This window comes from Eschrichtius robustus, chromosome 9 (genome assembly GCF_028021215.1).
Source record: "Eschrichtius robustus isolate mEscRob2 chromosome 9, mEscRob2.pri, whole genome shotgun sequence".
Lineage (NCBI taxonomy): Eukaryota > Metazoa > Chordata > Mammalia > Artiodactyla > Eschrichtiidae > Eschrichtius > Eschrichtius robustus.
Window position 1 is genome coordinate 44,756,445 of NC_090832.1, and position 144,179 is coordinate 44,900,623.

General features: G+C 38.3%; 1 protein-coding gene and 1 pseudogene across 4 annotated transcripts; one reads left to right on the forward strand and one right to left on the reverse strand.

The window, feature by feature from the left end:
• Nucleotides 1-12,782: 12,782 nt before the first annotated feature.
• On the reverse strand, nucleotides 12,783-82,759 carry DSE (dermatan sulfate epimerase). Of its 4 annotated transcripts, none has more exons than XM_068551175.1 (6): nucleotides 82,641-82,759; nucleotides 50,215-50,683; nucleotides 23,836-24,089; nucleotides 20,001-20,240; nucleotides 17,373-17,580; nucleotides 12,783-15,278 (listed from the first exon to the last, which is right to left on the reverse strand). In XM_068551175.1, the coding sequence occupies exons 2-6, from the start codon at nucleotides 50,628-50,630 to the stop codon at nucleotides 13,514-13,516; spliced, it is 2,883 nt and encodes a 960-aa protein (XP_068407276.1). In that variant the 5' UTR covers nucleotides 50,631-50,683; nucleotides 82,641-82,759; the 3' UTR covers nucleotides 12,783-13,513. The 4 variants fall into 4 exon arrangements, with proteins under 4 accessions (XP_068407276.1, XP_068407278.1, XP_068407277.1 ...); XM_068551177.1 differs by lacking the exon at nucleotides 82,641-82,759 and adding an exon at nucleotides 81,404-81,591; XM_068551176.1 differs by lacking the exon at nucleotides 82,641-82,759 and adding an exon at nucleotides 26,928-26,998 and having other exon boundaries at nucleotides 50,219-50,637.
• On the forward strand, nucleotides 81,095-81,917 carry LOC137769127 (putative HTLV-1-related endogenous sequence; annotated as a pseudogene).
• Nucleotides 82,760-144,179: the final 61,420 nt, after the last annotated feature.

Sequence of the window (144,179 nt, forward strand, 5' to 3'; positions counted from 1 at the left end):
GCAAAAGCTGAGAGAGTTCAGCACCACCAAACCAGCTTTACAACAAATGCTAAAGGAACTTCTCTAGGCAAGAAACACAAGAGAAGGAAAACACCTACAATAACAAACCCAAAACATTTAAGAAAATGGGAATAGGAACATACATATCGATAATTACCTTGAATGTAAATGGATTAAAAGCTCCCACCAAAAGACACAGGCTGGCTGAATGGATACAAAAACAAGACCCATATATATGCTGTCTACAAGAGACCCACTTCAGACCTAGAGACACATACAGACTGAAAGTGAGGGGATGGAAAAAGATATTCCATGCAAATGGAAATCAAAAGAAAGCTGGAGTAGCAATTCTCATATCAGACAAAATAGACTTTAAAATAAAGACTATTACAAGAGACAAAGAAGGACACTATATAATGATCAAGGGATCGATCCAAGAGGAAGGTATAACAATTGTAAATATTTATGCACCCAACATAGGAGCACCTCAATACATAAGGCAAATACTAACAGCCATAAAAGGGGAAATCGACAGCAACACAATCATAGTAGGGGACTTTAACAGCCCACTTTCACCAAAGGACAGATCATCCAAAATGAAAATAAATAAGGAAACACAAGCTTTAAATGATACATTAAACAATATGGACTTAATTGATATTTATAGGACATTCCACCCAAAAACAACAGAATACACATTTTTCTTAAGTGCTCATGGAACATTCTCCAGGATAGATCATATCTTGGGTCACAAATCAAGCCTTGGTAAATTTAAGAAAATTGAAATCGTATCAAGTATCTTTTCCGACCACAACGCTATGAGACTAGATATCAATTACAGGAAAAGATCTGGAAAAAGTACAAACACATGGAGGCTACACAATACATTACTTAATAACGAAGTGATTACTGAAGAAATCAAAGGGGAAATCAAAAAATACCTAGAAACAAATGACAATGGAGATACGACGACCCAAAACCTATGGGACGCAGCAAAAGCAGTGCTAAGAGGGAAGTTTATAGCAATACAAGCCTACCTCAAGAAACAGGAAACATCTCGAATAAACAACCTAACCTTGCACCTAAAGCAATTAGAGAAAGAAGAACAAAAAAACCCCAAAGCCAGCAGAAGGAAAGAAATTATAAAGGTCAGGTCAGAAATAAATGAAAAAGAAATGAAGGAAACAATAGCAAAAATCAATGAAACTAAAAGCTGGTTCTTTGAGAAGACAAACAAAATTGATAAACCATTAGCCAGACTCATCAAGAGAAAAAGGGAGAAGACTCAGATCAATAGAATTAGAAATGAAAAAGGAGAAGTAACCACTGACACTGCAGAAATACAAAAGATCATGAGAGATTACTACAAGCAACTCTATGCCAATAAAATGGACAACCTGGAAGAAATGGACAGATTCTTAGAAATGCACAAACTGCCGAGACTGAACCAGGAAGAAATAGAAAATATGAACAGACCAATCACAAGCACTGAAATTGAAACTGTGATTAAAAACCTTCCAACAAACAAAAGCCCAGGACCAGATGGCTTCACAGGTGAATTCTATCAAATATTTAGAGACGAGCTAACACCTATCCTTCTCAAACTCTTCCAAAATATTGCAGAGGGAGGAACACTCCCAAACTCATTCTACGAGGCCACCATCACCCTGATACCAAAACCAGACAAAGATGTCACAAAGAAAGAAAACTACAGGCCAATATCACTGATGAACATAGATGCAAATATCCTCAACAAAATACTAGCAAACAGAATCCAACAGCACATTAAAAGGATCATACACCATGATCAAGTGGGGTTTATCCCAGGAATGCAAGGATTCTTCAATATACGCAAATGAATCAATGTGATACACCATATTAACAAATTGAAGGAGAAAAACCATATGATCATCTCAATAGATGCAGAGAAAGCTTTCGACAAAATTCAACACCCATTTATGATAGAAGCCCTGCAGAAAGTAGGCATAGAGGGAACTTTCCTCAACATAATAAAGGCCATATATGACAAACCCACAGCCAACATTGTCCTCAATGGTGAAAAACTGAAACCATTTCCACTAAGATCAGGAACAAGACAAGGTTGCCCACTCTCACCACTATTATTCAACATAGTTTTGGAAGTGTTAGCCACAGCAATCAGAGAAGACAAAGAAATAAAAGGAATCCAAATCGGAAAAGAAGAAGTAAAGCTGTCACTATTTGCAGATGACATGATAGTATACATAGAGAATCCTAAAGATGCTACCAGAAAACTCCTAGAGCTAATCAATAAATTTGGTAAAGTAGCAGGATACAAAATTAATGCACAGAAATCTCTTGCATTTCTATACACTAATGACGAAAAATCTGAAAGTGAAATTAAGAAAACACTCCCGTTTACCATTGCAACAAAAAGAATAAAATATCTAGGAATAAACCTGCCTAAGGAGACAAAAGACCTGTATGCAGAAAATTATAAGACACTGATGAAAGAAATTAAAGAGGATACAAATAGATGGAGAGATATACCATGTTCCTGGATTGGAAGAATCAACATTGTGAAAATGACTCTACTACCCAAAGCAATCTACAGATTCAATGCAATCCCTATCAAACTACCACTGGCATTTTTCACAGAACTACAACAAAAAATTTCACAATTTGTATGGAAACACAAAAGACCCCGAATAGCCAAAGCAATCTTGAGAACGAAAAATGGAGCTGGGGGAATCAGGCTCCCTGACTTCAGACTATATTACAAAGCTTCAGTAATCAAGACAGTTTGGTACTGGCACAAAAACAGAAATATAGATCAATGGAACAGGATAGAAAGCCCAGAGATAAACCCACACACATATGGTCACCTTATCTTTGATAAAGGAGGCAAGCATATACAGTGGAGAAAAGACAGCCTCTTCAATAAGTGGTGCTGGGAAAATTGGACAGGTACATGTAAAAGTATGAAATTAGAACACTCCCTGACACCATGCACAAAAATAAACTCAAAATGGATTAAAGACCTAAGTGTAAGGGCAGACACTATCAAACTCTTAGAGGAAAACATAGGCAGAACACTCTATGACATACATCACAGCAAGATTCTTTTTGACCCAGCTCCCAGAGAAATGGAAATAAGAACACAAATAAACAAATGGGACCTAATGAAACTTAAAAGCTTTTGCACAGCAAAGGAAACCATAAACAAGACCAAAAGACAACCAACAGAATGGGAGAAAATATTTGCAAATGAAGCAACTGACAAAGGATTAATCTCCAAGATTTACAAGCAGCTCATGCAGCTCAATAACAAAAAACCAACAACCCAATCCAAAAATGGGCAGAAGACCTAAATAGACATTTCTCCAAAGAAGATATACAGATGGCCTACAGACACATGAAAGAATGCTCAACATCATTAATCATTAGAGAAATGCAAATCAAAACTACAATGAGATATCATCTCACACCGGTCAGAATGGCCATCATCAAAAAATCTAGAAACAATAAATGCTGGAGAGGGTGTGGAGGAAAGGGAACACTCTTGCACTGTTGGTGGGAATGTAAATTGATACAGCCACTATGGAGAACAGTATGGAGGTTCCTTAAAAAACTACAAATAGAACTACCATACGACCCAGCAATCCCACTACTGGGCATATACCCTGAGAAAACCATAGTTCAAAAAGAGTCATGTACCAAAATGTTCATTGCAGCTCTATTTACAATAGCCAGGACATGGAAGCAACCTAAAGGTCCATCGACAGATGAATGGATAAAGAAGATGTGGCACATATATACAATGGAATATTACTCAGCCATAAAAAGAAATGAAATGGAGGTATTTGTAATGAGGTGGATGGAGTTAGAGTCTGTCATACAGAGTGAAGTAAGTCAGAAAGAGAAAAACAAATACAGTATGCTAACACATATATACGGAATCTAAGGAAAAAAAAAAAAAAAGCCATGAAGAACCTAGGGGCAAGACGGGAATAAAGACACAGACCTACTAGAGAATGGACTTGAGGATATGGGGAGGGGGTGGGGTGAGATGTGACAGGGTAAGAGAGTGTCATGGACATATATACACTACCAAATGTAAAATAGATAGCTAGTGGGAAGCAGCCACATAGCACAGGAAGATCAGCTCGGTGCTTTGTGACCACCTAGAGGGGTGGGATGGGGAGGGTGGGAGGGAGGGAGATGCAAGAGGGAAGAGAAATGGGAACATATTGTATATGTATAACTGATTCACTTTGTTATAAAGCAGAAGCTAACACACCATTGTAAGGCAATTATACTTCAATAAAAAAATAAAATAAAATAAAATAAAGTGAGATAGTGTAAAGAACCCAGCACAGTACTTAGAACATTTTAGTTTCACAATTACACTTTGTAAAAGATTTTTCAACAGTGGTGACTCAGAGATGTGCTAGAGGGTGCTAAGGCACCATATTATAGGCTACTGTGCTCTATGGGGCCTTAACACTTAACTTGCTCTTCTAACCAAGAACCAAAGAAAGAACTGGAAGTTTAGTAAGCAAACTATCAGCCATCTTTATTTAATGAAATAAATTAATATAATTCAAAAATTTAAGTCTATAACTCACTTGAAATTATTCTGGGGAAGAACAGTCCAACAGCCAGACTGATGGCATTGTAAACCTTATTTCCCAACCTAGGGTTGATCCAACTAACAGTAGAAAAGTCAAAACAGGCAGTGATGATTTAGGTGATGCCCTCACCCACACTACAGTGAAGAAATGCCAAGCAAGGTGTTTCCTCAACTGCAAAGTGGGAGGGTTAGACTAGATCATCTTCAGGGTGCTTCTTAACTCTAACATTCTATAATACACAATTCTAGCTTATTAAACAGTCATGGTCTCCAAAAATACAAACACTCAACCAAGAAGTGACAAAATTCAATCAAATGTGAAAAACAAAGAATTTTTAAAATGTGCCGAAACAGAAGACAGAAGTTCCATTTTTTTCTTCCATGTAATGCTGGAGTTTAAAAAGTCAATGAGAGTGACAAACGACTGGATGTCTGAAAGATGTATTGTTTGTGAAAGAAATATTCTGTAGCCTCTTCTGTATCTCCACACCTGTTAATAACTATTTCAGCCAAATCTTTGTCTTCTTTAGAAGAGGGTGATAAGTGGGCTTATTTTGTAGAAAGTATGAGCTGGCCAACAAAAAACACTAGTTTTACAATGACTTCATTAATTTCAACCACCTGAAAAACCACAAACATCTATGACTAAGGGCAAAGTCCAGAAAACAATACTAAATTAAAGATGGATATGAATAAATTAGTAAATAATTTGTTTTTACCTTTATGACGCTCTTCTGTTTTGAAAGCGTCAAAATAACTCACAGTTTGAGTGCAGGATGAGACTAGAAACTAAAAACAGAAGTCTGATTTTGCTCTAATGGTGTATCTTACACTCTCTGTAAGCTGTCCTGAAGGATCCTAAACTCTGACGGAGTTGTAGTAATTTCTAAATTACAGGGATGTCCTTTAGTCTATCTTATTTTAAAAAATCTATTTTGACAAGAAAAATTTGCTTACTCTCTTCAGTTTCACAAGATTAAAGTTAAAAAATTGCTATATCAAAATAGGTTTGATATAACTATGCTGATAACTCAATTAATAGTTTAAATGATTATAATGTGGCATTTTGAACATTCCAAATAATTAAAGGCAAATGTTGGACTTCCCTGGTGGCGCAGTGGTTAAGAATCCGCCTGCCAATGCAGGGGACACGGGTTCGATCCCTGGTCCTGGGAAGATCTCACATGCCGCGGAGCAACTAAGCCCGTGAGTCACAACTACTGAGCCTGCAATCTAGATCCCACGAGTCACAACTACTGAGCCCACGTGCTGCAACTACTGAAGCCCGTGCGCCTAGAGCCCACGCTCCGCAACAAGAGAAGCCACCGCAGTGAGAAGCCCTTGCCAGAGTCTTTTTGAGGAAGTCTGGTGTATTCCAGGGTGCCAAGGTGCGACTCTCCACGTGTGTAGGTGTGGCTGTAAAGCCAGCTGAATAAGCCGCCCTCCCAGCCACACTGCCTGCCCACATTCCCTGCACCCACGCTGCACTGTCCTGTGTTCTTTAGGAAGTCAGCTGTGCTGACGTAGCCTTGCTTGCTGGATTGCACTCAAAAGGCATCCTCATGGGTAACTGCTGAAGCTTAGCAACAGTCTGTTGATTACTGGTGGTTTACAACATCCCACACAAATGGTGTGTTATTTTAAGTTGTGCTTTGGCATCTGGGCTTTCTATCCCACAGGGGACCGCCACATGTGTAACAGCCATATAGCAGCTGTATGTGTATCTTGTTAACATCTGTCTTTTTTATGTACCCTGTCCTGAACGTTGATTTTTTAGGGCTACCACATAGCCCAGAGGTGACAATGTTGAAACAGCTCTAGGATCTAGTGTGTGGGAAATTAGTGATGTCAGCTCGTTGTAAGAGCTGGAGCTTTGTATGTTAAGGTCTTTTGGGGCCACAGTCTTCTGTGCTCCATTCATGTATTCAGTCAGTCAATTCATCAAGTATTTTTTGAATACCATGTATGTGCCAGGTACTGTGTAAGAACCATGTGCATACAATAAGCAAGAGAGTGTAGTCCAAGGAATGTAGCCCCCAAGGAGTGTAATCCAGTGGGGAAGACAGGTGGAGTAGCGACTTTTATAATCTCTTTATATCTCCTAAGTGTGAGCTACCCAAAGGCAATATTCAGTAATAGCAATGTTTTAAATTGTTATTGCGATTTATATTCAACTTTGATAAAAAGTTCTGTGAATTCATCTTTCAAAATAATCACATTTTCCTCTCTTCAATTCTTTTTGTATTAAGAACAGAGCTTTAAATATGGACTATATAAAGGGCTCCAAGAATTCTCCTCAGAGCTCTAATAAATGGCATGGGTCCATCCTTCCGTCAGTAAAACAAATTCCTTAGAGAGTGGGGTGAAGGAGCTAAGAAATCAAGAGTATCTGCCCAGAAACGCAATAAATGGGAATTTCTTTTATTTTACCGGTTGTCTCTTATCCTGGACAAAATTTTAGAAGTGGTAAATAATAAATGCTGAAAAATGGAGAAAAAGGAAAAGTAGGGAAAATTGACAAGATGTTCCCTTCAGACAGAAAGGTATTTCCAGTACCGTTGTTACTATTGCTTTGAAAGAAAAAGAAGGTACCTAAACCACCGAAAACTTTTTTGTTCAGAAAATAATTCCTAAATATACACTAAAATCACTTTTCATTGTTTAATTTGGAAAGTGATGGGCTGACTGAAATGTTTTTAGAAGCTCTTGCTTTAAGAAAATCTACCTTAAACCAAAGCCTCAAAGGCCCCTCCCAAATCATTTGTGTTTCCTTTGAGATTCACCACGAAAATCATATGATTCTTCTACAGCACAGACTTCCCAATAAAACATGGAAAAGAAGCAGCACTTTTACTTTTCCCATGTGGAAGGTATTCCAACTGCCTGGATTACTCAAAATGCTCATACAATTGGTGTTATTTTAAAAAATTAAGTGGAGGGGGAAGAAAGGAGCACCTCCTCTGCACACCCGTTTACCTTCCCAGTTTTGTTTCCCACCACCATTCCATTACACACCCTACACTCCAGCCACACGTCTAGGTGAAGTCCCTGAAACAGGCAGGCTGAAAATAGAAATGGCAGGAAGATTTGGACAATTTTCTGTTTATTAAGGGACAGTCAGGTGATTGGGTCAGAGCCAAGTCAGGCAATCTGCTCTTCTACAGTAAATGAGACTCAGAGACACAGTATCCTGAGGGCCCCTTGATTAATCATCTTTTGACCAACATGCTCCCACAAAATAGACACTCCTTTGGTCACATGTTTTGCCTATGAGCTGGGCCTTAAATATTCCCCCTCTGGACTTAGTCAAGGGAGCTGATTATCTCCTATCTAGACTATTCCCCACAGAACTTACCACTACTTGACCTAGTGTATTTTTGTTGAGTTTGTTGCTCTTTGCCCCTCCCATCCACCCACTCACTCATATCATAAACTGCATGAGGACCAGGTTTTATGTTGTTGTTGTTCTCTACCAAATCTCCAGTTCCTAAAACAGTACCTGGCACATAGTAGGTGCTCAATAAACACACGTTACTGTCATTCTTGTTATTTGTCAGCTCACCTGAACAGTGATGTGGGGCTTCTAGTTAAACATATTGGATTCAATATATGAATTATTTCTGATCCTTCCTGAAACTCTACTAAATCCACTAAAGGGATTTTAAAAATGAAAAAGAGAATGGGAGTGGGGACATCAGTAGAGCCTATTCTGACCACCCTATTTAAAATTACACCCTCCCCTTCTCAATCTCCTTATCCCATCTTTCCCTTCCCTTCATAGCACCTATTAGCTTTTAATAGATTATATAATTTACTTATGAATTATGCTAATTCGTCAGACCCATCCCTAGAATGTAAGCACCAAGAAGGCAGGATCTTAATTTTTTTATTCACTAATGTAGTATTCCAAGCACCAGAACAGTGCCTCGCACTTAGTGGGTACTCAAAAAATATTTTCAGAATGAATGAATGGAGAATAGAACAAGACCATGGAAGCTGAGAGTAGATGGTTGAATGGTAACTAAACAGGAGGCTGAAATACAAGCCAGCAAGAAAATGGGATTGGAGTTGACAGAAACAAGCCAGTTCACTCAGCAGAACCACAAGGATGTTCAGGAATTGGCAGTAGGTGCCTGTGAGAGTGGGAATGCATGCGAGTGGAAAATGGAACCACAGCAAGCAGAATGCACCTGGACTCCAGCAGAAGATGAGGCTTCGACTCCCTGGAGAGACTGAGAAGAGGGATTCTGGGTTAAAGACACAGCACAACGGTGTGGAGGCACTGTAATTAGAGGATAGGTGTCTACTTACGAAACAGTGAGACTTTTAGCCCCTTTCTCCACTTGACTTTGAGAACACAAGCAGTTAGACCTATTAAACAACTCCCTTCTCCAGCATCCCTCCGCTGAACTAAGCAGGGAGATGACAGACTTTCTCCGGTTAAAATTTCTGTCCAAGAGAAAACTCGGTAACAGACTTCTCAATGGCTACACTACAAACTGGAGAGTCGTAGAGCCATGCCTTCACATCTCTGAGGAAAAGTTATTTCCAGACTAAAATTGTTGGCAAAATGATCAATCAAGTGAAGGAGAGAATAAACTTTTTTTTTCAGAAATGGAAGGAGGCAAGATTTTACTCCCCGTGCATCCTTTCTTGGGATTCTTGGGGAGGGTATGCTCCATCAAAAAGAGACACTGATGAAGAAAAAGGAAAGCATGGGGTCCAGGAAACAAAAGATTCACACAGAAAAGTGGTATAGAGAATCCTTAGAATGATGGAGAAAGGAGATTTGAAGACAACCATCATGCAAGGATGGCCCCAAGAACAAAAAGAACTGCCAAATTACATAGATGTGATTGGACAGAGGGAGGAGATTCATACTTACATTGGAAAGTTTGGGGATAAAATGAGGTTGCTTGACAACTAAGGAAATGAAGAAAATAATCATTAACTCTGGGGAAACCAAAGTTGTTTATGAAAGTAAGAAAGTACATTTTATGGCTAGCCTTTGAGTCATACTTACATAGTTTTAACATATAAATACTGAATAGTGACTTAGCCAAAAATTATGATAGCCCTGTTAGAAGGAAGGCAGTGAATGAAACAGGTATGAAGAAAGGGGAGATGGAAAAAAGAGATAAATCCTCATTTCATTGGTAGGAAGTTTTAGACCTTAACATAAACAAGCATGTAATAGACCCAAGGGCTAAGATAGTCAGAAATTGGTTACTTCTGGGAAGCACGAATCAAGAGTGAAAAGGGAAAGGGCAGGAGGTTTTTCAAAATATGAGCCTTCTAGTACTATTTTACTTTTCCAATCATGTATGTTTATAACTTACACAAAACAAAAACAAAAAAGAAACCCCCCAAACCAAGAGAAACTGCACAGCCAAGAAAAAGAACAGGAAAGTCATAATGTAACTTTATCAATTTTTATTCTTCACATGGCAACTACATCTTGCTTAATAGAGTTTGAACCTATCAAAATTGATGACTACAATTGAAATATTTAGACCATGTATTGGAATGCATGATTTCCTTGTCAGTACTTCACTGATGTTACATAGCGTAAAGCATGTATCTAGCTGAAACATTGCTGGCAAAATGGTTCATCTTTGCCAGTAGGCTAAATAAGCTGCAGAAACTGACCTCTTCTCAACGCGAGCCTGAAGAGGAAAAATCAAGCCAATGGGCTTTGCCAACAGAAATGAAGTAAGCACAAGAATAAGCAGATAAAAGCCCCCTTTGCTTGAGTCTGTTTCCTCACCTGCAGATTTTGGAGGCTCCATCAGATCATCTCAAGTTCCTGTTTTTAGCGCTAAACTTCAAGTTAGACCTTCACACACATCCCTAGCCCCTTTTATTTCCTGAATTAATCTAAGACACAGACGACCATGTCCTAGTTTTCCTAGAACAGTCTTGGGATCTGTTACTTGCTTCTCCTTTAACTCTCAAAAGTGCCCAGTTAATCTTGTTTTATATTTCTAAGGAAAAACATGCATTTACTTTCTAACTTAAAAATATAATATTTCATGACTTGCTTTCTCTTAAAAATCTGGAGAAATTTCCAATTCCTTTGTGGTGGTTTGTGAACTACCAAGAATTTTTTAAAAGCAGATTAAGGTGTAATATAAATTTTTCCTCTAAAAAATTATTGTGTGCATAATATCCTTTTAAAACTATTCTCTAGTAACCCTGGAACATTTGGTACTTCCTAAAAACTATGACTAAAATCTTTGTGGAAGAATTAGGTGATATAATAGATTCTATTTATTAAAACAGTCTGAGAATTGAGAATGTCTTCCACTTGACTTTAACAATTATTAACAATGATCTCAATACTGTTCTCTCAGCAAATGATAGGTCTCATCCATCATCATGGCTGTTAAGAGGCTAATCAGTTATCCACCAGGGAATATGACCCTCCCACTGCACCGACAAGCTCTATTTGCTAATGATTCCCAAATTTTCTTTAAGATGAGGACTAACGTCCTGCCAATCCCCCAGACAAAAGCTCCCATGTTATCCAATGAACTTGAAACACTCCCTTCACAGTGAGCAGCACTGAACAGATTCCATAATTAATTACTCAGTTTCAAGAGAGACTTAACATTGCTTGCTTTTCTGGAAGATACAAAGAATTCCTTAGTTTTATTCAAATATGAACTATCCCTGATATAAAACATGTCTCATTATGAAGAGCAGTGATTTGTCTCAGCATTCTTTTTCCTTACTTAACCTCTTAAGTCACTGACTGTGGAAATTTTTAAAATTGAAATAAATACAAGGTCCACTTAGAAGGAAAATAAACCCATCAAATAATTTTGTTTTAAAGATATGCGATTACCATATTTTTAAAAGTTGCTTTGAAAATGAGCTAATGTGTTATACTAGGATCATGCTATGGGGACTAATTTATTGTCTGCCCTCACCTAGTGAAAACAAAAGGAAAGCTGGATTTGGCGCTCGCTTGCACTTTTCATCTTTATGAGAAAGTATGCCTGAGTTTTTGGGTCTGAGATCAGGTTTGCCTGGTAGCCTCAAAGAGCAATTTACCTTTTTTTTCAAAATTTGCTTTTGATCATTTCAGACAATTCATCCTTTCTGAATGAGAAAGACTAGAAGAGAGGAATGTCGAATGAGGTTAAGTAAACGGAGAATCTGTCACATAAAGCAAGTTTAAAGCCCCGTAACAGCATCCATGCAGGACAAACGGAAGCATTATTCTTTTGAAAACATTATTCTTTTAAAACAGTGTGTAATGACATCCTCCCCAGAGACTTCTTCCATAAAAGAAAAAAAAATACTTCCTCAGAAGTCATCTTCTAGATTCCCAGCATAATGAGTGAAGCACAGTGAAAAGTCAGACTTGTGTTTTTTTATGTAAGAAGGTTCAAAATTAGAACTGCAAAAAGGGCCTCATAAGTTTCTGAATGTTTTTGTTTTCTGTTACTTACCGGTATTTCCATGAACCAAAAGGACAAGTGAAAGGAAAAGATTGCCATTATTACCTTAGACCTGTATCAGGGAATGTGTTCTCATTACAAACTGGAGCCAAACATATTTTGTGTTTTCAAGGGAGAAATACATAAAAGTCAAATATGCTAAATGTACGATAATTCACTCTTAAGTTCCTTTTAAGTATATCATTTTCTTATGCTGAAATATCAATCTGTGGAATGTGTTTCCAGTACTCTGTGCTGCTGTTACCTCCTGAGGGCTTAACTGAAAATAAATATGAAAATTTTATGTTTTAAAAGTTTGGTATTACTTAAATATCAGAATTTGGTTTTGTTTTAAATGTTCAAAATATGTTTAAAAAACAAAAAGGTAAATAAGCAGAGAAATTACTTCTTTCAATTCCAACTCTACGTTGTTTAATTAACGCATGTTCAAATAAACAGTTTTTCTTAAAAGATTTCAAAATTGTTGAATACATGTTGAATGTAAAGGAAAAAAGAAGAAAGACACTATAGAAAAATCACAATTATGATGTTTATTTAGCAAAATAAATTGAAGAAAGTTTTCTATTAAAAAAAGTAAGAATCATATCCAAATTTTAGCTTCCCCATCTTCTTTGGTACTGAAATCAATGTTCAGCATATATTTATTTTGAAGTTAGTCATTGGGTCTATAACAGTTTTCCATAGAAGGAAAATAGAAAATTAAGTTACCTGTAATTGTCTCGTTTATTGAATAACCAATGGGTGTGTAAAAGCAGTCAATTATGTGTATGCTGAAACCAACATCATCAAGGAAATTCATTCATAGATATATGTTTTCCACTGGAAACATATCTCAAATTTTTCAATAATCTTCTACCATCACTTTACTATGTTATCTGAATAGTAACCCAATGTACAGATGCTGTTATTCACTTAACTCATGAATTACTCTCTAAGGAAGGTGACACCACCACACCAGGACTTATTAACATTTATTTTCAACATGACTACACCATTAAAAATTTTTTTCTGTATTTCTTAGAATTGTGTGCTTCAGTCTTTTCATAAAATAGTATCTGGAGATCGCTAATAGCATTAAATTAATATTAATAAAATCCAATTCTATCTAAGTCTTTTTCTCTTAAGAAGAAATATTACTTAAAACCAGACATTTTGTTCTTTTGAGAGTAGTATTATATGGACGGCTAATTCAGCCAAGCCACTTCCAGAAACACCATGTGACAACCAAGCTACTCTTATTCCTTTGATAAATTCTTTGCCTTTACCCGTACTGATTTCTCCACGTCCCTGCTTTCTTGTGTGAAAGTACCTTCCCCTTAATTTGTTAAAAGAATCTGAGAAAAAAAATCCAGTAACAAACGAGGGCAATGATTTTTTTTTTTTTTTTGCACAGACTTGTGACCACAAAATGATCAAGCAATTTATAGCTTCAGTGCTAACACTGGGATTGGGAACAAGAAGAGTACAACCATAATAAAATACAGCTATCTATTAGAAGGACTGCATAAAGACATCTTTGGCCATGTAGGCTCTGGGCCCTCTGGAAATAAGTCAGTTGCATTGCCAACATGACAAAGAAAATAGCAATGTTCAGAATCAGGAACAGCCTGGTATACGAAGCAGACAGTGCTGGGGCTCTGCTGCGAGTCGTCGTCACCATCCGAGCCTGTCCAAACCGGCCTTTCATCAAATCACCATTTTTGTGTTTCTCATATGTTACATCTGCAAAATCTAAAAGGTCTTTCATTTCTTCATCTTCGTCTATGGGCAGCTCTTTCTGTGCCAAAATCTGAGCTTTCTGTCGAATCTTCTTCTCATTGACTTCAATCTGTGCAAAGATATCAGGGACGGCATCCACAAATTTATAGCGCTTGCCTCCCCTTCGGTTTTTCTTGGACTTGCTTTGCTGCTGCTGCTGCTGCTGCTGTGATATGGCAAAAATCCTGTCGATGGCCTCCTCGGTCTGTCTCTTATCTGAAAATCTCAGCAGGCGCTCAGCAGTCTTCCTAAAGCTGGCTGTGTTCCGGACTCGGGACAGGATCTGCTTCTCCAGCAGCTGGAACACTGGCTTAAAATGCTGCAGGTTCTGTTCCACAATAGCGGCGTAGTCCTTCACCTCAGGGACCACGGTGCTCTTGATGGCCGAACTCCGGTCAAACAGAATTTTCTGACGGTCGGCAATGACCTGTGCCAAGGCCAACTGTTCTGTAGTCTCACCTGTCCACAGGTAAGTGGCGTAGGCATGCTCGCTGGTGGCTATGAACACATCCAGTTGCTGAGAGTCTCCGTGGATGCTGAAGCTCTGGACATCTACGGAGGGCCCTATGAAGAGGTAAGCTGCCCTGGTGATGGGACTTCGGAGGTGTGTGGTGACATTCACATAGTTGGTCCCGTTGTAGGGATAGCCCCGAGGGTATGTCACTGAAGCAAAGGTTCCTTTCTCGCTGTAGCCGGTATCATCCATCCAGTACATTTTATAGAGACCATCTCGCTGCCTGATGAAAGCCCCATGGACCCCATCTACCACTGTCTCCTCAAAAGAAAAATCCACATTGTGGAAGAAGCTTGCTGCCGTCTCCAAGGGGCTGTCCTCTCCCAGGTGTATCTGATCCACAAGGAGGAGAAGCTGTGGATGCAGGAGCATCAGATTCCTCTGAACGTTCTTCAGACGGAGCTGGGGGTTATAAGCGCCCACACCCTCTCCTCGGATGAAAACCACCCCATTTTTCTCCACTGCAGCAACCACTCTCCCCTGACAGCTAGCTGCCAGGTCATGCTTGTATTTAGACCATTTTGATGAACAGTCTTCTGTGACCTGACCTTCCCAGGGAGAAAAGCAGCTCTTGGACACAGCTGGGGAAAACATCAAAACATTGTTGAAGAAGGTATACTTTGGCCCATAGAGAGCCTCAGTAATGAAAGGCACACCGTTGGGAGCAAAAGTAAAGGAGTTTTGATCAGGATGTTCATGGCCTGCGTTAAAATTTCTCCAGCCTTTGATCCAGTCTTTGTATTTGTTTCTGTGGACAATGTCATATATTGCACGTCCCCCAAGTTTTCCTGACTTGAAGGAAAGGAAAGATCTATTGATTTCTGCAGGCAGCGCACTTCCATAAGTCACAACACCCCAGTCTTCAAAATAATGCAACGCTGGGGTGCCAAAATCTGGAGGGGGGACGGATTTCAAGCTGGCATCATACCTGAAAGAATCAATTTTTTAAAATTAAATGGTTTTCCGATAGAAGTGAAAGGAACACAGCAGAGCTGCGAGGCCACACGGCAACGTGGCTGGAGGAAACAACGTAAAAACGCCACCCAGAGCGCTGGCAGCGTAGACTGTATTAGGGGCATTTCTGAAAATGCCCACGTATAATCAGCATGTGTAGGGGCATGCCCTTGGTGAATGGGAGGGGAGTGGGTCTTTACAACTGTGAAGGGTTTGAGCCGGAAATGACAGCTACTGATAGTCACTACGTGGACCCTCTTCACTTAATGATTTCAGAACTGCCACCCAAACGACGGGGGCTCATAGAATTAAGCAGCTCATCCAAACCTCTAGTTGAGGGGCTCCTATTCTAGGAAACCACACGGTAAGATTTGGACTCTAGCGATCCTTGAGTGCTGAGAAAGCACTGTTCTGCAAACAACTGATATTATTGAAAGTTTGGTAGAGTACTTTTTTCCCCCTCTAAAAAAATAAATTTAAATAGAGTCAAATTTCACATATTAGATAAAATTTATTGCCAATACCATATCTAAGAATATGAATGGATGCAATTCAGGAAATGATCTAACAGTGGAGGATTTATGATCATGCCACCCGCTGCCTAGCCCGATTCCAAGGTTTTGTTTTGTTTTAATCTGCAGATGATGTCATGCTTTTTTTGATATAAGTTTCTTATTTTAATTTATGATGTTTATTATCAAAGTAAGATAATAATTCACATTAAACTTTCACCGTGATTAAGAACACAGGTTTTGATTCAGGAAGGCTCCAAAAATAATAATGAAGATGACTGTTCACTTTTGGTGATCTGAGACAACAGCCTTGACAGGTTCATATGATTTGCTGCTCAAGGGAAGAAAGGCTCTAAGATACTTTTTCTCTAAAGTGAATCAGTCACCTATGGTAGAGTTAATCTTATTGATATTTATTTGATTTGGGCTGTTTTGTCTTTTGTTCTGGAGTCTCAGTTACAGACATCAGCAATTGTCTCTCTGCTTCAGTCTAGTACAGTGTTGGCTTAATTATGATGATTTAACAAATCCAGAAACAAGTGGAACTGGCCATCCTCCTCTCAGGTTTTGGTCAGTTTTCATACTCCCATAAAGGCACTTTCTGAATCAACTTAGACTTAGCATTAGTCTGACTCCTATAATCAGCTTTATAGAACGCTCTTGTTTATTTACGGGTAAGTGAAAAATACTATTAAGTAATTACTTCAAATACCTACAAGGAGCCAAGAATGGTTGCATGTTAATATATGCAGTTCATCTGTGAAGATAGTTTTTAAAAATGCTGGTTAAATTATGACAGTTACCACTTTACTAACGTTTTTTTTCCCTCTTAATTGTTTAATTTTTTTTTTTTTGTAAATGAAAAGAAGCAATCAAACCACAGAAGCTTACTTTGGAGTTGAATGCAAATTTCAATAGCTTGAAAAGACATCAGGGATTAATGATTAACCAGTTCCCTGTAATTTTTATTTTAATTTATTGGATGCCAAAAATGTATTTGGCAGTACTTTAAAAAGGAGACCCTGGCTTCTCCTTCTAGGCTTAAAAGATTAAGGCAAAAAAAATTACATGGTTCTTTTATTATCAAAGTAAAACTGTCAAATACTGTCAACCACTTTTAAGTAGTTTTGAAAATTTAGCAACAGCTTTGCTATTAGAAGATTATAATGCTCCATTTACCAAAACGAAACATTTTACTACTTTTTTTTTTTTGGTGTGATTATCAGAATAACTCAGTCTAAATTTCGTGGTTTTTCTCTTTATATGATTTCAAAAATGATGTAAACCAAAACATGCATATCTAGGAAATAGTGTGAGCCTAGGATTCTAATACACGAAAAGCAAAAACTGCAAACAGTAATTAGATCTTAAATGGAAGGAAGTGTTTCTAACAGAATTTCAAAACTGTGATATGAATTGAATTGAAGCTGCGAGTACATAGGTGGCGTGGAGAAAGTGTTAAAAAGTAGATTAGTTTTTCTTTTTTAATGCAAAAAAATTAGCACACTATACCCCTGGGTACAATTTCTCTTTAGAGCCAGTACAAGGTAGCATACCAGAGAAATTCTGTGTGAAGCGTACACCAGCGCTGCCCTTTGGAAGGCGTCCCTGGGCCTTCCATCACACGGTTCCTTCTGATCTGGTCAGCCAACCAGTTACCACTGCCGTTACGCATGACAAATTTATCCAGGAACACCAATTGGCTTTCTGGACCATAAAACCAGTTGTAATTTGAGTCTGCAATAGCCACAGTTCTTTGAAACCCTGGGGAAAGAAATTTGACAGAATTAAGATAAGTTTAAAACTGCCTACTTCCATAAAGGCCCAAAGAATGATTCTCAATCCTGGTTCCAAATTAGACTCAATTGTGTACCTTGGATAAAAATAAGGAAGAAAAATCCACCATGCCCTCGCTCTACCCCAGGCCAGTTAATCAGAATCCTTCTAAAAGTCTTCCACAAACCTGGGTGCAAGTCTGTCACGTGGCAACTTGTCTTTGGTAATGGAAACAACTATTAGTGCTTACGTCTGTTGCCTACCTTCCTCATTTTCTAATGTCCATGCTACATGCAAATATAATTGCATGGATACATGGGAGATCTATCCTCTTGTGCATGGTGAGTCCCTGAACCTGGAATCAGCACTAGCTTTCCCGCCAACTCATCCCACACCCCAGACCAAGATAATAACATAAGGTGCTTCAATTTGGCATCCAATACAGCAGAAATTATAAGGTTTAGGGGAGAAACTGAGTTCCTATGGGAAGAAAATGAAACAATTCCAGAGAAGGGCCTGCCTGTATGTACTATCAGAAGTTGAAGAAAAGAGAGAAAATGTAAAGATCATACTGGAAGAAGTCCGAAAAACAAAAGTGGGTAAGACCAGATAATGCTCCAGACAGTCTTGAAAACGAAGAATGGGAGAAACTTCTGGGTCAGACGGGAATAATCGCTACTAGCATAGCCATTACAGAGAAAATTAAAAAGAAACGTTGTTGAGAACAGACTGACTTAACACAGAATCCCTTCTAAAAATGCCTGCATGACCATATTGACATGATTTATAGCTAGTGTTTTTGCTTCTAGCAGTTTAGTAAACTCTCGTCCAAGTAAATCTGACTATAACATGTGATTTTCTGAATCTTCTACTAACCTGTATCTTAAAAGCAGATGGGATGTTTTATTACTCTGAATCCCCTGCCTATTATAGTGCCTGGCACATAAATGTTCAATAAAGGTTGTTTTACTAATTGACACAAATACATGATTTCGCCTCTTAGAGGTGCTCATTATTGTCTTTTCCACCTTAGGAAGTAGCCACATACATAGTTCACAGCAAACCCAAGCCCTGATGTGGCTGGCTGTTAGAACTCAGATCAAATTACAAAGCACTGAGACCTCTTAAAGGCCCTTGCTTTAGACGGCCTTTGTTTACCAAGATAAACTAAAGATAAAAGAGGCCTCTCCCGCATGCTTAAGGATAACCAAAACAATAGGGTTCCGCGTGTGAGTCTAAACTAAATCTTAACATGGTTCTTTTGCTCTGCAGTATTTTTTCGATAACTAATCCAATAATGGAGATTCTATCCAATCCATGTGTATATAACCAGAGCAAAAAGATTTAAAAACTGGATTGTTTGCTGTAGGTCTAGGATCATTCAACTAAAAAATTGCATTTCACTGAGGGAAAACCCACCCTGATGAAAACTTACCTCCTAAACCTTTTCTAACACGATAGTCCTGTTTAGAAATAAGGAGAGTTATAGGCTGTCCTAGAAATGAATAAACTCTTTATATATATGTGTGTGTGTGTGTGTCTGTGTGTGTGTGTGTGTGTGTGTGTGTGTGTGTGAGCCAGTTCTCTTAAAAGGCTAAGCTACATAGCAACAAGAAATTAGAAGTTTCATAGAAATTCATTTTTTTCTTTCTTTTTTTTTTAAAAATTTTCAGCCATGTTGCGTGGCATGTGGGTCTTAGTTCCCCAACCAGGGATTGAACCCACACCCCCTGTAGTGGAAGAGCGGAGTCTTAACCACTGAACCGCCGGGGAAGTCCCAGAAATTCATTTTTTGGTTTGCTTTCTATATCTTATACCATTTATTTCCATAAAATATTTTGAGTATTAACACATTATTGACCAGGGGATTTCTGCAGAAACTAACGCCTGTGCCTGTAATACGTCTCTGGTCAAAAATGTGTTAAGAGAATACTAAACCCCCAATTTACATATGTAGATGTAATCTTTCTTTTGAATCATGTTTGTATAGTTTGGAACAAAAAATTTAAAACTAAAAAAGTAAAATAGGATCAATTAGGGATCACACATAAAGGAAAATTAATATGTAATCATAAGTATTTTTGTTTTGTTTAGATTCATGAAAATGAGTTTGTGTATGTGCCCAAGTTTGTACACATACAAAAATAAAAGTACTGTGGAGGCTACAAATTATATTTGATCTGTTAAGCTCTAAGCTTTATAATACCTAAATCACAAATCTTCACATTAACTCTCCAAATATTCCTGGCAATATACAACTCTTGAATTATTCTTTGATTAAAAAAAAAATCCCTTTAACCTCAATATGGCTCAAATCCCACGTTTCTTTTCTTGGTCTAGTCCATCTTCATAATCAGAAAAAAATTACAGTAGTTTAATGTTTTCCCACTTCTAAGTCCTCACTGTACCTGGCAGGATGGTTCTATACATAAATGCAAAGTGTTGTTTAAGCCATGGGTGGCCAAAATGGTTGATGTCAAAGTGCCTCTGGACAAGAAACATATACTGGAAGAGTGATCTAGTGGTGTAGCTGCCATATGCAACTCCTTCATAGAGGGAGCCGTCTGTCACCTCTCGGAGCAAGACAAGAGACTTCTCCATGATGGTCAGAACTTGTTTGGTCCATAAGTAAGCTTCTTGAAGATACCCTGAAAGATGGAAACAATGACTAAGGCTGTAACAAACTAAAAACAAAAATATGGCCAAATAAAACCCTCTGAGTTATCTGACCAGTTTATACTGCAAATTGCATTTTGTAAAACTCTCACTTATCAACATTATAAATAACATCCTGCTAGCCCAGGTTTATGGTGAGTCCATGATCTAAGTTAAGAAGTTCTTGAATACAGGTCATTTATTAATTAAAGACAAACCTTTCAATAAGTATCAGCCATTTCATAATCTTTAATAAACTGAAACCACACCACATCTAAGATTACAAATTGCACATACTTTATGTCTGAAAGAAAGGATCTGTACATTGAGACTTTTACTCAATTTTTCTAGAAAACATTGTTTGAAAATATTTTTGAAGTTTTCTGCTTCACAAAAACTGTCACCATTATTTTACAGAATTTTTAATGAGCTGCAAATACTATAAATGCTAAATGAATAGTCTCCAACGCGTCTTGTTCTTAGAAGACAATACCTCACCCTTTACGTGGTTTTAGATTCCAAAGCATTGGAAAAGGCAGCACAGTGGGGTGGAGAGACCATTGGAGTGGCAATCTAAAGGTGACAAAAATCAACTGGGAGTCCCTAATCTGCCAAAAATGAGCCACATGATTTTGTCCAAGAACTTCTTCAACCTGCCACATTTTTCAATTTCCCCAGCTGAAAATTAAAGGTCTAAAATTTTTCCTAAAATCCTTTTGACTCGGAAATGCTATCTTCCTATAATTCTTGTGAGACCAGCGTTTAGGCAACAATAACAATTCCTCACATTTCGTAACATTTATAATTTACACAGCACCGAACATAATCTTACTTAATCCTTTTAACAACTCAATTATGCATTATTACCCCAAAATTACAGAAAGGTTGACTTGTCCTCTGGCACATGACTAAAGAACTTTGATCTGAACCTAGGTCTTTAGATTTAAGGTTTGTTTTGTTTGCTTGTATTTAAAATACACAACCCCTAAGGATAAAATTAAGCTCACTGCCTCCTAATGAGTGGACTTTTGTTGTATCACTCCCATAGACGTGTGTGTGATCATCCATGCTGAACCCTCTACCACAGTCTACTAGGTGTGCTGGGTATGGGGGCTTCCAGAGGCCCAGGTACCACCAGGTACCTCCCAGCCTAAATCCAAGGTTCCAGGCTAAGTAAGACCAAGCTCTCATCTCATGGGGGTGCAGCACCATTCTCAGGCTCTGCTGTGCAGAGGTTACTGTTAATTGTACACTGGCTCCTTCTCCCATCCAGCTCCACACCTGACCTGCCAGCCTTCTGGATAGTTTTCAATTTCCATTAGTCATTAGAGTTTAAAATCCCAATCATCCTCATCTTTTTTCTCTCTGTATCCTCCATCTCCAATCAGATACCAATGTGACTGATGTTTAAAATTAGAACTGCTACTCACTGCTCCCCAGATATTACCTGATTTTCCTTATAAAAACCCTATTCATGAGACGAGGCAATGTCTACCTTTGTAAACTTCAAATCTGTCAATACGAGGTACCAATATTGTTGTTACTGATGCTCTGCCCTGTATTTTTTTCCATCATCCATACACCTTGCCTGGAATGTTCATTATTTTCAGTTATCCATATCCTACCCATCCTTCAAAGTTCCATGAACCATCTCAAACTCACCTAAAGAACCTTGTTCTCCTGAATTCAAACTTAATACACTCGTTTGATATTTAATCATAATTTCATGATCCCCCTTATTTCATTCCGTGGTAATATTATAAGTATGGTGTAGCCATTTAAACATTTCACACCTGTCTTCTTTCCAACTGATTTGTAAACTGCATACGTGTGATCCTGTGGGCCCTGTATCCTAAGCCTTAAGACAGGGTTAGCAGAACAGATGAAAAATCCTAACTCTCTCACTGCTGAAATTTCATCTGAGTCCAGTAGGAGCTACACCTGACTAAGCTACCTCAGTCAGTATCTACAAGGCTGCTCTGAGAACATGGAATTATTGGCACAGCGTGGCCGAGGTAGCTGCTAAAGTTAGAGCAAGGCTGCCAAGAAAGCCGGGGCTGTAAGTCTAATTATTAACTGAGATGTGCAGGACCAGAGATTTCACTCCTTCTTTTGTCCCATCTTCTTAGAAATGTGTGAGCTGCTTATGGAATGGCTCTGGGAGAGTGCATCCCAGAGCAACCCATAACTTTACTCAGAAAACAAAGGCATGTGAAAACTCCTGCCAGAAGAAAATTCAAATTTTGACCCAATTCGAGCCAGTATTGTAGGTGCCTGCTTAATATCTGGAACAATTTTATCTACTGTGAAGAATGAAGAAATAAGCTCTATTCCTGTTCCTCTATTCCTAAACATTTATCTAAGGAAATAAAACTGTACTAGACTAAAACTCAAGGCCCCAAGCTGCAATCCAGCTCACTCCAAGGTTCTTTCCACCAATTCATGATGCTGTCTTTCCACAGGCCTGTGGATTTATAAATGGTTTGATGGTAGATGTTCACATGGCTTACCTCTTAACTTTTAAAATTTCATTTGTTTTTGTGAGAGTGGGGGGCAAAGGGAGCTAGCATGAAAATTTACCCTCTTAATCAAGCTTTCCTTAAGTTACTAAAATTGAATTTCTATTCTGAGAGAGGTAACAAAATATAGTGGAAAGACAATGAAGTTTGAGTTTGGCTAGAACTGGGTCCAAATCCCAGCTACCTTATATGGTTGATGTGAGAATTAAATAAAATATGGACAAGGATTAGCACATGCCATATGCTCAATTAATTGTAGTTTCTTTTCTTCTAAGATCTAATTTAAAGTGATGGTTCATATGACAAGGGAGAAAGCTAGGCTTGGGTAAAATCTGATGCTGGATAATGTGCAAAATGCTTACTAATTCTTATGGGGAATATAATCAAGAGTTAAACTCTTTTAGATTTGCCAGGTACGAGTATATATTTAATTCTAATAACTCACTGTGATCTTAGGGTTGTTTTTCTTAAACATAATCTTATTTAGTCATTTATAGACTTCCACAGGAGTTGTAATTAAGTCAGAATTACAAGAACAAAGAAAATGCAGTATTAGCAATTACGTAATACAATAAGGTAAAGCAGCTATACGATCCACAAAAGTCAATTCCAAATTTGACCTGAATGATGTAGACTGATTGTTTTAAAGTCTTTAGAGGGACAAAAAAAGTAGTGCTGTAATGATACACACCTGTGTATGAGGACGATTCAGTTCATATAATAAACCATCTGTTCAGCTTTTAAAAACTCTATCCAGGCTGGCTGCCTTCACTGTCAAAAATCTTTGGAAAAAGGAAGATTCACCACTGATCCTGTGCTGTAAGGATATGGCTTGGGACAATCAAACGCCATACTCAAGTAACCTTCAGGCTAATATAACAAGCAGAAATGAGGAAAGAGATGTCTCTCAACTCTTCAAGAGGTGTCCCAGATATTACTTCATCTTATGGGCTTAGTTAGGATCCAAGCATGAACATAGACTTAGACTAGTTATATAAATGCTTTGCTCACAACATGGTAACTACAACTGATGTCAGCTCAGGCATCCCCTCGGTGTGTCCGTACGCACCTTGATTCATCAGGACTAGGCTTCCTGTGAGCAAGGCCATGCAGTTGGTGGGCTGATGATTGTGCAGGTATTGAAATCCCCATCCTCTCCTGTATGAAGTTTCATACATATATCCCGAGGCATTGGCAATCACTTCAAGAAACCTCTCCTGTTGTGTCTTGCTCAGGTAGTTGTACAAGAAGTCATAGGCAGTGGCAAAACCAACCAGGGAGTGAGCAAGCGGGACTTCATCCCAAGGAGCATCTTTCACCAACCTGTAAAGGAAAAGAAGCCCATGCAAATGAGTGCCACCAGGCTCACAGCCCTCATCACACTTTTAAAGTGTCTATTTCTCAGAACTAAAGGACACGAGTGAAGATACAATCCAAAAGGTTTAATGACACAAAAGATAGATTACCCTCCACATAAGACACAAGCATAAAGTTTGTCTAATGTGAAAATTACAGAGTTAACACTTTTCTCTCTCCAGCTTCTGGCAACATCAAGATGTTGCGATTTTTTTACTTTTGACTTTTTTCTTTACTCTTCATGAGAGGTAGAAGAATATATTCAAAGAGATCGAAAGCACATAACATGTCGTGGCAGAGCAAAATTCTCTGGAGTACCCGTTAACTAGTGCTTGCCCTCCCCTTTCTACCTGCAGTAGGGTTCTCAGTTCTGTTCTATGGCTGCTGTGCTGAAACTGTCCAACATGTACGTATATCCTATCTTATTTCCCACGGGCTGGTCAAGGTGAAGGTACCACGGTGTACAGTTTGGGACCTCTCAATCTAGACAGACCCACTTGGTCAATGCCATGATGAGGAGAGTGGCTAAAACGCTGGTGTAAGGGAGTAAAATGAGCTGATTCCAACTCAAGATTTCTGCGTCTCATTTTTTCTCATAGAATGAACTGCACTGTCTTTAAGGTTCTTCAAGTACTTTTCAGGGAAGTCTATAAAAGCTGATCTGTGAAGTATTAAAACTGTCATTTTCTAGGAAACCAAATTTCTGCTTGACTTGCTATATAATTCTGCAAGTACATGAATAGAGTGTGGCCTGCATTACACAGGAAGCTAAAAAGGATCTTTCACAATCACAGTTCTAGGGAATTATCCAGAAAACCCTCCCTATCTGTTCAGGATGTATTTGAGTAATCTCTAAAAGAGGGAAACAAATGAAGGGTGTGCTGTACTTGCAGGAGGTGGAAGAAAGCTCTCAATTAGGGATTAAACTAAAGCTTAACATTTCTATGCCAGAGCCTCTTTTTGGCAAACTAGTGAAGCCTCAGCCTCTTTCTCACTATGTTTTAAAATTCATAACATATAATACATAGGGGTACCAGGAAAGGTATTACGTTGAAATATAACTATCAGTACAGATATTTTTAAAAATTGTGATATATGTGCTTCTTTATTAAGGCATTAAAATACAAGATTTAATGGCAGGGATAGTAACTAAGATAATGTATAAGTAGTGATGAGCATAAATAATATTTTGAGATGTACACAGTAACTGAATGTGACATGAAAATATCTGTGACAAAGTTACAGGTTCTCCTGATATTGCTATAGTCAGTTATCCAGATTTAGGATTTAGAAGAGTTGCTAAAATTTCAGTTAGAGTTAGTGAAAATTAAGATGCAATATTTCTCCCATACAAACCCCACAGACCCTAGGTTAAGAATACTTAAAATGTTCTGAGAGACTACCTCTTCTAGACTGTGCTCCTCTTTCAGGAGTTTATATTAAAGACCTGATCTTCTTAGTAAGGCCTTCTCTGCTCACTCTGTCAGAACTTCAACATTACTCCCCAACTCACAGTATTTCATTTGCCTTCCTCACTTTTTTGTCCTCTTAGCGTTTAAGTATGTATATGTATATGCATATGCATATGTATATGTTTACATATATGTATCCCTAAGTATGTATATGTATATGTTTACATATATGTATCCCCTACTAGAATTGAGGTTCTACAAGGGCAGGGTTATCTTTTCTTCTCTGTTGTATTCACTATTGGATCCCCAATCCTACAACAGTGTCTGGCACACAGGAGACTTTCAATAAATATTTTGGGGAAGAAAGAAAAAAATGAAGGAACAAGCCTATAAAACTAGGCTACACTGTTGACAATGAGTATGTGATGATTAAGAAATCAGGAATTTGGAAGAATCCCTTGGTATTTAACAATAACTTCAGTGTTTGGTTAGCTGTGCTAGTGATACAGCCTGGTGCTAAAATGACTAAAGTTGATGAGCTTCTTAACCAGTTGGCCATGGACAAAGCTGCCTTGCCAGTCAGCTGGCCAGTGTGTGTACTGGTTGCAAACAGACTATGAAGAGTGTGAATTAATTCCCTACTTCTAGGGAAAAAAACAACTCAGACTGCAAGCTCACTGCCAGGGAGTTAGAAACACAATCTTCACTGACTTATAGTGACTGGGGAGGCAGGCAGAGACTCCAAGGCATTTTTTCCCCAGCCCTGTGTCTCTGTACCATGTCATCTATAAATGACAGCACATACACGTAGCCACGATAAAGCTGGCATCAATGAGCTGCTACCATCTACTGAGCCCTGACACGTCTGATACACCAATGAACTTATTTTTTATAGATAAAAGAACATTTAATATAATTGTTCTTCAGGAAATATTACTACACAATTTGTGAGAAAATTTCCAAGTTCCCACGTATAGTTGCTTACTCCAAGCAGTTTCCAATTCAACAAAATCCTAGCACACTGATTAAAAAAAAAAAAAAAGAGTTCCTGGTACCATCAGGTGCATCACTATATCCTTATGAAATCTGATCTGTAATAGCTACATTTCTAAGAGGTTACCTAGATTCTTTACCAATACATTCTTACCCAGCTTCATCTTCAGATACAGAGAGTAATTATGGAGGAGACTATATTTTACTGTCATGGAAACCAAAGGAAATTTGCTTCTAGCTCATGAATAGCAGCAAAGGAACTATCGTAGTCAATGTGATCCTAACTAGCCGTTACTAAAACTACTAAAGAAGCATGTTAAGTGGTGAATCACAAAAAAAGATACAGGTATTAATTTATGAATTTTATTTCAGCTTAAAATATTTACATGTACATATTTACCAATCTTTTGAAGGGGAGCTAAAAGCCTTGTCTTTGAATGTGGGTCTGCGGATCAGTGTCATTGTTTTTCCCTGCAAAGAACACATATAACACATCATCACAATTTCCAGCCTTGGTTTCTTTAATATAGGAAGAAATTAAAGATACTTGTGAAGGAATATAGAATCCTTCCAGACTCTTATGAGTTTTTCCCTAAACTTTTACTAATCTCATCCACATTAAATTATGACAGCAATTTTGTATAGTAAGTCACTCCAAAGCATTTAAGTTGGTTTTGGAAATATTAATTCTTTTTTATAAACTAACACTTATTCTATTTGTATATTATTATTAAAATTGTGTGATTACAGGTATTAGTGAAAGTGTCATAAACTGGTTTGAGAACAAATACAACTGACATTTGCTAAGCACATAATTCTACGGGTGGCAACAGAAATTAATGGACACAGCCTTGACATTCAGCAGTCTCTGAGAGCTGCTGCCAGTTATACAAGGAATGGAGGTTAATTTCATTGGCAAGTCAGTTAAGAGGTGGTTAGTTAAGAAAATTAACTAAGTTAAGAGGAGGTTAGTTAGGAAAATTTTTACTGTATTCCTCTTTTTATAAGCTATACTTTCCACTGTTTAGAGAGCTGTTCTTAAATTAAGGTCCATGGACCCCTGGGGTCTCTGAGACTCTTTCAGGGGATCCATGACTAAAAATTATTCTCATAATAATATAAAGATGTTATATGTTGATATTTGCACTGATGGTGCAAAAGTACTAGTGGGTTAAAAATGTTGGCATCTTAGCACGAATCCAGGCAGGGGCACTGAACTGCTCTAGTAATCCTTGTATGATTCTGCATACTGCCGTGCACTCTAAGTTTAAAAAAAAAAAAAAGCCAGTTTCACTTAAGAATATCCTTGATAAAGTGGTAAAAATGATTAATTTTATAAAATCTCAACCTTTTTAGTTTATATCTTTCTAATACCCCATATGATGAAATGGGAAGTTATGTAAAAAGCACTATCCGTAGCAAAGTAAGTAACTATCATGAGGAGAAGAAATTGTGCATTTAGTTGAGAGCTGAACTAGCTCCTTGCTTTTTCATGAAACATCGTTTTTACGTGAGAGAATGACCAACTGACAAATTACAGTTTTTTAGACTTGTGTATTTTAAGTGGAAGTCTTTTTGAAACAAGGAAGCCTGCCAGTTGAAGAAAAACTGAAAGGTTTTATTGACAATGACAAAATTTGAGCTTTCAAGCAAAAAAAAAAAAAAAAAAGAATTTTGGAAAAATTGTATTGCTACCATGAGCTTAAAAGTTTACCAATACTTTAAGACTTTTCTGATGAAGTCAGTGATAACAAGTGTGATTTATTTTTATATTATATAACTAAATGCATCAACATTTGAAAGATGGGAATAACTCAGCGAATAAACATTCAAATAGAAAAGGCATATTACAAAACCATACAAAGATAAAAGATTCATTATAAGTGCAAAACATACTAATGGAGTTTTTACCAATTAAAATATATGAGGAATTTTATTAACTAACATGGTTTCAGATTCCACATTGAAACTAACTTTTATAATCCAGATTCCACATAGAACTAACTTTTACAAAACTACCACTTGTCAAGTTCTAGTACAGTAGCAAAGAAAACTGTCATAATTATCTGAAAAGACTCTTCAAATACTCCTCCCTTTTCAGTCAGATGTCTGTGTGAAGCTGGATTTTCTTCATATTTTCAACTTAAACACTACATTGCAACAAACTGAATACAGAAGAAGATATGCAAGATTTGCAAAAGTATAAAACAATGATCTCCTTCACACTAAATATTTTGTCTCCAAAAATCTGGTTATTTTTTGCCTAAAAATATGTTATCTGTTAATATGAAATGGATTTTTCAAGAGGATGAATAAATATTTTTAAAGTTTTCAAAAAAAAAAAGTTTTCTTAGTTTTAATTTCTAGTATGGTAAATTTCAATAGGTATAGCCCACATAAACAAAGCTCTTTGATGTCTGATGTCCTCATTAAATTTTAAGAGTGTGAAAGAGTTCTGAGTCCAAAACATTTAAAATCTGCTGCCTAGAGTATTTCCAAAGGTGAATTTAAGTGAATTTATGTGAAACAGAATGATGTGAACATAGAAAGGAACTATTAATTGCCTGGGTTGGGGTGCACGGTATTGGTGGGGAAAGGCATAGGGCTTATCATGACGTGCTATTTCCATAAATCAAGTTGTGACTGTAAAAGGAAGAGACAAAAAAACCTTTCCAAAATTTAGTAGCTTCACTAATCAGAATTTTTATAACAATTTCATGTGGATAGACTGCTTCCATTATCATAAATGCTTTTGAACTACTATGTACAGAGTACAAAAGTAGGCAATCTAAGGAGTCTATTACTTAAAAATTGACAGCTTACTTGATGAAATGACTAATAAAAAAAGTCTAATAACAATGTTGGCATCCATTTTTATTTGCATAGATTTGTTTTAAATGATCAAATAATTATATTCAAATTTTTTCCATATAGTCTTAGTAGATATTTTGTAGAAAATTATTATCTGTGAAAAGATTAATACTTAGGTATCTAAGATTTATCTTAGGTATTAAGAGGTTCACAGAATAGTCTATGTATAATATTGTTTAAATTTTTATACTATTTCATTTATACAAATACTGTTAAAATAAATACTTGGAATAACAGAAGTTCTGTATGTAAAATCTAAGAGGTGTCAAGAGGTCACTGATATTTAAATATTTAAATGAATCAACGATATACAAAAAAAAAAATACTGGAAACAATGGGACAACTCGTAACTCCCTTTATAATGTTATTATGGTTATTAGTCCTGTTTTTGAGCACATTTTACAGCTTGACAATTTTATACCAGGATTTTCATATGTAACTGTATTTTGAAGGTCATGATTTGATCCATGGTATAAGCAAGTCTATGTGTTTTCAAAAGTACGTTTAAATGAGGCTCCACTGTTTGTTAAATGTTTCCAAAAAGTAGAACTCAAAACAATCCTTCTTTTTCTCATTTTGAGCTAACATACAGTTTTATAACCCTATAAAATATTTACATAGTAAATTCATAAAGTAGAAGATTCATATTTCAAAATCTGGTTTATTTTAGACACTAGATGTTTATGTATGAATACAAATTTAAGAGAAAATGAAATAAGCCTTAAAGGAATTAAGAATTTAAACGTACAGTGCAGCGATGAGCTCTTTAGAAATTCCCAGATGTAACTTTACAGGGCAGAGCAGCACCAACTTCACATTTGCCGGCTTCGCTGCAGCTGTGTCTACTGCACGTAAGCTACACCTCTGCCTACAGCACGTACTTGTTCACACCACCAAAATATGCCAATATAAGGTCAGTTCTATTCTTAAAATGTAAATCAATCTATTCATTCTAAAAGAGTCCTGAAGACAGTAACCTGACAGAAAGTCATTCAGTTTTTCAACCAAATACCTTTGTGTGCTTGGAAACAACCTCCAGTAAGTTAGGAGAGTCATGTGTTACCACTGCTTTTAAAAATATGACTCATGGCAATTGTGATTCATCTTTTTTCCCCTCTGTAAGTTAAACATAAAAACTAGCCATAAATGTTAAATGTCAGTAATAGGTTAAATTTTGTAAGTAATTCCTGTAACATTTAGCCAAAGGAAGTGGATTTCTAACCCGTGTGGCCTTGACTGTGAAGCACAGTGGGACCCTGAGAGTGATTTGCCAAGAAGAGCAGAGTAAGCCTGGAATATAGAGAAACTTGATCTAGGGGCCTCTGAGTGGGTAAGCAAGCTATCCAAGAGGCATGTTAAACTCAACTCTGGCCTGGTTTATAGTCCATATTCCAAATGTTTGATCAGGTGGCTAAGGGGTGGCGTTTGCATCATGAAGCAAAATTAACTATTTATAGTTGGGAGGAAAGAGAAAAGTTATATTTCATATTAATTAAGCACATAGTGTGTGCCAAGCCCTTTACATACTTTATTTCATTTAATCTTCAAAATTCACATTAGATGTTACAGCCCCATTTCACAGATTGTAAAAGCGGTATTTGGATAGGAAAATTACTCGTTGAAGATCACGTAGCTAAGTTAAATAGTGGAGCCAAGAATGGAATCCAGGACTACCTGAATCTAGAATTTTTACTTCTTCCTGGTGAGGGAAAACACTGTGCTTTTAAAGAAAGTCACCAACTTTGCAATAAGAACCCAGCCAGAAGAAAGGGCTAGTCAGCAAACCTACCAAGAGCTAGGCAGAAGGGCACTTATGCTGAAATACAACACAGGGTTCCAAAGCCCTGCCATGTTCATGATACCAAGAGAGAAACAAGGCATGAGGTGTGGGAAAAGGGGCAGACATGAGGAGAGATATCATGATACTATGCTCACAAGGTTGCTCAGGGCCCACCCAAGGAACATGTGATTCCAACCATGTAGCATTCCTGAAACAATTCTTCCTTCTCCCCACAGACCTCTGGTGAGTGTGAAGCTCCTAATGTACTGCTCCAGGTCCAGCTGGTCCAGGGGCTGGTGGGCCTGAACCTGCATGCTGAGAACGTTCAGCTCCTAAAGCTAGCCAGGGCTACAGACACAGAAATAGACAATGAGCTTTCCTTTTTGAACATCTACTTTGCTCCCTACTAGAGAACAATCGCTAAAAGGATAACACAACGATAGAATGGGAATTGATTGTATATTAAGACATCTTCAGGGAAAATGACTTATCGACCATGAACTATAAAAGATCATTTTCTTCCACAATCTTCATTTCTATATTCAAGAAATCACTGGATTCAATATAGAGCACTACCACTTAATTTCATTTTAAAGCTATAAATTTAATATTCCAAATATTAAATTCTAAAATACAAATATTTAGGTCAGTTTGGCCCTACTCAAGAATACTGAGGAGTCAATTATGCAAAAGCAGAAACTAAAAAGAATATTCTTTTTTACTTAAAAAAGTATTCTAGATGGCTTATAGAGAAATGAATTAGTCTGAGTGTCAAAATATACACCAAGCTAATGTAGTAGTGTTGTTAAATGGGAAATGGCACTGCCATGTCATTATTCCAGTGTTTAATTCACTGACACAAAGTCCTTTTATACAAATATCCAAGTATGCTATCCAAGTACGCTGTTTCATTCTATTTAAATGGAATCAAACAGCATTCAAAATTGTAATCCTTTTTTGCTGGTCAAGTGTGTTTTGGGCTAGTGTCCAGCCTGAAAAGGTAAGAGGGAGAAGCACAATAATTAAGATGATTCAAATTTGATAAGAAGACCTCGGTTTTGTAAGAAAGGCAGAGCTCAAAGGACTAGAGTTTAAAACAGGCTCACCTATCAAATTCTAATAATAAATTATGAAAGAATCTGTTATAATGGAGAAATTCTGAGACTTGAAAAGGTGGTAGGAGAGAATAACCCAGATTTCCTGCATTGTTCAGAAAAGCTTAATCAAATGATTTTTGGCCTTTTAAAAAAGTAGTTTGGTATTTTATAGGTTTAACATGCTTTATATTTATATATGTAAAATGTTTCTAAAAGTTCAGTTGAGGACTTCCCTGGTGGTCCAGTGGTTAAAACTCCACGCTTCCAATGCAAGGAAGGGGGCACGGGTTCGATCCCTGGTTGGGAAAGTTCCACATGCCATGCGGTACAGCCAAATGAATGAATGAATGAATGAATGAATGAATAAATAAATAAATAAAAGTTCAGTTGAACAATTCATAGATGTCATCACTTCAGTCAATGACTATGCAAGCATCCAGTGATCATGTGAGAAACAACGCCTAGAAGCAGTCGATTTGATTTTAAGAAAAAATTAAACATGCAGGAAGAGCCAGGGAAGTCAATGAAAAGAAAAACAATGATGGAGGGTGGCTAGCTCTGCCAGAGAAGAAAACACACTATAAACCTTCGCTAATCAGAATACAGTGGTACTGACATATGAATAGATAGACATACCAATGGAATGAAACAAAATTCAGGAACAGGTGCAAAACATATGGAAACTCGGTATGTGATAAAGGTGGCATCAAAAATCAATAGGAAAAAGAAGTACCCTCTAACAAGTTATACTGGAACAACTAGATAGTCATTTGAAAAAAGGAGAAAATTGGATCCAAACCTCATAGAATACAAGAAAATAAACTCTAAATTAATTAGGCATCTAAATGTAAAGTATGAGATAAAAAATCTTAAAAGAAAGCATGGATGAATTCCTTTGTGACCTGGAGAAGGGAAAGCCTTTCCAACTATGATTCAAAAACAAGAAGCAATAGAAGAAAAGACTGATCATTTTGGCCATATAAAGCTTAAAAGAAAAAATAAGACAAAACCTTTTGCATAGGGGGAAAAAAAAGACCACAAGTAAACATGAATAAACTGGGGAAAAATATTTGTATCATATACCCTGAATACAGTTAGACTTATCCTAACATACCAAAGGCTCATAAAATTTAAGAAAAAGATCAAAATCTCATTGGAAAAATGAGCAAGTGACAAACAAGACAGTTAACAAAAAAAAAAAGGGCAAACATCCCTCATTCAAAATTCTCATCTCCACTTATTATAAAAGAAATTTAAATCAAATTACAACTGATCTAACATTTGAATCAGTAAAAATCTCACATATGACAAATACTCTAGTCAAAGCTGTGGAGAAATAGGCACACTCTTAAAATGCTTTTAGGGGTGCAGAGTAGTATAAGTCCTAAGGGGTAGAGTTTGGTAACATTTAACAAATTTTATAAACATTTTATATTTTGACCCAGTAATACCACTTATAGTAATCTACCCCAAAGACACATGTCCACAAATAAAAAACCATATGTGCATAAGGTTATTTATCATGCCATTATTTGTAATATGATTCTGACATGGTACATTGTGAACCATGTAAATATTTCAGATATTTAAAAGTAAATATAAGTCAGAAATAAATATTGAGATGAAATTATGTTTCAGATTTGATGCAATATAAAATGAACAAATAGGAGAATATGTTCCAAACCAAAGAAAAAGATAAATCTCTAGAAATCAACCTTAACAAAATGGAGATGAGTGATTTATCTGATAGAGAGTTCAAAATAACAGTCATAAAGATGCTCACCAAGGTCAGGAGAGCATTGCATGAACAGAGGGAGCACTTCAACAAAGAGACAGAAAATATTAAAAAGTACTGAGCATTGCATTGTCATAGCACTGAAAAATTCAATTACTGAACTAAATTCAACAGAAGGATTCAACAGCAGACTAGATCAAGTGGAAAAAAGGATCAGTGAACTTAAAGAGAGAGCAGTGGAATTCATCCAATCAGAAGAGCAGAAAGGAAAAAGAATAAAAAAGAGTGAAGATAGCTTAAGGGACTTATGGGACACCATAAGAAGACCAATATACACATTATAGGGGTACCAGAAGAAGAAGAGAGAGGAAGGGAGAGAAGCTTATGCAAAGATATAACGCCTGAAAACTTTCCTAACCTGAGGAGAAAGAAACAGACCCCCAGATACAGGTAGCCCAGAGTATCAAAAAAGATGCCTCTAAAGAGACCCACAGCAAGACACATTATTAAATTTTCAAAAATTAAAGACAAAGAGAATCTTAAAAATAGAAAGATAGGGACCTCCCTGGTGGCAGAGTGGTTAAGAATCTGCCTGCCAATGCAGGGGACACGGGTTCGAGCCCTGGTCTGGGAAGATCCCACATGCCGCGGAGCAACGAAGGCCGTGCACCACAACTACTGAGCCTGCACTCTAGAGCCCAAGAGCTGTAACTACTGAGCCTGCGTGCCACAACTGCTGAAGCCCGCACGCCTAGAGCCCATGCTCTGCAACTACTGAAGCCTGCACGCCTAGACCCCATGCTCCACAACAAGAGAAGCCACCGCAATGAGAAGCCCGCGCACCCCAACGGAGAGTAGCCCCCGCTCACCACAACTAGAGAAAGTCCACTCGCAGCAATGAAGACCCAACACAGCCATAAATAAATAAATAAATAAATTTATAAATAAATAAAATTAAAAAAAAAAGATAAAAGCAACTTAATATGTACAAGGGAATTCCCATAATACTATCAGCAGATTTTTCAGAAGAAACCTTGGGGACCAGAAGGAAGTGGGACGATATACTCAAATTGTTGAAAGAAGAAAACTGCCAATCAAGAATAATCAACCAAGTAAAACTGTCCCTCAGAATTGAAGGAGAGTTGAAGAGTTTTCCAGATAAACATATGCTGAAGAAGTTTATCACCACTAACTGGCCTTAGAAGAAATGTTAAAGGGAGTTCTTCAAACTGAAATGAAAGGATGCCAATTAGTAACGTGAGAATATATGAAAGTATAAAACTCACCAGTAAAGGTAAATATACACTTAAACGCAGAATACTCTAATATTGTAATGGTGGTGGGTAAATCACTTATAACTCTAGGATAAAGGTTAAAAGAAGACAGTATTAAAAAATAACTATACAACAATTTTTAATAGATACACAATGTAAAAAGACATCCAAGTTTTCAAAATTTCCTGCTCATCAATACTTCCTCTGGAAACCAGTGAAGAATTTCTCCACCCAAATTAAGATATATACCAAAAAGAAGACAACATGAGATTCATGTTGCAGAGGGGACCCACCCCATGAGAAAAAAGAAGAGTAAGTCAACAGCCATACTGTAGATCTAGATTATAACCAGTCAAAGGCTTTGGCAGGTTCCTCTTCAAGAAGATGAATTGTTAAGAATGTCTTATTAAGAACATCTTGTTTGAATGGATTAAGAGACTTACATAACTGAGTGAGAGTCTGGTTGGTAATTAGTGATAAATGTATAGGAAACTAAGCAAATAAAGCAAAAAGGCTGTTATTAATCCTAGAGATAACAGAAAGTTGCACACAAACTGAAAGTAATCATAGTATATGACACGGTTCAGCTGTCAACAGCTTTTGCCTCCTTAAAGTATGCAAACACAACATTCATTCAATTAAAATCACAACATATCTATATTGGAAGGCTGGAGGGACAAGCAGTTTGTATGTGTTGGTGGTGGATGGTACGTGTGAGAGGTAGATGAGTGATGCACCTACAAGTCAAGGAATGCCAAGGGTTGCCTACAACCACCTGAAGCTAGGGGAGTGGCATGAGACAGTTTTTCCTTGGAGCCTCCAGAAGGAACAGAGGCCCTGCTGACACCCTGGTTGCAGATTTCTAGCCTCCAGAACTGTGAGAGAATCAACTTCCGTTTGTTTTAAGCCACCTAGTCTGTGTTACTTTGTTACGGCTGCCCTAGCAATAATACACCGACCTTCAAGAATCTGACTTGCCGTCACTGCCATCTTGTATGCACCACCTTCCTGCTGCTGCCTGAACACGTGGTGACTCCCATTTATTTTAAAGAAATCCTCTAAGATTTTGACACCACCACATGCAAAAGGGCAAAGAATTACCTGTGACGGTAAGTTTAAAAAGTGAGGGATACTTTAACAATGGCAAAAATGGTAATCAAATTGCTAAATCTTGCCACCCTGATGTTAGGAAGATACCAAAACCAAAATAAGGCCGACCTTAAGGTGCTAGGACACATGAAACAGTATTTTACTTTCTATTATGGTTTCCTCAGTAAGGTTAATATTTACCCAAGATTCCCACTTTTTAATGCTTTATCAGAATTTCTCTCTTTTACAATATGCTATTTCAAGGTTTTGCTGAAGTTGCCTTTCTAAAACAGTGAATGAACTGTTCTTGATTTTATTCTGGGTGCCAACTGGAAATAACGTGCTGCAGAATTTATTCCACTCAGCCCTGGAAACCTGAAATGTAATCATTAATCACAGACACATACTGTTTCCTAATGAAAAAACGACGCTTCCTAATATATTTTAGGAACAAGAACACTGAACACTAGAATTATGGAATAAGGAAGCCACCTCAAAGAGTGAAGCAGTCCCCTCACTGGAGATATTCAAGAAGAGGGTTATTAAGAAGGGATTCTCTGAAAAGGAATCATGTGTTTATCACAATGTTAGGCAGAGTTTTCAAATTATAAATAACAAGCTATTAATAGATTGTGGCATGAATTAAGGGGTTGTGACAAGCATATTTTTAGTGGAATTTAATGGCATGGAATAGGAAATAGCAGAGTGCAAAGCATGACTTAAATGCAAGGGCTGATTCACACAACTTCTACTTATATATTTACATATGTAGAGTTAAAGTTATGTGTATATTGGGTTGTGATGTAAACTTTATTTCTTACTGTGGGTCACGGTCAAAAAAGGTTTGAAAGCCACTGTCTTAGAGGGTAAATGTGCCACCAAACAAGCAGCCCATTAGATGCATCCTGTAGGCAGAGAGGACCCAGGCCCAGGGCCTGCTTCAGTGCGTGGAGCTAGGTTGAGACTGGGTTGCCCCAAACACTTTCCAGCAGAGGATCTGGAGCCAACCATGAGGGAAAATCCATCATGAGTTCATTAGGAAGGAACCCAGACCACCAGAGAAGTTCAGAATGTTCAAAGAGGCCAGTAGACAGTGTATGACAGAGGCAGACGTGAAACACCAAATGGGTCCACACAGTCAATTCAAGAACGAAAAGTAATTTGTCACTGTGTAGAAAAAGAACAAGAAAACATTTCTCATCCCCCAAAACATTTGTTTGGCTTTGAAGCCATTTATTTTCAAGAGAGGCAATGAAATAATACCTATGAACAGCACCTTGTACCAATAATGTTTATTTTATTTCATGTCCTGGGGACACAGTTTTAAAGAGTACTTCTTAATTTGGCAACGAAGTGGAAAAAGTCAGTTTAGGATTTTTCTTTGTGAATCATAAAAAATTTGGAGGATGTGCTATTTGCCATAAAATAGAATTAAGGGATAAAGTAAATTTAGATTAAATGAGCCAAACTTGTGAGCTATCTTCAACATGCCGTGGGCATTAAATACTTCCCCGAGTTTTAGATCTAGGGTTATCTGTCATATGGAAAATAAAAGCTGACCCCACCCCAAAGGCTGAATGTAATCACATCTTCTTTAACCAAGTGACAGGCTATGATAGAAAAGCAAAGAGTAAAAGATTCAAACTGGCTTTAGTAATAGTGTAAAATCTTTCCCATGTCAACAGGTTCTCCAAAGAAGGTAAAACAGTAAGCTCCATACGGTTTTTCAAAATTATGGCCCAAAGTTTAGGGCAGAAAGATATTAAAGTTAATATAAAATTTTAGCAATATGTGTGGATTTATTCTTAACTCTCCCTTTCCTTAGATTTTTTTTCTTGGAATAGTGTATTCCCTGTAATTGAATCACAGAAATGAATTAAAAATTGCACATTAAATTGTTACAAACCCAAATTGCCATCCACACCTCATCAAGAATGTTTTTTGTTTTTTTTTTTTTTCAACTTAAGAAGAAATAGCACGATTCTCTCAAGCTGATACTTTCCTCCTGGAGTGATGCCTACATGATGTTTCATTTTGGCTTCACATCCAGAAAGTCATTTGAGGACACCCAAGTGGCTCTTTTAGCACTTTACCTTTTCTTCTCACTCTTCTTGTTGTTATTCATTTATTTATTGTGATAAGCTTACTTTAATTAAATCTAACATTCTTTGAACTTTTCTTCTACATTTTCCTATCATCCACAGAAACTATGTCTGTTGTACTTGAAAGCATATTTTATACTGGATAAATTTTTTTTTTCCTGGTGATGACATTTTTTAAAGTCACAGTACACTTCCAGCAAACAGGAGGTAGCTAAAAATAATGCTGGAGAGACATGAACTCAACATCTCCTCTTGGGTCCACAGGCACTTCAAACTCAGTCGATCCAAAACCAAACCCTTTATTAGTACTCTCCAAGAGTTCCAAGTGTTGCGACCTCATTGAAAGGTCCCATGCCTCTCAGCATCCCATAAAAGAAAGTTCTTAGTCTTTCTTGTCCTCAAATATCATTGTCAAGTCTTATATTGGGTCGGCCAAAAAGTTCATTTGGGTGTTTTCCATAAGATCTTATGGAAAAACCCGAACGAACTTTTTGGCCGACCCAATACACGCTAATCCTTAAACCTTTCTGGAACCCATCATTTCTTTGCATTCTCAGAGCCCCTATTCCAGGCTGTCATCTGGATAAACACAAAAGGCCTAACTGGTCTTCCTGGTTTGACCTCTGCAATCTACTCTCCACATATGACCAGAGATTCTTCCTAAAACACCAATCTGTCACATGGAGAAACCAGCAGCCACTTTGCGTCTCCTGATGAGAGAACAGCCACCACCTATGCTTGTGTCAAAGTGATCAAAACTGAGCTGGAGCAAGCCTCAGCACCCAGCTGTCAGTTCCTAGGAAATGCCAAGGGTGGAGGAACTCACTGAGCTGCATCTTGAGCCTGCAATCAACAACATCCAGACTGTGGGAAGCTGAGCAGGTCAAAGGGCCCAGATTCTTCCACAGATAAATTGTAACAAAAATAAAGGGATGGAGGGGAAACTGCAGATAAAAAAGACTTAAAAAACATTTAAAAAATGAGCAAGACTAAACTTGTGCCTAGGGATGCACAGTTGAATGAACTATAAAGAAACACAAGGACGTGACCGATGACCCTGGAAGTCAGGGTAGTCTTTGTAGGGACACAGGGAGCTGTGATTGGGACGAGGCTTACGAGGGGCTTCCCAGGGTGGATGGCAACATTCTATTTCTGGAGCTGTGCTGTGGTTACCAGGGCGTTTGCTTTAAAATACTTTACTAAGCCACATGTTTGTTCGTATGGTGTTCTACTTTTATTTTACAATGAAAAAGTTAAACACACACACACACACACACACAAATCTGACCATGTTGCTGCCCTGTTAAAACCCTTCAATGGCCTCATAGTTCTTGTAAGAAAAAGTCCAAACTCCTTCACGTGGTGGACAAGGCCTTGCGGCATCTGGCTCTCTACTCAAAGCCTCAATGCTTGCCTGTCTCCTCCCTACATTAAATTTTCAGTTCCTCAAAAGCATTCTGCTTCCTTCTGTCACGGCCTCTGAACTTCAGTTATTTCTGCTTGGAACAATCAAACATGCTCTCTTTCCCCTTCACTTGGCTGATTCCCATTTGTCCTTCAGGCCCCAGGAGGAAAGCCTTCCCAGCGCTCCAATGTTGGGTATCCTGAAGTACCTCTCTGTCTTCCCATTACACACTATACTTTCTCAATCACAGCCTTTATCATCTGCATTAATATAGTCTATTAGTTCATATTTTCCATAGATCAACAACTCTAGGCAAGATGTATTAACTTGCCCTCAAATTTTTATATCCCAATACCTAGCACAATGCCTAGACAAAAACCAAGTCCCATGCTTCATAACACCCTTCCCTTTACTATTTAATTTTTAGCGTGCCTCAGATCACATGGGGGACTTGTTCTTTGGCCTACTCCAAATGATCGTGATTCACTGAGTCTGGGCCAGGCCCAGGAATCTGTGTTTTTAAGAATACCTATATGATTCTGATGAAAGAACCATACTTGGAGAAAGTGTCCCATATCCAATCAATCTCTTTGTAGATTCTCTGTCCTACACCTCTCTTTTTTTTTTTTTTCACTTTTTCGCCGCACCGTGCGCCATGCGGGACCTTAGTTCCCCGACCAGGGATCGAACCCATGGCCCCTGCAATGGAAGCATGGAATCTTAACCACTGGACCGCCAAGGAAGTCCTGCCCTAAATGTCTCAGATTCATTCCTTCTTTTCCCCACTCTCACTGACTTAACTGTGGTCATTTCCCCCCTAGACTAAAAAAAGCTTCCACCTAGTTCCCCTCCTCCTGATTCCTCTCCTCCAAGCCCTCCACACACAAAGCTTCTACACACAGGCTTATGTGGGAAACACAATCATCTGGCCCCTGACTATGGTTCCTCCTGCTGTCCTAAGCCAGCATGTTGACACTGGAAAGAAAAAGGCAGGATGGATGAGAGAGACTGTGTTAAACGTGGCTAAAACATGTTCTCTTGATGGATACAGCAGAAGGAAATGAAGAAGTAAAATGCCATTCTGAAGGTAACTAAGGTAAAAAGAACTACGCAGCTTTACAAGAGACTCCACGGCCATACTCATGTCACTACTATTCTCCAGTAGTTATATATATCTCTCTATATAGCATTAGTAAGAACTTAATGTCAGCAAGGCCCTACGTCTTTAGTGGTATTAGAACTAAATACGTATCTCACTTAACAGACAAAGGCAACTTTTAAAAAACAATTATAAAGCATTATTGGAATAGAATACAGATATATATGCAGCACTTGCTAACTAACATCTTCCCTCAAGATACAGGGCAAGGAAGGCACAAAATTTAAACAACATGCTTAGCAAGTTTTTTTTTTTTTTTTGAATTTTATTTATTTTTTTATACAGCAGGTTCTTATTAGTCATCAATTTTATACACATCAGTGTATACATGTCAATCTCAATCGCCCAATTCCTCACACCACCATCCCCACCCCCCCGCGGCTTTCCCCCCTTGGTGTCCATACGTTTGTTCTCTACATCTGTGTCTCAACTTCTGCCCTGCAAACCGGTTCATCTGTACCATTTTTCTAGGTTCCACATATATGCGTTAATATACGATATTTGTTTTTCTCTTTCTGACTTACTTCACTCTGTATGACAGTCTCTAGATCCATCCACGTATCAACAAATGACTCAATTTCGTTCCTTTTTATGGCTGAGTAATATGTAAGAGCCAGACTGTAAAGTTGGTGTGGAACTTACTGCATTCATATCTTTGCGGTATACATGGGGTGAGGGGCACAGGCTTAGAATCCCATCAGAAGGGGGATGAGGGTACCTCTGGCCTTAAGCAGAGCTCCCTCAGACAACTCTGCAAGCCCACGTTGCATGTTTTATTAAAAAGGCAACAAGTGACACTAGAGGAACAGGATAGGAGAGAGCATTGCTCATCATGGAGACAGCTGAGGGTTGCACCAGTACTGCATGTTAGGCTCAAACAACAAACAGATCCCACAAGAAAACTAACGTTGCATTTCTTTCCAGCTGTGTATGTCTAGAGGTGTTATAAGTAAGTCTCACATTTGTTGTTAGAAAGAAGCGTTATTAAAACTATTTTATCCTCACTCAATTTGAAATAGATGGAGAGGAGTTTGCTTGGTGTGTATGAAAACCTGCACCGAGATGCTCAGCTAACCCACACACCTGACCTGGCCTCTCCCCGAGCAACTCCTCTCCTGCTGTCTCCTGACACCAATCCTTGCCCAGTGTCTTCCTCTGCAACGATGCTGGCAACAACCTGCTTATTAAATGGCGTAAAAGAAGGAAATTCCCAACAGCCAGGTTCCTAACACATGTGTTTCTGTAAATATTAAAGAATCTGAACATCATAAAAAGCCTTGCTGTCATCAGTTTTAGCCTTCTGTTTCCAAGGATCTGCAGCAGGGTAAAAGCAGTAACTTTCTTCAGATCACAGAATGAAAGGAACAGAGAGAAAAAGAGGCAGAAAGAGGAGGGGGAAGGGCAGAAGGAAGAGAAAGCATGAAGGAGAAAAAGCCAGGGGAATTGGGGGCTGGGTTTTCGGAGAGCCTGCATTTGTTTCACGGGGCCACTGGATTTGCTGCCTTGAATCCAATGGATTCCGGGTGCACTCCGGGCTACGCCTCCCGGTCTTCACCACTGTAAAGTCAGGAGAGGAAAACCTGATCTTTTTGCTCCCGGTGCTGTGGCTCCGTATGTTGGGGCCCAGCTAGATCCTCCCCCACTTTGATTCCCAGCCTTGAAAAGCAATTTAGAGAAGTAAGAAGCCTGTGAAACAGCTGTAGGGAACTGCATTTGGAGCCCAGCACGCCACGCTGAGAAACATGGGCGCACTCTTCATTTTGGAATGTACAGGAATGAAACTGATTGGTTCATTTCGATCTGCCAGGGGCTTTTCTTTCTCCTTTTTTCCCCTTACTTTATTATTTTTTTAATATTTTATTTTGCAAATGGGCCCTCACATGTCACTCTCCAGAAGTTTGCAATCCACAGGCAAGGGAATTAATACAAGGTCTGTTGCGAATAAAATTATAATTACTTCTCTGTCCAAAAGTTCAACTTTCTTTGTTTCCCTCATCAGTTCTGAATTCCTGTAGTTGACTGGCACCAACGCAAGAGTGAAGTAATTTCTTTCCTCTGTGATTTATTTTCTGGTGATAAGTAAGCAAAAATACTATAAAGAAAGGGAAAAGAATGATGCAAAATGAGTACTTCTCAAAAACACAACTCCAGAGTGAAAGTAGGTAAAATGGAGTCCTGTGTGTCAAGAAACTTAAGAATAAAGCTACATGGTCATATCTATTTCTGTGTAATAAAAATAAACTTTTTAGTAAAACTATGTGTCAGGAACATAATGCTAAGAGCTTTACATGCATTATCTCATTTAATCCTTGGAACAACATATTTGCATGGGAAGAATCATCCACATTTTAAAGATAAAGAAAATGAGGTTTACCGAGGTTAAAAAAAACCTGCTAAAGCCTAATAAAATAGCAGAGTCAAGATGCAAGTGCACCTCTGCCTCCAAGGACTGCTATGCTAGGCCCCTTCTCCAGGCTTTACAAGGTTTAGACAAAAGCCTTGAAAAGCCCACTGCTCAGAAATGCACGTTGGATAACTATGTTCTGTCAACAGAGGTTGAACAACAAATCTTTTCTGTTATAATCACTGTTCAATGCATTCATCTCTTCATAGTAAGTGAGATATGGTCAACTTACCTTTATCTTTCTTAAGTGATTCAGGTGTGTAGTGTTTTCCAGTAATCATTTGAGTGAGTTTTTTATGTTTGTTTTTAGCTATATAGAAGATCACCGTAAGAACAGGCAGAGCAGTATAATACCCAAGCTCACAGAACCCATCAGTCATGAGCGCAGCTGAGATACACAGTGTATAAAGAGGCTGCCCGACAGATACATGGTCATTTCATTTTTCTGCATATTCAAAATTCTACTGAAGGACTAAGCTAGACTAGGAAAAAAAGTGGCCTGCGGCTAAACCGTATGTCCATCCCTTCTACCTCCACCCCGGTTTTAGTGAATTTCACTTTGGAGCATCTCCAGGGATGCTAGAGCATTCATTCATTGGGCAGAAATCTACCTGATACTGTGTTAAGTGCTGAGGGATACATGCATGAGCAAAACAGACCCGGTCCTGCCCTCAGTCTAGTCTAACATAAAAAAGCCAGCACTGTGCAATTCATCACACATGCAATGGAAGGATGTTCATGAAACTCTTGTGCAGGTTCCTCACGAAAACTCCAGGAGAAATTTCTTTCTGATCCTTGGGTCAAGATGCTGGAGAGGGTGTGGAGGAAAGGGAACACTCTTGCACTGTTGGTGGGAATGTAAATTGATACAGCCACTATGGAGAACAGTATGGAGGTTCCTTAAAAAACTACAAATAGAACTACCATACGACCCAGCAATCCCAATACTGGGCATATACCCTGAGAAAACCATAGGTCAAAAAGAGTCATGTACCAAAATGTTCATTGCAGCTCTATTTACAATAGCCAGGACATGGAAGCAACCTAAATGTCCATCGACAGATGAATGGATAAAGAAGATGTGGCACATATATACAATGGAATATTACTCAGCCATAAAAAGAAATGAAATGGAGGTATTTGTAATGAGGTGGATGGAGTTAGAGTCTGTCATACAGAGTGAAGTAAGTCAGAAAGAGAAAAACAAATACAGTATGCTCACACATATATACGGAATCTAAGGAAAAAAAAAAAAGGCCATGAAGAACCTAGTGGCAAGACGGGAATAAAGACACAGACCTACTAGAGAATGGACTTGAGGATATGGGGAGGGGGTGGGGTGAGATGTGACAGGGTAAGAGAGTGTCATGGACATATATACACTACCAAATGTAAAATAGATAACTAGTGGGAAGCAGCCGCATAGCACAGGGAGATCAGCTCGGTGCTTTGTGACCACCTAGAGGGGTGGGATGGGGAGGGTAGGAGGGAGGGAGATGCAAGAGGGAAGAGAAATGGGAACATATTGTATATGTATAACTGATTCACTTTGTTATAAAGCAGAAGCTGACACACTATTGTAAGGCAATTATACTTCAATAAAGATGTTTAAAAAAAAAAAAAAAAGAGTAGTAGTTCTGGAGAGAAGCTGATCTACTTTTAATCCCATGGACACTCTATACTTCAAAACTAATTGAGCCTACTTTCTTTGCTGTTAAAAAAATTCAGGGCCCACCTGTGGCCCACTCACCCATGGGACATAAGATGCATTTCAGTAACTGTCTCATTGCTAGTCTAGCAGATGTCCCTTATCTTTTTCTTTCCTCCTTTCTTTCTCAGATATTTCTTATTTGAATATTGTTTTTTGTTTCCTTCATCTTTGGGGAAAAAGGTATAGTAGAAGAAAGTAAAAATAAATAAAAATATACACACGTATGAAAATTTTAGGAAAGTAGGGCAATGTCTGCTGACTCCAAAAACTCCAAAAATTTGACTTTTTGGAAATCTCTTCAATCTTGACTAAGAACTGTTTTTATTATTTTCCCACCTTAAAGTTTAAGCTCTTGGGGAAAAAAAGGTGATGGAGAATTTTTAGTTATTTGGAATCCAATAATGTTCTCTTTTTAATTATGTAAGGACTGAATGCAGAAAGCAACTATTTATAAATGAGAATACCCCCATGTGCCAACTGACGTACACAGAACTTGCTCTGGTGACTAGGTGATATTGTATTAAAAAAATGAATTGACTTTAAGTGTAACAAAATGCATTTTCTATTGTTACCAGCTCTAGATTTATGACCTCAGCTCATTAAGCTTTCTTAAAGAAGTTGTCTGACTAAGTTCTAATCACGCTTTTATATAACACAGAGCCAACTATAACCCAAATCCTAGCTTTCATCAGGAAGATGAGATCTATAGGGGACTTAATTCAAAGGTCAGAGACATTATTGGTGATGCTGAAAATAATTTGCCATTTTTTATACAGGTTAAAATAATATATTTTTAAATTTGATTTTTAGAACTAAGAACAATTAAATTACTCTGTTACTCTTACTGTTATGAAGGATGTTATGAAGAGTGCATGACATTAACAGAAGGCAGAGGAACAAAGGAGAGAGCTTCTGAGAGAGAATATGGGCATCTCCGCAAAAGCAGATACAGTATGTAGACATGTCTCATCTTTCTGTGGTGCCCAATCATCTGGGTACTCGCTGACACACAGAATTATAATGTCAAAAGAAGAAAGTTTTGCATGTTGTTATTTTTCAATCACCACCATCATCATTATCAATCTATGAGATTCCCTTTCCACTTTGTAGTACATTATATCAGATGAACACATTAAGATCAGTATGTCATTAGACAATATTTTCCATTTAAGTTTTCCAATGGCCCTAGACTCTTAAATAAGTGAATCTACAGGTGTGACCTTTTAGCTCTTTATTTACAAACTACTCAAATGGTATATGTACAACTGATTCACTTTGCTGTACACCTGAAACTAACACAACACTGTAAATAACTATACTACAATAAAAATTAAAAGAAAAAAACCCAAAAAAACCCCAAAATACTCAAATGAAACGAATCACATTAATAAATCTGTATGCATGTATATCTCAGATGTACTTCTTTTGAATACCAGACAAAAGACGCATCACTGTTACTTTCCCCTAAGCCGTCATGATTGGTGTTACCATCAGATTCTTATATGCCAAAAAAAGGGCCCAGGGGAGCATTGCTGAAAGTTTTAATGGAATAAAGCCAAAAGGAATATGTTATGAGTTAAACAGATGTTCTAGTTTTGAAACCAATTTGGACAAAGATAAGTAAAATCGCCAAATAAATCCCAAACAAATACTATTTCCTTACAGCCTACATACACCAAATTATAAACTAAACAGGATCTAAGTACTAAGCAAATATCAGTAACAATAATTATCATTATTCTCATTATTCTTATTTATTGAAGGCTTACTATTTGATAGGAACTGTGCTAAATACTTTACATTATCTCATTTAATCCTCAAATCTTTAAGTCATGAATAAAAACTAATAAGATACTCCAATAAAAATTATTTTAAAGTTTTTTTTAATTTAAAAATAAATAAATTAATTAAAAAATCCAGATAGTCTTGAATTCTGCTTAATTGAAAAACAAAAAACTAATGAACCCCTACTATTAAGTGATCCTTACACTTAATTCTGAGCAGAGAATATAGTCCTAGCTTAGGTTTCAAATACCCAATGTTTGCAGCCCTTACCCTAGGTGCAAATTTTAAACTTACTGGGCTATTTTTTTCATCACTGAATCCCCAGCACCTAGCATGGTACATGACATACAACAGATGCTCAATAAATGTTTGTTAATTGAATAAGTGAGTGGACACAATTTAGTCACTGGTTTTCAAAGGAGTAGAAAGGATCCTCATGGAATATGGCAAATGTATTAAGTCTGATGAAGCCATTGTAGGAAGCTTTTAAAATTAACTAATTAATTAATCAAATTAATTGATTAATTAATCAATATTAATTATTGATCTCTTTTTTAATTACAAAATAATGGCTATATTTCACTGCACTGTACAATATATCCTTGCTGATTATTTATTTTATACATAGTAGTTTTTTTTTTTTAAAACATCTTTATTGGAGTATAATTGCTTTACAACAGTGTGTCAGTTTCTGCTTTGTAACAAAGTGAATCAGTTATACATATATGTATGTCCCCATATCTCTTCCCTCTTGCATCTCCCTCCCTCCCTCCCACCCTCCCTATCCCACCCCTCTAGGTGGTCACAAAGCACCGAGCTGATCTCTCTGTGCTATGCGGCTGCTTCCCACTAGCTACCTATTTTACGTTTGGTAGTGTATATATGTCCATGCCACTCTCTCACTTTGTCCCAGCTTACCCTTCCCCCTCCCCGTATCCTCAAGTCCATTCTCTAGTAGGTCTAGTAGGTCTGCATCTTTATAAATAAGAGTCAGTCTTTTATTTTCCTCTGAAACCAAATATAGGTGAGCTATGTCCTAAGACGATGACAACGACCACAATACACTTCTCTGGGCACAGTGGGGACATATGATTTAGTTGATTTAAGTAGGAACAGTTGAACTACCAAAACATTTAGCAGTGTTTTAAGTTGTCAGAAAGTGATTGATTATATTCAACTACAATTTAATAAAAATTTAAGGGTCTAGGGGTTGGGTGTGGGTGCTCTTAAAAAGTTAAAATTTCCATAAAATCATTCAAAAGTACAACCTAGTAACAGTACTTGCCAAGACAAAAATGTTCCAGTAGCTCGACTTTTTATGCTAGGATCACTTCTGGAACTAGAAACCAGATGTAAAGGTAAATTCTCAATTTCTGACCTTCATCTTCTAAGAGGTCTAGGGAAAGAAGTCAACTGTTCAGCTCTATTAAATCACAGACTGGCTTTTGGGTTACTGGATAACGGCATAGAGGTATACCTATTTTTATCAATACTGCCATGAACAAAGTACTAGTCCTCTAATAAACTCCACAACCAGTAATTCTGAACTTGTAGAACCTATGAAAATGGTCATTTTTATTTATTTTCCTCATCATAGGAGTCTAATCCTCTCTAATGACAGCATTCATTTAAGTTGGTATTTATATGCCTGAATGTTTTATATCATCATAATACAATTGCACTGGTCCTGTGAATTCTCTTAATGTGATTGTATTTGTACTAAAAAAATCTCCATTAAAAAGTAGTACTTCACAGTTAGCTACTCTTTCATGAAGTGAAACAGATGGCTCTCTGGAACATTTTCATCTGTATCTTATTCTGTCAAATTTCACTTATCTATCTAAAACAAAAAGGACTTTAAAAGTACCCTTATAGACAACAAAGGTTTTCTTCCCTAAAGTAAATATGGTTGCCACTTTTTAACTAACTGTACAATGTCAAGTGAGTAATTGTAATACTTGATAATAGAAACTTATAAGTCAAATATCCAATTTTCATACATCTTTATTTTCTTTCTTGGTGTCAGGAGTAGAACGAGGTTAGTCAAGAACAGAAACTATGGCATACACGGCTCAGCTTTGAAACAAATCAAATAAAAAGGTTCTTTCCAACCTAAAATATTGTAAGCTTCAAAATGATTATACATACCTCATAACAAGCCTTAAAAAAATAAGCTCTGATACGGATTTAATGTCAACTCTTCCAAAATCTTTTTCGTTTAGAAATTCCAGAAACTCCTTCAAATTCTATAAGCAAACAACATTCTTTACCGTATTGGCAGAAATTTAGGAAGTATTAAATTTACTTACCATACTGGCAGAATTCAGGAAGCTTGCAAGCTACCATTATTCACCCTTATGATATCTGAGATGTAACTCTTCACAACATTAAATGCATCACTGATTTTTCTAAGCATTTAAAAATGAGCTCTCTCCAACCCTATGACAAGTATCAGCCTACATAATTTTAAAAGGATATTTCATACAGTTTGTAATTTTTTTTAGTGTAATTGGACCATGTGTATTAAAACACAGTTTAAATAAGAATACCCGCAGAATCCCTAGTTTAATTAATTCATCCCATACCTTTTGGAAGCAGGTAGACACATTAATTATACACAAATAAAATAAATTTAAGCTAATCAAGAAGAGACAGGAAGTTTGTTCTCAAATCTTGAACTTCTGAAAGTAAATTATTACATAATTAGAATTCCTCACACAATTATACCACAACATTGGTTTTCCTACAGGTTTGGGCAATTTGCTGGTTACTGGATAAGATCTTATTTATAAATTGTCAGTTAATCCTATCACATTTACTTTTGGCTCCTAATTGTCCTAAGATGCAAAAAATCTTAATTGGCGGAAATCTCTTGCTGGCAAAAGGTTTTAACCACTTGGGGGTCAATCAGAACCTAAGGCCTGATGATGGTAATACAAGGCTGTTAAACAAGGGGGAAAGAAATCTCAACAAACAAGATGATACTATTTACTCAATGCAGCAAATTATTTTTTCTTTGGTTAGGTTCTACCTAAATATTTGTCTTCTAACTTTAAACATGGAAGTTACTACGTCTTTTGAAACTAGGGACCATTCATAAGCCACTAACAACACAAATAACAAGTATCCTTTCCCCTTCACTCACACACACACACACACACACACACACACACACAAGTATGTGAAAATCTGGCCTCTGAGATTTCATTGACTATGAATTCATTTTTTTAAATTGCAGAGTTTAATACAGTAAGAAGAAAAAGACAAAAATCTACCAACTAGGCTGAGCTGCCATCCTCTCCATGTAGTCTTTGGCCATATCTCGGGCTTCAATGTTCTCAGGATACAGCACGCAGAACATGGCCAAGGCCCCCAAGTTGTTGCCGTAAATTTCATTCCAGCGGGCGCTGTACTCCTTGGGATCCCAGGGAGGGAGGTACTCCAAGGGGCTGGACAGCATGGTGTGCACGGCCTCAGTGAGCCGGGCGGCAATGTGCTCGTGGGAGCTGGCAGCCCTGAGCTGGAGCTTGGCCACCTCTGCCCTGGAGAAGTACAGCATTGGATGGCTGTCGTAGTTGGCATTCATAAAGGGAATCATGACTTCTGGGTTCTCGTCGGTGACGTAGGCTGACACAAAGCAAAATAAATATATGAAAAACACACTGGGAGCCCCCCGTGTGTGAGTCCTCATCGTGGCATCAGATCTCCAAATCTCCAAGGCAGCCAAACCATCTTCGAAAGATCCTACAGGACAGAAAAGAGAAGAGGAGGATATGTCAACCAGGGGACCATGGTGAAGTAGGAAATACGTGGTAGGTAGTAACCTTGCTTACTATGAAAATAAAGCTTATGAATTTTTAGACTTTTCAAAAATACAGCAAAAATTTGAACTAGGAAGAAACTAAAACCTAATCATTTAATTAAGTCATTAATTAATTACACATGATAACAACAGACATATTCATTGTGGAAAACAGAAACTTTGGACTTGCGAAAACAGTATAATATCTGCTCGAGTAGAGAAGAAAAACTCTTGTTGGCATTCTTCTCACATTTTATCACACAAAAAACGTTTTGATTTTATGGTATTTTTGGACATTAATATGAAAACCACAGTAACCAAAAGCTTGTGATGAAATATCGTCTGGGAATCTGAATGGACGTTAGGGGAAAAAAAAAAATAAGAAAATCCTGTCTTAATACAGCCTCCTTCACTCTAAGTTCTCCCCTCTTCTCAGCATTCTCCATTCTGAACCAGGGATTAGGATCAATACATCTATATGAATGTGAGCAGACAAAATATTATGAGTAAGGCTAAATATTCTCTTTGTGTCAGCAGAAGGTGGGGACAACAAAAGCAGGGTAAACATCTGCTAAGCCCATGCGTTCCCTGGGCTGACATCGGCAGGCGTGCAGGGCAAGATCAGACACGGGGCTGCGGGGGCTAGAGAGTGACATGCCTTCATTCAGAAAATAAAATTCCAGAATTAAAAGGCTGAAAGAACACGTGTGCATTTTCCCCTTATTATTTGAAACTACTGTCTACTTTTTCATTTTGCATTCGAGATTTTGGTGTCATTCAGTAAGTCAGACATTTAAACCAAGCTCACAAATTTTCTTAACTGCTTAACTTTCTTGAAAATCCTTTTTTTCAGTGGCAGCTTTGCTCACAGGTTAGCAAGAATGTCTTTCAAAGTAGGAACATTAAAAAAAAAAAGAAAGAAAACCCTCAGCCTGGTCTATGTCCCACATCTGGGATAAAGCAGGCATAAAATCCCCCAGAGGAAAGTCAGGGAATTCTTAAAATTCCTCAGAGGGGAAAGGTTATAGAAAGCAGACCAGAAAAAGACAGTTTTATGTAAATAATGAACAGTAGTTTTCAATTATTCAACGGAGAAACTGATGGAGAAAAATCAACCTCTCCAGCTGAACACAAACTATTTTTCCAAGGAACATCTGCCTCATCACATTCAGAAGAAAGAAAACTAAGGATTTAACACACATTGGAGAACAATCCATATTCTCAACTTGGTCTATCTGCAAGAGAAAGGCAACATGGCATCACTTGTAGATGCTGCCATAATCTCTAGTATTCTTTGTATTTCTGAACATGCTTTAGACTACATATATAAAACTCAGTGGCAGTGATTTTGTGAAGCAGTTTAGATTTACTTCAAGAGTAGAACCTGTAATGAATAAAAACAATTAACATAGCCATGCTAAATAAAACATATAAAATAGAAATAACTCTTGGACTCTACCCGTATTGTGTCTAGCACCCAAATCTTCAAGGCAACTGGCTGCCTCCTTCAAGGTCAGAGAGCTGGCCCAGAGTCTTCTGTGGTTATGTCTGAGGAGGAGTGTGGTCTCTGGCAACACAGAGACATGGCTGAGTCTGAAGTAATGCTCAGTCTCCACTGCCCCCACCCCGAGGTCTATTTTTTGCTCTTTTCAGAGAACAAGTGTGCTAATTTTTTTTTTTTAAGCCTGCATATATTAAATCCCCAAAGGTCTAAGACTGGATGCAGCCATCAATGCAATTAGCACTGTGGGGGGGGGGGGGGGGGGTTGTAGGCACCCAGACTGAGGATGGCTTGGAAGTTTCTCCTTCAACTGACCTCTACGTGCATACAATAGAACTGAAGATCTTCTCTCAACTACTGGGTTTTTGTTTGTTTGTTTGCTTGTTTGTTTTCCTTGTTTAAAAGGCTTTTAATATAAAGCAAATAATTTTTTGCCACATTGCCCAAACTTTTCATTATCAAATTGGCTGAGGCTTCTCAACGATTATCATTTCACAACAATATCTCCATTTTCACCTTCTTTAAATGAACTGGCCTAATAGATGTACCATTAAAACAGAGCTTCACTCTCAACATATGTTTAAGTTTGTATTCAAACAGTATGAAGAAAACAGGATCAGGGAATTCAGCCATAAAAGTGAATGGATTACTGATACATGCTACATCATGGATGCAACTAAGTGAAAGAAGTCAGACATGAAAGGCCACATATTGTATGGTTCCATTTATACGAAATGTCCAGCAGCGGCAAATCCATAGACACAAAATATTATACATTAGTGGTTGCCAGGGGTTTGGAAGAGAGGGAAATAGGGAATGACTGCTTAAAATGGGTGTAGGTTTCCTTTTGGGGTGATGAAAATGTTTTGCATCAACTACTGGTTTTTAAGTGTGTAGCTCAAGTTCTAGGTGGGTAAGGGCGTGGCGTGGGTTATGGATGGATGGGTTGGAAGCTATGTGGAAACTAGAATCTCCATCTCAGATTCTGTACACACATTCCCTAAAAGGGGCTAAGGCTGATTTGTTTTATTCTCTTTCTCCTGCCTTATGCATATCACCCTCCTATCCAGGTCTGGAGTCACTGAGATAGAGATGGCTGCTCCACAGTGACCCTCCCAATGCAGGACTGACTCAAGCTATGATCACAGCCACTTCTGCCACATTGCTTCCTGTTACATAGGACGCGCCTGAGGCTATTTAAACAAGAAGTGCTGCTCCTGAAGCACAGACCTCATTAAGATGTTGTTTTGGGAACCATGCCATCTCAATATGCCAACTGTTACCGAAGGTTCCCTAGTTACTGCTTTATAGTCACGTGAGGGTGTCAGGGCAGCAAGGCCTGAGTTACCGCACATTTAAAACATTCTTGTTGGAATACATGTGGGCCAGTGCAGAACCCACAGAAATTCTGCTGAACAATCATCTACGAAGAATGAGAAGAGAAGACCATGGCACTCGAAGTGGCACAAATTGTGCTGCTTTCCTCATAGCATACACACAACAAGCCCAGCCTCCACTCTCTGTAAGTTATTAATGCCTTTGCTGATCTACCTGAAGAGTTAACATCTCCTGTATTTGGCGGGTACCTGTACCACATCGGACTGTTTCAGCTGTTGATGCCACACCTCACAGAAGAGGGGACCACAGCTTCCTCCTTGCATCACAGGGATTAGCAGTGTGTGCCTGGCATGTAAAAGGCAGCTCACAGACGCTGGCTGAACTTGTGGGCCTAGGAGCTGATAGAGTGGATCTCATCACTGAAATGAGCAAGGAGAAACCTTACTCCTCCTTATTTGAAGCCAAAGCAAGTTTAGAATTTTTGAGAAAAAGTTTCTGCCAGGAAACGAACGGAGAAAAATACTCACAAGGCCTAGAAACTTCTGTAGCCAAAAACATATTCACTAGGTTTTGTTTGTTTTTCTTTTTTAACATCTTTATTGGAATATAATTGCTTTACAACAGTGTGTTAGTTTCGGCTTTATAACAAAGTGAATCAGTTATATGTATACATATATCCCCATATCTCCTCCCTCTTGCGTCTCCCTCCCACCCTCCCTATCCCACCCCTCTAGGAGGTCACAAAGCACCGAGCTGACCTCCCTGTGCTATGCGGCTGCTTCCCACTAGCTATTTATTTCATATTTGGTAGTATATATAAGTCCATGCAACTCTCTCACTGTGTCCCAGCTTATCCTTCCGCCTCCCTGTGTCCTCAAGTCCATTCTCTATGTCTGCGTCTTTATTCCTGTCCTGCCCCTAGGTTCCTCAGAACCATTTGTTTTTTTAGATTCCATATAGATGTGTTAGCATACAGTATTTGTTTTTCTCTTTCTGACTTACTTCACTCCGTATGACAGACTCTAGGTCCATCCACCTCACTAAAAATAACTCAATTTCGTTTCTTTTTATGGTGGAGTAATATTCTATTGTATATATGTGCCACATCTTCTTTATCCATTCATCTGTCGATGGACACTTAGGTTGCTTCCGTGTCCTGGCAATTGTAAATAGAGCTGCAATGAACACTGTGGTACGTGACTCCTTTTGAATTATGGTTTTCTCAGGGTATATGCCCAGTAGTGGGGTTGCCGGGTCATAGGGTAGTTCTATTTTTAGTTTTTTAAGGAACCTCCATACTGTTCTCCATAGTGGCTGTATCAATTTACATTCCTAACAACAGTGCAAGAGGGTTCCCTTTTCTCCACACCCTCTCCAGCATTTATTGTTTGTAGATTTTTGGATGATGGCCATTCTGACTAGTGTGAGGTGATACCTCATTGTAGTTTTGATTTGCATTTCTCTAATGATTAGTGATGTTGAGCATCCTTTCATGTGTTTGTTGCCAATGTGTATATCTTCTTTGGAGAAATGTCTATTTAGGTCTTCTGCCCATTTTTGGATTGGGTTGTTTGTTTTTTTGATATTGAGCTGCATGAACTGCTTATAAATTTTGGAGATTAATCCTTTGTCAGTTGCTTCATTTGCAAATATTTTCTCCCATTCTGAGGGTTGTCTTTTCGTCTTGTTTATGGTTTCCTTTGCTGTGCAAAAGCTTTTAAGTTTCATTAGATCCCATTTGTTTATTTTTGTTTTTATTTCCATTTCTCTAAATGGAGGAGGGTCAAAAGGATGTTGCTGTGATTTATATCATACAGTGTTCTGCCTATGTTTTCCTCTAAGAGTTTTATAGTGTTTGGCCTTATATTTAGGTCTTTTTTTTTTTTATAGGAAATTTGCATGGGGCAGCTTAATTTTTTTTTTAATTAATTAATTAATTTATTTAATTTATGGCTGTGTTGGGTCTTCATTTCTGTGCGAGGGCTCTCCCCAGCTGTGGCAAGTGGAGCCACTCTTCATCGTGGTGCGCGGGCCTCTCACTATCGCGGCCTCTCCCGTTGCAGAGCACAGGCTCCAGACACGCAGGCTCAGTAATTGTGGCTCATGGGCCCAGTCGCTCCGTGGCATGTGGGATCTTCCCAGACCAGGGCTCGAACCCGTGTCCCCTGCATTGGCAGGCAGATTCTCAACCACTGTGCCACCAGGGAAGCCCTACATTTAGGTCTTTAATCCATTTTGAGTTTATTTTTGTGTATGGTGTTAGGGAGTGTTCTAATTTCATTCTTTTACATGTAGCTGTCCACTGTTCCCAGCACCACTTACTGAAGAGGCTGTCTTTTCTCCATTGTATATTCTTGCCTCCTTTATCAAAAATAAGGTGACCATATGTGCATGGTTTATCTCTGGGCTTTCTATCCTGTTCCATTGATCTATATTTCTGTTTTTGTGCCAGTACCATACTGTCTTGATTACTGTAGCTTTGTAGTATAGTCTGACACCCAGGAGCCTGATTCCTCCAGCTCCGTTTTTCTTTCTCAAGATTGCTTTGGCTATTCAGGGTTTTTTGTGTTTCCATACAAATTGTAAATTTTTTGTTCCAGTTCTGTGAAAAATGCCATTGGTAGTTTCATAGGGATTGCATTGAATCTGTAGATTGCTTTGGGTAGCATAGTCATTTTCACAATGTGGATTCTTCCAATCCAAGAACATGGTATATCTCTCCATCTGTTGGTATCATCTTTAATTTCTTTCATCAGTGTCTTATAGTTTTCTGCATACAGGTCTTTTGCCTCCTTAGGTAGGTTTATTCCTAGATATTTTATTCTTTTTGTTGCAATGGTAAGTGGGGGTGTTTCCTTAATTTCTCTTTCAGATTTTTCATCATTAGTGTATAGGAACACAAGAGATTTCTGTGCATTAATTAATTTGGTATCCTGCTACTTTACCAAATTCATTGATCAGCTCTAGGAGTTTTCTGGTAGCATCTTTAGGATTCTCTATGTATAGTATCATGTCATCTGCAAATAGTGACAGCTTTACTTTTCTTTTCTGATTTGGATTCCTTTTATTTCTTTTTCTTATCTGATTGCTGTGGCTAAAACTTCCAAAACTATGTTGAATAATAGTGGTGAGAGTGGACAACCTTGTCTTGTTCCTTATCTTAGTGGAAATGGTTTCGGTTTTTCACCGTTGAGAATGATGTTAGCTGTGGGTTTGTCATATATGGCCTTTATTATATTGAGGTAAGTTCCCTCTATGGGGTGTTGAATTTTGTTGAGAGTTTTTTCTGCATCTGTTGAGATGATCATATGGTTTTTCTCCTTCAATTTGTTAATATGGTTTATCACATTGATTGATTTGCATATTATTCACTAGGTTTACAAAAAAAAAAAAATGAAAGAGGTAAACAAATTAAACTTAACTAAAGTCTAACCCAAACTTGCTTTAGCCTGATCACCCAAAGGGAGACCTAATTCCCATCTACCATCTTAAATCTGTCTAGGAAATTTCATCAAAAAGCCCCTATATCCAGGCTTTGGGTTTGGGTTTCCCCTTTAACCTTCTACCTTCGGCATTCTGTATATCCTCTCTGTAAAGAGAAGAGCTAAAATTAGGTGGACAAAGCAACTGACAGAGGAATAATCTCCAAAATATACAAGCAGCTCATGCAGCTCAATATCAAAAAAACAAACAACCCAATCAAAAAATGGGCAGAAGACCTAAATAGACATTTCTCCAAAGAAGACACACAGATGGCCAACAAACACATGAAAAGATGCTCAACATCACAAATCATTAGAGAAATGCAAATCAAAATCACAATGAGGTAGCACCTCACACCAGTCAGAATGGCCATCATCAAAAAAATCTACAAACAATAAATGCTGGAGAGGGTGTGGAGAAAAGGGAACCCTCTTGTACTCTTGGTGGGAATGTAAAGTGATACAGCCGCTATGGAGAACAGTACGGAGAATCCTTAAAAAACTAAAAATAGAACTACCATATGACCCAGCAATCCCACTACTGGGCATATACCCTGAGACACCCATAATTCAAAAAGATACATGTACCCCAATGTTCACTGCAACACTATTTACAATAGCCAGGACATGGAAGCAACCTAAATGTCCATCAACAGATGAATGGATAAAGAAGATGTACTACATAGATACAATGGAATATTACTCAGCCATAAAAAGGAATGAAATTGGGTTATTTGTAGTGATGTGGATGAACCTAGAGTCTGTCATACAGAGTGAAGTAAGTCAGAAAGAGAAAAACAAATATTGTATATTAACGCATATATATGGAATCTAGAAAAATGGTACTGATGAACCTACTTGCAGGGCAGGAAAAAAGACACAGACGTAGAGAACGGACTTGTGGACACGGGGGGAAGGGGAGGGTGGGATGAATTGAGAGAGTAGCATTGACATATATGCACAACTATGTGTAGTGGGAAGCTGCTGTATAGCACAGGGAGCTCAGCTTGGTGCTCTGTGATGACCTAGAGGGGTGGGATGGTGGGGTGGGGGAGTCGGGGGGGGATTGGAGGGGGAGTCGGGGGGGGGGATTGGGGGGGTGAGAGGGCGGCTCAAGAGGGAGGGGATATATGTATACGTATAGCTGATTCATTTTGTTGTACAGCAGAAACTAGCACAACATTGTAAAGCAAATATACTCCAATAAAAAAAATTAGGTGGACAGGTTTTATGCTAATTTTATGTACTTATTTCAATGCACATTAGAAAAAACTATAACTATCACATCAAACCTGAGATTTCAACAGATAAATTTCCTGTTTAAAATACATTTAAGTTTAAAAGTAATTTAAAAAGAAAAGTAAATGGATAAAGCAAAAACCGTTGAAGGTGGTGCCTGAATGACTAAAGTTTGGAAGATGCTGAAAATGGTGAGTGAAACAATGGCCATTAAAGGCTAATGAGTTTACCAAAATGACCAACCCTGACTCTCCGGCTCCGCCTACCACAACACACACACACACACACACACACACTCACACACACACCTTGCACAAATTAAGTCTGTACTTTCAGATGTCTGTGGATGATCTCTCAAGCCATTCTCCCCCTAGTTCGTTGTGCTGCAAACACAGCAGAGTGCTGCCACCTCCCTTAAAACTTTAAGCTGCCCTTGGCCCAGTCCAAGAGCATGGAACTCTCAATATGGCAAAATCGTGAGCTCCCCTCAGCAGCTGCCTAAGAGTACCCAGTTTATCCATAATTCAATTCTCAGGATGGTTCTGAATGACCTTATTAAGCCTCATTTCCCCTAACAGTCTTTCTCTTCTCTTCTCCACTAGTTTTCCTAATCCAGTTTTCCTTCTTATTTTTTGGTCTCACTCTACACAGCTCAGAAAGCAAAACATTCCTAAATTTTGACCTAATCAATGAATACAGTATAGTCGAGATAATTCAGATAGCAATTTAATCACTTCTCTGCTTGCATGCCCTACATATATCTGCCACAGCTCAACTGGCATTACGCTAAGGCCAAGCCAAATAATGCAAAAAGGACTTAACAAACTGCCTGAATTCCAATTATCTTAAGTAGGTCCTCACAAAGCAACAATAAGCCTAAAGTTGTTTTGCTTTAATTCTGGTTCCAACAAGCCAGTACAGCTATTATGATTGCTGACACACAGAGAAATTTTGTGTGAAACGCTCTTCACGTATTTGATCTTTCCCTTTACAATAACTCAATGTGGTAAAGCAGTATTAAGAGTTAATCTAACAACATCTTAGCATAAACTTCAGAGTCAGAAAAACAACCTCAGTCTCCTAAACCCTAAACCAAGGTTCTTTCCTTTAGCCAAATTGTTAACATTCAACAGCATTAAAGGTTCCATTTTTGTCATCCTTACACAAAGAAAGCACAGAAAGAGTATGCTGAGAAGGATCAAGAACTGAAAGCTATACGAGTACATCGAGTTTCAAAAATGAAATGGGTTTCCAAATAGTCTGGGCGATTTATAAATGAAACATACAGTAGTACAAAAGTTCTTTCAATTCCTCTGGCTTTAGAAATATACAAAGTATAAGGATAGAAGTAAGAAATCACCCTATAGAAAGTAAACCATGTCCCAAATTAAGATGGATTAAAAAACCCCTTAAAATACGTGCCAAGTCTAAGGAGCACAGCATTATGATTAACATTATGGGCGTGGAGTTGGGCAGGCATGAGTATAAGTCCCAGCTCTGCTGTCTACTAGTTTTGATCAACTGAGTTCTGCTCTCGGAACCCCCATTCTCTCATCTGTAAAATGGTCCCAACTTCCTGAGGCAAAATAAATATTATGTGATGCACTTAGCATAGAACCTGACATGAAGAGCTTCATAAATATTGGTTATTTTTAATAAATGGGAAGAAGTTTCAGACATGCAAGATGATAGTAACCTACCCATAAAATATTTTATTTGAAAGAAACTAAATATTATAGTAAAAGAATAAGAACTAAAGATATCCACTGACTAGGGCAAGGTCATGCCACGTGTTAGAGACTTAGCTGAAACTAGAACACAGGCTCCTGACTCTTTAAGGCATCATTCACAGTAAGCTCCACACTCACTAGACAGGAAAGCATATGACCCTTGAAATTTTTCAAGAATTTGTTGGGGGTTTTGCCCCCCAAAGAAAAGCATAAACATTAAATAAACTATTATCTGAATTTGATTGCTTTCCAAGGCCAGTTATTTATTCTTGGTATACAAAAGGTGACTGCTGCTTACTGTATTCTTTGGAAAGAAAGGCCCAGTGATACAGTAAGTGCTGGGAAAAACAATCTCTGGCTGGGGAGCTGTTTCCTAGGAACAAGTTCATATTACGGAAGGAGTACATGAGTACTTGGAGGACATCTGCTGCCATTGCCAGAGTTGATGATTTAACCTCAGTCCAGGCTCTGGTCTTGGGTCAGTCTATGTCATCAGCATCTCAGCTGATCATCCTAGGAGATGCTATCTGATGTTAATAAAACTAAAACCCTCCTCCCCCCACATATATAAAACCAGAATGTCAGTGCACTCATTTATGAGAAATACAACTATCAAGCAGATTAGGAAATATTTTCTGGCTTCATTAGAAAAATACACAGGAAGTAAAATTATTAGATAATTGCCTGGTGTACAAGGAATCAGAACAAAGGCAGTGGGAAGGGCCCTGGGCCTGGAGCAACTCAACGAGTCGAGATCACCACCATAGCTGCCCTTGAAAGGAGTCTGTGTTGTCAGCATGTCACAAATGCCCCTGGGACATCATTAAAAATCAATGTCTAAAAATTGAATTGTAGTGAATATTTAGGAAAGAAGAGCAAAATGTATGCCCCCCACAGCTCCTGCCACCAACTCCACCAAGCTCAGCCCAACACCAGCTGTTATGGTTTGCCCAACCCAATGGATAGGCCTGGTAGTTAATAATATGACTAGGACAGCTAATCCATCCACACTAGATCTGGATGTGCCCTTATCCATGAAGGGCTGAAACAGTCCAGCAGACCAGACAACTGAACGCCCCTGACACCGTACCCTCTGCCCTGGAAAATGTGCAGACCCTGCAGGAGTTAGCAACTACAACTCCTTCTTCTTCATGCTTCCAGTGAAACCCAAGTTCCCTCCCTCTATAGGCCTCCAATCAGGGTTTAGGCAAACCAATGGCCTAAGAGCACTAGTACATCCCAGCAGAGATACTTATTTTCTTCTCTGATCTATTTTAGGATTTAACTCTCAAAGAAACCTAATTCCAAGTATTTGAGAAACATCTTGTCATGGTCTCACACATACTACTTCCCTGTTTCCATATATTTTAAGTAACGGAATATACATGTGTTTAAAGTCCTCCTCACTTTTCTATTTCAATTTTATTAAAGGTATCATTAGGATAATTTTAATTATTTTTCCTCAATATCAAAATAAAGCCTTATATGTCCTTGGTAAATTATTGTAGTGAAATGAATCTAACATTATTCTTAAATGTGTCAAATGTTAAGAAAACATATGGTTTTGGTACTATGCAATCATTCCCTAAAATTATACTCCCTGACGTGTAAAGCCTATGGACTCTGCCAAAAAAGAAAATTTTAAAAACCAAGGGCTCTTAATCAAAATGAAAGTTCTTTTTACTGAAGGCTTATTGTTTCCTTATTTAAGGGTGAAACGAAATACATCTCCCCCAAAAAAGTCATTTCCAAACAAAAGTCCACAATATGAAATTATAACATATGGAAGCCCAAAGAATTTACACACACTACTGAGGGAGTAATTATAAGCCTGAACCCACACAGCAAAACCACACTGTGTATAATAATGGTGTTCACCACCTTTACACTCAACACCGGAGAAACTTTAGGTTAAGTTTTTAAGTTAAGTGCAGCTCTGTGTAGTCAAAGAACATTTCTACATTGTCCCCAGGAAAGTTGTGAAGATACCACATTTTCTCATAATATAATCTGAAGCTCACTTTTTTTCTACACCAACAACGATAACAGTATAACTTCTTTATATGAGAATAATTAATCTAAATTATGTTTTAAATGGTCAGAGATATTTTCTGGTGTCAAGTCTGAAGGCTCCATCTCCCACACACCAGACACTATCAACACTTGAATGAATAATTTAGTGGCTATCAAACTGAAGGCATAATTTAGGAGGAGAGTTTTGCCTGGTGCTCATTCCTACAAAACTAAAAACCATTAAGATCCAGCTTTTGAGAGAGTGGTTGTCCCACAGAAAGCAGAGAGGAAGTAAAATCCGTATCATTTTCATGGAGGCAGAGAGAGCAGGGTAGAGGTGGGGGGAAGGTCTACAAAGTCACTGATGAGACCAGTGGAGTACTGAATTTTGCCTGCAAAAAGGCTCAAAGACAAAATGAAATGGTTATACTTTATAAGACAAGCTATGAGTAAATTCTAGTTTATCTAGCAGTCTAACAATTGCATATCTTCTGAACGGTACTTCTTTGCTACAATTTTAATCAATTTTCTTAATGATGACATCGGACGATAATATCCTATTTTCCGAATTTTTTACTCTTATATTATTTTCAGACTAATTTAATGAGTGTATTTCTTTTTTGGTATTCTGAATCTTTTAAAAAGTAGTAACTTATGTGTATTAAGTTTTCCACTGCCTTGTTTTCCAGAATTGGAATATCAGTTCCCTATCGATATTGGGGGTAAGAGTTTCTTGTAAATATTAATTAACTCAGCTATGTATTGAGCAGCCATTAAATCCAGGAACTATATACTAGGCATGAGGATACAAAATGAAAATTCTTTCTTAGTCCAAAGCAATTTATTTAACTTATTGTACCTGGTCCCAAAACACAAATAGCAATCTTTTTATTTTTTTTTTTTCAAAATTTTTCTAAATAGTGAGTAATCAAAGATTTTTCTAGAAGAGTCTGAAAAATCAGCTCTGGCTTTCTCAGCAATCGCTTTAACCATGAAAACACTCTTTCCTGGCATTACTGACTAAAAATATAAAGCATGAAAAGATGAATAAAGATAATGAAGCCAAGAGCTAAATATAACCTTATACAGTTTCAAGTAACAGTTAAACTAAACCACGAAATGCCCATGGAAACTAAAGTAAAATTTTTCTTCCTGCCATAGATTCATGAGGGCAGACCAGTGAGGTGGTTAGGAGCGCTGGTTCAGGGGTCAGAGTGGCTTTTTTCACCACTGTATGACTTTGGACAAGCTAACTCTCTAAACCTACTCCCTTACTTAAAATGAAGATAAAAATGGTATTTGTCTCACAGACTGCTTGGGGGATTAAATGACATAACACCTATAAAGTACTTAACGCTTTCTGGTAAGTGTTCCCCCAAATGCTGGTTCTCATCATTCACCTCTGAACCTGATTAGCAATTGAGGGCACAAGCTGGAGCCAGACTTCCAGAGTTTGAAACTCAGCACCACCACATTCTTAGCTATGTTCCTGTTTCCTCCTCTGTAAAACGGATAAAATAATACCTTCCTCACAGGGTTTCTGTGATCTTAAATTAGCTTCAAGCATTAAAAGGGTGCCTGGGATTTAGAAAGAGTTCAACAAATGCTAGCCGTTGTCATCACCTTGTCAACGAGAACACCAAAGTCAGTCCACATAAGAGGAAGTGTGCCATGACACCACAAGGAAGTGCTCACAAACTATTACTCACAGAAAGTTATTTTTAAAATAGGTACAATGCACCGGGTACTCAGAACCTTGCAGATTCTTCAAGAGCCTAAAAATATCAAATACTCTGACAGATATAAAGTATTTGATGCCAAGAAGTTGGTCCTTCTTCCTGCACAACTGCACATTTGTAACTTTCAGGCTACACATTCCATGTAACTGAACACATCTGAGGAGAAGTTTCCACATTTAATACTATTTCTTCACCAACCAAATTTTATATACAGAGATAAAGCTTACTGATACACCATACTGATATATATGTGTTTACACAGTCAGAAAAATATCCTAAACATAGAAACAACAGTCTTGGTGAAATTTAAAGATGAAAAAATTACTTCTGAACTTAAAATTTTTAAAATCTTATGTTTGATTGAAATATATTTTCTACTTCCCATAAATGATATCATACATTAGTTTTCAGTTGGTAATGTAATTCTTTCAATTTGTGAATATAAGTGCCTTTAATTCTGTAACCAAATCTCCCTTTGATTCTGAGATATGTTGACTTCTTTTCTTACCAGTTGTGATGGTTAATTTTATGTGTCAACTTGACTGGCCAAAGAGTGCCCAGATATTTGGTTAAACATTATTTCTGGTTGTGTCTGTGAAAAGGTTTCCTGAAGAGGTTAGCATTAGAAGCAGTAGCCTGAGTAAAGCAGATTGCTCTGATACGGGTGAGCCTCATTCAATCCATTGAGGGTCTGAATAGAACAAAAAGGCGGAGGAAGGGAGAGTTCCCCCCCTCCTTTCTCTCTCTCTCTCCCTCCCACCCCTCTCCTCCTTTCTCCCTCTCTCTTTGCCTGACTGATGAGCTGGGACATCGTCCCCTCCTGCCCTTAGATTGGGACTTACACCACCAACTTTCCTGGGTTCCAGCTTGCAGACAGTAGATCGGCCTCCATAGTTGCATGAGTCAATTCCTCTGCCTCAACTTCAACTTCCAGGCTACCTTCCTCCTTTCCACCTCTTTCCTGATCCCAATCAATACCATATAATTGCAGGTCAGTTCCTCTATTCTCCTAGCCCAGCATCTGCAAACTTATGTGGGATGTGTCATGACATCAATTATACATTTTCAGGCAAAGTACCACAAAACACATTTTAACCTCTCATCTATAATCTATTCTGGTTCACTCATTTACAAATTTAGCTAAAACTATGTATACTTGGGGTATGTCCTTATATCATCCCCTCCAGCATCAGGTCCTGTAAATTTACCCTCTAATGATAATGACTCTAAGAAGCACTAATACCATGTTCAAAGCCCTACCAAGCTATGTCAGAAAGGCATTAACTCAAAATCTACACATTTCCAAGAAAGGCCTGTCTTCAGGACTAACCCTTGTCTGGCTCGTGGGAGATGAGCTCTGAGCCCTTGTAATATTCTATGTGATAAGAGGGTTTTTTTGCATGCCTGAGGCCTTGGGCCATGTGGTACCAGTATGATCAGATAGTTTATACTAACAATGTGATTCATGACAAACTCGTGTCTTTGCTCTGGGGGGCTAGAATCTGAATATCTGAAGTCATTCATATAGGCACTACGTGTTTACACGACTGAACCCCAATAAAAGCCCTGGACACCAAGGCTCGGGTGAGCCTCCCTGGCTGGCAAAGCTTTGCACGTGTTGTCACACATTGTTGGTGGGAGTGGAACTTCATTAGGACAGGATACTGGAAGCCAGTGCCTGTCTCTCCCAGACTTAGCCCCATGCACCTTTCCCCTTTGCTGATTTCAATCTCTATCCGTTGGCTGTTTTAAACTATAACCTGATTTTAACAGTTTTTTGAGTCCTTCTAGTGAATCACTGAGCCCAACACTGGTCTTGGGGACTCCCTGATCTCCTTTTAGTTCAGTCATCTAAATTCCTGTTAGAATTCTGAGAGTCTCGTCATAACTCTTTGTCCCATTAGACAAGAAAATGTCATGATACTTTTCACCAAATCTTTTTCTTTACTCAACTTCTATTATTTTTCCATCTTCAACGCAGAAAAATGACTCTGTCCAAGGATGTTGCTGTTAAAGCAAAGGACACAGCAGGATATACTGGACTCAGAAACTGCTTAAAAGCTTTAGATACGGTCTAAAAATGAAATACATGATGTTAGGCAAAAAGCTTAAAAGCCTTTCATTGGAAAGTAATTTGCTGGCATTAAACATACAATTCCAGTTCATTTGATTAAAATTAAACTTTCATTTATTGCATGGGTACATATGGAGTGATGCTTTTATCACAACACACAAGCTCTTTTTCATTTCTTACTTATATTCAAGCATTCTTCCATTTTTTAATCTTCAAATACTCACCAATGATAAATTTTACTTTTTTTGTTGTTGCCTTTCACATTCTCAAACATTTTTATGTGTACTTTTGTTGATTCTCATTTTTATCTCAGATCATAGTTCTTTAGAATCAAAATCCCTGAGTACTTTCCAAATGTCCTCCTATGAATCATAATCAAAACTCAGAATACCACAGACTTGGTTTGTCAAACAATGACACAGAGATGTAATTAACCCAAAGATGCAGGCACTGCCGTCTCAGACTTCCCCATCTCAGTCTCAGTTACTGGCAACCAATCAGGCCCAAACTACCCCTCCTTCCCTACCCTGCTCTGTCTCCATATTCAAACCATCAGCAAATTATGTTGGCTCCATTTTCAAAATACATCCAGAATCCAGCTATTTTTGCCACCACCATAACAGCCTAAGCCACATCATGTCTTGCCCAACTTATTGCAATAGCTTCCAAACTAGTCTCCCTGCCTTCACCCTCATCTCCAGTAGACATCCTCAACATGGGAACCAGAGCCATCATGTTCAACCATAACTCAGATTATGTCACCACTCTGTTTAAAACCCTCCAGTGGTTTCCCATCTCATTCAGAGTCACCACCAAAATACTGACAATAGCTCTCAAGTCATTACATGGCCTGGCTGTGTTATCTCTGCCTTCACATCCTACAGCTCTCCCCACTCTTTCCCCATTCTAGCCAGGTGGCCTCTTTGCTATTCTTATACACACGGGGTGTGCTCCCTCCTCAGCACCTGTGTGCTTGTTCTTTCTGCCTGGCATGCTTCCCCCAGACATCCACATAGCTTGCTCCCTCACCTCCTTTACGTATTTGCTCAACTGCCACTTTCTCAGTGAGGCTGGACGTGACCATCTTATTTAAGTTACATTCTTACCACGTACGACCACCACCATTCCCTAACTCCCTCCGGGGTTTTATTTTTCTTCATGGCACTTACAACCCTTTAATCTATCACACAATTTACTTATTTCTTTTGTGTGCCTGGCTCCCCCTTCTAGAATGTAAGCTCCGTGAGGGCACTTTGCTTTCTGCTATATCCCCAACATCTAAGAGTGCCCAGCACTTAAGAAACAGAATATTTATTGAATAGATGAATTTAATGAATGTGTTAAGATGTAAACCTTTAAATACTCAGAGATAACTATACATATAGTTAGATAGCTATATAACTACATAAAAAGAAGCAATAAAAATCTTTTGTGTACCAAGATAAACATTTTGGAGGCAAACTATACTACAATGCTTGAACCTTTGAAGCTTGCTGAGGGCGATTCTTATGGAGCTTACTGAGAGCTGCCCCCTGCCCAGTGCCCTCCCAACCCTTGCTTAGGCACCAAGCTCCATGTCCACCCTCAGCTGCGGCTGGCTCCTGTACCCCCAAGCCTGCCATGCCCTTGTCAATGTGCCTGGCCCGCCTCTGACCACAATCCACTCCCTGAGCATCCCTTGCTGTTTCCCAGCATTCCATGAGTGGTTTTCATGGGTTTTCTCAGGGTCTTTCCTAAATGCCACCTCAAAACTTTCAGCCCCTCTTGCACAGGATTAGACATCCCGTCCCTCCCCTCTCTCCTCAAGCCCAGACTGGCCAGGCCTCCCTTTCTGCGGGATAACTATTTCGGGGCTAAGACTTTTACTGAGGTTCTTCTGTTTTCAAATTTTAAGTGATTCCCTTCATGTCCCCACTTTTAACCACATTCCCAAGGATTATCATCATTATTTAACGGTTTGGTTTAAGCATTTTATTAGTGCTATTATTTGGAAATTTTTAAAAAATCCTCTGTACTGCCAACATTTCTTTTATGTAGAGATGTCAAAATAATAAGGATACTTTCCAATGAATTATTCTTCCTTTCACACCTACACTATTCCTATTATCCTATGCTAAAAACTTCTTATGATGAGCTTTTATATATCTATCTATAAAATGTTACTAGTCGAGAAACAATTTTTAAGGAAAAGCTTTACTAGACTGCTGGAGACCATGCATGCTGTGCAGAACAAGACAATAATTTCTGAACTGATGGTCACAGATCCACAGGCCAAAAAACATGCTCCTGCCAGAAACACCCCAATTCAGAGCCTGAAATGCCAGATATTTAATATTTGTGTCTGTGTGTATATTCAAGGTCATGAACGTTTAACTTGGTGTCTATATCCTCATATTGGTGAATTAACTATATTTTTTTTCTGTCTTTAGCATCCTACTCTGGTAGTGTTAGCCCCATTCTTTGCATGTCCTCATCTAGGAATATACCTCTCATAGCTACCCTACCTATTTCACCCCATCTCTGCTCATGGCCAGATTTTACCTCGCTATTCTTTTGGTCAAACCCGACGGACTTCTCTTCATCCATGCTGGAGAAAAGTCCTTTTCTACTAATCTTGTCTTAGACTTTCTTCTCATGTCTTGTCCTAAATGAACATGGTGATGAGATGACCACCTGTCGGGTGATTCCTGAGTTAAATGGGGCAAGGGAGGGTGCAGAGATCACTTAAGATGCTTCCAAATTAAAGATTTTGTGAAGTAACTTTGACTCTTTCAGTGATACATCCTCTGTTGTGCTCTCCCATGGAGACCGAATGCCATTCTCCCCAAGCCATAAGCAAGATGGGAGCTAGCCTCTTCCTTTCCTGGGGCCACCTTAGTTCTCTCAGTGACTCACCAGGGGTGACTCTCCTGGCACTTTCATCACTTGCAATCACTATCTGTCTCTGTACTCTTTTTAATCTTCACAGCTCATCTTTATTGTTTGGGGATATTTCTAACTCCCTCAGTGATTCGGGAACCTCAATCATATTTGCCCTTTCTACCTCGATCCCTACTATAAACCTGGGAGGCATCAACTTCTATCTTACATCACTCAGATGCATATCTACCCACTTATTCATTTCCAGCTAACTCCTCAGTAAAATCTTTACTGTAATACTTTAGATTTTTGCCTCTTTCCAAAAGCATTCCGTTCTTCCTTTATCACCTATACTTTGGGACGGTGACATATCATCCACATTTACAGAGAAAACTGAAATTATCCAGTACAAGTATAATGTCCCTAAACTTCTCTTAATGTCTTTATCTCTAATCCTAAATGGAAAGAAGTCACAGAAAGTCCATGCTGAAAAGAAAGAAGAAACACAAAAGATCCTTTCAGGACACGGGGAGCACACCAATATCCCGAGGCCGACCACGACATGTCCATCGCTGTGGCTGTTCAGGGAACAGTGCAGATCCATACAAAGAGGAGATAGAAAAGCCGTGGACAGCTCATTGATTATTTCTCATATAAACCCACAGATGCCTCCTCTTTTCTACAATCCTTTTGACACACCATGGCATACTGTGGTAGGCTCAAAAGATGTAACTTGAAATCTGTAATGGGTTAAATTGGGTCCTGCAAAAATTCATATGTTGGAGTTATAATACCCAATACACCAAAATGTGACCTTATTTGGAAACAGGGTCATTGCAGATATAATTAAGATATAATAATTATAATTAAGTTAAGATGAAATCTTACTGGAGTAGGATGGGCTCCTAATCCGACTGTTATCTTTATGAAAAGGCGAAATTTGGAGACAGAAACACATACACAGGGAGAATGCCATGTCAAGATAAAGCTAGAGATCAGGGTGAAGCATCTACAAGCCAAGAAATACCAAAGATCGACAGAAACCACCAGAAGCTGGGAGAGAGGCATGGAACTGATTCTCCTTCATGGCCTTGGAAGGAACCAATCCTGCTGACAAGCTGCTTTTGGACTTCTAGCCTCCAGAACTGTGAGACAATAAATTTCTGTTGTGTAAGCCACCCAGTTTGAGGCACTTTGTTACAGCAGCCCTAACAAACTATACATAGTCCTAGCTCTACAATTTTCTCATTTCTAAAGTAGGGATCGTAATTCTTATTATATCTACACCAAAGACTGCTATAAACAATAAACACATAGAGTGCTTACCAAGCCCTAGGAAGTATGCTAAGTACTTCATATGGGTTAACTCATTTAATCTTCACCACAGTGCCATAATATAGATACTAGTATCATCCCCTTTTCACAGCTGAGGAAACTGAGGCACAGACATAATAAGTAAGGTCACACAGAAAGTGAAGGAGCCAAGATATAAACCTAGGCAGTCTGCTAATATTACCCATGATATAACTATCTTTGTAAACCATAAAGTTCCTCCCAAATTAATCACCATCATCATATCACTTTCTTACTCAAGAGCCTCTATACACACAGCAAAATGAACAATTTTCTCCTCCAAGAGCTCCCACAGTCTAGTTCTGGCCCACCTTTTCAACATTATCATTCATTTCCTCCCTACACAAACTCTCCCTTCACACTTACCTGTTCATCCTTGCTTGAGCACAACTCATATTTTTGTCCTTGATTTCCTCTGTTACTCTCTCTGGGGGTTCCCTCTACGGGTTCCACTTCAACCGCATACCTTTCTCAAAGAACACAGTGCTATCTATGAGGCTTTCCCTAGCAACTCCATCCATAAGTGGTCTCCCCTATGGCCCCATATATGCATTGCTCAATACTCTTTGGGAATTCAGGGATGATGTCAACCAAGAAAGTGCTTATGCCATCGTATAACATGGCAAAAGAAAGAAAATATTAACACAAACCACTAAAGAAAAAGGAAGTAAGGGAATTCCTTGGTGGTCCAGTGGTTAGGGCTCCGTGTTTTCATCGCAGGGGGCATGGGTTCGATCCCTGGTCTGGGAACTCATATCCCACAAGCCAAAAAATCAAAGAAAGAAAAAGGAGTAAGTTTGCATGAGAATTACAAAGTACTACTTAAATTTACAGAAGTTAATACTTCCGTATTCTTAATTAATTATTAAGAAGGAAGGATGCACTGAGGAGGTGGTACCTGAATTGGGCCCTAAAAAGGAGTCAATATGCATACTGAGTTACTTGAAGGTACTTGTTATCTTCTTTTCTCACATTTATTGTTTCAGTCCTCTCTGGCTCCAAAAGGGATTTGAGGCAGATCTCACCTGCTCAAGTATAAGCTGGTGGAAGGCAGGGGTCTTAGTCTTCTTTGTCTTCCTTATGGTGTCATGCACCAATGATTACATGCAACACAGGCCTTCAAAAATATTTGTGGAAAAGAATGAAAGAGTATACAAAGAAGGTAAGGATGAAAGGAGAGAGAATGTCATAAAAGGAGACAAGTGAATTCCCATGATTTTTCTAAGAAGTTCTCCTTGACCTGGCAGCCACCCCATTCCTTTGCTCACTCCTCTTCCTGTGCCTTTGCTGAGGTGGCGGGCTCTGCTTGCAACGCTTTCTCCCCTCCCCTTTTTGGCATAAAATCCTCTGAGGCCCAATTCACTCTCCCTTTCCTAGCTGAGTATTCTCTGCCCACGTAAGCCTCACAGACATCTTCCTTCCTGCAATCCTGCTGCATGCATTTGTCTCTGTTCAACACTTAATTGTTCTCATAAAGTTTCATATTCAGTTATCCTCCAACCAGATTTTATAGCTCCTGAAGGCTGGAAACCATGTCATATTTCTTTTGCATGCCGCCCCTCTTTGCCTCCACCCAGACGTCCCCTCAAACACAGAAGTACCTGGCAAGTACTTGCTGAATGACTAAATCCTTTCAGTATTTCTATTGCTAAAGTAGAACGTTCTTTCATCTGACTTTCCAGGTTCAAAAGTACATTGAAAAAAGTTATATATCAAAGCATTCATTTCTGGTAACACAGATTTACCTTTTCTATAACTTGCAATCACTGAACCAAACTTCAGTGGCTTCACCAACAAGAAAAAAGGATGTAAACACACAAAGAAGGGTCTGTTACATAACCACCCTAATACTTCTAGCTCCACTCAACTTCTTTAGGCACAGAATTTATCATTTTATGGCAATTTAGTAGTATAAATACTGCCAACACATTTCTTCCCCAAGAAAGAGATACTGAAAATGGTCCAACTTATCCTAAAACTTGCCAGATTAAATTTCACAAGTAGAGTTGAAACGGAATTTTTAAAGTTCCCACAGCAGATACTCAAATACCATTTGTTAATTTGAATTTTATACAGAATAACTCTATGCAAGTCACAGGAAATCTAAAAACTGTAATGGTGAAAATCTAGCAGAGCGTGTGGTAAACAAGATGAATCTAATCTGAACAATACTGGTTTCCTTAGAAAAAAAGGTGGATCTTAAAATTTCACACTAGAGTTTAAGAAAGGATAAATTGAACTACTGCATAAAAGTAACAGATCGATTCTTATCTTGCTCTCTACTCCTCCTGGGTTCTTATTAGAACCAACAGGCTCTAACTTGTAAAAGACTTACCTTAAAGACAGAGGAAGAAAAGAGATTAACCTCACAACTAAGGGAGACACCAAAAGACACTTTTACCTAAGTTAACTCTGCAGGCTTTTCAGTGATTCCAAGAACCAGTTTCCTTTGAGAAAGGTAATTGTGAAAAACATTTCAAAATTGCTTTAAAACTATGGGCTGTGAAACTAAGTAGAAACATTTAATTCCAGTTGCCAAAGACACTGACATTGTTGGGCTCCACTTCTTGGCATTCCCCAAACCCACTGACCCAATATTGGCTAAGTGTGCATTTTCCAATACCTTTTGCGGCATTGATATGAGCCTGCTTTTAAGGTGATTACATCTTAAGTCCTGCCTAATTTTATTACTGAGAAAAAACACAACTGGTCTGAAACCACGAATTAATTCTACTAGATCGCAGTATGTCAAAGGGACAAAGGAGCCAACTGAAAGAGTACCCAACGTCCAAAGCTGAAACAATTTGAGCAACAAAATAAATAATAAAATAGTTCTGGATTACAACCCAAAGTATAAAAACAATATCCATGAGTCCATACTGATATACAAATGATTGAATAAATAAATACATGAGGGAGAAAAGACAAATCTTTTGTGCATAAGAATTCCAAATGTTCGGTGTAGATACCCTGCCCTTTCGGAAGTGGAGCGTGACCTCCCCCTCCTTAAGTGTGGACTGTGCATAGTGACTTCCTCCCAAAATGGACAAGGGGGAAAAGAATAACTTTACAGTGAGAAACCTGACAAATGCTATTTCAGCCAGGTGATCAAGGTCAACATCAGCCATGATAAGTCATATTTATGATCTGTACCCTTGATATGATGTGATGAAAATGGCACTTTACTTTTATGTTCTTCCTCCCCCAAACCTAAAACCCCAGTATTATAATGAGAAAAATACTAGACAAATCCCACTCGAGAGACATTATAAAAATGCCTGACCAGTCCTTAAAATTGTCAAGGTCTTCAAACACAAGGAAAGTCTGAGAAACTTTCACAGAAAAAAGGAGCCTGAGGAGACATGACTTTGTAAGGTGTCCTGGGTGAGATCCTGGAACAGAAATGGGGTATTAGGTAAAAGACAAGAAAATTTGAATATAATTTGGTTTTGGGGTTTTTTAACACTTCCTTATTTTCTGCCACTGCAAGATGCTCCAGAATCACCTTGTATATTTCCTGCCCAGTCCTACAATCAGCCATTTCTCTACGGAGCCCTGGTTACTTTTGTGAAGAATGATTTTAAAAACCAAGAACTGAGCGCTAGGTGTGCTCATTACCACCAGGGTATCATTGCTGTTTGTCCTTTGCAGCTGACAGAGTGAGGAAATACATGCGTGTATACTAAACCATGTATATATAATACATGTATCTATAAACAATTCTAAATTTAACCATCTGTACTGATATTAAGCTAAACATGAGTTCACACTTATGTCTCCAGCTCTAATCCATTACCGCAAGAATCATTCTGGCCTCCTCCCCTTCCTCTTCTGCAAACTCCTACTTCACTGTAGCAAAACTGGCTCACTATAGAAAAAAGTTTTTCTGTTTCTTTAATTTTGTATCTATATGAGATTCTGGATGTTCACTAAACTTATTTCATGAGGTAAGTCAAATCATTATGCTGTACACCTTTAACTTTTATACAGTGCTGTATGTCAATTATATCTCAATAAAACTGGAGGGGGAAAAAAAAATTCTACTAGAGAGTCTATCTTCCTGAACAAAAATGAAGCAAAGTTCACATTGTTTCTATAAATGCTATTATTATTTTTAACCAAAATACTGCTATAAGAAGTTTGGAATATGAGAGAAGTTTCCAGACTCTCTCTGACATGGGCAACCTCTATGTTTTGACCACATGGCTAATGAATGCCCCATACATTCAGGTGACCACTGTTGCCAGTCTAGTTCTACTAGAAAAAATGGGGTAGAGAAAAGTAAAACATATTACTGAAAGTCCAAATGGAACATCATAGTCTGATGCCAAGACCTTTTTAAAGATTTTCTAAAATAAAAAAGAAATGTGGAGAAAAGTGACCTGTTTGGGGATAAAACAGATTAAGCATAGAGGAGAGGAGTTTTCAGACACTGTAATGTGTACCTGTATGAAAGGTTGAAGCAATCTTATATAGAATCAATATTTAACCAGTTAGCAAATACTTTGCTCTAATAAATAAAAATGCTAAGTAGAAACTATAAAGACAACTCACATTTCAAACACTGAAACTGACCATTTCTTCTACATTCATGTAATTAAGTCATTTTTAACTTCTAAGATTTTCAAATCCAGATGAGCAGAGGTCATAAAATTAGAACCCCAGAAGATAAATGCTAACATCCCTTCTGGACAACCTCACTTAAACCTCTCTAAACAGAGAGGAACTCAAAGGTCTCCTTCATAAATCCATTCTAAAGGTTAAAACATTCAGAAAAACTTCCCTGTATTTAGCATAAATCCCTCTTGATGCCTGCACTACGGCGATTTCCTCTTCTTTTTCTTCAGGGAAGATGGAAAACAGCTGTTCAACATTCCCTTTCAGGCTCCTTTTTCCTTCCTGCCAGGCCCATTCCCCCCATGGGAGCAGTGTAAACACTGCAGGTGATTCCTAAGTCCAGCTGGCCCCTGCCCGATTATCCACGGGGCTGGTGAGCCTGGCCCCATCCATACCTCCTAGGATGATTATCATTCAACTGCCAAGGCCCCAAGAAGAGTTCTTAACCAGAATTTGTGGAATTCCAGAAATCCATTACTTATAGTCTGTCCTCAGATATAGCCAAACAACAAAAAGAGCACTGTGTCAAGAAGAAAAGCTGACGGTCACAACTGTAAAGAAGGTAAGCGGTGCGATCCTGCAGCCAGGCCACCTTTACTACTGCTCTACCTGGTGTCAGGGTGTTGAGTGCACCTTGGTGTGAAACATTTTTAAACTACTTGATGATTTTTATCATGCAATTCTTGAGTTTCTTGTCACTGACGCAACTTTCTGGATGTAAGCTAACTTTAGAAACGCAATAACCCTTTCAATACTTCAATGTAAAGGACTACTGTAAATGAAGGTGTCAATTTGTAGTCTATTATTTCTTTACATGAGTAATCTCTACCAGATTCACAACATAATCTACAGATTACTACATTTTACACTAAGACTTATATAACCAACCTAATGTTGTTATCTCCCACTTCAGGAATTGCTAATAAATATCCCCATTTTTCTTGCAATAGCAATTAGACCCCCACAGTAAAGCCAGTATACTGCCTGTGTACTTCATCAATAAAAATATTACAGACCCACAAGCTTGGTGAGCCCACTTCCTTTACAAATTCCTTTTAAGAGTATGAAATGCTGACTCAACTTTGTTGTGGTATAACATCTGCACACATTAAATGCCTATTGCTTAGTAGCTAAGTTTGTTACACATGAGAAAAACATAAAATCCTTGATTTAATCAACAAATTCACAACCCTATGGCATCTGTGTATGCAATGAATATTTCAAATGGAAAGATTTAAATGACAGCTTTTTAAATGAGTGTGGACCTACTCAATTTCTACTGAAAGATCATGTACACGAGTTTAAACACACACAAGGAATTTTACTATGATTATCCTACTGTTTTCCACATTAACTGGGGAGAAGAGAGGCACTATTAATTCCATAAATAATACCAAAAAATGTTTCTGGCATGCAGACACATATATACCCTCAGTTGCAAACTCTCTCTGACTCTGTCTAGGACAAAGCAGATGGCCACCTACAATGGATACGTCACATATGTGTAATTGAGAGTTAACTGCATACATGTCTTTTGCTATATTTTTAAAAACAGGACTACACTTACCTAATGGTTATAACTATTCTCACATATAAAATGCCAAAACAAATCATGCTTATTATCACGATGTTTATAGCTTCTACATATTACTAAAGAGGCAAATTCTGTTCTTTCAGAAATTACCTACTAACATTTGATGACAACACTTACCAAGATCGTGTTTATGGAACACCCCAAGGGAGTCGAAACAAATAGAAGGAAATTCAGCGGTAATCTTAAAGCACATCAAAATTCATAGTGTTATTCGGAATTAAGGACTGAACTCCATTCAAGAAATAAACAGATGGCCTCAACAATCTTTTCTTCTCTTCCCAAAGTAAAATCATTCCCTTTTATTTTCTGTGATAATCAACAGACTCTCTGAATATTCTACCTGCTGCAGGTTTATACCCTTCTGGGCATCTGACAGAGGATCTGAAATCCACACCCTCAGCAGGCTGGAGCTTGCTGAGACAAGCAGAAGGAAGCAACACAATTGGTAAAGCACCCAAAAACGTGAAGCCAGCTAATGAGAGCTGAGCAATGAGCCTAGGGTTTTGTGGGAATTAGAAGGAGCTCCAGGATGGAATCCTGACAGAGGATGAGAAGAGATAGGCAGAGTGAGAGGAGAAAGCTGTGGGAAGAGGGTCTGTAAATAGCCAGTTTACGGAAGCCTGGGAAGCACATAAGCATTCCAGGGAGCTGACAGTTCAGGGACAGTAATGAGTAGTAAGCGGGATAATAAATTAGATCTGTAGGAAAGTGAAATGTAAGAGTCTTTAACAACATGAATGTGGAGTCATAAAGGAGAAAAGTAGAATTACATACGCCATTTAGGTTAATCTCATGTTTAAGGTAGACCACTAATTACTTGCAAATGAGAGACCACAAGTCTTCCCTGGTGGCGCAGTGGTTGAGAATCTGTCTGCCAAAGCAGGGGACACGGGTTCGAGCCCTGGTCCAGGAAGATCCCACGTGCCGCGGAGCAACTAAGCCCGTGAGCCACAACTACTGAGCCTGCGCTCTAGAGCCCGCATGCCGCAGCCACTGAAGCCCGCACGCCTAGAGTCCGTGCTCCGCAACAAAGAGAAGCCACTGCAATGAGAAGCCTGCGCACTGCAATAGAGTTGCCCCTGCTCGCCACGACTAGAGAGCGCCCGCGCGCAATAGGGAAGACCCAATGCAGCCAAAAATAAAATAAATTTAAAAAAAAAAATGAGGGACAAGTCTCTTACTTTCACGGTATTTCCATTTCTACACCCCTAAAATGAGGATAAGACACCTGCTCTACATCACTCTCCATTTCCACTAGGCTAAAATATCAGATTAGAATTATTTGAAAAAATATTAAATTACTAGGCAGTTTTAAAATGCAAGCATTCATGTAGCTGTATGATCTATCAAGGACTCTTCCTTCAATTGTCTAAATGTATGTGAATTCATAAGTAAGAGTTTATTAACGCTAGTGTCTCCTCTTAATCGCGTCCACAATACTTTCTAATTTTCTTTCCAGTATGATTCTTCCCTGCAATATCTCTCCACCATCCCCTAACCAAACCACTCTTCCATATGCAACTAGAAGTTGTGAAACAATAAAGTTAGATGGGTCAGAACTTGGGACTACATTTATTAACTAACATATACAGAGAGATTTTCTTTAAAGAAAAATTGCTTCAATTAAAAGTATTATCCACTTAATGCAAAGTTTGATTTTTAACATCTTTCTTGGAGTATAATTGCTTTACAATGTTGTGTTAGTTTCTGCTGTATACCAAAGTGAATCAGCTATATGTATACATATATCCCCATATCCCCTCCCTCTTGCGTCTCCCTCCCACCCTCCCTATCCCACCCCTCTAGGTGGTCACAAAGCACCAAGCTGATCTCCCTGTCCCATGCAGCTGCTTCCCACTAGCTATCTATTTTACATTTGGTAGTGTATAGGTGTCAATGCTTCTCTTTCATTTTATCCCAGCTTACCCTGCCCCCTCCCCGTGTCCTCAAGTCCATTCTCTACCTCTGCGTCTTTATTCCTGTCCTGGCCCTAGGTTCATCACAACCTTTTTTTTTTTTTTGCAAAGTTTAATTTTTAAAACATAATTTCCTATTAGAGTTGGGCATTAGAGTTGGCAAGACTTTTTGAAATTCATCCATTTCTAATTATTGCTATCACCAAATAGAAGCATGGATCAGTGCCTCTGGAATCTAGGACTTTAATCTCTATTTCCATTCTGCCCTTAATTAATCATATGAATTTTACTGGAAAATAATTTCTTTTTGGTACGCTGGGCTTATACGCTTGCCTAATTCCCATGTTGGGCACTGACTCAGGTTTAGAGGATTACATTGTGTCATCTAAACACCTACTGGTAATTTGGTGACCACCAAAGAGTTTTATTCTACAAATCACTGTAGGTGAAGATAATGTAATTCCAAGATGAGAAAACCCTAAGGCATTTTATAATATAGTAATAAGAACTGTCCTGCCCTCCGCTTGGACCCATTATTTCAGAAGGGTTGCTGGACATGGAATCTCTGCCTTACCCACTCCTTCGTAATAGTAAAGATCCAGCCCCTCTCAGTAAATGGAATAAAAGTATCCACTATAATGATGGAGTTCCCTCGACCAGACATTCTTGATCTCCTCAAAGGCCTGCCACAAACATATCCCAGGACGATAACAGTATTTCTTTTTTTTTTTTTTTTTTTAAATGGAGGAGGAGGGTGAAAAAAGGATAAGAAAATGTGTTATATCTAGGACTCAAACATGCTAATGATTTAAGTAATATTTAATACATGCTGCAAATACAAAATGCTAGTTCTTTAGTAGTTTCTTTACCCCTTTGGAACACAAAGGTTACTGATATATTAAAACCCAAATTTAAATGTATCTTTCTTTATTCCTGTCCATTCGTTTGTTGAAATCCTAATAGAGTAGATATCATGTAATTTCTTTCAAGAACATGTAATTTCTTTCATGCCTTAGTGTAATCCAAGGCAAGTAGAAATAAATACCAAAATATTCTGCTACAAATAATATCAAGAAATGTATAACCAAATATTTTTTTGTTTAATTGCAGAATGCATTTTCATCTATGATCTTAAAACACTTTTTCAGAGATTAAAAAAAAATCTTTATAATGAGGTATTGGGAAGGGCAGGGCAACATCTGTGAAGTTAAGAACTTTCCCTCCTGGATGACCACCAGATCAAGGCTGCACTGTGAGATATTGGACCGGAAAACAAATATCATTGAAAACCTGTAATTAGCTAATTTGTGGACTAATTTTATAAACACTAAAGTAGATGCACACACAAATGTTAGGTATTATGACGGTCCTGACCTCATGTGGCAAACCTAGCTAACTTCTTACCCAGTGTCTTTCCATAACCAGGCCCCTAACCTCAGATGGAGGAACTTTAAACAGCTTCTACCCAGCAGGACCAGGAAGGTGCTAATAATCCCCTCAGTGACAAAGGCCTAAACCGTATTCTGTGGCAAATTTCCCTCTTTATCCACATTTCTTTTTTTTGAGAATTCCATTTTACTTGGTAACTGTACTATCGATACTTTTTAACCTGAATGTAAAAATGTACTATGTAGGCCACTGTATTTAATGAAAACTAGATGACACTGATACTGACATCATATACCAATTAATGAAAAATGATGTTTCCCAAGCTCAAACTCTCAGGTGCTGCTTATTTATGGTTTCTCCCTTTCTACCTTAAGAGCTTGGGGAGAGCCAGGGCAGTCTCTTATATCCCTCTGTATGTCTCCTAAGTAACCAGCACTGTCTTGCACTTATTGCTGAACCCACACAGAGGGGTCACTAGATGATGGAGGCATCAAATTCAATATTTTCTCTTCTCCATTTTTACTAGAACACATCTTACCTGCACACTTCATAAAAGGACATGTATCTGTATGGGACCTTGTAGTACACGACACACAAATACTCAGATAATCCTGTATTTTATTTCTTCCATGCACATTACGAACAATTTGGGGATCCCATTTTAGAAGTAGTGTCAGAATATTCTATAAAATATTGCACATAATATTTCATTTCATACCGTTTATCATTTATTGAGAAATTTTTAAAAACTGAAGAAAAGGAAATTCCTGAAAGGTTAAGTCTATAATGTGAAAAATAAAATACTGAAAAAAAAAACTGTTTTGAAACCATTTCTCAGTGAGAACCTCCCTTCTCAAATTTAATGTAACATTAAGTAAACCATGACTAATGAAAAAATGTTTTAAAAAACTTTATAACACGGAGATTCCCAGAAATTAAAAGTGGCATTTCCTGATCTAAGGAATTCCAGGTAAATGAGGCTCACCTACTTTTTTTTAAGCAATGGATTCGGTTTCAGCTCTAATGCCCGCCAGCCTAAGCAGAGGCTGATGCCTCAAATGAGCAATGAAAATGAGGAAGTTCTCGGGTCACAAACTTAGCTCAGATTCCAGCCGCGACAGATCTTGAGCCCATGTGGCATTGCTCACAGAGCTTCCCAGCCTGTGAGTCAAGTACGCCCCAGCCCCACCCTACCACCAGGGGCTGCCAGGGAGTGAGGTTTACCAACAATTTCTCCAAGTGTCGGCGGAGCCGGGCGGCTCTGGAATCCAGCGTCTGGGGGAGGCTCGGGACGTGCCTGCCCGGCTTCCACGATCGCAGAGGCGGGCTGCCAGCGCCAGGATCGGCACCCACGACCACTACCACCCCAATTAACGGGGAGATGCAGGGAAGGGAGGGCGCGAAGCTGTGCCAGGCTACCGGGCAGAGGGAAGCTGGAGCCCCCCGGCCGTCCAGGAAATCGCTGTTGGGCCGGCCGGACCCGACGCACCGAAAGTGATCTGAGTTCTTATGGTGCGCCCGGCTCTGCGCTGGGCGCTCGAGGGCTGGGAAGGGACTCAAAGCTGCCCCGCCGCCGGGGAAACCCACGGCTCCGGCTTCACGCCTCGCTTGCCCTCCAGGAGCCCAGCGGAACCGGGCTCGGGCGCGCAGCTCGCGGCGCTCGGCGCTCGGCGCCCGGCGGGGGACGTGGCTCTTCGCCTGCCTCCCGCCGGCGCCCGGCCACCCGCCCGAAACTCCGGAAGAAAGTTGCGCCGCGCGGGGCCCAGAGCGGCGCCCGCCGCGCGCCCCTGCCCACCACTCGCGCGCCCCTCCGCTTACCGCTCCCCGCCGCGGCTTCGTCCTCTCGGGCGTCGCCTCCCAGCTTGGGCCCAGGCTCCGGAACCCCTTCCCGGCCCCCCTCACTCCAGGGCGCCCGGGCCCCCGGCGCCCTCGGAGCCGAGCCCTCAGCGCGCCCGCCGCGCCATGGGTGCGGGTGGGCGCCGCGCCACAGGATGCGCCGCTGCAGCCTCGGGCGGCGCTACTACGAGCCGGGCCGGCGCGGGCGGGTGGGGTGTGGGCGAAAGGGGAGGAGGGCGGGACGCGGCGGGAGCTGAGGCTCAGCTGCAGGGAGGAGGAAACCGCAACGTCACCAGCGCCCCGGGAGGCGAGGACGGGGAGGGAGAAACGGGGACCCCTTCCCGCCGCCGGACCCCGACCTCCGGCCCGCGCCGCTTTCTTTTCCTCCTCGTCTCCCGGGACTCGCGGCTCTCGGCCTTCCCCTCCGCTCGGGCCCCGACTCCACGCACCCCTACCCTGGCAGGCCTCTTTGGCTTCAACTTGCTCTAGTTTCTAATGACCCCACGCGCTTCGGGTTCAACTCTAGAATCGCCCCCAGGCGAAGGGTACTTTTGGAGGCCCGAGGGGAGGGGCTGATGCTTCCATAGAGCTCCGGGAGAGGGAACCGTTTTCCTCCAACGTTGAGAACTTGACTACCGAGGCTGTTACCCACTCCCCTCGCTTTTTCCAAAATTGTTACCCCTCCGTTTCTCCCGAATTCGGTTTTACTCTCTTCTCAAGACAGCAGGGTGGAAATCACCTATTTAGAAGCAGTCCTCGCCTTAACCGTACTAACAAAACACAGTAAAGCCAAAAGCACTGAACCCTGCAAACTGAACGGATGTTAATCAAAGGTGAAGGGTCAGGAACAGAACATTTGATATATACAATGCACAAGAGGAAATTTAATTTACCTTATCTCCTAGGCCTGGGTGGACGAGGGAGAGAAAGAGAGAGAGAGGGAGACCCCCCCCCCCCCCCCCCGCCTCATCTGTCTGAGTTTTTCAGGTGGAGGATTTGCAACCTTAGTAGCCACAGCCCCTTTGGAGAAGTTTCCTGCCTTCCCTTCAAGCAGCCATTGCACACAGCCTGATCCAACCTGGCCTCAGGAAAGTGGCAGATAAGACCAGGGCCGTCACCGCAGGGCTTCCTCAGCCTTGGCTTGTAATTAACCTGCCAGAGCTGGGCGGTACAGAAGTGACAGATGTTCATCCATTCTTTAGCACTAGAGGTGTTTTACCTGAGAGCAGTGCTTTTCTCCCTTGCTTCTCCCGTGCTTTGTTTGAGCTCTGAAGGGCCACCTCCAACCATTTTCCCGTCCTCAGAGGATCTCAAGACCTACAGAGTAGTTTCCCTCAGGCCACGTTAGAAAGAAATGTGGATGTCGACTTTTATGCTTCTTTTTTTCAGAAATTGCATTTGGAGAGAAATTCCTTACAAAATGGTCAAGAGGAAGTGGTTTTGTTAAAATATTTTAAATGTTCACTCAAGTAAACCACTAATTTGCATAAACTTCCAGATGTTTTAGAGGTGGACTGTGGAGGAGATAAGGGGCTCTAGAACTTAAAACTAGTTTAATCTGGTTTAAATCCTCATTTTGCAATTTACTACGAGGGTCCTTGGAAAACTAACCTCAGAGCCTCTGTTTTCTCATCTGTAATGTAGAGATATAATACCTCCATCGAACAGTTGTAGAGAGGATACAGTAAAAATATCGAATATTTGAGTTACTACACGCCAGATACTGTGCTAAGAGATTTACATATATTAATTCAATTATTAGAGAAGATTCATTGTGAAAGTGTCTAGCTGTAGTATGTAACCCGTAAGTGTTCATTTACACTTACCTTCCCAAATTTGGAAGAGACCTTAGTAAAAGCATCTGGTTTGATTTACTTAACCTCTAGATAAGTAGTCATCTAACTCAGTGGTTCTCCAACCTAGAACATTAAATCAGCAGGGGAGCTTTGATAAAATACTTTTTAATGGGGACCCCACACCAGACCAATAAATCAGAATCTCTAGGGCTAACACGTAAGCATCAGCATTTTAAAATCTCTTCCCAGGTGATCAGAATGTGCAACCAGGATTAAGAAATCTTCAAAGGAGACAGTACCCACTGTCTTTTATTCCCCTTTGCCCCCAGTTTTGCTGTAAATTGACCTGGAAATCTGCTTCTGAATAACATCCACCTCTTGCAAATGGCCCCCCAAATAGTAGGACTCAAAGATCTGCAATCCTGCCCTCTGGGGTCTTCTAGGATGCATTTAGCATTATTTCCACAGGAGAGTGCGTCAATTTGTCTGGATACCTACCAACTCCATCAGCTTTTCCTCATCTTTTCTGAAAGCCCTTGGAAGGTGGTTTACTTTGCCATTGTTCCTCTCAAAATCTGATCCCCAAAATTGAGTTTAAGGTTTTGTTCAAATAACACAGATGTTTAACGGCTTTGTTCTAATTACTGTATTTCCCCCAAGTAAATCCTAGGAACTATTATGGCAGCAATATTACCCTATTGACTCCTATGTTACAATCTACTAAAACTCTGAAGTAGTAACGTCTTTTTCACACCCACTCCAAAACACTTCTTCCCAAGCCACACGCATTATAGTTTGTTCAACACTTAGCACAATAAAATTTAATAGAATCACATGTTAAGTTAGGCCTCTTCTTTTAGCTTATTGACATGTTATGTATCACTGATGTAATTGAGTAATTCTATGTCCCAGCTTCACGTGTTCTGCAAGTTCAGTCTTTATGCCATGTCAACATTCAAGTTCTCATTCTCAGATGCCTTCCACTGCTGACACTGAATTAGCATGCTGTTGATGAATATTCTCATCAGTTGAGGAACCTCATGTTACTTAATCATATTTTCTTCCCTTGTCCCAGAGCAGCTAATGCACATGGGTACATGACATCTTTGTAGAAATTAAAAGAAAGTACACCATCATTTCCCAGGCTGAGGGATTAGGGAAAAGTGACCTCTTCCCCCAGATACGGCCCCAAACAGCAGATGTGCTTTGTCTATTAGATGTCCTTGCTATATGGTGTTACAACATAGTCCAAAAAAGGAAATGACTACTTGTGAATTCTTGTTAACTTCTGAATTTCTTCCTTTTCTAAGTGCCCAGATATTACCTTAATCATAGGTTTATTCATTTTGCTCGGGATCTGTGACAAGCTCCTTGTCTTGGTTTCAGGAATCAAGCTGCTTCTTTTTTTGAAAACTGGAACTCCATTTGTTCATCCCCAGTCTTTTAGTGTTCATCTCTGATGCTGATTCTAGATGAAAGTCCTTATTTGTAAACTCCCCTTGCTGAGATGTAATTTTTCTAGGCAAGAGAAGTTAAGCTTTAGAGAGCTAGGTTTTCTTACAAGTTCTTCACCTATCTTAGTTTTCAATTAACTATTGCAAAGTACATTTTACTCTTTCAAGTTGAAGGGTTATTTTTTCCATGATAGGGAAGAAAAAAGGGAGTTAGTTCTGGTTTATCATCCATTTACCTTAAGTAGGGATATCCCTTCTATGATCTTACAAAATGTATTTTTGTTGTTGTTTTCCTTAGTTTATTTTTGGCTCTAGCCTAATGAACCCCAATCTTACAGGGCTGTTACGAGTATATGGTCTCTGTTCTCTTGTTTAAGTCATTAAACTCAAATTTGCCCTTTAGGTTTTACTAACCAGCCAGCTGGTCCATGACTGTATACCTGCTTCAGTCCTTGAATTGAATCATTGAATCCTTCAATGCCTTTTTTTTCCCCCTCAGACCAAATTAGTCTATTCACAAAACCACCTTACCCTACGTCTAAAAGATACATCCTCGAGTCACCAAAGAGGTGTGATCATTTTGGTTTGCTCAAACCCTATTGCCCTATACTTGTACTAACTTCCTCAGTGGTAATATCCTTCAGCTTCCCCTTCCATCTCCGGGCATTCAGCCCTGGCCAGACATCCACCACCAACTTCTCCAACCTTCCTTTCTCAGGCCTGTCACCTCCCTGACTCTTCCAGTGCTGACCTGCTCCTTGCCACTGCCTAGACTGTTCTGGTGCTACTGCTTCATCTCCAGATGATTCAAGCTTCCTGAACTTATCATTAATACAAAAGGAAACATTTACCTACATTCTTAATCATAATTGAGTTGCAACCCTCCACCCTCAGTCACAATTTGAGGCGTTTACATATAATTCTTCAGATACATATTTCCTGGCCTCACAATCTTTTAACAGATCATTAAGTGTGCCAGGCACTTCCATCTGTGTCTCACTTTATCCTCACAGGCACTGATGTCAGTATTACTATGTTCATTTGACTGATGAGGAAACAGAGGCTCAGGAAGTTGAAGCGAATTTCCCAAGATGTAATGGCTCAGACCACATATGATTAAGTTTTCTGTTATCAAATCCAGGCTCTTTCCACTAAACCACTTGGCCCACACTAACTTTTCATATCTAAAGCCCCACTTACAGTCTGAGTGTCCTGGTCTCAGATGAAAGTTATCCTCCATTCATGCTCCATTGACTTTTGAAATTGATGATTTTTACATATCCCCTGACTTACCTTAAACTACTGTTGGGCTGCACCCTGCAGGCCTGCAAGCCTTGTAGTTGCCCAGCCTGGAGACCAAAGAAAGAGCTTGGAAACAGTGACAGAGACATCTATGGTTTATTGGACAGGGGATCTTAAGCAAAATGTCCTGGAGGGACACCCCACTGCCTACAGCAGACAACAATCTTCTCTACTCAAGGGAGGAGGCTACTATTTATAGGTGGAATTGACATCAAGGGGGGCTCATCAGTTACAGGGACTAATTAAGCCCTATAATTAGGAGGTTGGAGAGTTGTATGAGAGAAGCAGGGGCTGGTCCAGCAGGAGATGTACAGGGAGCCAGAGAACAGCCACCCTGAATGGCCTAACCATACAACTACCCAAGGTGTCCCTTACACCTACCAAACTATAGCACTATTCTCTGAAATTACAAAAATGATTATTAATTTTTGCCACATGAATGGATAAAATTAGAAGTTTGTTCTTTACTCAGAGTTATGGAATGGCTCAAAATTTTAAGCATTTAGTATTTTTCTTAAACATGGCTTTTGAGAATTGTAAAGAAATGTGGACATCACTGAGGAATTTAGAAAACAAATATTTATTGAGGTGTTTTTAATTGGGTGATTCAGGTGCTTGGGTAGTACTTAATTCTCCTCTTTTTACCAAACTCTGGCTTTTTCCAGAAAAGTACAACTAGGGAAGAATTGTGTTAAGAAGTTTCTGAGGACAGGTTCATGGCCCAGGAATCTGATTGCCAAATGTCCGTGTGTTGTTATGGTCTGTTATTTCAAGAAATAGCCCAACTTCTCTCTTCATGCACCCCACTCACAGCCCTGCTGAAAGTAGTTGAGTTCATGCCAGGTTTGCACTAGTTTGGAAGCCAAACCTTATGAGACTTTATGCTCATGTATTCGGGAGGCCATCAGGAGTTATTCAGTCAGTATTCTGTAGTAGTAACTCTAACCCTAAGGCAGCATATTAGCGTCACCTGGGGGAGTACCTAAAACACGCCAATGCTCAGGCTTACTCTCAGAAATTCTTATTTAATTCTTTCTAGGATGAAGTCCAGACATCCCATATTCTTTTTAAGATGCCAGATGATTCCAGTATGTAGCCAGAGTTAGAACCAATACTCCATAGCAGTGGTTCCCAAACTTTGCTGTACTTTAGAACAACCTGGGGGGCTTTTAGAACTTCTGATGCCCAGGCTGTGGCCTGTACCAATCAAAGCATAATAACAGGGTGTTTAAAGCCCTGTGATTCCAATGTATAGAAAGCTTGGGAACCACTGGTCTACAGGAGTATTACTCAATGGGCACTTGAATCAAATGAAGCATTAGATTTAGACGATAGGTTTATTTGCCACACTTGTACTGGTTTAATAACGATATAAAATATTGTGAAGATCGGTTTTCATTTATATCAGTTCACTAATATATTTATTTCTAAATACTTTTGGTGGATATGCAGTTTGGGGAAGTATTACTTGATTTCAGTAATGGCTGAACTAGTGAAGTTGCTTTCAGATTATAAGGTTTCATTTCACATTTCTGCTGCCCAAGTATTATAAATAATGAATTCCAACAGCCAGGCTATTCAGGCTTTTTCTTCTACTGGTGAGATTAACTGTATCAGGCAATGAAAATCTTGTCTGCTTTGCATTTATAGTATCTTTTAGATAAGGAATAATTGACAGTTTGCTGATATGAAACCTAAGTATGTGATCCAATGGCATTTTTCAATATCTTTTTCTAACCTAATTCCAAATAATACAGACTGTTTCTTCTTCTGTGTTTTAATTTTTATGAATTTTTAAAATGGTGCAATTTTTGAGTGGCCATTTTTACTCTTTGTGGACAAATGGAAACAACATTTAAAAGCCCAAGTACAGTCTAACAGAAAAACAGCATTCCTTAGAGGCACTTATGATCTATGAAGAAAGGTAAAAAGAAACTTGGAATAATACCAACCCTTTCCTTTTAGAAAGAAACTGAGGTTAACATAGGTAGTGATTGTTGCAGTTCCTGCTGCTAATTACTGGTAGAGATGGGAAGAGAAATCAGTCCTCCTGGTTCCTAGCCAAGCTTCCTTTCTCCCACTTCTCCATGCTGCATCACTGGCCAAGAAAGTACAACTAACTTCTTTTGAGATTCTCGTATTTTACATGAACTGTGGCAATTTATTTAAAAATGTCAAGATGCATTTTTTTCCATTAACAAAAGGCCAATGTATAAGGAGAAATAAGCCTTATTTTAGGGAAAATCAAATGCCTACTCAAAATGTACACGGGATATCACGTTTCCTTTATCATTGTTAAACTTGACGGAGTATATTACTTGTGATGTAATTTTCCACCGAGTTATGGGCAAAGTAAGCTCAGCACCACATACTTACCAAACCAAGCTCCTGTCCTTGAGGTGAAATTTCAGTAAACTTCTACCCATCTTGGTCATTTATCCTCATTTATACCTGGGATTTTTAAGGCATTCAAAAGTCTTAAATTTTCATCTTTTTATTGCATGAATCAATTTTCTAAGTTTCCTGCTATTATACAAGAAGCATAATGCTAGATAGCAGTGTTTCTGTTCATGGTGAGCAAATTAATATTGTGGTGTGAAGGTCAGCCACATGTATGTTCATATACAAGTATATGTATATATATAAAATATCACTTTCTATTCAGTCTTTAAGCATGTTACAACAAATAACAACTGTTATGAAGCAGACGTAGGGAACAGACTACAACATTCTTGGATTGTACTATAATGGAAAAGGCACTTAAAATGAATCTGCCAGAATTAAACAAATTTTAATGCTGTTTGGGGAAAAATGAATGGGTTAATACTGGAAACTGAGAGTGCTGGGTTCTAGGACTGTGTCTTTCAAATACCAGCTGTGTGAAGAAATTCTTTTTTTTCTCCTATAAATTTGCAAAATTCAGCAATAGCATACATGATAACTTGGGCAAATCACTTAACCTGTTTGAGTCTCAGCGTCCTAGTCATAAGTTGAAGAAACTGGTCTCGATCTGTGGTTCTCAATCCTGTCTATACACTAAAATCACCCAGGAAATGTTAAAAAATGATGACGCCCTGCACTACCCTCAAATTAAAAAAGTTTCTGGGGTATGTGGCCTAGACTAGTGGTACTCAAAATGTGGTCCAGGGACTGCTAGCATGAGCATTACTTGGTATATTAGTCAGCTTGGGCCGCCACCAGAGACTGGGTGGCTTAAACAACAGAAATTTCTTTCTCAAAGTTCTGAAGCCTGGAGAGTCCAAGATCAAAGTGCCAGCTGATTTGGTTTCTGGTGAGAGCTCTCTTCCTGTCTCCTGTCTTCTTGCTGTAACCTCACATAGCCTTTCCTTGGTGCATGCACATGTAGAGAGAGAAACAGCTCTCTTTCTCTCTTCCTCTTCTTTTAAGACCACCAGTCCTATTGGATTATCACCCCACCCTTACGACTTCATGTAACTTTACCTCCTAAAAGCCCTGTCTCCAAATACAGTCATATCGGGGGTTAGGGCTTCAACACATAAATTAGGGTTGGCGGGGGAGAAACAATTCAGTACATAGAACTTGGGATTTTTTTTAATTTTTAAAATTATTTTATTGGGGTATAGTTGATTTACAATGTTGTGTTAGTTTCAGTTGTACAGCAAAGTGAATCTGTTATACATATACATATATCCACTCTATTTTAGATTCTTCTCCCATACAGGCCATTACACAGTATTGAGTAGATTTCCCTGTGCTATACAGTAGGTCTTTATTAGTTACCTATTTTATATATATCAATAGTAGTGTGTATGTGTCAATCCCAATCTTCCAATTTATCCCTCCCCCCCCATCCCCCAGTGACCATGGGATTGTTTTAAATGTCAGCTCCAAGCCCAGACTCTGGGAGCACGGACCAGGAATCCATGTTTTAACCAACTCTACAGGTGGTTCTTAAGCACAGTGAGTTTGAGGATTACTGGCCTAGACCACTTGTTCTTACACTAGGCTGCACATTGAATCACCGGGGGAATTCTTAAACATTTCATGCCTGGGGCCCAATCCCGGAAATTTCGATTTGTTACAGGATGCTCACCCTAAGCAAGTTTTAAAGCCCTGCAGGCGACTCCAATCTGAGAACCTCTGCTGTAGAAGATCTCTAAGGGTCTTTTCAGTTCTAAAGTGGTGTGAATTTTAATACAATGACATATACCCATATATATGATATATGTAATATACATAATCTAGATAATGTACATCAAAATGAGGGTGATCAGATAGCTCTTTCTATTTTGTAGTTTCAGATACAAACACATTTGTTAGTCTCTTTTCATTAATCACTTGATTATATGATGCAATAAACAGGAACTTTTTTGAGAACTGCTATTTTGATAGTACTATTTTGCTAGATATATGGTCCTTTATTCTTCATAAAAATCAAAGATCTATTTGATGATCAAATGTCTTTCCACTGTATAAAACTAAATGAGGGTTTGGATAGTAGCCAGATGTTTATGAGATATTTTAAAAGAATCTTACAAATTTAGAGTCCAGGGGTAATTCTAAAAAAACAAACATAATCTGATTATTTTGTAAATCTCAAAAAGTTTATTCAACCATATAAATAAAGGAAATATGGGTATTTCTTAGTATTAAAACTTATATTCAAATATAAGTTTATATATATAAACATATATAATTTTAAAATCTCTTTTGATACTAGGATATAAATGGCTCTAGGATAAAAATTGTATGCCATTTACCCCCAAAATGTACAATAATAGCTGTAGAAAAGTGACATTTTAAAATATCTCAAATCACCAGAGCTCTGACCAGTGAATTTAATTGTAATACTGTCAGCACAAAAGTTAGCACATAAAAGTAGAAAAACACAACCCCCTAAAATGTTGTCATTTCTCTTCAGGTACATGAATTATTTAAAAACTTCAAATTCATCAGAGAGGAACAAGTAACTAGCGAATCAAAACTAATAATCTTCCTAATAATATTGGGGGTTAATAGAAGAGTTATTAAGAATAGTATTTGAGCACTTGGCTTAATTACAATTCTGTTCTGATGAGGCCAAGGGGGCAACATTTTCAAACATATGGACATGTTAAATATCCATACTAATGCTCACAAAGCACCTGGGGGAATTAACACTAAATTGGTACATCCCCTCAAAAATTCGTGCTCTATTAAAAGTGGGATAATGGTGTCACCTTTGTTTACAAGTCCTTCAAAAATTAGCTTTCAAATATTTTCTGCATCTTTCAACAAGTAAAAACATTAACAGGAAAACTACAAATGAAATATTAGAAAACATGTCAAGATGTAACTTCCTTTCCACATGCAGATACATGACAATATTCCTTCTCTATAGGCAAGTTTATAAGTAAAACATAATTTGCTGGAGAATTGTTTGAAAACAATGCTGCCATATTACTTTTGCTTTTATTGGATACCAGTAAGAAGGACCATGACCTAGCAATTTAACCTAAGAGATCTTGCCTCACAAGTCAAGAGATACCATTTTATGAAAAAAGCAAACTAAACCAACACTTAGAACCACAGATGAGCTGAGATTAACAAATGCTTGCAGTGAAAAGGAAGTATTATAGAGTTCTGATTTGTAATAATAGTGCAAAACTCCCAGCTGTTTCCACTTAACCACATCACCTGTTATCTATACTGTATTGAAATAAAAGATCTGTAATACAGAGTTTCTATTCTGAGTGTGAAAGAATAGTACTAACTTTTGTACGTCCGTGATCTGTCAGATGTCATTCTCTGGAAGCCAAAAAGCTTCTGAACTTCATAGTTCAGGATTAAACTGTATTTGCTAAGTATTAAAATAGTATTTGCTATATATAGGAAATGAAATATATGAATATAGTAGCTTAGCCAAAATTATAGACAGGAAAAAAGATGTATTTAAATTTGATCATGATGGTTGACAATGACTACTGAATCCATAAAATTCTGGTAATAATGGTTGTTAAATTGTATTTTATTACTAAGAATCTGGGTAAAATACACTGTTCACTTTCAGTGAGGAAATTGATAAAATGCCACTCTAAACATAAATTTTTTGTTTTTATTGAAAGAAGCGTTGTCAGTTAGAACTATATGTTTTTTCTTAGTTCAGAAATATATAAGAAAGTCTTATTTGCCAGCTTTACCAGGAACTGACAGCAGTGTCTGTGTCTTCCTTTCCCCAATAAGCAGAATAGTTCTAATGAAGGATAAGCCAGAAAATATAAATTATTTTTGGCCTCTATCTTTGTAGGTGACCTTTGTTGCTTAGACATTGAGATGACAAATGACAGCTCTATTATTCTGGATTGACAATCAAAGAAGTGCCAGATTCTATACCCAGAGTGGATGACTGAAGTGTCAAAATTGCATAGGGAAGCAATATTTCACATGATAGCTACTCCTTTAGAAATTATGCTCTGCATTTTATATCATTATAAAGTTTTCACTTTAAATTTCTGTTTCTGGTTTGGTGTTTCTATTGCTCAGAAGTTTAAACAAGTCTCATTGGCTATTGACCTCCAAGTACATTCATGAAGTATGATACATGAAAGACTGAACAGGTGCCTGATTCTTCCACAACCTCTTTCATTTAATGCACCATTGACAGCCAGTGCCCACCAAGACAAAGGGTTTAAGGAGCTGACATTTTACCAGCCTCTTCTGCTGGATGGCATCAGTGAGGAGGAACAGGAGCTGTATCTGGCCCAGAGAGCTTGGAGCCAGGATTCAAAGGCCTCTAATAATTTTTCTAGATGGCTTTAAGAGTTAGTATTAATCATTTTTAATGTCCCTACACACAGTTTTAAAAGGCCAAAAAAAAGTCCCCAAAACTCCCCCCCCAAAAAATCCAACATGGAGCTCTGGGAGGAAGAAATTATAAAAGGAGGACATCATCATATACGCAAACTCACAGGAAGTGTTCCCTATTTAGTCTACTAAGAAATCATAAGAATTGTCACAGAATCTAATAATCTATTTCTGACAGTTCCCACAAAACAGATTTTCTTCAAAACTATTTTTTAACTAAAAACTAATATAGATAGAGAGATGACAGAAAAGAGACGATAGATAATAGACAGCTAGGTAGATAGATGATAGATATAGAAATAGATATGTATAAAACAAAGTTTCAGAAACCAATGTTTACATTATTTATGTTAGTCGATTTCATTAAAAAAGAAAGATTTTGATTGCTAAATAGATTTCAAAACTCACTAATGGATTGCAACTTGCAGCTTAAAAACATTGCACTGGGGTTACTGTGTATGTGTAGAGAGAGATTGTTCATGTTTAGTTTCAAAGTTTAAGGATGTAGACCTCTAAGAAATATGAAACTGAAACTGTGGCTTTTGCATTCTTTCTAACCTACGTAAATCTGGAAGATGTCTTGATGCTTTAAATAGCGAAGTAGAGACAACTCTGCTTAAAAACAGATACCTTGTGACATTGAGAAGCCTGCTCGTAGTAGCAGGAGAAGAAGGAAACAGAAGTAACATAGATAAGGTTTAAAGCAATACACTACCTTTGAGATTTTCCCAAGGGTCACATAGATATTTTAACAGGAAGAGTGTGTGTTTTTGAGGTACATCAAGAAAATTTGCGATTGTTAGAGCTGTAAGGCACCAGAGTTTTCCCACACCTTAGAAGTCATCAGTTCATCAAGGAGAAAGTCCACCTGGATGATCATAAGTCATCAATTCCTGCCACTGGGAAGAAGGCTTCCAAGGGCTGCACATCCCAGACCACACCCACCATATTCCCTCACTACCTCATCTCAGATTTTTTATTACGAAAGAATAGCTCTTCCCCTCAACAAAGCTAGAGACTTTCAAAAACTCTTTCCACCTCCTCCATTTATAAATAATTGTATGGTAGCATACATACCAGCATAGGCTGCAGCCTGCTGTTGCAGATGGTGTTGATACTGTAATCTCTAAACATGTCATCTATTGATTATTACTTTTATTTCTTATCACAGAGTGACTATCTCTATGGTCAGAAAGAATCAGCAGCAGTGAAAGACATCTATAAGTCATGAGGAAACTAGGGCCATAAAAAGAAATTTTTGCTGCCCTGGATACAGGGCTTTGGAGTCAGGGAAGGAGAACTTGCCTGCTTTCTGCCAGCAGCAAGGCTTCAACTAAATAGTAATGGACTGAAGTTAGAAATCATGTTGTGACCTAGTTCTAAGAAATTCTAAAACCAGATTTATTTACCTAGCTTTATTTTCCTGGGGCATTTTAATTTATCAGTGACTTGGGTTAATTACTCTATAAATTCTACACTTGACAGCTCAGCTTAAACCTAAGGAATCCAGAAGAAAATACATCAAAATGCAAAGACATCAGCCAGGTGTTTCTCTGTGTCTTCAGACTTTGACACACACATACACACATCCTGGAACATGTACGTACATGGACCTCAACCAGCTTGGAATCATCCGGGAAAGTGGGTCCCTGGAATGCACCATTCAGAGCAGCAAATATTCCTATTGCAGGGCAATGGATTCTAGAAATATTTTGGATGCTACCTATTAACATTATTTGTTTAAATTTCTCAAATAATTTATTAACAGATGAGAAAGAAGGAAAAATATTTTTTAGCTTAAAAAGAAGTCTTATCTAAGCAAGGCTATGTTGATGTCATTAAAAAAAACAAAAAAAAACCTTGTTTTTATGGCTAAAGGGCAGAAGCCAAGGAGTGCCTCACCACCCATCAGCACTTGATCCTTCTGAAGAGTGAACTACTACTGGAGAAGGAACATTGTTTTGTGGATGCCAGAGAAAATCAAGAAGTAGTAAACTTTGGGGGAAAAAATTATTAATGAATTTCAAAGGTTCACACTTCTCAATTAGTTAGAAGGGTTTGTTATTTTGCTTTTTTGTTGTTGTTGGTTTGGGTTTTTTGTTTCTGTTTTTCCCAGCCATGCTTTGGAAAGATATCAAGACTTTACTAAAACCACAGCTCCCTGTGGAGTCAAAGCTAGTAATTAATGTGAGATGATGAAAAGGGGAGACATTGACTTAAGGCCCAAATATGGCTTTTTAGTAATGAATTTGGAAGTACCAGCTATGCAGACAGGATCTGGTGAGCAGAGACTGCAGCAGGGGCTGAGGGTAGTAAGCCTTTTCATGCCCCAGTATTGTAGGAACCCTGAAACACTCAGTGTGGCAACTGCAGCCAAACACAGGCAGCATGGGAGGGAAAAGCTACCGCTCAATGGAGATCCAGTTATGTACCTCCTGGCTCTACCACCAAGTCAGGGACCTGAATAAGTCACAGCACCCGCCTTGGGGCCAGTATCCTCATTTATGAAATGAAAGGTTGTATCATCTACAAGATTCCTTGAAGTTTAGAATTTTATGACTCAAAATTCCTGAGCTGTGGTACAGATGCCTTCCAGATAAGGACAGTCCAGAAGAAAGCTAATGCAAGCCACATATGTAATTTTAAATGTTTAGTAACTACATTAAAATATATGAAAAGAAACAGGCGAAATAAGGTTTTATAAAATTTTTACTTAACACAATATGTCCGAAATACTGTTATTTCAACATGCCTTTGAAATCTCAAATAGCCATGTAACTTCAAGTGCTCAATAACCCCATGTTGGGAGTAGCTGCCATCTACCATTTTGGACAACACAGCTATAGACAGTAGTGTAAAATTTACAAGATAGGAAGGAAAAGGGGCTACATTTCTCTTTGATGCTCTGAGTCATGGTTCCAAAGCCTGGCTATTCACCAAGATTACTAGAGGAACTTAAAAAAATATTTCTGAGCTCATCCCATTCCTTGAGCATGGGTCATGTCTTTAAAAATCTCACTAGATAAACCTTATGTGCAACCAGTACATTCCAGTCTGCAGAGCAGTGTTTAAAACCTCTTCACTGACCTAACTGAGGCTTCCTGCTGTTCAGAGGTAAGTGGAATAAGGGAAGCAGTGATCACGTGGTTAGCGGCCCCTCCAGAGACTCTCCAGAGAGGGAGCATGAGGGCTATCTTCTGTCTCCTGTGTGAGCTGGAAGATTTCAACACTAATCCTGACAGCATAGGGTGCTTTCAGTTATTGAGGGCAATTTAACTTTTTCAAGTTAAAATGTATTAAAAAAAAAACAAACAGTGAGCTGATGTTGCAAAACAAAGGCGGCCAGATGCTATTCTGCCAGGAAGTGTCCAGCTGTTGACTTGATGGAGCTGCAGCTGTGGTTATCGATCTATTTTTGAGCCGCTTAACATTTGTTTGTAGACTGGTTGCCCTCAATCTAAGACATTATCACCTTCATATGTCTTCAACTGAGTGATACAGAGTAGTTGGGAGAGCTTATCGAAGTGAAGAGTCCTATAATACTTCCATTTTACTGACAGAAAAAAAAAATGGGTATACATATTAGAAGTCTCCCTTCTAGACTTCCAAAATCATTTAAGCATGGACAAAGGAGGCTACTAGGGAATTTTCAGAAAACATACAAGTTGAAATTAGGTTGAATGAGCCCTAGCTAATGTTATTCCAAAGGAAAAGCAAAGGGGTCTCAAGTGCATCAATAGATGAGGGTATCTGTGGCCTAAATGGAGCAGATGATTTAAAAGTATCAGCCAAAAAACAATAGGTGAGACCAAAATGGTGATGTAGGAGAATACAGCCTCCATCCCACCACAAAAATCAACAATTAGACAGCTATCCACACACAAAAACAGCTCTGGGAGAGCTCTGGAGTCCACTTAAGAAACCCTAACAGCACAGTGGAATGAAACACCTAAGAATAACAGCACCAGAAGAGAACGAAGACAGCTTCACTTTGTCTGTTACCATCCCATCCCCTGGCTGGCATTGCTCAGCACCAACAGTGAACGTCCCAGCTAGAAGGAGTTCCCTTTGTCAGGAAAGGAACAGCTGAGTGAGCAACTTGCTTACCCAGCCTTTTGGAACACTATACAAAGGTCCCACTTTGGTCCCCCCTACCTAGACAGGCAAAGTTGAGACAAACAGAGACAGCTAGGAACAAGGAAAAAGAAGCAGGGGCTACCAACAGCAGCTATGCAGTAGAAGCAATTGCAGTTACAGTGACCTGATATGCAGACAAACCCAGCAGATTTTGCCACTGAAGAAACTAATGGCCAGCACAGTCACAACAGACCCCCTGCAGATTTCACTAGCTTTCACACAACAGATGAAAGGTGTTCTCATTCTTTGACACCAGTCACCTGAGTCCCTCCCTACTACCTCCCCGCCCCACCCCGACCAGAGCCCAGAATGAAACCAGCAACCAGCCTAGGCCTCTGCAACTCGTGAGTACAAGATTCCCACTGCTGCCCCCACTGCCATGTGCACATTCAAGTCTAGCCCCTCCAGCCATGCACTTTCACCCACTGGCCTGATGCCCATCACAAACCTCCTGAAGGGTGCATACCTAGGGGGAAATTTGGAGACACAGAAGAACATGCTAACAGCCAGGGCCCCTACAGATTCCAGTGAACCTGTCATTGGCTCCTGGCCCCCACCACTACACTACGTGTGTGTTTGCAGCCAACCCTTACCACTACAGAGGTACCTGCAGCTGGCCTCCACAGCTGAGTGTGTGCACACCACCAGTTCCAGCCGCCCTGCTGCCTGCCCTGGTCCCTAGCCACTGGACCTGGAAGTACCACTGAGGACCCCAATAGCCCTTGCAGCCACTGTGGACCTCCTGCAGTACTCACCAAGCACCACACCATTGTCAATGATGTGGACCCCAGCAGCCTGAGCCAAAGAGACATCATCTCCCCCTAAGAACCCAGTGCTGCTACACACCCTCATGCTTGGCACCCTGTACCACTAGACCTGGGACGAGAGTACACTTCAGTGTGCCCCCACCCATAGACGAAAGTCTTCCCTAATGAAGTCAGCCCATAAAACACAGATAAAGTCAGCCTTTCTTCAAACACAGACACCTACCCAAGGCTACAGGGAACACAAAGAATTAGGGAAACATGACTTCACCAAAGGAATACAGTAAAAGCTCTAATAACTGGCCCCAACGAAATGGAGATCCAGGGATTGCCCAACAAAGAATTCAAAATAATTATCCTACAGACGCTCAGAGAACTATAAGGCAACACAAATAAACAATTTAACAATATCAGGAAAACAATACAAGAACAAAATGAGAAGTTCAACAGAGAGAGAGAAACATAAAAAAGAACCAAACAGAGATTTTGGAGCTGAAGAATACAATGATTGAACTGAAGAACTGAATAGAGAACTTTACAGCAGCCTTGATTGAAAAGAAGAGAGAATCAATGAGTTAGAAGACAGATCAACTGAAATTATTCAATCTTAGGAGAAAAAGAAAAAAGAATAAATAGGAATGAAGAAAGCCTATGGGATTTATAGGACACCATTCCAAGAAACAACGTTCATATCATTGGAATCCCAGAAAGAGAAGAGAGGGAGAAAGGGGTAGAAAGCTTACTTAAAGAAATAATGACTGAGAACTTCCCAAACCTGGGGAGAGATTTGGACATCTAAGTTCATGAAGCTAATAGTTCACACCAAAATTTCAATCTAAAATGATCTTCTCCAAGACACATTTTAACCATCTAAAATCAAAGACAAAGAGAGATTTTAAAAGCCCAGCTAGGGAAAAAAATTTTCTCTCATATAAGGGAACCCCCATAAGGTTATTAACGATTTCTTAGCAGAGATCTTGCAGACCGGGGAGAAATGGAGGATATATTCAAAGTGCTGAAAGAAAGAAATTGCCAACCAAGAATACTTTACCCAACAAAGCTGTCCTTTAGAAATGAAGGCAAGATAAAGACTTTTCCTAACAAACAAAAGCTGAGGGAGTTTATCTCTACTTGCAAGAAATGCTGAGAGTTTATAACCACTTGAAAGAAATGCTGAAACAAGTGGATACACAATATAAAAGTAATTTCTATTATAGGTAAACTATAATATCAAAAACATAAAAGGGTGGAATAAAAGGGTAGAATTGCTCTATGCAATAAATGTTAAGTTGTTATTAGCATAAAATAGACTGTTATATCTATAAGCTGTTTTATGTAAGCCTTATGGTAACCACAAAGCAAAAACTTATAGTAGATTCACAAAAGGTAAGGAGAAGAGTATCAAAGCATACCACTATGGAAAATTGTCAATTCATGAAGGAAGGCAGCAAAAGAGGAAGAAAGCAACAGGGAACTAGAAAACACCAGAAAACAGTTAATATGATGGCATTAGTAAGTCTTTACCTATCAGTAATTACTCTAACTATAAATGGAATGAATTCTCCAATCAAAAGACATTAATGGATTAAAAAAACAAGGCCCAACATCTTGCTTATGAAAGACTCACTTCAGCTTTTTAACACACGTAGGCTCAAAGTGAAAGAATGAAAAAATATATCTCATGTAAATGGACACCGAAAGAAAGCAGGGATAGCTATATTTATATCACACAAAATAGACTTTAAGACAAACATGATAACAACCGACAAAGAAGGTCATTATGTAATGATAAGGGGGTCAAGTCATCAAGAAGATATAACAGTTATAAATACATATGCACCCAACATTGGAGCAACTAAATATACTAAGCAAATACTAACAGATCTGACAGGAGAAACAGACAATACAATAATAGTAGGGGACTTTAATACCACACATTCAACAATGCATAGATCATCCAGGTAGAAAATCAACCAGGAAACATTGGATGTGAAACATACTTTAGGGCAAATAGACCTAATAGATATATACAGAACACTACCTCCAACAGCACCAGAATACACTTCTCAAGTGCACACAGAACATTCTCCAGGATAGATCATATGATAAGTCACAAAACAAGTCTTAGCAAATTGAAGAAAACTGAAATCATACCAAGTATCTTTCCTGACAACCATGGTATGAAATTAGAAATGAATAACAGGAGGAAAGCTAGAAATTCACAAATATGTGGAAATTAATCAAAACACCCTTGAACAACCAATGTGTCAAAGAAAAAAATCAAAAGAGGAATTTAAAAATATCTTGAAACAAACTAAAATTGAAACACAATATATCAAAACCTAAGGAATGCTGAAAAGGCAAGTCTAACCTATATTAAGAAAAAAGAAAATAATCTCAAATAAACAAGCTAACTTTGTACGTCCAGGAACTAGAAAAAAAAGAACAAACTAAGCCCAATTTTAGCAGAAGGAAGGAAATAACCAATGATCAGAGCAGAAATAAGTAAAGAATAGAAAAACAATAGAAAAGATCAATGAAATAGATTGAATTTTTGAAAAGATAAGATGGACAAACTAGACTAAAAACTAAACTAACTAAGAAAGCAGTCTAAGAAGGTAGACTAACTGAAAAGAGAGAGAGAGAGAAGACTTAAAGGATTAAATCAGAACTGAAATAGGAGACATTACAATTGATACTACAGAAATATAAAGGATCGTAAGAGACTACTGTGAACAATTACATGCCCCCAAACTGGATAACCTAGAAGAAATGGATAAATTCCTAGAAACATAAAACCTACCAAAACTGAATCATGAAGATATAGAAATCTGAACAAATTAATGAGTAAGAAGTTTGAATCAGTAATCAAAAACCTCCCAACAAAGAAAAGCCCAGGACCAGCTGGTTTCACTGGTGAATGATACCAAACATTTAAAAAAGAATTAATGCCAGAAAAATATTATCCTTCCTGAGGTGAAAAGAGTGAGTTTCTTGAGCTGCTTCCCATTCTGACAGAGTTCTAACTGAAGTTCTTGTAAGGCCTTATTGTACAGCAATTCCATAAGCTTCATGGTTCCCTTACTGTGCAAACCTTCCATTCACTCTCTCTTAAAATAACTTACCCCTTTTGAGATGGCAATGAGAGTGGCAACCCTGTTTCTTGCAACTGAAAGAGCCTGACTTGAGAACGAAAACTGGCCTGCAGAGCAGCTGTAAGGTCTACATGAGGTTATGTGTCTAAGACCAAAGCAGCACATAGCACACAAAATGCTTTCAATCAATACATAAAAATTTACTCATTGGTTGGAAATAAAAACGTTTTCCAATCTCCTTAATTTTTTTAAAAAAGGATCTTGATAATTAAATTTATATAGTCTAGGTCAACATTTACTTAATGAATCTCCAATCCTTGCTTCACTTCTCAAGGACAAATATGAGGAAGACTGTTCCTGTGTAGACTGCACTAAATATTATATTCATTCTTTTTAAGAGAAGGACTATATGTCAGAAAATATTACCTCTACATATTGCTGTAAATATAGGTATATATTTAAAAGCTATCTGAAGTCTAGATTCTAGAAAATGATGTTACATCACTTTTTAAAAGCAGATAACCATTATGATTCAGTATCTGAAGGCTGCTTCCATATACTCTAAAACCTTTTCTAAGAATCTAAGAAAACCTATCACTATGTTTAGATTGACTCTAAGACTTTTTAAACTTAAAATAATAATTATCAAATTATTTTACATTAGCCATTAAAGTTCACAAAAAGCAAACATCTTGATAGAGAAGCGCTCATCAAAGGAGAAAAATTATAAAATAAGCCCCACATCTACCCGAGTCCCTCTATGTCACAACGGCAAGTGTCCTATGGATAGAGACAATCAGATCTATGTTCAAGTAACAGCTGTACAATTTATTTTCTCTATAAGCTCAGGAAAATTACTTAGCACCCCCCAAATCTCAGTTTTCTGGGGATATTAATGCCCATCTTGCAAGGTTATAAGGATGAATGTAAAGTGTTGGACACAATGCCAGACAGAGTAAATGCTCAAAGGTAGCTATTATTATTAATGAAACAAAGTCTATTTAAAGATTTTACTGATAAACATTTATAAGATTTTCTGGAAATTAAGAAGGCCTTCATGAAGAAAGATATTTATTCCCAGTAACTATCCATGACATAAACAGGTTAATTTGGACTACTACAAAGGAAAATATCCCCAAATTTTCCATTAAATATTACCTAACACACACTCACACACATGATTCAACACCACCCCCCCCACACACACACACCCTTAGTAGTCTTTCCATTTCTCAAGAGGAAAAGTAGAACATAAAGTTCCTTCTGCTTAAACACAAATTAAAGGTCATTGTCAGGTCATTTGGAAAAATATCCATCAGTGTTTATACAAAGACAAACCCACAGAGATATACACTTCCATGTACACACATACACACAAACACATTTACTTATATGTATACTTGAACCATAAATTAGTAAAGACCTAGGTTTTAGTGCTTAGATAAATGAATAAGGTGGTGGGGAAGCCCAAACACTTATGATGACCACAAGACTCATGCCTCTCTTATTCTTAATCGTTCCCGATGAACTTGTCTGACAAACACATTCCACAATCCCACAGATTATTCTGGAGAAGGGGAGAGAGAGAGAGAGAAGGAAGGGAGAAGGAGGAGGGAGAGGAAGTGGAGAGGAGGGAGCAGGGAGAAGGGAGGAGGAGGAAGAGAATAGAGGGAGGGAGGGAGGAAGGGATGAAGGAAGAAAGAACAGAGGAAAGGAAGGAGGAAAGAAAGGAAGATTCCATGTGTAGGGCATGTGTGTGGGTTGGCTTGGCAAGCCAGGTCAGTTTTGGGAAGCCAACTTTTTTGCCCACCCAAAGCTTGCCCAGACTTGCCCTAAGGTTATGTTGTAAAACGGCTAGTGATTTCTCTTCCAGGCATGTTATCGTAATGAGTGAGGTCCCAGACCTGACTAACATTTTCTTCTTGGCCCTCTTACTTCTTTAGCACAAACATCTGGGCTGTGGTGGTTTGCAGTGTGCTCCTCAAAGAATCCCAAAGTTCCTGCTTTTTGTTTCTCAATTTCCTACTACCCAGTTCCAAAGCTAGTGACCTCTATCCCGTCTAGCACTAACCCTGTAGATTTTTAAGTCCTTTTGCCTTTCAGAACCACCATTCCTGGCACAGCTACCTCCATGCAGAGCCTAGAAATTAGGATCAATGACTCATGCCAATTTAGTACCTATTGAGAGATTCTTCTAGGGCAGGTACTTTATCATCTGAGGCAGCCCTGTGTTTGGGGAACCTTCATGATTGAGCGAAGAAATGGTTCTAACTGGTCATTTTAGTTGAACTTATCCTTGGACATAGTAACAGGGTAAGGTAAGGTCTGAAAAAACTGGTTGTGCCCAGGAAGCTATGTGTAGATAGATAATGTGTAGTTAGATAATAGCCGACTCACACAAAGTAACATTCAGCAAGGCACCACTGTATATTGATACTGATTCCAAGAATATATAAACACCTAAAATCATGAAATGTTACAGCTAGACATCTAGTTTGACCCTTTTGTTTTACATATTTATGGACAGAATTGAGGTCTGGAGATTCTAACTAACTTTTCCCAGATGATGGGCAGAGACTGGAATGAGCTTTGGTTACGGTCCAGTGGAAACTAGTTGTAACCAAGGAGGTTACACACAATTAGTAAAGGTTTAATGATGGGACCTAAAGTTCTCATAAACTAAAAAGCAGCACTCTGGAATAGGAGAACTGCAGTCACTAGAAAGGTGTGTGATAAAATGTAAGAGACAACTCTCCAGGTTCTACCAGAGTGGAGACGAATATTCAAGACCTTTATCTCATTCCTAGCTTACCAGGGAGCTTTCTAATTACAAACTCAAATCCCTAAAGCCCTGGGATTCGGAGTATACTTGATGACAGAGAGGACTATTTTAATCAGCAAAGACTGATCATCTGAATTAAATTGATAAACCTGTTTCTAAAATTATATACTTGAGGACACTGTATTCATGAAAAATTAATCCAAGATGGTCAATAACCCTTATTCTTTTTCTCTTTTTGTGGAACATTATTAAAAATTTCAGTATATATGTAGCTATTTCATAAGGAGGTAAAAATAATGAAGTTATTAATAAAGAACAAACATTACTATAATAAAATTGTAGTAGAACGTAGTTGTGATATACTTAGCCAATAAGAATAATAATATTATAATCAGCTATAAAAATGGTTCTTAGAAATTTAAATGTTAATAAGGTTACCAACTTAACACTTTTCTTAAATAAAAAAATAAAAGTTTTAAAATGTGATATGAAGTATCAGATTTATTTTTATCTTCTACTATACTCAAAACACACTGTTTTCTACCACAGGTACTAGCAAGGGTTACTCTGTTGCTGCCAGGAGATCTGGGTATGGAACAGCCAAACTGAGATCAGACGACTATTCGGTTAAAATAAGGGTTCTAAGACTGTGGATTCATGAGACTGGGGATTCAGCAAGGAGAAAACATTCACATCTCTGTTACAGGAAAGTTATTAATGGTGTTGACTATTTGGAAGAAAAAAGAAAGACAAATAAACCCAAAATTCATGCTCAATCACAGCAAATGTTCTACTAACCACTATGTAAAAACAAACTATAGTATCGGTAATATTAGCCAATTTGAGTAGCTTTTAACACAGGAATAAACATTCTTTTCTAAGAATGTAAGTTCTGTGTAAAATAATACAACACAGAACAGAGACTGGGATGTTTCGTGGGACTTTCAGGGCTTTCTTTCTTTCCTTTTTTTGAACAGAAGGTATGCCAGGAAAATCATTATATAATAAAATAGTCTATCTTCATCATGTCTAAAGTCATGAAAAACACCCAGATATTGCTCTACCTTTTTTCTTTACTTGGAGGCTGACAGTAGTGTACGTGTTCAGTGAATATACACATGTGGAACGTAACTCCTCTTTGAGAATTACCATGACAACGGTGAGGACTTGCCTGATGTTTACAGAGCCCTATACTTCGCTGTTTAAGGACAGTCTTAAATATCATAATCACCAATTTAATACAGTGTAATACCTGACTGGATTCTTTGCTCTCTCTCAAAGAGGAGACAATTGTGTCAGTGGATATTTTTATGATTAATGGGCTGATGATGGTCTGTTTAACACTTTTCCCTGAGAAAATATGGGAGAAGTCAAGATCCTGCAAGTTCTAAAAGTGATTGGCTTATCCAGGCTTCTCTGAAGTAAGCTTTTGTGATATGAAAAAGAGATTCAAGTTTCTTTCTCTGAAGAATGAGTTCTGATATAATTACGCTTCTTTAAAAGAAGTTTATTGCCAGGAATTCCCTGGCGGTCCACTGGTTAGGGCTCTGTGCTTCCACTGCAGGGGGCCTGGGTTCGACCTCTGGTCAGGGAACTAAGATCCCACAAGATGCATGGCGCGGCCAAAAAAAAAGTTTATTGCCACAGAAGTTAGAGAGTAGAAGGTTTCTGCTCTGTGAGGAAGTAAGTATATTGACACTACATTGACCTTCATGCTAGTCCTCAGCTAATCCCCTTGAACAGTTTTTATTAAGGCATTTGAAATGGCCTGATCACTTTACAATTTTCTTATTATCCTATTTCTTTAGGACACATTAAATCACTTTGAAATAGAGAAAAAGTAAATTATAAAACTTTAAAATGAAACAGATTTGGGTGACTTAATCTCTTAAAGTTTATGAGCTCAGAGTAATCTTTTAAAAATTTTATTCATGTAAACATGAAACAGAACTAATATATAATCCATTCTTCTTAAGGCAATAAATAGGTGTTGGAGCTTCTAGTTATGAACACGTGAGGAGACTGATAAATCCTCTCTCCAAAAAGCTCTATGGTTATAGAGCTAGATAAAATCGACAAAAACAATCATTGTAGCAGCACTCTGAAAATGGACCAAAGGCATACAACAATCTGTGAAGTGTTTAGGTTTGAAAAACTGCTGAACTTAGAGTAAGAATAATTAGAGTCTGTGCCATTCTATCCTAAAGCTGCTCCCACCCTGCCTGCTCGCCTATTCCTCCCCTGCCTCCCACTCTGCCCTCGGTAAGAACAGAAGTTTTGTAGAGGCAGGGCAGCTATAAGGACTGGCCGCCTGTCAACCTGGAGTGGTGGCAGACAACCCCTCCCAGCAGCACTCTTAGTGAAAGTGATGATTTCACTTAGGTGGGTGAACAAAGAAAGCTAAGAGCTCTACCAGTCTGAGCTTGTGGTCATGGTTGAGGCACATTCTTGGCTGTGTATATGTGGTGTCTAGAGTGGACCAAAGATAGTCACCCACTCTTAGCCAACCCTGGAGCTGTGTGCATGCACAGAGGAGATAAGAAAAGGCCCAGTGTAAAGTAAAAGCTGGAGCTGGAGCAGACTTGGGAACAGCCTGAACTTTGAATGAGCTCCCCTACACACACAGAGGTTCACTGGCAGAGGACAGAAGTCTTACTGGCTTAAGGTGTTGAACACAACCTCTGTCCAGTCACTCAGCCATTTAGACAAAAGGACATCCTAAGGAAACCAGGCTTAGAATAAAAATAACTGTATGTGTGTGTATGTATGTGTGTGTGTTTGGGGGGGGGGTGTAGATATACTATATACATATATATATAACTCTGCTCACTTTTAAAATATATATATACATACATAGATATATATGATATATATAATGTATAGATACATATAGATATACATGTATATCTATATTTGTATACATATATCTATATATTTTTTAAACTGAGCAGAGACATCAGCACACGCAAATGGCAGAGGAGAAAATTTTCACAAATTTAGCCCAGGCAAGTTACTAAACAAGCAAACAAAAATCCACAGCAAAAATAACCTTCAGAAATAAAAAAATAATCAGAATCCAGACTCATTGAGATATATTGTCTAATACATCCAGTTATGTAGGGCTCTGTGGCACCATGGATAGCACATTGGACTTCTAATATGTCCAGTTTTCAACAAAATGATTATGAGATGTGCAAAGAAACAAGAGTGTGTGCCCTATATTCAGGAAATAAAGCAATCAATAAAAACATTCTCTGATTGTCACCAAATGTTGAATCTTGCAAACAAAAAATACAAAACACTTATTCTAAAAAGCAGCTATTTAGTTCAAAGAACTGAAGTAAACGATGATTAAGAGTTAAAGGAAAGTATGATAGCAATGAATCAACAAACAGAAATTCTCAGTAGGGTGACAGAAATTAGAAAAAAAGAACGAAATGCATATATTCTGGATTTGAAAACTAAAATAAAAAATTCACTAGAAGGGCTCAATAGCAGATTTAATATGGCACAAGAAAGAATCAGTGACAGATTGGTAGAAACTATCCCAACTGAAGAACAGAGACCTGTGGGACAACATCAAGTGTACCATCATCCAAGTAGTGGGAGTTCCACATAAAGAGGAGAAAGAGAAGAGAGCAGAAAAATATTTGAAAAAAATAACTGAAAACATAACAAATTTGAGTAAAAACATTAATCTGCATATCCAAGAGTCTCAATCAACCCCAGGTAGACAAACCTTCTGCATGAAGCTCTCCTCCCTGGTTTTTTGTGGTTGTGTACTCTCATGGGTCCCCTCACACCTCCATGACTATTCCTCTTGTGTACTTGTCTTTCTCAATCCTTTTTGTCTCAGTGAATGTATTTTAAAATCCCATGCAACTCATCTTTCTCTACTACACACTCTCACATAGAAATTCTATCCATTTTCAAAAACTATCAGTAAAGAGACTTTCAAAACTTATAACTTCTTTATTTCCACTGCTTGGTTAAATACCTTTTCTTGGGTATTTCACTATCTCCCTAACTGCAGAATGGATATTCTTCTGTTGTTCCATATTTCTATAACATTATTAGCACTAAGAGTGGGCAACAGGCAACCTGAAACCTCAGTTACCTTTGACTTTCCATCTCCCCCAATTTACTCAGTTGTTAAATCCTACCAATTCTACTGACAATTGTCTCCTTCCTAGTCATTTCCACTACTACTTCCTTAGTTAAGGATTTCATTACTTTCTCACCCAGATTGATCCTACAGCAATAACTGGCTTTCACGACCCTGTTCTCTTCTCTTTAATCCATCCAAAACACAGTAGTCAGATTATTATTTCTAAACCATAGCTCTGATCATTTCACTCCATGTTAAAACAACAAAATGATGGTTTCCCATGGCTCACAAAATAATATCTGAGTTTGTTAACAGAACATTCCTTTCAAAACTATATTTACCACCTCCTTTCACCAACCTCCAATTGCAGTTCTGAAAAAAAAATTTTGGAGACTGTTTTCAATTCAACTGAAATAAACCATGAAGTTTAAAAGAGAAAAAGGAAAGTTTATTTTTGAAAAAAACATGAAAAAAGATTATTATTTGTGGGTGGGTGCATGTTCCCTGACAACTTGTAAATGTTCTAAGCTTTAACATTATGTAAGTTCTTGGAAGCGTAGAGTAGCCACATCAGCTATGGGAGAGGAAAAGTTTGGGACACGTGGCCATGGGATATGGTGAACAGATGGATGGGGCTGGGGTGGAGGATCCCATCCTGGGCTTTTTCAGCCAGTTATAGACAAGAAGACCAACTAATTTATCTACTGACAGGAGCAAGTTACTAGTAAATGGATACAGATGAACAGAGATTCTAGCACAGGGTGCATGAGACAAAGATTAGAGGAAACATTTCTGGAATACTCAGTTTTGTTATTTGTAATCATAGAGGAATGTACAGTTCCAGATGGACCTGGGCAAAGATGTCTAGGAAAGCCCTCAGAGGTCCAGACACCCTTGACAAGGGGAAGCTGGAGAATCTTGATTAACTGGCAAGAAGCTGCTTTGTTTTATAAACATGCTGCTGCGTGTACAGTACTTTGCTGGAAAGCGGAAAAAGCTTTCTATCACTCTACAGCTTCGTGAATAGAATAAGCTACATGGATTTTGCAAATTAGGTAACAAAAACCTTGCAGATGCTGGTTGGGTGTGGGTCAAATTGTTTAGCTAAGCTTTCCACTCTCTCTGTACTTATGCCAAAGGCAATTTTTCGTTCAGTTTACGAATTATAATGATTTCTGAATTTATAGGACCAAAATTTAAAACATTTCGCTATGAAAGGATGCATATTAATTAAAGATAAATAGAGCCAGAAAAGTAAGGTTAATCAGGACACAAAACAGAGGTGTGAAGAAAAACAAAGCTCTTGCTTAACAGAAAGGAACTGATGAAGTTTACTCTCTGTGGTTATTGTTGTTTCTCTTACCTGACAGGATCAATGTAATTATAAAATTTCTGCTGCAATTGCTGAAGATAATTGTCATGGTTATACCAAATTTTATTATGTCTCCCCAAATTGCTAAGGGTGTTATTGAATACAGGAGTAAAAAGTCTATATAAATCAGAGCAGACTTAACATATCTGATATCTTCAGAGCCACTTCTAAAAAAAAAACAAAAAACAAAATCACATGCGACATTTTAGCTTACAAATAGTGATTAAGAAGTATGTAAAACCATTTTACCATGGTGTATCTGAAATCTCAGACTTCATCAAAGCACAATTTTGTAAATCTTTAGCCTTTATTTGACCTCAGTACTCTCTCTAATCATCAGTAATACCAATGCTTTTCATTTTTTCCAGATTAATTCTGCAATAAGAGCATTTCCAATCTTAAATGATGAATAATGACACTGTTGAAAAATTTAGCTAAAGTAAATCCTGCACAAAACGTCTTTTCTTATATATGTTTTCCTCATATATATGAGGTACTGCATAGCATGTCAGTAGGGAGCAGGGGTTTTGGAGTCAATTTACTTAAATTTATGTACCAGCTCTACCGCTTATCAGCTGTGTGACATTGAGCAAATATTTATTGTGTGTGCCTCAGTTTTCTTATCTGTAAAACAGAGATAATGATAGTATTTACAGCTCATAGGGCTACTGCATTAACAAAGATAAAGTCTAAACTTCGACATTATCAATATATCACTATCATTAGCTTATTCTCTTTATAGTCATAAATATTTATATGTATCACATAGTCATTAATGTTTTTGCATCAAAGACTATGAACTTAGCCTAAAATACATACATATTTTGAGCACAATATAACGACACTAATAGAATTTGATGTTATTTTTTTCTTTAAAACATGCAAGTAAATACAGCAGACCACATGTCACTCAGGTATTTTAATATCAGTTTTAAAATAATGTTTCTTTCTTTCTTTCTTTTTTTAACATCTTTATTGGAGTATAATTGCTTTACAGTGTTGTGTTAGTTTCTGCTATACAACAAAGTGAATCAGCATATGCATACATATATCCCTATAACCCCTCCCTCTTGCGTCTCGCTCCCACCCTCCTTATCCCACCTCTCTAGGTGGTCGCAAAGCACGGAGCTGATCTCCCTGTGCCATGCAGCTGTTTCCCACTAGCTATTTTACATTTCGTAGTGTATATATGTCAATGCTACTCTCTCACTTCGTCCCCATGTCCTCAAGTCCATTTTCGAGGTCTGTGTCTTTATTCCCGTCCTGTCCCTAGATTCATCAGAACCATTTCTTCTTTTTAGATTCCATATATATGTGTTAGCATACGGTATTTGTTTTTCTCTTTCTGACTTACTTCACTATGTATGACAGACTCTAGGTCCTTCCACCTCACTACAAATAACTCAATTTCGTTTCTTGTTATGGCTGAGTAACATTCCATTGTATATATGTGCCACATCTTCTTTATCCATGCATCTGTCGATGGACACTTAGGTTGCTTCCATGTCCTAGCTATTGTAAATAGAGCTGCAATGAACACTGTGGTACATGACTCTTTTTGAATTATGGTTTTCTCAGGGTATATGCCCAGTAGTGGGATTGCTGGGTCGTATGGTAGTTCTATTTTTAGTTTTTTAAGGAACTTCCATACTGCTCTCCATAGTGACTGTATCAATTTACATTCCCACCAACAGTGCAAGAGGGTTCCCTTTTCTCACACCCTCTCCAGCATTTATTGTTTGTAGATTTTTTGATGATGCCCATTATGACTGGTGTAGGCGATACCTCATTGTAGTTTTGACTTGCATTTCTCTAATGATTAGTGATGCTGAGCATCTTTCCATGTGTTTGTGGGCAATCTGTATGTCTTCTTTGGAGAAATGTCTATTTAGGTCTTCTGCCCATTTTTGGATTGGGTTATTTGTTTTTTTGATATTGAGCTGCATGAGCTGCTTGTATATTTTGGAGATTAATCCTCTGTCAGTTTCTTCGTTTGCAAATATTTTCTCCCATCTGAGGGTTGTCTTTTTCTCTTGTTTATGGTTTCCTTTGCTGTGCAAAAGCTTTTAAGTTTCATTAGGTCCCATTTATTTATTTCCATTTTTCTAGGGGGTGGGTCAAAAGGATCTTGCTGTGATTGATGTCATAGAGTGTTCTGCCTATGCTTTCCTCTAAGAGTTTTATACTGTCTGGCCTTACATTTAGGTCTTTAATCCATTTTGAGTTTATTTTTGTGTATGGTGTTAGGAAGTGTTCTAATTTCATTCTTTTACATGTAGCTGTCCAGTTTTCCCAGCACCACTTATTGAAGAGGCTGTTTTTTCTCCATTGTATATTCTTGCCTCCTTTATCAAAGATAAGGTGACCATATGTGCGTGGGTTTATCTCTGGGCTTTTTATCCTGTTCCATTGATCTATATTGCTGCTTTTGTGCCAGTACAATGATTCATTGTACTGGCAATCAATTACTTGATTACTGTAGCTTTGTAGTATAGTCTGAGATCCAGGAGCCAGATTCCTCCAGCTCCATTTTTCTTTCTCAACATTGGTTTGGCTATTCAGGGTCTTTTGTGTTTCCATACAAATCATGAAATTTTTTGTTATAGTTCTGTGAAAAATGCCATTGGTAGTTTCATAGGGATTGCATTGAATCTGTAGATTGCTTTGGGTAGTATAGTCATTTTTCACAATGTTGATTCTTCCAATCCAAGAACATAGTACATCTCTCCATCTGTTTGTATCATCTTTAATTTGTTTCATCAGTGTCTTATAGTTTTCTGCATACAGGTCTTTTGTCTCCTTAAGTAGGTTTATTCCTAGGTATTTTATTCTTTTTGTTGCAAGTCATAAATGGGAGTGTTTCCTTAATTTCTCTTTCAGGTTTTTCATCATTAGTGTATAGGAATGCAAGAGAATTCTGTGCATTAACTTTGTATCCTGCTACTCTACCAAATTCATTGATTAGCTCCAGTAGTTTTCTGGTAGCATATTTAGGATTCTCTATGTATAGTATCATGTCATCTGCAAACAGTGACAGTTTTACTTCTTCTTTTCCGATTTGTATTCCTTTCATTTCTTTTTCTTCTCTGATTTCTGTGGCTAAAACTTTCAAAACTATGTTGAATAACAGTGGTGAGAGTGGGCAACCTTGTCTTGTTCCTGATCTTAGAGGAAACGATTTCAGTTTTTCACCATTGAAAATGATGTCGGCTGTGGGTTTGTCATATATGGCCTTTATTATGTTGAGGTAGGTTCCCTCTATGCCTTCTTTCTGGAGAGTTTTTTCATAAATGGGTGTTGAAGTTTGTCAGAAGATTTTTCTGCATCTATTGAGATTATCATATGGTTTTTCTCCTTCAATTTGTTAATATGGTGTATCACATTGATCAATTTGCATATATTGAAGATCCTTGCATTCCTGGGATAAACCCCACTTGATCATGGTGTATGATCCTTTTAATGTGCTGTTGGATTCTGTTTGCTAGTATTTTGTTGAGGATTTTTACATCTATGTTCATCAGAGATATTGCCTGTAATTTTCTTTTTTTGTGACATCTTTGTCTGGTTTTGGTATCAGGGTGATAGTGGCCTCGTAGAATGAGTTTGGGAGTGTTCCTCTCATTGCTATATTTTGGAAGAGTTTGAGAAGGATAGGTGTTAGCTCTTCTTTAAATGTTTGATAGAATTCGCCTGTGAAGCCATCTGGTCCTGGGCTTTTGTTTGTTCGAAGATTTTTAATCACAGTTCAATTTCAGTGCTTGTGATTGGTCTGTTTATATTTTCTATTGCTTCCTGGTTCAGTCTTGGAAGGTTTTGCTTTTCTAAGAATTTGTCCATTTCTTTCAGGTGGTCCACTTTATTGGCATATAGTTGCTTGTAGTAATCTCTCATGATCCTTTGTGTTTCTGCAGTGTCAGTTGTTATTTCTCCTTTTTCATTTCTAATTCTGTTGATTTGAGTCTTCTCCCTTTTTTTCTTGATGAGTCTGGCTAATGGTTTATCAATTTTGTTTATCTTCTCAAAGAACCAGTTTTTAGTTTTATTGATCTTTGCTATTGTTTCCTTCATTTCATTTTCATTTATTTCTGATCTGATCTTTATGATTTCTTTCCTTCTGCTAACTTTGGGGTTTTTTTGTTCTTCTTTCTCTAATTGCTTTAGGTGTAAGGTTAGGTTGTTTATTTGAGATTTTTCTAGTTTCTTGAGGTAAGACTGTATTGCTATAAACTTCCCTCTTAGAACTGCTTTTGCTGCATCCCATAGGTTTTGGGTCATCGTGTTTTCATTGTGATTTGTTTCTAGGTGTTTTTTGATTTCCTCTTTGATTTCTTCAGTGATCTCTTGGCTATTTAGTAGCGTATCATTTATCCTCCATGTGTTTGTAGTTTTTACAGTTTTTTTCCTGTAATTGATATCTAGTCTCATAGCGTTGTAGTCAGAAAAGATACTTGATATGATTTCAATTTTCTTAAATTTACCAAGGCTTGATTTGTGATCCAAGATATGGTCTATCCTGGTGAATGTTCCATGAGCACTTGAGAAGAAAGTGTATTCTGTTGTTTTTGGATGGAACGTCCTGTAAGTATCAGTTAAGTCCATCTTGTTTAGTGTGTCATTTAAAGCTTGTGTTTCCTTATTTTCATTTTGGATGATCTGTCCATTGGTGAAAGTGGGGTGTTAAAGTCCCCTACTATTATTATGTTACTGTTGACTTTCCCTTTAATGGCTGTTAGCATTTGCCTTATGTATTGATGTGCTCCCATGTTGGGTGCATAAATATTTACAACTGTTATATCTTCTTCTTGGATTGATCCCTTGATCATTATGTAGTATTCTTCTTTGTCTCTTGTAATAGTCTTTATTTTAAAGTCTATTTTGTCTGATAAGAGAATTGCTACTCCAGCTTTCTTCTGATTTCCATTTGCATGGAATATATTTTTCCATTCCCTCACTTTCAGTCTGTATGTGTCCCTAGGTCTGAAGTGGGTCTCTTGTAGGCAGCATATATACGGGTCTTGTTTTTGTATCCATTTAGCCAGTCTATGTCTTTTGGTTGGAGCATTTAGTCCATTTACATTTAAGGTAATTATCGATATGTATGTTCCTATTACCATTTTCTTAATTGTTTTGGGTTTGTTATTGTAGGTCTTTTCCTTGTGTTTCCTGCCTAGAGAAGTTCCTTTAGCATTTGTTGTAAACCTGGTTTGGTGGTGCTGAATTCTCTTAACTTTTGCTTGTCTGTAAAAGTTTTAATTTCTCCGTCGAATCTGAATGAGATCCTTGCTGGGTAGAGTAATCTTGGTTGTAGGTTTTTCCCTTTCATCACTTTAAATATGTCCTGTCACTCCCTTCTGGCCTGCAGAGTTTCTGCTGAAAAATCAGCTGTTAACCTTATGGGGATTCCCTTGTATGTTATTTGTCGCTTTTCCCTTGCTGCTTTTAATATTTTTTCTTTGTATTTAATTTTTGATAGCTTGATTAATATGTGTCTCGGCATGTTTCTCTTTGGTTTTATGGGACTCTCTGTTCTTCCTGGACTTGATTGACTATTTCCTTTCCTATGTTAGGAAAGTTTTCGACTATATCTCTTCAAATATTTTCTCAGACCCTTTCTTTTTCTCTTCTTCTTCTGGGACCCCTATAATTTGAATGTTGGTGCATTTAATGTTGTCCCAGAGGTCTCTGAGACTGTCCTCAATTCTTTTCATTATTTTTTCTTTATTCTGCTTCCTGGCGGTTATTTCCCCCATTTTATCTTCCAGCTCACTTATCCATTCTTCTGCCTCAGTTATTCTGTTATTGATTCCTTCTAGAGTATTTTTAATTTCATTTATTGTATTGTTCATCATTGTTTGTTTTCTCTTTAGTTCTTCTAGATCCTTGTTAAATGTTTCTTGTATTTTCTCCATTCTGTTTCTGAGATTTTGGATCATCTTTACTATCATTACTCTGAATTCTTTTTCAGGTAGGTTGCCTATTTCACCTTCATTTGTTTGATCTTGTAGGTTTTTACCTTGCTCCTTCATCTGTAACATATTTTTTTGTCATTTCATTTTATTTTTTTTTTGATGGGTGGTGCTCTATTCCTGTCTTACTGGTTGTTTGGCTTGAGATGTCCAGCACTGGAGTTTTCAGGCAGTTAGATAGAGCTGGGTCTTGGTGCTGAGATGAGGACCTCTGGGAGGCCTCACTCCAACTGATATTCCCTGAGGTCTGAGGTTCTCTGTTAGTCCAGCAGTTTGGACTCAGAGCTCCCACCATAGGAGCTCAGGCCCGACCTCCAGCCTGGGAACCAAGATCCCGCAAGCTTTGTGGAGTGGTAAAAAAAAAGAAAAAAGAGTAGTATAATACCAAAGAGTAAAAAGTAAAAAACAAAATAAAATCAGAAAGATAAAAAATATATTAGGAAAAATAAAACTATAATTGAAACAACTGCAATAAGGTAAAATAAAACCACAGCTGAAAAAAGAAAAAAAAAAAAAAAGGGCGGGGGCAACAAGCCAAAAAGAGAGATCACTAACAAACTATAAAGAATAAAATAAAATTAGAAAAATAAAAGATTTATTGGGAAAAATAAAAATATAAAAGAATCCACAGCAATGAATCAGCAAGGTAAAACAGAACCCCAATCTAAAAGAGGAAAAAAGAAAAAAAAAAAAAGCCTTGGTTATGAGGGCAGAGTTTAGGTGGGGGTGGAACTTAGGCAGGGGTGGCGTTTAGGGTGGGGCGGGACCTAGGCAGGTGGGGGGTGACGTTTGAGCGTGGGGCGGGGCCTAGGTGGGGTGACGTTCAAACGTGGGGTGGGGCCTCTGCTTAGGACCTGCATATAAGGGGAGAGGCAGCACGTGAAAGGACGGCCTCTGGAGTGTGGGGTTCCGGAGTTTGGAGGTAGGGCCCTGAGTGAGGGTGTAGGTGCAGGGCTTGGGTTCTGCGTGGCAGGAGGGAGGCTCCGAGGGCACAGGATTAGGCCCAGGATCCCAACAGGCTTCCCAGTGCCTAAGTGGACAGGGAAAGCACTGCCCCGTTCCCTTCCGTTCCTTTGCACCCCTGCCCCACTGTCTCCCCGTTTCTTTATTTTTAACACAACTTTTATAAATTATAACATTCAGATGAGCAAGATTTTGGCTAAAATTAATTCTATCACATCATTTAGCATCTTGTAGCTTGTATATCATCTCCCATTCAACTGTTTATATGTCTAGGTCATCATGAACCTTTTCAACAGGAATGTATTTTCTGTTCATATATGGCAAGATACCTGTTTTTAGATTTTTCTCCTATAAAGAGCTGACATCTGAATACAAATGTAGGACATACGCTGAACATAATTCTGAGAGAAATGTTTATGTGTAGGTGCACACAGAAGAGGAGAAGAAAACAAAACTTTCAGTAAACTCTCTGGGTATAGTTAGTGAAACTTTGGTAGTATATGAATTAATAGAGCAACAAGAAGTGGAATTATTTGTGAATCACTTCAAATGTAAAGATGAAGTAGAATCCTTTATCTTTCAGAACATGATTTAGCTTTAATTCTGCTAGAAGGTAGCAGAGTGATTTCAATCTTTCTTTAAAAGAAATAATATGGGAATTTGCGCATTCTGAGTCAAAGTGTCAAGGATAAAAGTTCATTCATTCATTCAACAGACATTTGTGTGATATGCTGGGAATATAAAGGCACAAAGATAAGAGATTTCCCTCAAAAATATTAGAATCTAATAATGAGAGACACATGTGTAAACAGATTAGTGCAATAATGTTCACTAAGTAAATACAATACACTAAAAGAAAGCAGCAAGGGTAGAGATCAACACAGCAAAGAAATGAACTTCTTTCACAGATCAAAATATTTTCTAAACTGCATTGTCTTATCTCTGGGTGAGGAGCAAAATGCATGAAATAATGTAATTAGAGTGATATTTTTAAATTTGTAAAAAGAGAAATTTATATATTTATTTTGAAAAAAAGAGAGGATAGCATTTTAAAAGGATGCTTTTATAGATATACTGAAAAGAATATGGCGTTGAGAGTTGGAAAGACCTGGTTTAGATGCTGGCTCTTCCACTTAGTAGATTTATAGATTTACTAAAGATCTTTAGCTTTCCTGAAGCTCACTTTTCTTTTTTGTAAACTGATATGGCACTTGTCCTGAAGGACAGTTGAGACACAGCACAGGTCAGTGCTTGCCGCTTGAATGCATGAATGATATAAATACATGTTAATTCCATTCTCTTTTTATGGACAATTTATCATTCTTTCATTTTAACAGTGAATGAGAATTCTTGTTGCTCCACATCCTCACCCATACTTGGGATTATCAGTATTTTTAATTTGAGCTATTCTGGAGGAAATCTAGTAATATTTAACTGTGGTTTTAATTTGCATTTAATTTAATTTAATATGCATTTGCCTGACTACTAAAGAAATTAAAGACATTTTCTTATATTTATTGGCAATTGGGGTATCCTATTGTTGTGAAATGCCTGTTCTGGTCTTTTGCTTATTTTTCATTGGGTTGTTTTATATATTGATTTGTAGATGTTCTTTATATGTATGCTGGATACAAGACTCACATATGTAATATATTCTTCTACCTTGTAATTTGACTACAGGTAATTAAAGGTGTCTTTTGATAAATGGAGGTTCTTAATTTTAACATGGTCTAATTATCAGTCTTTTCCTTTTATTGGTACTTTTCGTGTCCAGTTTAATATAGAGACAACTGATTTATTTCAAAGGTGCATCTCCTTCTAGACTCTGATTTGTGCCATTGATCTTTTTGTCTATTCTCACCCCAATACTACACTATCTTAATTATTACAGACATACAATAAGTATTAATACCTAGTAGAAAAAATCCTCCTACTTTTATCCTCCTATTTGAAGAGTGTCTTGCCTGTACCCGGTCCTCTGAATTTTCATATATATATCTTTAGAATATTTTTAAAGTTCCTTTGTCTCTCTCCTCATATACACACACACATACAAATACACACACACTTAAGCACACATATAAACCTACTTGGATTTTTATTGGAACAACTTCATTAAACCTAAAGCTCAGTTTCAGGAAAATTCACATTTTTAAATGCTGAGTCTTCCAATATGTGAATGTGGCATCGGGCTGCTTTAATTTGTTTTTTATGTCTCTCAGAAATGTTATGGGAAATGTTTTTTTCCCATAACTCTTTAATATTTATTGCTAGATTTTAAATATTTTTTGATACAATTGTAAATTTTTTCAGTTTTATTTCCTACTGTTACTTCTCACAGAGCTGTAATTTTTAAAATCTACAGGTAGATATTAGAATTAAATGAGCTTAACAAAGACAACCTTGTTAAACTCATTTAATTCTAATATCTATCTGTAGAATCTTTGGGATTTTACTATATACACAATCATATCAAATAATAGCAGTTTTATTTGTTTCTTTTAGTTCTTTTTCTTTCCTTTCTACACTGATTAGGACCTCTAGTATAAGGCTGACCAGAAATGGTGATAATTTTCATACTTGTCTTATTCCTGATCTCAGAAGGAAAGCTTTCAATATTTCCATGGTGTCTGCTATTGGTGTTTTGTAGATAACCTCTATTAGATTAAAGAAATTTCCTTCTATTCTTAGTTTGCCAAAAGACATTTTTAATCATAAACAAATGCTGACTTTAATCAACTGCTTTTCTAGTAAGATGATCATATAATTTTTTCCTTTTATTCTTTTAATGTGGTAAATTCTACTGATTAGTTTTCTAATGTTAAACTAACATTGTGTAATTACAACAAACTCAACTTATTTGTGACATATTATTGTTTGTACATGTTGTTTGGTTAGCTGAAATTAAGAATTTTGATATATATGTTCATGATTGAGGTTGCCCAGAAATTTCTTCTTCATAATTTCCTGTTCATGTTTTGATGTCAAGGTTATGCTGGCCTCATAAATTAAGTTGAAGAGTGTTACCTGTTTTTTTTCTGCTTTCTGAAAAAGCATAAAAGATGTTTATTCATTAAACATTTGCTAGAGTTAAATAGTGAAACTATTTGGACCTATATTGGAAGGTTTTAAATTAGAGATTCAACTTTTTTCAGTTGTTATGAGATATTCATAATTTCTATTTCTTCATGTCTAAATTTCAACAGGCTGCATTTTTTGTATTTTTTTCATCCTACTAAGCTTATACGAAATAGTTAAGACATGAAGCATACATTTATTAGAAATGTAATTATTACCAAAATCTACAGTGCATGAGAGCTGTATTTAAGGGTACTTCTATTTCTTATTAAAAGTTTGCCTTATTAAAATGAACTGCTTTCTGGCATAATTTTCAAAAACAAAGCTGTGTTACTAAAAAGATCAAGAATGTGTTTTATTTCTTTTGAGTTAAAATGAAAAGATGGATGCAGTGGCACACCTAGTGTATTTGACACCTGAAAGGGACCATTTTTAACACCTCTCCCCCTAAAATATTTTCAGTAATAATCATGAAATAAAACAAACAAAAATTATTATGTCCAGAAAAGAAATGAAGTGACCATTTATTAAATTTTACATAAATAATAATGTCAATAAAAAATTAATAAATGCAAAAAAATAAAGTTTTAATACATTTAAGTACATTGATGTGTTTTTTGGAAAAAGGAGAAAAATATTCATACTTACATTTTGGTCCCCATGGTGATGGTGATGAATAACTCCACTGTGCTTTCTCCTATAAGCCTTCACTTCTGCAAATTTGTCAATGGCTTTGTCAAATTGATCTTCACATATTCATGGTCAATAGAATTGGTATGGCCTCACTCATAGTTGATTGAGGGACACTATTTTAATTTCAAATGTTTCTTTCACATGAAGAAATAGATACACAAGTAATTAGAAAAGCTTTAAAATAAAGATAAGTTTATCAGAGTTTCATAAGAATCCCATTTCATAGTAACTTCCAGAAACTGCAATACTGTCCATGTCTTTGTTCTTTGGGATCAGCTCTAGCAGCTTTCAAATGTTTCTGCAGTTGAAAAATTTCCACTAAAATACCTTCACCAGAAAATTCATCATAAATTTCTGTTATATTCAGTAAAATTCTCCGAAGTGTGTAATGGTTACGAATTATTTGAACTTGCTTAGGCTCAGTTCATGTCTCTAACTGCTGTGGTACTATATAATCCTGTGTTTAAACATAGATTCAAACTAAACAATTATAGCACAGTGATTATGAAAATGAAAAAAACAGAACTTGGTTGCTTATTCTTGAAATAAACATGTGTAGCTGAGTCCATGTCCAGAGGAGTTAGGTTTATTTCCATGTAGACTACAATGTTTGTTAAAGAATAGGTAACCAAAGAAATGGTAATTCTCAGCTTACATATATATTATTAAATTTCAGTAATGGCAGCAGTTGTTTAGAACTTAGACCAACAAAAATTTTTTTTTCAGAGAGAAGTAGTATCATTGGCATTGCTTAGAATTGTCAGTGCATAGTGATAATAAAAAGCAGGCTGGCTTTTTATTATTATTATTTTATTTTATCCCTTTAAAATTTTCTACACACAAAGCACTCCCTTATTGCCTATACTAGGGGTGGACCACTTACATCATCCCATCTTTGGTACACCACAGGATGGATGAGAAAAATAATGAGGGAAACTGACAAGGAACATTTTTTTCCTTTTAACCAGCAGGCCAAATATGTTTTAGAATTAAGAGATTCCATGTAACTGTAAGAGTAATAAAGTGGCTTGTTGTCCTATTTCTGGAAATACTCATAAATATACAAATTATATTTCCTTTTGCTCCTTCATTAGGCTTGTTTAAATCATTACACTGCCTCAATTTCTTATCTGCTATCACTGACAGTGAAGTAATAGAATTAATCTGACATAATGGGGTGGATAACCAACTAACATACTGAGATTAAAATTTTTGGTAAGGCAAACAAACCTCTGAAGTATTTGAGGTATTTCCTGGCCTTATCTGTCATTTTCAGAATCCTATTAAAAACTGAAGGGAGGTAAAATTATTCTGCTCAATATTTGCACATCCTCTTGGATCTAGAGAGGAAATATCTGGGAAATTTAATTAAAAACTTGAGAATCATAATGTGAATCTCAATAGGCTGCAGCAAATGTTAAGTTGCTGGTTCACAGTTTAAAAAAGAAAAAATAACTTAAGATATGGTAAAATTCCAACATCCTAAGAATGTAGTATTGCATAAATTGTAGGAAGCAAAATGAAAAACAGCATCAAATCATTTTGCAGTCAGAGTTTAACCAAAATGACTACACCTTTTCTGTGTTCTATGCTTTACTGACAAATTTTATTCAAAGAACTAAACTACATGTTTCTTCATAGTCACAAAATAAATAGAAGAAATGTCTATTTGGTGCTTCCTGTTTCGTTCTGTTAATGGACTAATGTTCCCTCCTGCTGTAGCAATTGAGGATGTTTGTATTCTTGACCCCTCCCACAGGGAAGCAGGAAAGAATCTGAACTCTGATGACTAGCTGTACTTCTGGCTTTGATATACTGCTCTGGCCTCCGTGAAGGAGGAACAGACTTGAACTTGTACTGAAAGAAGTGAAAATGCAATCAAGAGTCTGACTTTAGCAGTCGTGTCTCTAAGCTTCTTGTGTAAGAACATAATTTCTTAATAACACACATAATGGTTTCAATTATCCTCAAAATTAGGCAGATAAAATAGACAATAAGGCATTTTCTAAAAACTATGTAAAATGGCCAATGAGGTATGAAGCATATACCAATAATGGGCCCATTGATAACAAATAGAAATACTTACTGGGAGCATTCTGTAGTCAAGTATTATGAGAATGCTTTAAAGTTCTAAACTCTAAATACCCTGTAATCCCAGTGATTTCTATCCCTTGCACACCAGTTATGGTTCTTCCAGCAAATCATTTGTCCAAGATCCTGATGATAAAATCCATCTTCCTCGGATTCTATCTTTTCTGGAACCCCAACACCATACAAGATCATTCAGGGTCAGTTATAAGCTCTCCAGGTCACATCTGGAAGCTTAAAAGTTTATTCTAACCCTGCCCCTTAACCTAACCCGCCTCTTTCTTACCTGTTTCACCTTGTGATGGAAGAAAGGGAGAAATCCATGAAACACCTATTTTAATTTTCTACTAGGAGATAATCTGAAGTCTTTGATTCACCTCTTTTAGTACCTAAGAGCCAATAGATTACTCTTTGTGATGTGCTGGGTAACTAGGTAACTGAGGAAAACAGAGCCTGTTCTGGAGAAGATGGCACTATACCAGCTGAAGATACCTTTCCCTGACTTTTCCCTGTTCTTTCCTCTTCTTACTATCTGCACTGTAAACCCCTTTAGGATCTGCCAATCCATTTTCCCTGGAGTGATAAGGCCTACGTAGAAGGCCTGCATATTTGAAGATCATATAAATGACCTCCAACATGAGTCTCAAGGCTACAGTTTAGTAAATGTGAACTGTCATGAAAATCTAACTGCCTGACTGTCATCACTCTGAAGAGTCTACTTAGGGTTATATTTCTATTTGGCCTTTCCCTTTTTCCACTGGAGTGGATTTAGGAAAATATATTTATTTTCTCACCTGTCTAGTAATTTTTCTGCTTCATTTTGCTCTTATACCCTATTTCCCCCATTTAGATTTAGATATATTTTACTTTTCTTTCCATGAAGTCTCCATTCTAATTCATGCCCCATAGCGCAGCAGTAAGTTTTAGGGAGCACCCAATATCTTTACGTTTGACAAATGAAGAGAGAATGTAACAGTTTCCTTGGCCAAGCAAGAGAGAGACAGAGTATGACTGTAGTGAGTCAGGATTTGGCCACCTCAGCATAGGCCAAAAGACACCTAGACTGCCATAGCACTAGATGAAAGTACACGGCAGAGAGTGGGACAGAGGGTCAAACAGTGTTATGTTGTCACCATTTAAATATTATCAACAAGATCTAAAGAAGTAAGAAGATCACAATAACTTCCAAAAGATTTCATCACTTTGGCACAAGCAGCTCCTAAGATATTCCAAACATAAAGGTTTTTCTTTCACAGAAAGAGCTGAAGAGAACCCTTACCTCAGATCTTCCTTTCTTCTGTGTAGGCTCTTGCTTCTCAGGCTTCTGCTTTCGTGTCCTCTGAGCTCCTTCAGGATGCGGACTCTCTCCCAGTTACTATAGTGATGGGCCAGGAAAATATCGGAATGCATGCTGTAAGTCAGACAACAAATTATAAATGGGTTGGCACTTGACAAGGCAGAACTGTAAAAACAGGGAGTAGTGGTCTTTACTGCAAGGCAGAGGAAAATTACATAACACGCATCAGGGCATCACACTGTGACAAAACAGAAGTCATATAAACATCTTAACTTTCAGGAGCCCATCTATCTCCCCCAGTTGCAACACAGTGCATTAGGTTTTATCAAAAATGATGAAAGGGGCAAGGAATTTGATGGAGTGTCAGAGACAGTACCCAGAAGAAGTCATGATTAAACTGAGATGTGAAGGTGGAGTAAGATTTAGCTACTCTATGTAAAGGTAGGGACTGCCTATCAAGTGCAAAGGCCGCTGAACGGGAGAGAAGGACATTTTCAAGAAGCTAGGAGTTTACCAACATGTCTGGAGTGAAGAAGGTAAAGGGGAAAGAATCGAAAGAGGTTGAGAAGGTAAGTGAATCAGGCAGAGCCTTACAGGCCACGTTCAAGGTACTGCATATGCTCTAAGGGCCACAAGAAGGCATTGTAGGATTTTAAGTAAGACCAAGATATGATCAGATTTACATTTCACATTCCCCATTTTCCCTCTCCGTTTTCTGTCACGGGCTTTTACCCTAATAAATTTCTTGCACATTTAATCCTGAATTGGTATCCACTTTTTGTATAATTTATACTAACGTAGACTAACAGAATTTTTAGAAGTAAATGAGTTAAGATATCTGCACAGTACTTTTTTTCTTAAGAAGCTCAATCAATTTCACAGGCACTTTTAAACACATTAGTTACTGTAATTAGTTTCAGGAAGTCATCTACAGCACAATCAAATACCAGTCTTCCTGGGCTGGATGTTATTTCAGGTCATTCAGCGCTATATTCGATTGCATTGTTGTGGTAAAGATTATCTGACAAATTGAAGGGATAATGCTTCACCAAAAAGTACTTTTCAAAAATTCTGTTTATCTAGTAGAGCGTGGATCATTAATTGAAAGCTGTGTGAAAAACAATTTCTTAAGTCCAGCCCCGGGGGAGGGTTGCTGTCCATTTATTGTTAGACACAGATATCTGAAATGGAAGTATAATCTTGAAAATTATTAATTACTATTTTGATAAAAACAGTGATAACATTTTCTATCAGAACTTTCCTTATCACTGTTACTTTTCTTACTGGGATATTAGAGTAGTAATTTCATTCCTTTGCTGGTGCAAGATTATTGAATTCCTTGTAGAAAGACATAGTATATTCTATATAATAGGGTATTTAAGCAGATGGTTAAATCACTAATGGTTACACCACTGATTTTAAATCACATAGATCATTATTAGTTAATGATCAGCCTATAGAAAGTCTCTAGTTATGAGTCACAGGCCAATCTGATGTAACATTTAGGACCAGTTGGAAAGTCTTCGTAGAAAGATCCATGATCTCAACCATGAACCCAACCATGAGCCAGATAATGAACCTAACTCAGAAGCAGGCTTTGGTCCTACTGTCTTCCATTTGACCTTCTGTTTTCCAGACTCAGTCTGAACTACTTTCAGAATAAATTTCAAAGATTTATAAAATTAAGAGATTTATTGATATAAACTTTGAGCATTGATTCTCAACTTTAGATGTAATTCAGTGCACTTGAAATTTTAAGACAGAATGTAGTGACTCCAAACCCACTAAAGGAGAATCAGAGTGTTTAATGGGGGATAGTGGCATCAGTATTTTTTAAAGCACCAGATATAATTCTGATGTGAAATCAGCATTATGAGACATGGCTTTGGAAGCTATCAGTTACCTAATTTTATTCAGTATAACATAGTGCTTTAGAGTATGGGTTCTGGAGATAAACAGCCTGGGATCAATTCCTCAGTCCCTTTTACTAGCTTCATGAGCATCAGTAAATTACTTAATGTCTCCGTACCTCATTTATTCAATATCCAGTGTATATTTGTTGAGTGCCAGGCTCTGTTCTAGAGGTACCAATGAACAAAACAGATGGAATCCCTGCCCTGTCATGTTTACATTCTAGAGCAAGGACACTTTGGCGGGGGAGGGGGATTGAGAGAGTATGTGAAGATTAAACAGATCTTATATGTAAGGTGCTTGGAACCGTGCCAGGCACAAAATGTTCAACAAATGCTATCTGCCATTTCCTTATTTTACCAATGAGGAAACTGATATCCAGAGAGGGGGAGGAATCTGCCCAAGTAACTAAGAGAGGAGAAGAGAGGAGGCAAATCAGGCTCCAGGCTACCCTCACCTCACCTCCCTCAGCTCACTCCTAGAAGAATTTCAGTCTGGGGCTGCAAGACAGATGCTCAAACAATGGGGCCAGAACCTGCCTCTTGACACAGATTCCTGTATCTGAATGGAGCTCTTGCTGGTGCCATATATCAGAAGCAAATATTGCTAAATGCAACTTTTATTTGGCATCCCTGAGGACATGGAAGATAAAGGGCTAAAAGAACTCATCTTGTTTGTAGCACCAGCCAATTCTTTAAGAATCCTTATAACAGTCACTGAGGGGCTATCTATTGTTCTCCATTTATATTACGAATCGGTAAAGAATGACTAAGGAAAAATGTAAAAGGAAACTACAAAATGTATTTTTTAGCATTTAATATAAAATAATAATTATTAAAATCTCCCTCAAATAAAATGGTAATATCTTGTGAATAAAGCAAATCTGATAATTTCCCCTAATATATTTAAGCCAGAGCATTACTTTAAAGCATTTAAGAATCAGATGGAACTTAAGAAGCTTACAGGAGACCAGAAGTCAGGAAAGCAATAATTGAAGATGAGAAAATGTATTATTGGAATAACTTATCTGAGCCAAACTCTTATGAGATGTCCAAACATTTCTTCTAACCCTTCATTAGAATGACTAATATTTGTTTGCATTACAAGATAACTATAAAGATTAAAATCCATATGATGTGACTAAGCTCAAACTTGTTCCCATGACCCTCAAGTCTTAAAAAAAAAAAACTGAATTCAAATTTAATTAAGAATTAAATTTGAAGTTGAGTAAAGTAAGGAGGGGCAATCAATTTAAACATGTTGCAATTCATACTAGAATCTATTTGAAAAACCTAATTTGTTCTGTTAGAGTCCTGTCTTATGATAACACAGCAAAATTTTCTTTTATCCTTATTATGAAAGCACATGAACTGGAAAAGAAAAAGACAAAATCTTGTTTTAGTATAAGAGATTACATTGACAGAAAAAAAATGGGGAAAAGGAAATCATCAAGGCAGTGGCTGAGAGCCTTGAAAACAAAGATAAGTAAAGCAAAACTTGATGTAAACCGTGAGAAAATTGCCCCCTACCTAGGAGGGTTTACGTATATGTATCATTAATTTCTCTATGAATTTTCTAATTCAGGATATGAGTTAGCAAAATTATTGGGATAGTGAGCTCTAAATCTGTTATTATAGTCAAGAGAGTAGGTATAATAAATGACCAGATGACAGGCATGTTCATGAACTTAAAGCCAAAAAATTAGAGTCTGTGCTTTTTAAGAAAGCAATAACTAAATCATTTGATCAACTATACACAGAAATTAATGCTTCAACTAAGAGAAAAGGAAAAGAAAGCCTATTGAAGCTTGAGCTTTTAAACTAGAAAATGAAAACAGAAGGTCTATGTCTGAATCTGCTGTTTATTCACTCTTTGTGGCTTGAATTACTCCAACTCTGCTTGCAATTAATTTATAAAGGATTTATGTGCAAAGAGCAGTTAAAGACATCACACATTTAAGGGTGTTATGTAAGCAATCATTATTACTAACCAACAAAAAGATATAGGGAGAGCTCTAATCAAATTCACCAAGTGCTGCATAAACCCATTCAGAAAGCAGTGGGATGGTTTACTATGGTTTGGCTTCATTTAAAAATTGGGTTGTAAAAGTACAAACTATATATTATTTTTCCAGGGCTGCCATACAAAGTACCATAAACTGGGTGGCTTAATACAATAAAAATGTATTGTCTCACAATTCTGAAGGCTAGAAGTTCAAAACCAAAGTGTTGGCAGGACTATGCTCCCTCCAAGCCTCCAGGGAGGATCCATTCTTGCCTCTTCCAGCTTCTGGTAGCCCCAGATGTTCCTTGGCAGATAACTCCAGTCTCTGCCTCTGTCTTCACAGGGCTGTCTCTTTATAAGGACACTAGTCATACTGGCTTAGGGGCCTACCCTACCTCAGTATGACCTCATCTTAACTAATTACATCTGCAACATTCCACCTCTTAATAAAGTCACATTTGGAGGTACTAGGGGTTAGGACATCAACATATTTTTTTTTAACACAATTCAATCCATAATAATCTGTAACTGCTGTTTGGCATACATTATCTGTTTACAGAAAAGAAAAAAATAAGGCTAATGTATATAAACCAGAAAAACATAAGAGAGTAAGTTTCTCCATTACTGGCTTTAAAGATTTATAGATTGATGTTCCAGTTCCTATTTCCAGAGTAAACCATATTACAGATGGCAAGAGGTTTCTCCTCTCAGAGTCTCCCTCTTATACCTGGATTACCCCCGGCCCCCCACCAACCACTCCTTACTTCAATACTTTCCTGAAATGCTCCTTCCTCTTCACCATCAGATCCTTTCTGTCCTTTAAGGAGCAGCTATGTCATCCTTCAGGAAGGCTGCTCTGACCAGTGACTGTGCCCATAGTGACTTACGTTCCTCCAAACCCTTACAGTGTTTATGCCCGAATTATTGAACTGGTTACTATCTTACTGATATTTTTCAAAATGTATTTATGTAGTTAAAATAAAAAAGTAATACGTTACATACTCCAAAGCTGAAAAAGTAAAAAAAAAAAAGTCCTCTCATCCCTGAACCTCACATTCCCTGGACCTCCACACATCACCTAACTCTCAGCTCAGTCATCTCTTCTGCAAAATCAAAACTTGGACTAGATGATCTCTAAGGTCCTTTTCAGACTGAAAGCACGAAGGTCCTAACACAGAAGATTTTAAGAATGAGGGGTAGCACATTGTGGTGGTTGATATACTCTAGAATCAAACAGAAACTGACTTAGAAACTCAGTTCTATCTCTTTCTATTTCATTTCTTGTTTCTAACTTACACCAGCCACTGTTCTAGGCCCTGACAATGCAGCAGCAAATAAGACTGTCAAGGTCCCTGCCCTCATGGTGATTACGTTCCTGTAGGAGAGACAAACAATTTAAAAAAATACATAAATGTATGAGTAAATAATATGATTTTGGTTGATGATAATTACCACGCGGAAAAGTAAAGCAAGGCAAGAGATTAATGAATGAGGGGGTGTAAAAGATATTTTAAATAGTTTGTTGGGGTACATTCTCTGGGAAGTGCTATTTGACAGAGAGTGAAAAGGTCTGGAGAAGTGCATTTCAGAGAGAAGCAGCAGCATGAGTAAAGGCCCAGAGACAGGAAGGCAGATGGTCAGAGCACAGGTCTGCTACTTACTCTTTTCATTTTATTTTAGAGATAGGTCTTTTATACAGGTGGCTTTTTTTTTCTATTGTATGCATGTTCCATGATTTTTTTAATAGTCCTCTATTGATAGGCATTTGGGTTGTTGCCAATCTTTTGTTGTTACAAGCAAAAAATTACAAACATGAAATTGTCAGCACAGCCTGCTGGAATGGAACAGACTCTGAGCTGGAAACAAAGCTCTGTCTTTCTCTCTCTTCTCTTGTCTCTCTCTTTATTTTGACTGTAGTTCACTGACTGTTTTAGGTACTAGGAATATAGCAGTGAGCTAGATGTCCAGGTCCCTGCCTCAGGATACTTATATTCTGATGGGAGAGAGAGACATTATGAAAATGAACATACATGTAAAAAAGATATGGTTTTGGATTGTGACAAATGATGTAAAGAAAATAAAGCAGGACAAGGGAAGAGTAAATGGCAAGGCTGTGGGTTCTGTTCCAGATATATTGGTCAGGACAGGCTTTGAGAAGGTGGTATTTGAGTAAGACATGAATAATGTGAAGGGCCAGACATTCAAAAGTCTAAGGAAGAGCATTCCAGACAGAAGGAGCAGCACATGTAAAGACCTGAGGCAGGAAAGGGCTTGGCACACTGGAGGAACAGCCAGAAGACACAGTGGTTGGGAGCACACCCAGCCAGATGGAAGGAAACTGGAGCTGAGGCTGGAGGCACAGGCAGGGTGGGGCACAAAGGCCCTGTGGCCATAGGGGACATCTGGACTTGTTCTAAGTGTAACGGGAAGCCATGGGGAGAGCCATTGTAAAAAAGAATTACACGTTCTGATTCATGTTTTGGAAAGCTCACTCTGGCTGTGTGTGGAAAGGAAACTATGAAGGGGATGAGTAGAACCAGGATACGAGTCTTGCTGAAGTCCAGGCAAGAGTTGATGGTGGTGTATCTTTATCTATCTATCTATCTATCTATCTATCTATCTATCTATCTATCTATCTTATCTACATCTATAAGTAGAGTGGGTTTGATAAATATGGTGAGAAATGTGCACATTTACGGGAAAAAAAAGCTGTTGGTAGACTGAATGCCAGTAATAAAAAAAAAAAGAGAGAAATAAAGGATGACTCCCAGGTTTTTTGTTGTGAACGACTGGGTGAATGGACTGAGATCAGGAAAGCTGGGGTAGCAGCACAGCTGCAGGGCATGGGTGGGAATACCAAGAAGAATATAGTTTAGAGTTAGAAAACTATTAGGCATCCAGATGAAGATTTTGGGGAATGGCTGGATATAAGAAGAGGACCTCGACAGTGACTGAAAAAAAAAAAAAAAAGAATTCTTCAGCCTACAGGTGATTCATCAGTGTACTCAAAGCCATTTGAGTAGATGAAGCAACCTAGGTAGGAAGCATGTACAGAGAAGAGAAGAGGGCAAAGGCCAAGTCTAGAACCCTTCCGTATTTAGAAGCTAGGAAGAAAAGAAGGACTAAACAAAAAGAGATGAGAAATAGCTGCCTATAAAATCAGGGCAACAACTGGAGGATGTAGTATCCTGAAGCCACCTACAAGTTATAGAACCCAGACTTTGAGCCTTGGCTTCCTCATCTGTAAAACAGTACTTACCTATAAGAATTTGTGGGGACTGAATGCAATTATATACGTAAAGTGCCTACCAGGAAACCTAGCCATAATAAATATTCAGTAGACTCTAATAGTTGGCAAAATTTAGAATGTTGTTTATATGCATTACTATTGGGCTATATTCATACTGGAGTTAAGAAAAGCAAAGGTGAACGTGTTCATATATTAATGTTACCTGAAGTCACAAAGTGGCAATAGTAGGATTCACACAAAATAACAGATAATCTATAGGTAACTGACCTTCATTTTAGAGTGTTGTGTGTGTATTCAAATGACATATCTAATGACTAAGTATATAAAAAAGTTATTTTCTAGACCATCTTAGAAGAAAGAAAGCTTCCTAAATATAGATTTATGTGTGTGAAGGTTGGGGAGAAGCGAATAAAATGAGTACTTATTGAGTGCTTACTATGTGTCATGCACTACAACAGATGATTCAGATTTACTTACTTAGACATAAAACTTCATAAAACATTATGTGATATTATTAATATGTTCAATTTACTAATGGGTGTTTTAAACAAAATTAAAAATTTGGGTAAAAGCAATAATCAATCAGAGATTTTAATTACCTATCAGTTTCTTATTTTGTTCTCTTGAATTAAAATTATTAATCATAAAAGCTACTGTTTATTGATTATCTACTATGCTCAAGGCACTGGAGCTCATAATTTACATGTATTTTTTCATTTTCAAAACAGCCCCCCAGAAGGATAGGTATTATTATTACCATTTTATAGAAGATATACTTGAGACCCAATGGATTTATGTAAGTTGTTTAAAAAATATAGCTAATACGTCACAAAATAAAAGACTGTGGACTCTGGTCTTTCTCATTAAAAAGCCCTCGTTCTATCCACTATACCAGACTATCACCATAATATTTTGACATTTATTCTTCATATTCAACCTTCCTAATATTTTCATCTATATTTTTAAACAAACATTCTCTGTTTAAACAGTTCATTTCAAAATATATTAGAATAAGGAAGGACACATCCAGTTCTATGTTACTTTACACATTTACAAGATTTACAAATCCTTTATAAGAGTTAAGTCAAGATTCAAAACGAAACAAAACAAGCAAACAAAACTCTAGAATTTCTGAGCCTAATGCTTACCAGGGAACAACTTGCTTCTAATGCTGTCAATGTACAATATGGGGGCAGGCAGTGTCAGCAGATAAATAGTGTGTGAGGCAGCCAGGTTGCATGACAGCCAGTAAAGGAAGTGAACCTACTCTGTTGTGGACTGAATGTTTGTGTCTCCCCTAAAATTCACATATTGAAGCCCTAACTCCCAAGGTGATGGTATTAGGAGCTGGGGCCTTTTAGATGGAGATGAGGTCTCGAGGGTGGTGTATTCATGGTGGGTTAGTACCTGTATAAAAGAAAGGAAGAGAGAGAGGGAGTTCTGGCTCTCTCCATGCACACACATCAAAGAGAGGCCATGTGAGCACATGGGAGAGAGTGACGGTCTACAAGCCAGGAAGAAGGCCTTTACCAAGAATTGAATCTTCTGGCACCTTGATCTTGGACTTCTTAGCCTGAAGAACTGTGATAGGTAAATATCTGTTATTAAAAACCACCCAGTCTATGGTATTTTGTTATAGCAGCCCAGACTAAGACCTACTCCATAACACAGTTGACATAGAGCTGTAGTAATATGTGATTGAGGACATTCAAAATTAGTCCAGCTGGTCTTCCAAAGAACACAGAAATGGATTGATGGATTTTACAATTGCTATAGATCTCACTGAATATTTATGGCCATGTACAGAATGAAATGAAAACAAAGAAATCAAGCAAAAGTGATCTCTGAGTTGATAGGAACTACTACCAAATAACTCAGAATTAAGGAAAATATTAATCTTTTTTCTTAATTAATTAACTAATTTTTGGCTGCGTTGGGTCTTCGTTGCTGCGCATGGGCTTTCTCTGGTTGTGCGAGCGGGGGCTGCTCTTCACTGTGGTGCGTGGGCTTCTCATTGTGGTGGCTTCTCTTGTTGCAGGGCATGGGCTCTAGGCACGTGGGCTTCAGTAGTTCTGGCACGCGGGCTCAGTAGTTGTGGCGCATGGGCTTAGTTGCTCTGCGGCATGTGGGATCTTCCCAGACCAGGGCTCGAACCCATGTCCCCTGCATTGTCAGGCGGATTCTTAACCACTGCGCCACCAGGGAAGCCCAAATATATTAATCTTTACAAGCTTTTCCAATACTTCCTCCTAATTATGCTTGAACTTGACTAACTAGTTCATATTTATACAACCTGTCTCCAGCTTTCGAATGGGGAATGATCTTGTGCACACTTCCTCCGTTACACAGCATGGGCTGCACAGTTCTGTTCTGTTTTGAGTAAAATATCTGCTGAAATGTCTGTGAGTGAGGGGCTGGGGAGGGGACTATATAGGAAAAAGTTTTTTAATTAAAAATGAGCTGGAGTAAAGGTAACAAATAGAGATGAATATTCCTACCCTTGTTTAACTCTGTATTACCTAACGAAAAAGAATTATTCATAATTTATTAATAACATTACTTCATTTTTAAAAAAACTTTCTTCATTAGTGTAAGCATGCTTTCTCTAGTTCATGTCCATATAAAGTATATGAAGGAAAGTTTATTTCTTTTCAGAATAACAGTTTTCAATTAAAATATTCTTCACTAAAAATTCTCAAGACCATTGAAATCTATAACTCATGATATAGGAACAGGCAGGCAGGGCTATATGCAATGCCTTTGCTTCATTAGAAACTGTGTCTCTCTTTCTCGAGTGCTAAAATCAACTTGTCACAAATTCAAATGAAGTGGCAATGAATCCACACTCAAACAGTAGAGTTAATGAGTAATTGAAGTGGTCAGGTTTAGATTCTGCTTCATTCATTCAGCCAGCCTGGACTCCAGGGGGTCAGGCACTGTGTTGGAGACAGAAAGATAAGGCACACAGCAGCTGCCCTCAGGATTCACTTCCGGTGGGAGAGAAAGATCCATCAGCAACTTAATATAAGACAGTCCTAACTGCTATAGTTTACCTCTATGCAAAGTACTACGTATACACATAGTAGTATACACATATGGGCTGCCATAACGGACTGCATAGCTTAACAAACAGAGATGTATTTCTCACAATTCTGGAGCCCGAGAAGGCAAAGATCAAGGTGCCAGAAGACTGGCCTGCAGAAGGCCACTGTCTCACTGTGTCCTCACATGGTGGAGAGAGAGACAAGTTCTCTGGTGTCTCTTTTTATAAGGGCACTAATCCCATCATAAAGGTCCCATCCAGGCTTCCCTGGTGGCGCGGTGGTTGAGAATCTGCCTGCCAATGCAGGGGACAGGGGTTCGAGCCCTGGTCTGGGAAGATCCCACATGCCGCGGAGCAACTGGGCCCGTGAGCCACAACTACTGAGCCTGCGCGTCTGGAGCCTGTGCTCCGCAACAAGAGAGGCCGCAATAGTGAGAGGCCCGCGCACCGCGATGAAGAGTGGCCCCCGCTTGCCACAACTAGAGAAAGCCCTCGCACAGAAACGAAGACCCAACACAGCCATAAATAAAATAAATAAATTAATTAAATAAAAAATAAATTAAAAAAAAAAATAAAGGCCCCATCCTCATGACCTTATCTTACCCCTTTTCCCTCCAAAGTCCCCATCTTCAAATACTATCACCTTGGGGGTTACAGCTTAACATATGAATTTTAGGGAACACAAACATTCAGTCCATAACAGGAGGGATGTGTTAACTCTGCCTAGGGTTATAGAGGAGGATACTGCAGAACTGACTCCTGAGCTTGGTCTCAGAGCAAGCATAGGAAGTCACTAGTGAAGAAACAGTGAAGGCACATCTTGTAGAAGAATAGCAGGAAAAAAACCACAGAAGGAAGAATGACAGGTGATCATTTCATCATGGACAGAATGAGTACCCGTAGGGAAAGGAAACAGTGAGGTAGAAAAGTAATTTGAGACCAGATTATAGGAAGTCCTGAGCATGATGCTGAGGAGCTTAAAATTTCTTTACATGGGCAGCGGGAAGCTGATGAAATTGTGTGTGTGTGTGTATGTGTGTGTTATCAATAAAGTTTGGTATTTGGATAAAAGTAATACACGTTTAATATTTTAAAATGGAATTTTTATAAGTTTTTATGATGAAATAATATCAAACTTAGAGAAAGCAAGAATAGTACAAAGAACTCCTGTATACTCTTTACCCAGATTTACCAATTATTACTATTTACCACATTTGCTTTATTTTTCTCTTTTCTTTCTCTGTATAACATATATATTATTTATATAGACATAAAGAAATAGACATATAGATATGCATGTATATGTATACACACATACACATTTATATATACTCACATGTATATATACACATTTTTTTTCTGAACTAATTGAGAGTAGTTAATCCTTTTACCCCTTAATAGTTCAGTGTGTATTTTCCAAGAATAAAGGCATTCTCTTTTATTACCGAATTACAATCTTCAAATTCAGGAAATTTTAATCCATGTAATTCCAATTTTGTCAATTGTCCTAATAATGACCTTTATAATATGACAATTTTTATCTTGTAGAACCAAATCCAGGACCATGAATTTTGTTTCATTTTCTTGTCTCTTTCATGTCCTTTAATCTGCAAAGTTCTTCAGCCTTTATTTTTCATGACATTGACATTTTTAAACAATATGTTAAAAATACTTTATTATTGAAAAATCACTAAGGTCAAAGAGAAGGAGGTGGATGGGTAAGAGACAGCATAAAATGAGGGGCAGAGAGGAGACCTGGGAGACAGAAACAGCTTGAGGTGATGAAGCCTTAGTGGGATGGGAGAGAAGGGGGCCCACATGGGAAATTCAACAGCATTTAGTGCCCATTATGTGTGAAAAGTAAAGAAATGAAAGTTTGATTTTAGCTTGGGCCATTCAATGGATGGTGATAAGGATTATAAGTAATAGATTTTGTCCTTTGTTTGATTCTAGGTTGAAGGAGGATAACCAGTTTTGCTTTTGAGTGCTAAGTAGATCTATGTATTATGCAGTTGGAAATAAGACACGGAGCTCAGGTGAGATGTCTAGGATAGAGGAGGATTACCTAAAGAAGAATAAACCTAAATAGTCTATCTTCTGCTTAGCTTTCCATCTCCCAACTGAGCCCTGTGCACAGCAGATACTTAGTACAGATTGTAGACTGACAACCATCTCATAGTAGCTTAAGGGAAGGGGAAGGGGTGGCCAAGTTTTCTTCCAGGCAGATGAGGGCTGGGAGGACTCTGGGGATTTCCCTGCAGAAATGGGGAAGCCCTGAGCAGATCAGGGCGGCTCCTCCCCTGCTGCTGAGAATCAAACAGGAATTAACAGGGTGCCAGAGGAACAACGCTTTGTACCAGGTTCACGATTCCCCATCCAGAATTTCCAAATCCAAAAAACTCTGAAAATATTTTTGTATCTCATTTGGCAGCAAAACTTGACCTGAAGTGATCCTGAGGCTCTTGATGGTGTTTATTTATCCCACTCACTGTGAATATTCATACATTTCCCCGCATGCCTATTAATGTATTTGATAATAACAAGTGCTGCCTCAGAACTCACTGTGGGTAGTACTCAATTCGTGGTATATCTGCCTTATCTACCTCCTTTCTAAAAACCGAAAAACTCTGAATATGAAACTCATGGGACTGTAAAGGTTTCAGATGAGGAAATGTGGAAGTGTATTTAAAAAGTAAGGGTAAATACTTTGCAACCTAGACTGACACCTTTAAATGAACATTCCACCCATGAATATGTGAGTGAAGCTCACAGAAGACTCCCCAGGCTTTGGCACCTTAAATCTGGAACTACTGAGAGGACCTTGGTTTCCCCTGTTTTGACTCACTTCTCCTCACTTCAGCATCTTTGGCTCTTTGCTTGATTTTATCCCTCAGCAACCATTACAGGCCTGGCTCACCATTTAATCCAAAGCCCTCCCTCTTCTTCAGGATATGGTTTTGGCTGTTTGATCTCTGGCCCTCCTGAATTGTAACTGCCTCTTAAAAAAGGGGCTTAGACTTCCCTGGTGGTGCAGTGGTTAAGAATCCGCCTGCCAATGCAGGGGACATGGGTTCAATCCCTGGTCCGGGAAGATCCCACATGCTGCGAAGCAACTAAGCTCGTGCGCCACAACTACTGAGCTTGCGCTCTAGAGCCCGCAAACCACAACTACTGTGCCACGACTACTGAAGCCCGTGCGCCTAGAGCCCGTGCTCCGCAACAAGAGAAGCCACCGCAATGAGAAGCCCGTGCACTGCAACAAAGAGTAGCCCCCGCTTGACACAGCTAAAGAAAGCCCGCGCACAGCAATGAAGACCCAATGCAGCCAAAAATAAATAAATAAAATAAATAAATTTATTTTTTAAAAAAAGGGGGCTTATCAGCCCCTCTGTGCATCAGCCCTCCTCCACCCTCACTGTTCTATGCCTTACAGGACCCATCACGTACACCTGTCTCCTACTGTCTTGTCCCTCACATTGGGGGGTTGGGAGGCAGTGTGCAAAAAGGAATCAGACCATCCAGCTGGTCATTTGTTGGCTCATCGTTTATTCATTCATTCAAGAAATATATATTGAATGCCTACAATGTGCCAGATGCTGTGCTAGGTTCTTAAAGTTTGGCAATTAACAGACATATTTGATGTCATCATTGCATTTACAATCCACCAAGGGAAACATATTAAATAAATAATTAACTACAATTGTAAGTGCTACAAATGGGGATGCAGAGTGCAGTGAGAGTGTATAAGGAGGGGGAGGGGCCCGACTTGGTGCAGAGGCTCAAGGAAGTCTTCCCTTCCTCACAAGAGGAAGACTTGTGAGTTGAGATGAGAGGGTGAGTAGGAGGTAGCCGGGTGAAAAGGGTGAGGAAGGCAGGGAGGATGGGGTAGAGAGAATTCCAGGCAAAGCAAACTGCATAAAAAGGACCCAAGGCGGGAAGGAACTTTGCCTAAATGTGGAAGTGAAAGCCTTCACTGTAGCTAGAAGGGAGAGAGAGGGCCTGCGGTGAGGTCTTTATCCTAAGAGATAATCAGCCACTGGGGAGGTGGGGAGGTGTGGAGGCGGGGGGTTGGTTAACTAAGGATGTGAACTAATCAGCTACTACTTATCAGGTCTCTCTGGTTGTGAAGTGGAGAAGAGATTGGAAAATCAAGGGTGAATGTATGAAGAACAGAATAATACAGTTCTTCCCTCTTGGGACACATAGACATTTAATAGAATAGGTAACACAGAGACATATTGAAGGAGCATGACCCTGAGCAGGACTTGACCTCCCTGCTCCTGCAATGGTGGGCTACACAGTCTAGCTCCACGTGGGTAAGGCCAGGGATTTCAGGAAGGCCTGGCCATCTCCAGGGAAGAAGAAGAACAAGACTCCCTCTCCAGGTGGGTCCTCAGGACTGCCTTTGACCTCCAAGGGAGAAGCCTGCCCCAGAACAGTTTGCCTGCTCTCTCTCTCTTTATGCTGGCACTTACAGCCACTCCAAAACCTTTCAGCCTGACCACTTCAGTAATCCAACTACCATTCTACAACCAAAGAATGCTCTATCTCTTAGGACCTTGCTCCATATTCTGTATTTGCGCAGTGTCTGAATAAAAATCATGCTTGGGATGATTTCACCTTTAAGTTTGCTGCCCATAATCACCCATCATTTAACCCAAGAAAAGATGGCCATGCAGTTTGCATTAAGAATCATAATCATAGGGCTTCCCTGGTGGCGCAGCGGTTGAGAATCTACCTGCCAATGCAGGGGATACGGGTTCGAGCCCTGGTCTGGGAGGATCCCACGTGCCGCGGAGCAAGCAACTGGGCCCGTTGAGCCACAACCGCTGAGCCTGCGCGTCCGGAGCCTGTGCTCCCCAACAAGAGAGGCCGCGACAGTGAGAGGCCCGCGCACCGCGATGAGGAGGGGCCCCCGCTCGCCGCAACTGGAGAGGGCCCTCGCGCAGAAACGAAGACGCAACACAGCCATAAATAAATAAATAAATAAAAATTGTTAAAAAAAAGAGTAAAACCTTTATAAATTACTATTAATGGAAAACCTGTATCCCCTCTCCTAAGTTGAAAGTAACTGAAAGAAAAGTGAACATAAAACAATGTTTTAAAAAAAAAAAAAAAAAAGAATCATAATCATATGTTATCATATATAAACTATTTCACTCAAATAGAGCAGGATTTACTCTGGCTTACTTCCATATTCCAAGACTTTAATGCTGCCTGTTGGCAATAGGAACACTGCTGGAATTCATTCTTGAACAGAACTTTTTCTGAACTGGAACTCTACACGAAAAAGCAGTGAAGAAAAGTTGTTACCATTCATTGATTTTGGACTTAAATTCAAAGGGTGGGAGGAATGGGGGAAGGACAATAGTTCTTTGACACTAGCAAGTTAGTAGAAGGCCAAAAGCCTCATTTTTAGACTTGATAGCCTGAGGCAGAAGAGTCAGGAAAACATTTTTGCAAAGTAGATCTTCAGCAGGAAGGGAAAGATAAGATAAATATATGTAATGAAGCATATTAAGCAATTGCAAATGTTGTACCTGGACCCTCTGAATTCTAAAAATTCCCAGCTCTTCACTCATGTGGAATTTGATCAAAAAGTGATAAAATTATATATTCAGAAGTTAAAGGAACTTGCACATTTGAAGTTGGACTTTTTTGCTTTCATTTTTGCATTTGTATGAAAATAATATTCAAATATGGCATGAAATGAGTACTGTACTATTAAGGAATATTCAGTATTCCCAAAATAGTAACCGCCACTTAAAATATACTACTTGAAACTTGCTATTCAAACATGACTCTATTACTTTCACTTGCTCTCTAATTGTGACTTGAGGTCCCAAAGGACTACAGCAACCTCTGTAGTAGTTTAGTCTGAATAAAATGTCTTTCTGGAAGATGTGAAGGTGTGTCTACACTTTCTTAATTTAATACTGTACACATCTTCCTAAGAAAAATTTACACTTTTTTTCTGGGCTAAGATTTATGAATAACTGCCAAATTAAAAATAAATGGTTTGAACAAAAGCAAATTATTAGCAGACCAGCAGTTTATTAAAATTCCACAACTCGATTTCCATCTAATGTTCCACATTATGCCTGCCCACAGCCAACCACTGCCAAAACACTAGCAATCTCAGAAAACAGCAAAATGTGCTAACTTTCTTTTAGACCATGTTCATTTTCTTTTCTCAACTTCAATATTCACAGTATACTATGGAATTTATTTCGACATTAATAACTATTAAAGATACCCACTGAAGGATTATCTTGGACCTCTTAGGTGAGAAAAAAAAAGAGCTGTGAATGGTTTTGTTCAAATTTTGGAGGTTTTATTCGGTACAAGTTGAATGAGAGGAACCTCCCTCATCTCTCTGTCTCTGTCTCATCTCTGTCTTTATCTCTACCCCTATCCCTACACCTAATCTATATCTATCTAGATCTATATATTTATGAATTATGTCTTCTCTGCTTATAATGTCTTCTGACTCATTTAGGAAAAAGGAAGCAACCCACTCACATTCTAAAGTAACTTAAATACATGCTGCTGTAGCTGCTGCATTAGCTAAAAGACTTAATAACACCAAAGAAAAACCCCAGGTAAAAATGGTAACATCCCCAAATGATTTTTCCAAAGCATGAATCCAATTATGTCATCCTTACCCTACCAAAAATTCAGAGGTTCTCATCACAGAATAGAATCCAGCTTCCTTACAGCCTTCAAAGCCTTGCATGATCTGCCTACCCCACCTCTCTGACTTCACCTCCTCAGTAAAGTTAGTTCACTACTCAAGACACCTACTCTTTGTTGATTAGACTTGTCTCAATCTTAGCTCTTTGTTCCTTCTGTTAATAATGCTCTTCTCACCTTCTCACCACTCAGGTCTAACTCAAAAATCACCTCCACACAAAGGCCTCTTCTTACTACCTTAGCCCTAATCACTTTTTTTTTTTTTTTGGGCTGCATTGGGTCTTCTTTGCTGCGCGTGGGCTTTCTCTAGTTGCGGCGAGCAGGGGTTACTCTTCTTTGTGGTGTGTGGGCTTCTCTTGTTGCGGAGCATGGGCTCCAGGTGCGCAGGCTTCAGTAGTTGTGGCGCATGGGCTTAATTGCTCCGCGGCATGTGGGATCTTCCCGGACCAGGGATCGAACCTGTATCCCTTGCATCGGCAGGCGGATTCTTAAACAATGCAGCACCAGGGAAGTCCCAGCCTTAATCACTTTTTAAACTGACTTTCTTTAGAGCATTTAACAGTCCCCCCGATTATCTTTTTATATGTTTTTATATTTATTGTCTCTCTCTGCACACCAGAAAGTAAACTCCTAGTAGTCAGGGATTTGGCCTGCCTTATTCAAAGCTATATTCCCAGTACCTAGAACATACTAGGGATTTCAGAAATATTTCTTTACTGAAAAAATGTTTCCAAGATTGATGAGATTGAATGGAAGGGCTTATCTGTCGTACACATTGTAAGTATAACTCCAATATACCTTGTTTATCATTGGTTTACAATAATCATGAAGAGATGGTTTGCTAAGAAAAAGCAAAACTGATGAGATTATGGAAAATTTTTCATCAGTGGAGTCCTAGTTAATGGAATTCCACTTCTAAAGAGGTTTCTAATGATAACGTTCTAGTTATTTTTAGAATGAAAATAAAATGCAACTTCCAATTTTCTTTTTCCCCTTAAGTAAATCCATTTGTAGCTTTGAGTTAAAATTGTTCTGTTCCAGGGTTTAGTCATGCATTGAAAAGTAACTGAAACTAATGGTATCAAAAAACATACCAATTTCCAGGAGGTAAATTATTGCTTTCTGAAAACCTAAAAGCTTTTCTTGTTTAAATATTTAAATTAAGGCAGTTATATTTTATTTTCCATGTGGAGTTTCCTGCCTTCCCTTTCTACACACTGGCTAATTTAGCCATTGAATCACATCTCATCTTATATAAAGACCCTGAAATTAAAAAATGTTTGGGATAAAGTCAGCAAATTTTAAACAGGAAAAAATAGATGCATGCTGTCAGACTTCAATAGGACGCCGATGGCAGAACACAGTACTTCACAGTGAGCCTCAAAGCCCCCCAAATACAGCTCAACTCACATTCCAGCCTTCCTCCCTCCCCCTTCTTCCCTCTGCCCATGCCACTCAACTTTGTCTATACTTGCCCATTTCCCATCCTCTCCTCTAACACCTTTCTGCTTCCTTCAAGTCCCAGCTCGTGTCCCCTCTTCTATAAAACTCTCTCCAAACCCCCCAGGCAATCACTAGGTCTTTTTCCTGTGCTCAGCACTCAGATTGTACTTGGTAAAACATGCCTAACATTCACCTTTTCAAATTGCAGTGTAATGTCCTCCATCCCACTGGATAATCTCTCGAGCAGGAACAGTGTCTTTATCCTGGAATCCTCCACACTTACACTTACTTACTGGGAAGTGCTCAATAAGTAGTTGGTATTCAATTCATTTCAGCATACTTCCAGGTTCTGAGAGGGTACATTCTGCATATATTATTTTATTCTGCATTGGTAGTTGTTAATAAAGATGGGGTGGGAGAAGATTGGGGGAGGGACTTGTTACGCTCCAGTCTCCTCTTTTCCTTATATTCTCCCTCTGGCCTCAAGATGGGGCCAGCAACTATTGAATAGACTCTGGGCTGAGGTTCTGACTTGCTCAACTACCTCTAACACCATGAGCAGGGTATTAGCTCTCAGGTTTTTTCACTGACATCTTACCTCCATTTACGAATACTTCTTCCATCTACTCTCAGTCCTCAAGGACTCTTGTACCCTACAGCTTTTCAAGTCCCCTATTTAGGGCTTTCCTATTCCTTAACACTTCTATTAATACATTTAGACCCCAAAGTTCAATCTAAGAAGGTTGGTTTACAGGTTATTTACGTTACTTAAACTAGTGTATAAATACAGGAGCCTTTATATTTTAAAAGGAATCGGTTACCTGCAATGAAATTCTAATAAGTAATTTTTAACTTGGAAGCTAGCTGTGTTTTTGCTAACTGCAGCATCTTGCTTCTAAGCCTTCCATATAAAATAACTTTTTATAAAAAATAGACATACTTATTAACTATCCACTAATTACTAACTTGCATATTGTGACAGCTAATTTTATGTGTCTTTTGACTGCACTGCTTGACTAAACGTTATTTCTGGGTGTTTCTGTGAAGGGTATTTCTGAATGAGATTAACATCTGAATCAATGAACTCAGTGAAATAGATTGCCCTCCCTAATGTGAGTGGGCCTCATCCAATCCATGGAGACCCTGAATAGAACAAAAGGTAGAGGAAGAAGGAATTCACTCTTTTTCCCGGGCCTCATGCTTGAGCTGGGACATCTCATATTCTCCAGCCCTTGGACTGGGATTTACACCATCCACTCCCCTGGTTCTCAGGCCTTTGGACTCAGACTGAATTACACAACTGGCTTTCCTGGGTCTCCAGCTTGCAGATGGCAGATTATGGGACTTCTCAGCTTCCATAATCACGTAAGCCAATTCCCCCAAATAAACATGTCTATAGCTACCTCCTGATGTTTCTGTTTCTCTGGAGGACACTGACTAACACAGATATATTTTAAAAGATATACAGTACTTTAAATAAAAATTACTACCAAATAAATCACCAAGGTCACTTCTAGCTCATTGGTTAAAGCAACCAATGCTCCATAATACAGAGGTTCATCTCAGTGAATTGTTTCTGATTGAGTTCCAGTTGTTTTAAATTACTCTCTAACCTATTATTGGCCTCATCTTCCAAATTTAAGCAAAAAAAAAAAAATCCTTCATTTACCTTGAACTCAATATCACATTTTGAGCAAGTGTTTTTGCTTCAGCCTTTAAATACCAATCCAAAAAATTATCATAGCAAATATGTTAGTTTATGGTGTTTTCTTCTTTTGAGTGAATACTAAACTCTGTATTTGATCATATAAAGTTAAATTATTTCATCATTTTATGAAAGGGTTTTCTTTAATGTTGTTTGAAAAATATTTTAAATTAAAAGTGCAAATGTTATTCTAATGTCACCACCCCTCATTAAAATTGTAGGAAGCAAGGAGTTAAAGACCACTTTTCCTTTTCTCATCGCCATTTCCCCGGAGACCACAACTGTTGGCAGCTGGGTACACATCCTTTCCAAATATTTTCCATGTTTATATAGATATATGGGCATCAACTTATATTATTTATTAAAATACAATTATGATATATTTATCTACAGTGTTTTTTGTATCTTTCTAATTTAACATGGATACTTTTCGAAGTCACTACTTTGGATCCATTTTATTCCTTTTAAAAGGTTATGTAATATTCAATTTTTGAACATGCCGTAATTTATCCAACTTTTCTTCTACTGACTTTTAGTTTGTTTCCATTTTTGTGTGGAGGGGGGCTGATGCAATGGATTGAATGTTTGTGTCCCCCAAAATTCATATGTTTAAATCCTAACCCCTAAAGTGATGGTATTAGGAGGTGGGGCTTCTGGAAGGTAATTAGGTCATGAAGGTGGAGCTCTCACGAATAGTCTTAGTGCCCTTATAAAAGGGACTCCAGAGAGCTCTTGCCTTCTTTCCATCATATGAGGATACAATGAGAAGTCGGCAGTCTGCAAATGGGAAGAGGGCTCTCACCAAGCTTAACCATGCTAGTGCCCTGATCTCAGACTTTCAGCCCCTAGCACTACAAGAAATAAATTTCTGTTGTTTACAAGCCACCTAGCCTATAGTACTTTGTTATAGCAGCCTAAATGATTAAGACATCTGGTCTATCCCTACTTTAGTAAGGATATATGATTAGGACTTCCTTTAATTCCACTTC

Coding starts and splice junctions, on each gene's coding strand:
- DSE (XM_068551175.1), bottom strand. CDS start 50,630: ATGAGGACTCACACACGGGGGGCTCCCAGTGTGTTTTTCATATATTTA. Junction 20,241..23,835: donor CCTAGTCCTGATGAATCAAG/GTGCGTACGGAC, acceptor TCCATCTTTCAG/GGTATCTTCAAGAAGCTTAC. Junction 15,279..17,372: donor CTTCACACAGAATTTCTCTG/GTATGCTACCTT, acceptor TGATTCTTTCAG/GTATGATGCCAGCTTGAAAT.